At 33.8% G+C, this 144,179-nt stretch overlaps 1 long non-coding RNA gene across 1 annotated transcript; it reads left to right on the top strand.

Moving 5' to 3' along the window:
* The first annotated feature begins 17,725 nt into the window (after positions 1-17,725).
* On the top strand, positions 17,726-83,328 carry LOC141555553 (uncharacterized). Its single transcript, XR_012486253.1, has 4 exons — positions 17,726-17,824; positions 37,885-37,976; positions 80,943-81,102; positions 82,679-83,328. It is a non-coding gene; the product is annotated as an uncharacterized LOC141555553 (long non-coding RNA).
* The last annotated feature ends 60,851 nt before the right edge of the window (positions 83,329-144,179 follow it).

The following is a 144,179-nucleotide window of genomic DNA, read 5'->3' on the forward strand; positions in this document are numbered from 1 at the left end:
TCTCTGAACTCAAGGAAGATTTTCCCCCTGGATTTCTCCCTTACTTTTCTGTTCATTTATTTCTCCATCACATTGCTCAGCAGCTCTAATTACTGAAAATAATTTATTTTATCCTCCATAACCATTTTAGGTGTGATGGGCTGGAGTACACAGGCTAGGCCATTTAAACTTAACTCCCTTCCTCCCTCCCTATTCTGAACTTCAAGTATCATTCAGGTGGGGGTAGGAGAACAAATGCATTTGTGGAAGATTACTAGCATCTTTTAGCTACTCCAAGGGAAGTGGGAGGGGGAAGGGAGTTAACATATTGACTTAATAACATGCAGTAATATTGTAGCCCAGAGGTAAGCATGAAGATGTAAAAGAAAACAACTATTCTGTTTAGAAAATGAAATATTTGATCAAAAAGAAAATCTATCTTTGGGAAAATAAAAGGATATTCAATATAGTGCTTACCTGGCTAGTCTAAAATCTTCCCTATGGCTTTTCATCTCATAGAAGTTGGAATATCCTTCAGATCATCTCTCCTTTTATCATTGTATTCTGTATTTGTTCTCCAAGATCTGCAGTTAATTTTTAATTAAATTATGTGTGATTTCATCCTGGAAAATTTCTAGAGATAGAAAACCTCTTTTCAATGCATTTTTTCGGTAGTTTGAGCTGTTGCTTGCTCGACTATTTCATTAATTCTTATAGTAGCTCTTAGCATGAATTCAAAGATATTTGAAATATGAGACTTGATAAGCACTTATATAAATTTAAAAAGTAGCCTAAATATTAATTATTTTCTTTTCAATAATATTTCATTCTCCCCTAGTTAAGTGTTAAAAAGTTTGTATATGTCATAATCTGGACTGTACCTATTCTTCATTATTTCTTCTCATGGTGCCTATTATGCCAGCCTCTTTTGACTTTCTAATTAGGAATGATTATTAGTAAACAGACATAGATATAGATATTATAGATATATAGATAGATGAAAGACAATGAGGTAGAGTGAGTCTTCATTCTCCTCAAAGTTACAGTCCTTACTAACTCAGGCTTTTTCAAAAAATTTCAAAAAAAATTCTTCATTCTGGAAGCTTTTTTTCACTCCAGGATTTCTCAAATTGGAAATATCTTGTACTCCTGCAGCCCTTGCTTCGGATTGGTTGGTTCCTTCCAGATCATTAATTTTAAATAGATCCAGATGACTCTCCAGAATGTCTTTACTAGTCACCTAAAAGGGTCTCTCCTTTCCTTTTTAGCTTCTTTTTATGTATTGTTTTCCAATTAAAATACAACCTCAAAGAGAGGAAGAATTGTCTTTCTTTCTGCTTATTTCTGTATTCTCAGAGCTAAAAAAAGTGACTGGCACATAGTGAAAACTTAATAAATGCTTGTTGATTGATTTGCTTACTATATTATTGTGGTAAGGTCAGGAAACACAAATAAAAGAGAATAAGACAGACCGCACACTCAAGGAACTGATCTAATGGGGGAAGATGACATACAAAAAGGAGGTACAAAGGGTGTAGGAGCTCATGTTTATATGGTGTGTTATGGAGACCAGGAAGTAGTGTGAAATTTTGTCCTGGATCCTGGCAAGATAAAGAGAAAACTCTCTAATTAGATCTGAGGACTGAATAGATCCTGTTGTATTCTGGGTTTGATGTAATAAGCACACACTCAAAGGTGACTAGGAATATATAAAACTCACACAAAAATATATAGAAACTCATACCTTTTATTTCATATTTACCTTCTTACATTGAGAGCAATCTCTAGACATTCTGATCTCTATCTGGCTACTGGAGCTAGATGGCTCTGGAGGGGAAAGTGAGGCAGGTGACCTTGCCCAGACTTCCCTCACTTAAATCCAACTCACTTGCATGTCATGACATCACCTTCCTGATGTCATAGTCCTCTTTGAGAATGAAGGATAAATAATAACAATTTTATCACCTTAGCAATAAAAAAATCACTGGAATATGAAGAAATAACAGTGAAGACTCTATTACAGTCACCCAGAATCTTAGATTTCTAACAGAGAGCCTGAGAGAAAAATAATATTTTTCCTGGTCTTCAGCAATCTTACCTATTTTATATTCTGATGTGTAATTGTAATGATGCTTTGTCACAGTAGAAGAAAAATACTTATAATTTCAAGATACTCAGTACTCAGATTTAAACATATTAAGGAAAAATATGTATGCTTACAAAAAAAAAATTACTGTCAACTCAAGAGCCTGAAACTAATGTTATCTTTACCTGCAAAGGAATTGCACTGAATAAAGGCTCCATGACTGAGTTATTCCTGATTAGGGAATGGAACAGGGCACTTAATTACCGATGAAGTGTGGGTTTTTAAAAAATGGAAACAATCAGTTGGATGAAAATGAAACCTTATCTCCAGGTATGAAGCTTTTTTTCAATGTACTTTTACACATGTAAAATGTGTACTCTAGAGCCAAATGGCAGGCAGTAGAAGTCATTTTATTTTTGTAACAATAGCCATGATACTGAGAAGGAAGCCAGAGAGAGAACAGGTTGGCTTGGGAAGGGCCAAATGAATGTGCTTCCTGTTCTGAAATTCAGATACAGAACTCATCATTACAATGAGTATTTATCTTTTTCACCATGCCAGCAGCTGGTAAAGAGGAGCTTGACTTGGGGGCAAGACCATCACAACTTCTACTCTGCAGATAGGGGACATAAAGATATTCTTGGAGATTTCATCATGCTTCTGTTTGGTCTGCAGTTTTTTTAATGTCTTCAAGAAATGGACCTGCTACAGATGAACTTGTAAAAATATATTATGAATAGGTTTAAATTAATCACAGGTATGATTATCATTTAACATGTAACCATCATCATTAACAACAACAAAAGAACACTTCTATTCCTAGGCACAATATAATTTGGTTTATGAATTAGAAATCTAAAGACAGGAAATGATTTCTATTGTTCTTGCTTGTTACTTCCTGCACCTTGTATTCCAGATGTATGGTCCTGCTTGCAGTTCCTTGTATACAATACCAAAGTAGTTTTTATAATTGCTATTGCTCATGCCTGTAACCTCTATTCCTCCTCATCTCTGCATTTGGTTTTCTTCAAGCCTCAGTTCAAAACCTCACCTTTTTCAGGAAGATTTTTCCTTCTCTTCTGAAATTATTCAATCTACTATGTATAAATTGTTTGCTTGTAGAAGACCAGTAATAAATAAGTCCATGTACATGAAGAATCCAGTCCAGGTATCACTTAAGACCTGCTCTTTCCAAGCATGAATAATTCAAAGCATTGGCTCACCATCTCCCTTAACAATTTTTGAAAGGCATACTAGCAATAAATTTAAAATAATCTTGATGGAGAATGCATGTGACAGGAACAAGACATCACAACTATGCTATTTACATTTCTGTTTCCACAAATACCTTGGTATTGATCATTTCTATTACTTACAACTGTTATGGTAGATATCTTGATATTGCTAGTTAAAATATATTGAAATGTCAAAATATGTTATATGTATTAACCCTGGAAAGTATATAGTATCACCTGGAGGTAACTGTTGCTAATATAACACTCGTTTAAAGATTATATAAACCCTGGAACTCAGGTTAATTAAAGGAGATTGAAAAACATATCTTCCACCTGACCTCAGATATTAATTCACATTCTCAGTATTTACCAGAACTGGACTCCAACATTTGCCCTCCCATTAAATATTAGCTCCTTGAGGAACAGAATTGTTTTTTCTGCTTCTATTAGTACCCCATTTCTTAGCACAATTCCTAGCCCATTGTAAAGGTCTAATTAATGCTTTTTGCTTGATGATTAAAATGACAAACACTATAAAATTAGATAACTCTAAAATGAATTGCTATTGGATCTGATAAGCAGTATATGAAAAGAGATAAATATCTTTATTAATTTAGAAATAATATCTGTAGAAGGCTAGAACTGAGCAGATACACTTGGATAATCCAGCACGTGTGGCTAATTGCCAATTGAACAATTATCTATTGACACATGTTTGAAAGATGATCCTCCCCAACTATTCTGTGCTGGCTGGATCGGTGAGGGTGGACAAAGAAGGGGAAGTGACATGAGTGGGTGGAGTAGGAGAAGGAAATTGATTCTTTCTCCTGGTGGTGGAGAGGGAGGAAGGAGGTGTGGAGACTGCTAGATCCAATCCCCTGATCACGACCTCAAAAGACCATGAATAAAGATTTTTAATTATCCTGACTTTGGCTGATTATAAGAGATCCAGAGTCCCAACAAATATCATGTTTATTAGAAATCAAATCAAAATCAATGTCCTCTGATATCAGCAAAATGAGTTCCCAAGCCACCTTCCCAGCCAGTACATAAGCTAAAAGGTAACAGAATTTGTTGTTGAGGAGCATTTACATGAACAGAAAGGCCAGGTCAGATCAATAACTGTAATAAAATACTCGATCTAACTAGTCAAAAATCACCTGAGAAAATTTTTGAGTGTCCAGATGGAGAAAGGGCCCCATTCAATTGAAATTGGTCCTAACCAATTCAAACTGAGGTTCACAGAGGCTTTCTAAATTGTATTTCCAATTTTTTCAATTTTTTTCCAACATTTAATATTTTCACTATTTTAAATTTCTAATATTTTCAATTTTATAAGTGAGAAAATTGAGACCAAGGGAGTTGGTCTCAATGAATTTGAATTCAGAGATGAATTTCATAGCCAATATTCTCTCTGTTGCACTGTTAACTAGTTGTGGGGCAAGTCATGGAAATCTAATAACCAGTTAGGCAAATTGGGGGCTCAATCTTACTTGCTATTTAAATGAATTTTTCAAACAATTCAGTGAAATACTATCCCTGGACTTAGTTATAAATTAAAACTGCTTATTTAAAAAAAATAACCAACATTGCAAGCTAAACAAACATCCAAAATAGACTTTGTAAATAAATTATTACGCTTTTTGTGGACAAGTAGAACCTCAGTATATTTGAATATATTACAAAATTAATCATCTTCCTCATGAAATTTGCCAGATAAATCTGTTTTATGAGGGTTCTTATGGAATTTGTTATCTTTAATTTATATTTGTGCTTGTAACACAGTAGAAGCTTAATAAATGTAAAATTAGGAAGTCTGGCCTCAGACACTTATTAGCTATAAGTCCCTAGGCAAATCATTTAACCCTGTTTGCCTCAGTTTCTTGTCTGTGAAATGAGTTAGAGAAGAAAATGGCAAACCATTTCAGTATCTTTGCTAAGAAGATCCCAAATGGGATAACAAAGAATCAGACACAACTGAAATAATTGAATAACATCAGCTGCAACATACAGAGTTGGCCTTATAAATAGGCAGAATAGGTAGCTGTCTACATGGTATGTGTGTGTGTGTGTGTGTGTGTGTGTGTGTGTGTGTGTGTATTTAGGATAATGAAATAGCTTATTCATTAAAAATATCTCCCTCATCCATATTCAGGGGACATAGAAATTTAAGTTTCACCTCCAAAAGATTTATTCCTTTGAATTGGTAATCACCTGCTCCATATATTATCTTTTAAAGATGAACTATGACTGAGCAAAGGGAGCTAGAGAACATCTGGAGGTGACCCATAAAGCTTTTAACATTAAAATATAAATTAATTTCTTAGAGGGACTAGACAGTATTAGAGTGCTCAGTATGTATTACCTAAAAAGAGCAGGGAATATGGGAGAGAAGTGTGGAATGTATAGCCTAGTGCATAGGAAACTTGAACAGTGTATTAGCCTTAGTTATACCTTCTAGATATACCAAAACTCTAGCTTTGTTAAATACCTTGGAGCATAGTTATGTAATTAAGATCACCTTTTCAGAGGCCTGCTGATGACAACTACTTCTTGGGATTTTGTTGTTGATATTATGATTTTGGAGAATTTTGAAGCATGAGATAAGAGCAGAATATCATTGCAACAGAGTAGGGATGTGAGACTTCATTTTTGTGACTGAATGTCCCTAGAAGAGCTGTTCTTGTAATGGAACTTTCAGGAGAGAACTGGATATCTTTTATGGATGATGGTGTCAGGGGAATGTATCACTGATTTTCTTTGTCTAGGCCCAAGAAAGAAGTTGATGTCATCAATCAGGATATTGACCTAAATTTCTGATTGAATTTCCTACCTTATGTCTCTTTACTTAATCCATCCTCCACTCAAATGCCAAAGTGATTTTCAAATTGCAGGTCTGATCATGACACTCCCTTGTTCAGGAAGCTACAGTGGTTACATTACTGGTAGGATCAAATATATACTTTCTGTTTAGCTTTTAAAGTTCTTTTCCCTTCTGACTTTTACAGTCTTTATTCTAGTCCACATATGTGTTTCAGTGATACTGGTTTACTAGATATTCTTTCCATACAACCCTCCTTCTCCTTACTTTGGGATGATTGTGCTACTGTGACTGTAATGCTTTCCTTCTTCCCTGCCTGCTGGTGTCCCCGGCTTCATTTTTATGAATATTTAATTCAATAGAATTAAATATTTTGCAGAAGGACCTTTTTCTATCCTTTCTTCTGCTTTATTTTAACATTAAATATGTTTGTGCATTTAAAAAATCTGTTTTTCCCTATTTAGAATATGAGTCCTTTGAAGGCAGAGACTTCATATTGGTTGTTCTTTTCTCAGCAGTTGGATCACAGTGAGGGGACCTAGTTAAGTGCTTCAAAAAAGTTCTTTAACATCATGATAATCCACTCATGGTGCCAAATATTCCTCAAGCATGAATACCATCTGTAAAATTCCTTACCTCTTCACTCCTAAAGAAATAGTTTCATTTCTATGCAAACTACTATAGCAGAATCTCAGAGCCCCTAAAAAAGTTCAGGAAATGATGCAGGAGGAAATATAAGAGGCTGACACCAACAAGCTACTGTACAACTCTTCTTGGAGCTCTTATAGACTTAATAAGTGCTTTAAAGAAAATTTGAGACTCCCTGATTTTTCAAGTGAATAGCATGATTAAATATATTGATCAGCTCAAAGCTGACCACAAAATATTTGTTTTACATTATTTTGTTTGTTGAAGTAAAATGAATTGGGCTTGAAATATATTGATGGAACATAAACATCTAGGATCAAAGGATAAGATATTAATTATTACTGGGATAAAGGGGAGTTAGGGATATTTTGGAGTAAAATAGAGGAGATTCAGCCTATTTCCATGACCTTCCCCCGCAAAAAGTCTTGTGTATGTATTTTGTGTCACATCTATCATCTCATATTTAATATTTTATAGGAAAAATTCCAATGGGTATGGGAATTTCATCATGGAACAGATAATCATATAATGTGGAAAAATAGGATTCTGTAGGACAAAGTTTCAGAAATATGAGTGTGACTAAATGGTGGCCTAAGAGGTAGTGGCCTCTTATTTATCATTCAACAATTGTTTATTAAATGCATTGGTTCACTGTTCTTCCAAGATTACTTGAGAGAAATAGGAACCATGAATAGTCTTTGTATTCTATTGCATCACAAGCTGTTTAATAGCTGTACTGGTAAGGCAATCATATAGGAAGACACAATGGTGGTGCAGCTACTCACACTTATTTATTGTCTCTTCTTCCTTCCCCTAGCCAACAAGAATAGCACAGATGTTCTTTTGATACTAATGATTATACCACTCTGAAGAAGTAAGAGCCTCTAAGGTAGTGAACTCAGCAAGCACAAGAGGAGAAAAAACAGAGACCTGCAAAACCAATTCTGTTATCTTTGGCTTCTGACACTATCAGCTCAGGCTCCTCCCTCTCCCTAAAGCTTATAGGATGGGGTGAAAGTAGTGATGCTATATTTCTAGGTACCCAGTAAGAAGATAAATTCTCTGCAGTATTTTAAATTGGATCCTATTCTCCAGGCAGGTAAATGTCACTGAATGAAACTTCAGAACAGCAAAAGAAGGCTGTGGAGTATGAACTCTTGGAGAGGGGCACAATTTTGTAGAAGCTCAGAAATGAGTAAGCTGAGACAAGTCAACTCACTTTTCTCAAATTTACTTTTCTTACTAGTAGATTGGGACTAAAACATTTATTTCAAAGTGCTATTGAGGTAATCAAATGATATCCATCCATTCATCCATCCATCCACCATCTATTTATCTAAAATCAATATATATATATATATATATATTATATATATGTATATTTATAATCTCAATAATTGTAGCACCCATTCAAAGGGCTATTGAGATGATAGATACATCTATAATCTCCTTTGATCATTACAATAGCTCTTTGAAGTAGAAGATTTTTTTGTGTATGTGTATATATATATGTGTGTGTGTGTGTGTGTGTGTGTGTGTGTGTGTGTGTATGTGTGTATTGTATTTTGCAAATGCTAACATACATATTTATTGATTTTAAGGCATATTGCAATAACTTGGCTAAGCCCCTATACTATTATTTTGTCATACTATAAGGCTCAGGTGAAAACTTTTTGGCTGAATATGGGAAAACATACAGTAATTTTTAGAAGTAAGTTGCTCCTTGATTTTGAAGTCACATGGTATAGTGAAAAGAGGTCTATATTTGTTTTCAGAAGACTTAGGTTCAAATTCTAATTTTGCCATTTCATTAATCTCATTTTTTTTTGTTTTGTTCATCTGTCAAATAAAAGGATTGGGGTGAATGGACTTCAGCAAAAGATTATGGTTCTTGGTAGCAACCCATTGTCTAAGTAGATCCCAGTGAGGAACAAATTAACCCTGGGAATTATCTTGTATAGATGGAATTACACTGTATTGCGACCCACTGTGTCCTTGTATAATCTGGAAGTTAAGCTATAGATGTCAACTCCCAAAGCTATCTAGTATGAACAGGACAACCATAACCACCAGTTGATTTAATGAATGCACATAATTCACATAGTTATCTAGCACACCTTACTCTGAGTTCTTTCCCATAAGAGGTCCAATCTCTCCCCTTGAGCACAGCAAGTTCTGCTAGGGAATTTAGCCTGCCTTATGGTGTCATAATAAAGATTTGCCCTTTGAATTGAAGACAATTTGAGTCCATGAATTCATTCCTGATGATTTTGCACTCTCATAACTTGTTGTACATCATCATTTTGGTGAGAGGGCTTTACAAATTTCTTCCATCTTTTTATATGTGATATATAATAACTGGAAATGTTGGTTGTAGGTTGGCTTTCTACTATGTCACAGAAAGATCTCTTGTTTCCCATAAGAGGAAGAATGAATGGGGGCACAAAAGATGTCCAAGAGGATGTTTTTATCTGAATAAATTTCAGTGATAAAAACAAATATAAAATTCATGTTTTGGAATATCTGTTTTTTCCATTCTATATACCTCTTTTTCTTTGCATTATTTGGGAATAATTAAAGAAAAAAATTAAGTAAAGTGATGTAGTGATGAGATTGGTTAGTACCATTGTCAAGGAACATCTAATGCAAATACATACTTTCTGTAAAATGAAGGTGTAAAAATGATCTTTAAGTTCTATGTCCAATAACACCATATGATTCTGACTGCTGTGACTATTAAAATGATCCAAGAGACATAGCTTCTGAGTAATTTAATCATTTTATTAAGAACATAGGATTATAAATAAAAGGAAAATCATTTAACCATCTCTTTTAGACTAAAGACAATCATGTGATAGACTCACAGCTTATATACCCTTCTAGTCAGTAGGTGGTCAATGAGGAGCTAAAAGTGACATCATATTGAACTTATCTCTAAATTAGATCATTAGCCTTAGGCTATCAAGTCAAAAGAATCTGTCTCTACCCAAACTTGTATAGAAACACAATAGGCTTCCCAATCTCAGGTTAAATTTCTTGTAAAGTTGGGTGAAATTTGATCAAGATGGTGGAGAGTTAATGCAATTTCATGATCAGTAATGTCCTTTAAGAAAAATTGAACTTTTTAAAATGAGGAATTTAGAAGAAGAGGGGAGCTGTGAATATTTGCCAGATCATTGGCTATTAATAATACTATCTCATAGCTAGTGCTTTTATCTCATTTCTGAAAGGGATCATATTCTAATCATAGGCTCAACAAGATTCTGAGCCAGCCTCATCCTTACACCATAGTCTTGTTTTTAGAGCACAAAATAACTATTTTCATTTAATATTACCCCAACTCTTTATTGATAATTATACCAAAGTGCACAATAAAAAATAATTCTACTATATTATCATAATTTTTTTTTTATTGTTCAAACCCTAAACTTGGAATGAAATAAAATCTTTTCATAGGAAAATTTGTTGAAACAAACAAACAAACAAAAAAACACCATGAGAATTTGGCAGAAGTCCTGTTATACTCTTCCATGAACAACTCATATTTACATTATTGTTTTCAGTATCCAGTCTTTCTTTTTTTGAGTGGATGCTGATAAACTGAAGAGAATTCAGAGAAAAGAAATGAGGATAGAAAAAGGGATTATGTTCGTGCCATATGATAAATAGAATTAAGGAATTTTGGAGAAGAAAAGGTTTAAGAGCAAAATGAATGCTATTTCAAGCATTTAAAAGTATTAGACATGAACAGGGGATTAGATTTAACAAAAAAGGCAGCTTTGCTATTTGAGAAAGTTGATAGGGAGAAAGGAATATCTTCTATAGGTGAAGAACTGGTGCCAGGAAGGGCTACTTTGCTCTCTAGTGCCATCTATAGCTTGAGAAAGGAAAAAAGCCCTCAAAGTGTTTTTGCTCTTTACTCTCCTGTATGACTCAAGGGAAACTGAGGGAAGCCAAAAGGGAGCAAAATCTGGATTCCCAAAATGAAAGGAACCTGCTTTTCACTAAAAGAGTATTATACTGTACTAGTCCTCCCCCCCACCCCCAAGCTTAGAGATGCTGTTGGCTAAGTGAGTTAATTCTTGTTCTACTCACTAGTCCAAGAGTAGTAAGTGAAAGAGTAGTTGCATCCAACAGGAGAGCAGAGAGTTTTACAGATAAGAACTGGTGACATAAGATGCAGACTGTTCCTTAAAAGAGACAATTGAAGTCATGGGATATGTTGAATTTGTGAAGTTTCTCTGCTCATGTGACTAACATCTAGATCTCTCTAAGTTTGTAATACTTTCCCCACTCATTCCATCCTCTGAACACAAATATTATATTCCAACAGTGGGAGAGAGTGGTCTAAGTTATGAGTGGAGTGCTACCTTTTGTTAATTATTACTTGTGTCTTCTATTGAGTAAATATTGTTATGATTAATTTGCTTTTATCTTCTTGATTAGTAAATATTTCATGTTTAAATCTGGGTACTGTTGCCACAATGAATACAAGGAGGAAAAGACAGACTGGAGCAATAGTGGGTAAGGTCAGGGATGGAGGAAGAGACTGAAGTCCAGGATGAGTTTGAAGGCTTTGATATAGGACAAGGAGAGTGAGTTTTCAGACCCAGAGCCTGGATTTATTGGAGGGGGGGAGAATATGTCTGAAAACTTTTTGCTTCTTTATTGTATTTTTTGCAAACTTTGACAACTGCCACAAATGGTGTCATGACAACTGCATCAAAATTGATTGCAGCAAGATCACAGAGAAGTTGGCAAAGGGCATCCAAGAGTGTTACTGCCTTCAATACTAGAAGGACCAAGAACTGGAGATCTGATATCAACACATAGACACACACAAATACTCAGACACACACACACAAACACTGTGAGCATGATGGAGCGGGATCATGAAGTTGAGTGTAGGGATAATATAGCCAACCCATCTAGGAAGGTTGTCTTATCACTACTTGGCAGCCTGTGGAGAGTTTGCCCATGGCCATCTACAAGGATTTCATGATCTCCTCTAAGATCTGGCCCTGTATGAAAGATACCCAACTATGATATCAAATTGTCATCTCAGATATGTGATGAGTGTGGGGTCTGACATCAGAGTGATATATATTATCACTGTGACTTTTATCATGATATGAAGAATTTTATGGAGTCTCAACAAAATTTGGACAAACTGCTATCTGCACTAGTATTAGCTCTAAGTCCTGGAATCCTGTAAATATTTCCTTTCTTCTGTGTGCCTGGCATCAGCTAAAGAAACTTCTGGAATGGATCCAAAAGGGCCAACAGAGGGTTTGGATGCAGCTGCAGGAAGTAGAATGCGGCTTTCAGGAACTAGAGATTTTTATACTCAGAGCTAAGCAATGGTTTGGTAAGTGAAGAGAGTAATGAGTAAAAAAAGCAAGGACCTGGACCTGCAGATCTTTTGTGTTTCCTGTGCCACCGTATCAACCCCAAAGTGATATTGACACATGAAGCATTATTATACTAAGTACAAGAGCCAGAATCTATGTATGTCCTTCCCCCAGAAATGATGGGGTCACTTGACTCTTCTGTGATGTCTACAAAAGACAGAGCCAAACATATTGACTACAAGGTACTAATGGATGAAATGTATGGCTGTACCCAGGTACAGGATGTGTTTGAGCTGACAGGAGACTTCAGTCACCTGCCCAAAGTACAGAGCAATCAGCACTAGGACTAGAAGAAACTTAAGCAGTCTTAGATAGATTTGGAACATATGAAAGTGAATTAGTGTCTTTTAATTTGGCCCAGATTTTCTCCTTGAGTCTACGCGGACTTCTGCCAGAAAGGAGGCTTGAACACCTGGCATGCAATTTGGACCATTTGGAGGTACTGCTCCAAGACTTTAGGTTCTGGAATGATAAGTTGCACTCTCTATCAATGTAGCTCAGTGGGAATGGGAAGGCTAGAACCAGAGCACTAAATACTTTCAGTGCCTTGGGGTTGATGGAGGCAGCCCATGGATAAGGGCTCTGGAATTTGGTTAGCAGGAAGAGGAATAAAAGATATGGGAGAGACAACATTCATAGGTAATGGGGAGATCACAGGACTGAGTACTCAGACCTAGGCCAGTCAACAAGTGTTTATAAAACACTACGTGCCTAGCACTGAACTGAGCTTTAGAGATTCTGAGAAAGTCAAAGACACCCTGTTCTCCAGAAGTTTTCAGCATGGTGGGGGACATAATATGAAAACAACTCCGTGCAAACAAGTACTAGACAGAATACATTGGGGATGTGTCTGAGGAAGGCTGAAAAGGGTTCTTTCAGAAGGAGGGCCTTTAGTTGAGGTTTGAAGGGAGAGGAATCAAGGAAGTAGAGATGCAGAGAGAAATAGTGCCAGGCTTGGAGAATAGCCAAAGAAAATACTCTGAGTTGAAACAGGAGGTGGTTTCTCTGGGGGAGGGAATTGGGAAAAATCTGGAGAGGGATTGAATCCAGGTAATGCATTCTAACCTAGTGGAAAGGCTTAGAAGGTATGACTGGGGAAGTAAAAGACTGGAGTCTGGGAGCAGGGTGGAAGAGTGCAATCTTCACAGAAGTGGAAAGGTGGTATACAAATTGTTCTATACACATTCCTCCTTCTCTCTCTCCCCCAACAAAGTAAAACAAAACAAAACTTGTAAGGAAAAGAGATCTGGGGTTTTGATTGAAATGCCTGTCCAAACATAGGACTGCAAAGCTGCTTCATTGCTCCTTCTTCTCAATGTAGTGATATCAATTGAACGAGAACTTTGAGCCAGAGTAAAACACACCCCTGGCCATGAGCAACTGTAATGATCTGATGCTACACCAGACTATCCATCATGAACCCTGTACTACAGACCTGTGCAACAATGCTGATTGCTGAGATACCCTGAGGAGCTTTGTGCCAGTTCTTCCAGGAGGCTCATCTCCTGTCCCTTCTGATGCTCTTCCCACTTAGGGGCAGGGAATGGTTCTTGTGGCTTCTATGTTTCTCTTCCTTCAGATAGGATGATATTGGTCTTTGGCCTCTGCTTCTTTCATCTCTCTGAGTATATATGGATCCCTTCCTGGATTTGTTTATCTTTGCATTTAATATTCCTGTGAGGATTTTCTCTTTTTGCTGATTTGCCATTCATCTCCATTATTTCCCATCATGCCTTTGTTTGTTTGCTTCTTATTCTTCCTTCTCCTTCATATGTCTGCCTTTCTCCTGCTTTCTTCTTCTCCCTTTTGGGAAAGATGAAAGCTTACTTATTTTAGTCACCACTTCCTAGGTGCACTTCTTCCTCTCACTGCTCTAGTGACTGAAATAAGAAAATGGAGGATCCAAAGGAGTGTCAGAGGAGAATTTGGGGGGAGATAAGGCTGAGGTTTCAACCTTGAAGTTTGTTCATGACAAATTTGAAAATGTTAAAAAAAAGTTAATAATGTCACTATAACTGATTTGTATAAATGTAAAGCTTATAGTGTAAGCTCAAAGTTTATAGACAAGTGTACTTGTATATTTCTTTACACTAGGGTAACCATAAGAATCTTGAGAGTAAGTTGCAGCTGTGTAGTCTCAATGACTGCCTTCTCCTCTGACAGAAACCTTTCTTCCTAATCTTACCTAAAAAAGTACAGATTGGTGGGAGTGATCTGGCCATAGAATAAGTGAAGGAAGTGAAACAGGTAATATTATCACATAGCCATGATAATTGTATGGGTTGTATAATTCATACCCATTAAAGGAAATCTCTTTTTATCACAATAATTCTACTGAAATAAAAGGATTAATTTTACCCTTATGGGTTCTGGGGCTGAGTAGTTGACAGAACAACACCAAAAAGTTTTTGCCTTCTTATTTTTTCTTGTTTCCTCTATAAGGTTTTCTTGAAAAATTCAGATAAAATGTCTCATTTCATATCAATTTGCATTTAATAGTAAGCATTGCTACTAAGAAAGAAAATTCCTTTGATTTCTTCTTTGAATTTTATTGGTGAATACATACACACACACACACACACACACACACACACACACACACACATATATATATATTCAAATACTCCAGGTTTGAACTAAATATATATATATGTGCATTCTAAGGACTAAGGATATATATATATATATATATATATATATATATATATATATATATATATATATATATATATATATATATACCTCCTTAGTTTAAACCTGGAGTATTTGAATAAAACATGCTTCATTGGGGAAGATTGATTCTATAATGCTGTATAGCTGTATCAAGGCCAGAATTGGCATGACATATGTTTTTTCCTGCTTTTGGATAGGACTCGTGTCTTTCTAGATCTTCTTTGTAGAGAAATAGACACACAATAGAAAAGACTTTGGAAGGAAGGCATGTAAATACCAAATAGATGCCTCAATTTGGCCATGATTTTCAGCTTGTATCCCCAGAGTCAACAGGGAGTTTCTACTTGGATTAAAAGACTTTATCTCTTTATCTCTCTGTCTTTCTCATTCATTCTGTGTATTTTCTAGTATATTTTAATGTATATAACTCCTCTGATTTTTGTTTGTCATCTGGAGTAATGTGTCTACTTGCTATTTGTGATTTCTGTTTATCTTTTTATGTAGCTAGCATTTGGAAAGAATCAAATATGTGGGTATAAGCTTAGGGTTTCCCTTTTTCTTTAAGATATAACAACCAAGAAGGCAACCTAAACCTAAGAAAGCCATCATTTCCCCCAAACTAGTATTTTTAGTAGATAGTGGAGGGAATAGATGTAGTGTTCACCCTCTCTCTGAGGAAAGCAGAGAAACCATCATCATTATCCATTCCTTTGGTCAGAAATCAAGGTCTCTTGAAGAGAAATGGAAAAGATTTTGGAGATTTCTATTTCTGTGTCCCGATGAGCTTCAGTTAAACAAATCTATGTGGATATATATATATAATCTTGTTTTTATATTACTGTGTTTATCAATGTATCGTATTCTTTATCCTCCCAAAGAACTAAGTCTTATAATACAGAACAAATCAAAGATGAGAAGAAAATTGCTCTGCAAAATTATATCTCCCAAATTTGATATCCTAAGGAATATGTCCATAGTATACTATTTACTTTAAGGAAGGAATACTTTCTTTAATATGTTTTTAGGAGTCATGTTTGGTCATTTTAATTTCAAAGTATTGAGGGTCCATTGTTTGGTTGTTGTTATTCTTTCCATTTACATTACTGTAATCCTTGTCTATATTGTTTTCCCAATTTTGTTTACTGACTTCATTTTGTATCAGCTTCTGTAAGTTGCCTCATGCTAAGGAGTTAATGACCTTAGTGGAGCACTGTACGACCTTCCAAAGAAGGCCATTATGTAAATTTTTCATAGCAGATATAATAATGGAGGCGGAAATGGGAATGTGTGGTTCACTGACCCAAGGAGACCTGGATCATTTCAGATGATGACTCATTTTATTATCTTTTTTGATTAAGCTGTTCAGGCTTGATATCTTGATGTTCTCATTAATGAAGTGAGTTATCTTAATGAATTATTATTAATTATGTGGGGACTTTCAGGGGAAAGCCCTAGTTTTATGACAACACAGCAGGTGCTCTTTACATTTTTCTTTGTTGTAGAACTTTTTGGAAATTTGTTGAAGCCTGTGGATTCTTCAGAATAATATCTTTAAATAAATTTTAAATAAAATAATATCTTAAAAATATATAGGATTACAATGGAAATTATTTATATTGAGAAGAATATAAAAAGTTTGTTTTAAAAAGTTTCCAGATCCCAAGTTAAGGGACCTTACCTTAGAAACTGGTTATATTTATACAGCATTAAGGAAAAAAAACGAATTTATTTTATTTTCAATTTATGAAATAAAACAATCATTTCTATAGCATGCTATAATAATACATGGAACTGAAAATCTATTATGTACAATTAGCTATTCTCTTTAAAAGAAGCCTCACTTGGTAATTGGGCCCTGATATCTCAGAATGAGTATAGCTAGGAAATGTTTCTGTTCAGGCTAGAAATCTTGAGAGTCTTCTCCTCCCACATTAATTTTTTTGACTAGGTAAAAAGACCATTTTTTTTGCCTCATTTTTTACCTACTGCTAATCACCGAATGGGTAACAACCTCATACAAACTGAGTCCTGTTAAATACCTTATCTTTAAGGCCAAGCTCCCTCATTGCATCCAAGGTTATCTCCAGTTATCCTGTATCTTGCCACCAGACTCAGAAAGCTCAGGAGAAGTGAGGCTGGTGATTCTGTACAGCCTCCCTCATTTAAATCCAATTCACTTGCAAATTATATCATTACCTTCCTGATGTCATGGTCCTCTTTGAGAATGAAGGACAAGCAACAATAATAAATTCATCATATAAATTTCTTTTTCCTCTCTTTTTTCCTTTCTCTTCCCATCCCTATTATTATAAAAATACCAAATTACTGTATACTATCCCAGAAGATGTAGAGACATTCTGACTCTAGGTTCCAAAATTCTTTTTCTCCCCTATTCTTTTCCCATACTTAACCAAATATTTATCAAGTGCTTATTATATGTATTATTTTTTGATGTTTGAAGATGTTTGAAACCATAAGTCCCACAAATCTCCAGCTCTCATCCTGTTAATTTTCTCCAACGGACTTTTTCTATAATGGTTACTGTGCCCATCAAAGGGTAAGCAATCCAGGTCCCACCAGACAGCTAGGTTTGTGAGTGATTTTGGGAGAACTTTTACAAAGAAGAACCAGAAACTGGGAAAAGCAATGCTCAACTTGTTGCGGAGATTCCCATCCCCAGATTTGGAGATCTGGCCCATAGATCAAAGAAAAGAATCAGAAAGGATGGAGTTTTCAAGCCAAAGAAGAGAACAAATGTTGGAACTGGGGAGGTGCCAGCTGAGTTCAGCATACAGGAACAGGAAGCAGGAACAGGGAGGCTGGCATGAGTACATAGTATTAAGAAGAGCCAAAAATGGTTAAGAAAGGCAGAGTGAGTCAGCAACTGTGAAACTGTGGTATAAAGGACTAGGACTTAGTAATACTGGATTCAGCTTATACTCCATTTTATGTGCTCTGCTTTTTCACTTGGGTAAGTCATTTTACTTTTGGCAGTTTCACTTTCCCCAGTCACTTTCTTTTATGGACCTTGCTTTCTCCCTTTGTGATGGAGTTTTACAGAGTACTTTGTAAGAGTATTATGATTGCTATTTTATAGAATAAGGAAATTGAAACTTAAAGAATATGTGGTTATATCCATTTTATTTATGAGAAAAATAATGCTCAGAGTGTTTAATTGAGTTAACCTATGATTTCACAGAATCCATGGAGACTTAAAAGTAAGTGTTATGGTACCCTGAACACATTTCTCATGTGTGCACCTTGAAGTCTTTGCTCAGTATCTGGAATGTATTCTGCCCCATTCTCACCAAATATTAGCTATATCTCAAGGCCCAGCTCACTTCCCACTCCCTCTATTGTCTTCCTGATGTAGAGTCCACAGTCTCTGATATCCTATTCACTTATTGTCTCTACCATACAATTTAGCACTTGATTATTCTGTACTGTATTGTTCTCAAAGTGTTTCATATTTATTCATCCATTCAATAGGCATTTATCAAGTTCCTTATAAGGCATTAACTAAGGTGAAAAGATAATTAAATCTTATCATTGCCTTTGAAAGTTACAACCTAAGTAGGGTGATTGGGAGTAGGCTACATACACAAGTAAATAACATTATGAAAAAATAATTATCATGAAATAGAATTTAAAACACAAAAACCCCAGGTATTTTCAGAGCAATAAAAGGAGATTTTCATTGGGGAGATCTGATATGACTTCATAGAGGAAGGGAAACTGAAGTTGGATATTGAAGAGTAATTGTTATTCAATGATTTTTCAGTTGTGTTTGATTCTTACTAATTCCATTGGGGGTTTTATTACTGGAGTGGTTTGCCATTTCCTGTTACAATTGAGAAACTAAGGCAAACAGAATTAAATGACTTGCTCAGGATAACACAATAAGTACCTAACACTAGATTTGAACTCAAGAAGATAAATCTACTTGACTTCAGGCCTGGCACTTTATCTGGCACTCGGCTGTGGTGTGGTAGCAAAAAGAGAGATGGAGGCAAAAGGTTGTTTCAAGTACAGTAAACCTCATGAGCAAAAATATAGAACAAGAAAGGCTTAATTGTTTAAAGCAGAAATTGATTGCCTCAGGCAGCGTGTATGAGGAAGGGAATCATGTAAGATGTTAATAGTGAACATTTATATAGATATTTTAGGTTTAAAAATCCTTTAGAAAAATCTCATTTTAACCTCACAGCAACTTTGAGGCATAAATGGCATTATTGTTCCTATTTTGCATGTAAGGAAATAGAATTGTATGGTGAATCATACTACTAATATGAAACTTAGGGTTTGAACTCAAATCTTCCTGACTCAGGGTAGGATGCTTTATTCACTGTACAACCTGAAAAAAGGAGTAGGGTGCCATGCCAAGGGATTTAGGTCTTATTTGAACTTCTGTGCCAGAATCAGTGACATACAGAACAAGTGATTTGCCTATTGGAGGATGTTAAAAATCTCCCACTCTGCCATGTTGATGGTCAAAATGGACATAGAACTGAGCAGTAACAGTGCCTGGCATACAGTGTTCACTTAATCAATGCTTATTGATCAAGGGATTGATCAGTTCATGGAACGATGAGACATTTCACTTGGTAGTGGTCATGATAAATACAAACCCACAAATCCCAATGAAGATCACTTCCATTTATATTCTAATATAAATGTCAGGAGATGTATTTTTAAAAAGTGCTAGTAAGACTTCAAAAAGATGTGGCTAAGTCCTGACTTCCCTGACTACTATACAGCATCATTGTTGCCAAGTTTTTACTTTATTTCTATTCTTTAATTGGCCCTTCACATTCCAAAAGCAATTCAGAAACTGCTTCACTCTTCAAACATTTAATTTTCTTGCCTAAAAAGAGACATAGTAGCTAAGTACTATACTAGTTAACAAACAGAAACCTAGTTACCAAATTTGAAATCCACAAGCTGTATGCTTCTCAAAAAACCAAAAAAATAAAGCAAACCAATTTCTTTTTTTTTTTATTATAGCTTTTTATTTACAAGATATATGCATGGGTAATTTTTCAACATTGACAACTACAAAACCTTTTGTTCCAATTTTTCCCCTCCTTTCTCCCACCCCCTCTCCCAAATGGCAGGTTGACCAAAACATGTTAAATATGTTTAAGTATTTGTGAAATATAATATGTGCATACATATCCATACAGTTATTTTAAAACAAACTAATTTCAAAAGGATAGAAATTTTCAACCCACTCCTACCCCTCCCAGACCAAACCCAATTAAAATATACCCATGTTGAAAATTATCTTTAAGTAAATTTGATATGGTAAACAAGATAATCATGAGACTATTTCAAAAGGACCCCAGAAAAAAGATCACTAAATATGATGGTAAACAGATCTATTTGGTGCTCTTTTTTGGTTTTTATCATTTTTGTTAATTTTGCAGGTTGCAAGATAAAACTTCAGTTATTTAATTTGAATTTCCTGTATTAGAGCTTTGGAAGATGTTTTCACAGAGTTATTTGCAATTTGCAGTTCTTGATGACTGTATTACTGATTCACTTATCTACTAGCAATTGGCTATTGGTCTAGTATAATACCAATTCCCTATATATCTTAGATATCAAATTTTTTATATTGCTATGTAATACAAAGAATTTTCCCTCCCTTGAATATCTCCCCCTTTATTCTATTTGCACTGTTTTTATTTGTTCAAAAACAGGATTTTAGACAATGTCATAGAATGAGTAATTGAACAAACTGGGAACATTTAATCTAAATAATAAAAGATTTAGGAAAACATGATAATTTTCCTCAAGAATTTGAAGAACCTTTATGTGTAAGAGGGTTCAACATTGTTCTGCTTAATTCAAACAAGATAGCAGAATGAGAACCAGCCACAAAAGGGTCAGAGAGTTAGATTTCAATTAAACTTAAGGAGAGACTTCCTAACAAGTATAGACTACAGAAACAAAATGAGTTGCCTTATTAGGTAGTGAGGTTTTCCAATTACTTGAGATATTCAAATGGAGGCAAGTTGATTGTTTGGAATATTGCAGAGGGAATCCCTATTCATATAAAAATTGGACTAGGTAAATTCAGATTCCATTCAAATTTGAGATCATGTGATTTTGAAAAGTGGTAATGGCTCTCCAATTGATAAATGGTCAAAGGATATGAACAGACAATTTTCAGATGAAGAAATTGAAACTATTTGTAGTCACATGAAAAGGTGCTCCAAATTACTATTGATCAGAGAAATGTAAATTAAGACAACTCTGAGATACCACTACATACCTGTCAGATTGGCTAAGATGACAGGAAATGATAACGACCAATGTTGGAGGGGATGTGGGAAAATTGTGACACTGATACATTGTTGGTGGAACTATGAACGGATCCAACCATTTTGGAGAGCAATTTGGAACTATGCTAGAAAAGTTATCAAACTGTGCATACCCTTTGATCCAGCAGTGTTACTACTGGGCCTATCTCCTAAAGAGATCTTAAAGGAGGGAAAGGGACCCACATATGCAAAAAAATGTTTGTAGCAGCCCTCTTTGTAGTAGCAAGAAACTAGAAACTGAGTGGATGCTCATCAATTAGAGAATGGCTGAATAAATTATGGTATATGAATGTGATAGAATATTAGTGTTTCTGTAAGAAAACAATCAGCAGAATGATTTCATAGAGGCTTCAAGAGACCAATATGAACTGATGCTAAGTGAAATGAGCAGAACCAGGAGATCATTATACACGGCCACAATAAGATGATCAATTCTGATGGACATGACTCTTTTCAACAATGATGATTCAAACCAGTTCCATTTGTTCAGTGATAAAAAGAGCCATCTACAACCAGAGAGAGAACTGTGGGAACAGAGTGTGGAACACAACATAGCATTCTCACTCTCTTTGTTGTTATTTGCTTGCATTTTGTTTTCTTTCTAAGTTTTTATTTTTCTTCCTCCTTTATCTGTTTTTTTTTTTGTGTGTGGCAAGATAACAGTATAAATATGTATACATATATTGGATTTAACATGTATTGTAACATATTTACATGTATTGGACTATCTGCCACCTAGGGAAAGGGGTTGGGGGAAGGAAGGAAAAATTTGGAACAGAAGGTTTGCAAAGGTCAATGTTGAAAAAATTACCCATACATGTGTTTTATAAATAAAAAACTTTAATAATAAAATAAGAATTTTGATTGCAGAGAAAATGCTGATCTATATTAATTAAGGGAGTTTCTTCATTGTGAATTCTTTATATGAATAAAATTATAGAGACATTCACAATAAAAATAAAGAAAAAGAAAAGTGGTAATGGCACTTGAGAAGATGAAATTGGCAAGAGAAGCTGGATCAGACTATACAGAAGAAATCTATGGCCATGATGATATAATTTAAAATGAATTCAGGAACTAATTCTCAATCTTGAAAATTTACCATCTCTATTCTGAAAAAACTAGAGGTTTTCCTGCCTCCTTTCAAAGCAACAGTAGAGGAGATAATCCTTAAGCAAAATATCCTTTTTTTTTTTTTTTTCTTTTCTACAAAATCTCAAAGAATAGCTGTTAAAGGTTTGGCATCAATGTAGCAAGAGGTGGTCAATACATTTCACTTTACTTGAGTTCATGTAAGAGTTTTCAGGTTTTTTTTTTTCTGAAAGCATCCTGTTCATTATTTTCCTTAAAACAAATAATATTCCATCAAAAACATATACAACAATTTATTCAATCATTTCCAAATGAAGGATGTCCCCTAATTGCCATTTTTTTCCCGAGAAGAGAGCTGCCACAAATATGTTTTTTTTGGGGGGGTACATAGAGGTCATTTCCCATTTTAAAAATAAAACTCTTTTGGTATTCATGCCTAGGAGGGTGTTGTTAGGTCAAAGGAAATTTATGAATTTATAGTCATTTGGGTCATATCTTTTGGCCATTTATCAATTGGGGCATGGCCCTTATTTTTATTTTTTAAATTTTTTATTATTAATTTTATAATTATAATTTTTTTGACAATACATATTCATGGGTAATTTTTTTTTACAACATTATCCCTTGTACTCACTTCTGTTCTGAATTTTCCCCTCCCTCCCTCTACCTCCTCCCCTAGATGACAGGCAATCCCATACATATTAAATATGTTACAGTATATTCTAGATACAATATATATGTGCAAAATTGAATTTCTTATTGCACAGTAAGAATTGGATTCAGAAGGTAAAAATAACCTGGGAAGAAAGACAATAGTGCAAACAGTTTACACTCAATTCCCGGTATTCCTTCTCTGGGAGTAGCTGATTCCATCAATGATCAACTGGAACTGAATTAGATCTTCTCTATGTTGAAGATATCCACTTCAATCAGAATACATCTTCATACAGTATCATTACTGTATAATTATATATCTATATCTATATCTATCTATATCTATATCTATATCTATATCTATATATATAATGATCTCCTGGTTTTGCTCATTTCACTCAGCATCAGTTCATGTAAGTCTCTCCAAGCCTCTCTATATTTACCCTGCTGGTCATTTCTTATAGAGCAATAATATTCCATAACATTCATATACCATCATTTACCCAACCATTCTCCAATTGATGGGCATCCATTCATTTTCCCGTTTCTAGCCACTACAAAAAGGGCTGCCACAAACATTTTGGCTCATACAGGTCCCTTTCCCTTCTTTAGTATTTCTTTGGGATATAAGCCCAGTAGTAGCACTGCTGGATCAAAGGGTATGCACAGTTAGATAACTTTTTGGGCATAATTCCAAATTGCTCTCCAGAATGTTTGGATTCTTTCAGAACTCCACAAATAATGCATCATTTGTCACAATTTTCCCACATCCCCTCCAACATTCACCTTTATCTTTTCTTGTCATCTTAGCCAATTTGAACAGTGTGAAATAGTATCTCAGAGTTGTATTAATTTGCATTTCTCTGATCAATAGTGATTTGGAACACTCATATGAGTGGAAATAGTTTCAATTTCATCATTTGAAAATTGTCCGTTCATATCCTTTGACCATTTATCAACTGGAGAATGGTTTGATTTCTTATAAATTAGAGTCAGTTCTCTATATATTTTGGAAATGAGGCCTTTATCAGAACCTTTAACTGTAAAAATATTTTCCCAATTTGTTACTTCCTTTCTAATCTTGTTTGCATTAGTTTTGTTTGTACAAAAGCTTTTTAATTTGATGTAATCAAAATTTTCTATTTTGTGATCAATAATGATCTCTACTTCTCCTTTGGTCACAAATTCCTTCCTCCCCCACAAGTCTGAGAGGTAAACTATCCTATGTTCTTCTAATCTATTTATGATCTCATTCTTTATGCCTAAATCATGGACCCATTTTGATCTTATCTTGGTATATGGTGTTAAGTGGGTCCATATATAATTTCTGCATGACTCTTATTTTTAAAAATAAATTTGATTTAATTCCTTTTATGTTTGAGAAATGAGGCTTTAATGGAGAAACTTGCTTCAAAATTCTTTTTACAATAACTATTGCTAACTTGTATTTTCCCCATTTTTTCCTTCTCTCTTTCATCCTATCCCTCCTCAAAAGTGTTTTTCTACTGACCACTCTCTCCCTCATATATCCTTTCTTTTGTTGCTCCCCCTTTCCATATCCTATTCCCCTCCTATTTTCCTGCAGACTAAGATAGATTTCTATATCGATATTAAGTTTGTGTGTTATTATTTCCTGTTTGAGCCAACTCTGATGAAAGTAAGTTCATTTATTCCCCCTCTCCTTCCTCTCTTCCTTTCCATTGTAAAATATTTTTCTTGCCTCTTTTTTATGGCAGATAATTTACACCCATTCTACTTCTCCCTTTGCCTTTCTCCCAGTATATTTCTCTATCATCACTTACTTTCATTTAAAAAAAAATCATCCCTTCATATTCAACTTATATCTGTGCCCTCTAGCTATAATACTTCTTTTAACTGCTATAAAAATGAGAAATTCCTAAGAAGTTACATTGGTGGATTTCTTTTTTCAATTTCTATTTTACCTTTGGTTCTAGAATATCAGGACAGTTTTCCTCAATAATTCCTTGAAAGATGATATTCACTCTGTTTTTGTTTGATCATGACTTTCAGGTAGATCAATAATTTGTAAATTCTCTCTCCTGGATCTGTTTTCCAAATCAGTTGTTTTTCCAATGAGATATTTCACATTTTCCTAATTTTTTTCCATATTTTGAGTTTTGCTTTATTGTATCTTGATTTTTCATAAAGTCATTAGTGTCCATTTGCTCAATTCTAATATTTAAAGAATTATTTTCCTCATGGAGTTTTTCCTTTCCCATTTGGCCAGTTTATTTAAGGCATTTTTCTCATTAGCTTTTTGTATTTCCTTTTGCACCATTCTCAGTTCTTTTCTTAATTTTTCCTCTTTCTCTCTTCTTTGATTTTCAAAATGTCTTTTGAGCTCTTCCAAATTCTGAGACCAATTATTATTTTTCTTGGAGACTTTGTATATAGGAACTTTAACTTTGTTATCTTCTTCTGAAAGTGTGTTTTGATCTTCCTTGCTGTCACAGTAGCTTTCTATGATCAGAAACTTTTTCTGTTATCTGGTCATTTTCCTAGCTTACTCAGCTTTTAACTCTTTGTTAGAGTAGGATGCTATTTCTAGAGTAGAGGGTGTACTTTCTTAATTTGTTTTCAGAGATCTTTTGAGGGTTCTAATCACAAGCCCTCTTTTCTAACTTCAAATTATTAAGAATGTTCCTGTCACATGCTAGCTATAAGATCTAGTGTGCTAAAGCAACACAATCCTACTTTGTTGGTTCTGGGGCTGGGCTCAAGACTGGGGCTACAGTTACAAATAGGGCTGGGATTGTGCTGGCATGGCTGTGCTGTGATTGAGTGCTGGATTTCCTCCTTCTTGCTCCAGAACTTTTGTGCTGACCTTCTAAGTTTTCTTTGGTGACCCTGAGATGAGAAGTCTAGAAGCTACTAGTACTGCTAGTACTAGTCTTATTTTGCTAAAGCTGGACTGGGTCTGGGGTTGTGTTGTGTTGGTGTGGCCTGCATTAGGATTGTGCTCTGAGTTTCCATCCTGGTTCCATAGAACTTTTCTGCTGATTTTCCATATCCTCTTTTGTGTCTCTGCTCTAAGACTTCTAGAAACCTCCAGTACTGACACTGATTCAGAGAGTCCTAGATACTTTCTAATTTACTGGCATGGGGCTGAGACTGTGCTGGTGTGGCCTGCACTAGGATTGCTTTCTAGACTGTATTCTGGACTTCTACCCTGGTGTTACAGACCTTTTCTGATGATCTTCTAAGTTGTCTTCAGCTAGAAAATGTTTCACTCCTTCTTTTGGGGTGTTCTGTTGTTCTAAAATTTGTTTGGAGTCATCTTTGGAGTGGTTTGAGGGGAAAATCGGATGGGTTTCTGCCTTTATTCTGCCATCTTGTCTCTACCTTCAATCTTTTACATTTTTAATCAGTAACTTGGATGAAGACATAGTATACTAATCAGATTTGCAGATGACAAAAAATCTGGAAGGGCTATCAGAGTAAGTGATCATAAAGATCCACATGGATCTTGAAGAGATAAAACAGAGAATAAGATATAAGAAAAATAGAAAGGTAGGAGAGAAAAGCTAATTTATTAATGGTTTTGAATACCAAAAGGAGGATTTTATGTTTGATCCTGAAGATGACACAGACTCACAGGAGTTTATTGAGTAGAGGATAACTTTGTCAGATCTACATTCTCCATTGAGTCACCAACATGATTTTCTAAAGTAAAGATCTGACTAATTTACCCCCTACTCAATAAACTTCAGTGGCTCCCTGTCACCTCCAGGATCAAATATAAAATCCTCTACTTGGAATTGTGATTAAAAAAAAAAAGTGATTAAAAATGTTCAAGCTCTTTGATACAGATATCAGGCAGTTTGGAACATATTCAACAGAGGTCAAAGACAGGAAAAAAAAGTTCCATACACACCAACATATTCATAACATCACTTTTTTGTGGTAATAAAGCAGATAGGTATCCATTGATTAAGGTCTGGTTATATAAATTACACATTTGATCATGTCACTGCCATACTCAATAAATTCCAGTGACTTCCTATCATCTCCAGGAACAAATACAACATTCTCTGTTTTGTATCCATAGTCCTTCATAAACTAGCTTCTTTTCCCTACCAGTCTCTTTTTATTCCTACCATATTCAATTTGAACTCTTGACACTGGCTTCCTTGCCATCCATGAATGAAATATTCCATCTCTTGTTTTCAGGCATTTTCCCTGACTGAAATTCTTTATTTCTATCTCCTGGCCTCCTTAATTTCCTTCAAATCCAATCATTCCACTTTTTAAAGGAATTCTTTAATTCTTAATTCTAGTACTTTCCCTTTCTCCATTATTTCCTATTTATTCTGTACTTAGCTTGTTTGTAAATAGTTGATTATTTGTTGTGTCCCCCAGTAGAATGAGTTCCTAGGGACTACCTTTTACCTCTCTTTGTATCCCCAGTGCTTAGCACTGTGCTTACTGACCTCACTCACACATAGAAAGAAATGGTTATTGCCTCATGGGCTCTATGATATTATTAAAATATCACTGTTAACATGAATATGAAGATTCCAAAGAAGCATTGGAAGACAATGAAGTAACCAAGAACTCTAAAACCAATATACATAACTATGCATCAGTACTAGTGGAAAGAACAACAATAAAAAGCATACACATGCAAAATTGAATGTTGTGTAATTGTAATTATTAGCTTAATTTCAAGGAAGAACAGAGAAAATGGAGTACTGTGAGTATCAAATAACTCATATGCTGTCAGGAGCATAGTATATAGGTCAGTTTCATTAAATTATTTTTCCTCTTTTTTATAAAAAAATCTTTGTTATAAAAATGTCTTTTTATTTTTGTGAGACAATTGGGATTGCATGACTTGACCAAGTTAAAGAGATAGGAAGTATTAAGTCTCTAAGGTTGGATTTGAACTCAGGTCCTCCTGATGTCAAGCTCATTGCTCTATTTACTGTACCATCTAGCTGACACCAAATGTCTTTCTGAATAAGGAAAGGGATAGGAATATCAGAAATTGAGATGATGTACAAACAAAAGGTAGTAATATTTTAATGTGAAATGTTGATAGTGTTGTGGGAATTGCTATGCTCTCTCAGTCTGATGGATTTTATTTTAGTCTTTTGTTCTTTGGAGAGTAGAGCATTGGTCTACTTCTATTAGTGATTAAATAATTCATTCTTAACTAAAAAACAAAACAAAACTATATAACAAATAACTGAAAAAGAAAAATAAACTAGAAGATATGACTTACTGCCTTCCATTCTTGTTTCATTCCCCACCATTTAACTAGGTAGAATCAATGAATCAAAAATAAGGAAAAGAAATGTTCCTGTTCTGTATTTTCCCCCAGTGAGGTCTATATAGCAATCACTTACTTCTAATTTTGTTACTTTTGGCCTGCTTTCCTACATTAAAAAAAGTTTGTGCAGTAAATTTGCATATAATCCTAGTTGTTATGATTTCACTTTGCAATATTTCATGTGGGTACTAAATCTTTACTTTCAGCCAGATCACTATTGACTTAGGATTTATTTCATACTGAGTTTATTCATTCTTAGAAAGTCTTTGATTCTAAATTTGTAACTCTTGTGCAGTAAGAGGAGGCATAATGACAGTTATCCAGTTACTTGGCCCTGATGTTTTGTCTTTTCTAGATATAATGTCATCTGCAAATAGTTGTATTTTAACTCTTTTATTGCTGATATGCATTTCTTTGCTTTTTTTTCCTATCTTACTGATATACTTTAATATAGGATGTCAAGAGCATATGGCTTTTCTTTGTAAATTTTGCCACATATATTTAAGCACATTTATAATAGATTGGTATCTTTGATATGGATAGAACTTTTTAATATAATAGATTGTCTTTATTTACATCTCCAGTTACTTTTTGGTTGGAATTCTCTTTATTAATATTAGCATTACTTTGTTTTTCATGATGTGACAGTTGAGTAGTAACATTTATACTACTCCTATTTTCAATATAGTTAGACCTTGCTGATTTAAGTTTGTTTCTTAAGAGACTTGCATTTTATTTTTTAATCCATTCTGTAACTCTTTTTTATGTGGCAATTATTGAACTTCATTTCTATGCAGTGGCATAAAAGTCTCAGTATTGCCTTGGTATTGTCATCTCAGTAGTATATGTATAAACCATATGAGTTTGTTTCTCTATCTTGTACTAGGGTATGTGAATCCATCTTTTTGTTGGTGCTTACTTACTTCTTTTAATCATGTCCACCTCTCTGTGGTTCCATTTGGAGTTTTCTTGGCAAAGATACTGGAGTAACTTGCCATTTTTCTTCAGATCATTTTACAGATGAAGAACTGAAGGAACAGGGTTAAGTGACTTATTCCAGGTCACACAGCTGGAAAATATCTGAAGCTGGAGCTGAACTTAGATTTTCTTTTTTCATTTTTCTCTTTTATTAAAATGTTTTTATACAAAATGACTAATATGCAAATGTTTTACATAATCACATGTGCATAATCGATATCTGATTGCTTACTAGCTTAAGGAGGGAGAAGAAAGGAGAGTTAGGAAAGGAACAATAGAATTTGGAACTCGAAACTTTAAATAAGCATGTTAAAAATAAAAATACCTGCAATTTTATCCATACAAGAAACTTCCTAGTAAGGGAATACCTTATATGATTGCAAACTTATAACTGCACTGAATCACATAGTCTTAGAGAGTCACCTAAAGCATTGAGAGGTTAAATGGCTAGTTCAAAGTCACATAGGTAAGCTGAACTTTTGAACCCAATTCTTCCAGATTATGGGACAAGTTCTCTACGCATTTTTATCCTACAGATTTCTGTGATAATACAAAATATAATTATCCTCAAAAATATAATTATCCCAAATAGTTAAGTGTATTTTTATATACTTTTTTTTAAATAGCTTTTTATATACAAAACATAAGCATGGGTGATTTTTCAACATTGACCCTTGCAAAAACTTGTGTTTCAACTTTTCCCCTTCTTCCCTCCATCCCCTCCCCTAGATGGCAGGTAATCCCATACATGTTAAATATGTTAAAGTATATGTTAAATACAATATATTTATACAGTTATCTTGTTGCATAACAAAGATCAGATTTAGAAAGAAGGGAAAAATAACCTGGGAAGAAAAAATAAAAATGCAAACAAACAATAGCAGAAAGAGTAGAAATGTTATGTTGTGGTCCATACTCATTTCCCAGTGTTCTTTCTCTGGATGTAGCTGGTTCTGTTCATCACAGATCAATTGGAACTGATTTGGATCCTCTCATTGTTGAAGAGAGCCACATCCATTTGAATTGATCATCATATAGTATTGTTGTTGAAGTGTATAATGATCTCCTGGTTCTGCTCATTTCACCTAGCATCAGTTCATGTATGTCTCTTCAAGCCTCTCTTTATTTATCCGGCTGGTCATTTCTTAAAGAACAATAATTTTCCATAACATTCATATACCACAATTTATTCAGCCATTCTCCAATTGGTGGTCATCCATTCAATTTCCAGTTTTTAGCCACTAAGAAAAGAACTGCCACAAACATTTTTGCACATATGGGTCTCTTTCCCTTCTTTAATATCTCTTTGGGATACAAGCCCAGTAATAACACTGCTGGATCAAAGGATATGCACAGTTTGATAACTTTTTGAACATAGTACCAAATTGCTCTCCAGAATTGTTGGATCCGTTCACAACTCTACCAACAATGCAGTCCCAGTTTTCTCACATCTCCTCCACAGTCATAATTATCCTTTCCTGTCATCTTAGCCAATCTGACAGGGGTGTAGTGGTATCTCAGAGTTGTCTTAATTTGCATTTCTCTGATCAATAATGATTTGGAACATCTTTTCATATGACTAGAAATAATTTCAATTTCTTTATCTAAAATTGTCTGTTCTTATTCTTTGAGCAATAATCAATTGGAGAATGGCTTGATTTCTTATAAATTAGAGTCAATTCTCTATATCTTTTGGAGATGAGGCCTTTCATCAGAACCTTTAGCTGTAAAAATGTTTTTCCAGTTTATTGCTTCCCTTCTAATTCTGTCTGCATTAGTTTTATTTGTACAAAAGATTTTTAACTTAATATAATTAAAATTTTCTATTTTGTGATCAATAATGATCTTTAGTTCTTCTTTGGTCACAATTTCCTTCCTCCTTCACAGGTCTGATAGGTAAAGGATCCTATGTTCTTTTAATTTATTTATAATCTCATTCTTTGCATTTAGATCATGAACCCATTTTGATATTATTTTGGTGTAAGGTATTAAGTATGGGTAATGCTTAGTTTCTGCTGAGGAGGGCTGAAATGCCAAAAAAGGTATGCATGAATCAGACAATGGAGCACTTAAGGCTAATTATCTATTCAATGTGAGACAATGACTATTAGCATATGTTTGGATAAATGGCTCTTCTCACTGTTGGTGCTTGCTGAATGTTTGGTATTAAGATAATCAGAGGCAAGGATTAGAGAAAGAGGGAGATAGGCAGAGTCACTTGGTGGCAGGACTAGGAGGAGAGAAGTTGATGACTCTGGACGCCCAAAAGCAGGATTCTGCTTGGCTGCTTCTTTCACTTATCCCCCTAAAGACCAAAGATTTTAATTCATCCTGATTTTGGTAGACCCTGAAGCCCTCCAGGGAGCTATCCCATACTCTACATCTTGCTATACTAATATCCAATTTTCCCAGCAATTTTTGTCAAATAATGAATTCTTATCCCAAAAGCTGGAGTCTTTGTGTTTATCAAACACTAGATTATTAAAGTTATTGACTATTTTGTCCTGGGAACCTAACCTATTCCACTGATCAACTAGTCTATTTCTTAGTCAATACCAAATGGTTTTGGTGACTGCTGCTTTATAATATAATTTTAGCTCTGGTACAGTAGACCACCTTCATTTGATTTTTTTTCATTAGTTCCCTTGAAATTCTTGACCTTTTGTTCTTCCATATCAACTTTGTTGTTATTTTATCTAGGTCATTAAAATAGTTTCTTGGGAGTCTGATTGGTATAGCACTAAATAAATAGATAAGTTTAGGTAGTATTGCCATCTTTATTATATTCGTTCAACCTATCCAGGAGCACTTAATATTTTTCCAATTGTTTAGATCTGACTTTATTTGTGTGGAACGTGTTTTGTAGTTTTGCTCATATAGTTCCTGACTTTGTCTTGGCAGATAGATTCTCAAATATTTTATACTATTGACTATCATATACTATTCAAATAGAATTTCTCTTTTTATCTCTTGCTGTTGGATTTTGTTAGTGTTTATAAAAATGCTGATGATTTATGTGGAATTATTTTGTATCCTGCAACTTTGCTAAACTTGTGGATTCTTTCTAATAGCTTTTTAGTTGATTCTCTGGGATTCTCTAAGTATCATATCATCTGCAAAGAATGATAATTTGATTTCCTCATTACCTACTCTAATTCCTTTAATTTCTTTTTCATCTCTTATTGCTGACACTAGCACTTCTAATGTAATATTGAATAGTAATGGTCATAGTGGGCAACATTGTTTCACTCCTGATTTTACTGGGATTGGTTCCGTTTATCATCATTACATATGATGCTTATTTATGGTTTTAAATAGATTCTACTGACTATTTTAAGGAAAAGTCCATTTATTCTTATACTCTCTAGAATTCTTAATAGGAATGGGTGTTGGATTTTATGAAACACATTTTCTGCATCTATTGAGATGATCATATGGTTTTTGTTAATTTGGTTACTGATATAGTCAATTATCCTAATAGTTTTCCTAATATTAAGCCATCCCTGCATTCCTGGTATAAATCCTACTTGATCATGATGTACTATCCTGGGGATGATTTTTTGTAGTTTTTTTGCTAATATCTTATTTAAGATTTTAGCATCAATATTCATTAGGGAGATTGGTCTATAATTTTCTTTCTCTGTTTTCAACCTACCTGGTTTAGGTATCAGTACCATGTATGTATCATAAAAGAAATTTGGTAGGACTCCTTCATTCCCTATTTTTTCAAATAGTTTATATAGAATTGGGGCTAATTGTTCTTTAAATGTTTGGTAGAATTCACATGTAAATCCATCTGGTCCTGAGCATTTTTTCTTAGGGAGTTGATTAATAGCTTGTTCTATTTCTTTTTCTGAAATAGGACTATTTAAGCAATTTACTTCCTCCTCTGTTAATCTGGGAAGTCTATATTTTTGGAGGTAGTCATCCATTTCACTTAGGTTATCAAATTTGTTGGCATAAATGTGGGCAAAGTAACTCCTTATTATTGCTCTAAGTTCCTCTTCATTGATGGAATGTGCTCCCTTTTCATTTTTAAGACTAACAATTTGATTTTCCTCTTTCCTTTTTTCTAATCAGATTTACCAAAGGTTTATCTATTTTATTGTTTTTTTTTTTTTAAATAAAACCAACTCAGTTTTATTTATTAATTCAATAGTATTTTTTGCTTTCAATATTATTAATTTCTCTTTTTAATTTTAAAATTTCAAGTTTAGTATTTGATTGAGGGTTTTTAATTTGGTCTTTTTCTAGCTTTTTAAGTTGTAAGGCTGATTCATTGATCTTGTCTTTCTCTATTATTCAAGTAAGCCTCTAAAGATATACAATTTCCCCTTATTACCACTTTAGCTGCATCCCAAAAAGTATGGTATGATGTCTCATTATTGTCATTATATTTAGTGAAATTATTGTGTCTATAATTTGATGTTTCACCCAATTATTCTTTAAGATAAGATTATTTAGTTTCCAAATACTTTTTGGTTTATTTACTCTTAACTTTTTGTTGAATGTAGTTTTTATTGCATAGTGAATTGAAAAGAAAGCATTTACTATTTCTTCCTTCCTGCATTTAATTTTGAGGTCTTTATGCCCTAATATATGGTCAATTTTTGTATAGGTTCCATGAACCACTGAGAAGAAAGTATACTCCTTTCTGTCACCATTCAGTTTTCTCCAAAGATCTATCATACCTAATTTTTCTAATATTCTTTTTACCTCTTCAATTTCTTTCTTATTTGTTTTGTGGTTTGATTTATCTAATTCTGAGAGTGCAAGGTTGAGATCTCCCACTATTATAGTTTTGCTGTCTATTTCTTCTTGCAACTCTCTAACTTCTCCTTTAGGAAGTTAGATGCTATACCACTTGGTGCCTATATGTTTAGTATTGATATTTCTTCATTGTCTATGTTACCCTTTAGCAAGATATAGTTTCCTTCCTTATCTCTTTTAATTAGATCAATTTTTGCTTTTTCTTGATCTAAGATAAGGATGACTATCCCTGCTTTCTTTTACTTCACTTGAAGCATAATATATGCTGCTCCAGCTTTTTACTTTTACTCTGTATGTATATCCCTGCTTTAAATGTGTTTCCTGTAAACAATATATTTTTGCAGTTATGACTTTTGATCCAGTCTGCTATCTGCCTCTGCTTTATGGGAGAGTTCATCCCATTCACATTTATGGTTAAAATTACTTATTCTGTATTTCCTGCCATCTTATTATTCCCAGATTATGCTTTTCTTTTTCTTGCCCTCCTTGATCCCCTTTCCCAGTATTAAACTTACGGGCACCACTTGCATCACACAGGTCTCCCTCTTTAGAAACCCTCCCTCCCTCTTTTGAATCCCTTCCCCTTTATTTAATCCTTCCCTTATTACTCTTTTCCTTTTCCCTTTTCCTCTTCCATTTTTTAATGGGGTGAGATAAATTTCTCTGTAAAACAAATATGTCAATTATTCCCTCTTTGAGCCAACTCTGATGAAAGTAAGATTCACACAATGTTCCACCCCTCTCTAAATTCCCTCAGAGGTGATAGGTTTCCTTTGCCTCTTTGTGGGATGTATTTTCCCTCTTTTTATCTCTCCTTTTCCCTTTTCCTGACATTATCCCCTTTCCATTTCTACAAAGGAAATGCTTTTTTTTTTAAACGTTATATAAGTAAAATCAAATTATACATGTACTCTTTATGTTTATCCATAATAGAAATACTGTTCTCAAGAACTATTTTTACCTTTTTCTGCTTCTCTGAAGTCATATGCTTAGAGATCAATTTTTTCATATAGATCTGGTTTTTTCCTTAGAAACAAATGGAATTCATCTAATGACCATCTTCTTACATGGAAGAAAATGCTCAGCTTAGCTGGGTAGTTTATTTTTGGCTGCATTCCAAATTCTTTTGGCTTTTGGAATATCAGATTCCAGGCTCTTCAGTCCTTTAATGTGGAAACAGCTAGATCCTGAATGATCCTTATTGTGGTACCTTGGTGTTTGAATTGCTTATTTCTGGCTGTTTGTAATATGTTCCCTTAGTTTGATAGTTCTGAAATTTAGGCACATGCTAGTCTCTGGTTCTATTCCTGCCTGCACTGGTCTTTTCCTGCTGCTCAGGACAAACCTTTTCTGGTGACCTTCCAGATTATCTTTTGCTGGTGAGTTGTTGCACTTCCAAACTTCATGAATTTACCAGTCAGAGCTATTTTTGAGGCTGAATTTAATAATTAGTAGTGAGGGTATGAGAGAGGATCAGAAAGTTGCATGTACCTTCTCTACTATCTTGGCTCTGCCCTGAAAATCTCGCCAATTTTTTAAAAAAATATTATTTTCTTTTTCCAATTCACAAATTCTGTTTTCCTTGGAATTGTTTATCTTTTCCAGGTCACAAATTCTGTTTTTCAGGGAGTTGATTTCTTTATCCACTGTATCTTTTAATAAGTAATGTGACTTGTCCTGACCCTCTTGCAAAGCTTTCCTTTCTTTTCTGCATTTTTCTTCTAGCTCTCTTTTAAGATCCTTTTTAATTTCTTTTGTGAGAATCCTGTGTGATGGGGACCAGATCATATCCACCTTTGCATCTAGAGATAAACTGGTTTTAGTCTCCTCAGAGTTTGAAGTCTGTTCTCTTTCTGTATAGAAGGTATCTATAATTACAGCCTGCTTTGCCTTTTTGCTCATTTTGAAAAACAAAACAAAACAAAACAAAAAACTATGGTCTGCTTATGGGGAGCTTATGGAAGGGAGTGGGGTATTTCCAAGCTGTTTCTACAGACAAGAGGAAGGGGAAGTTAAAGGGAAGTGGGACAGCAACCACTAACTGCTCTGGGATTAGCAGTTGTGATGAAACTAGTGGCAGCCGCAAGGCAGCAACTAGGGCTGTGCTGGGATTGACAACTGCTGCTGTGCTTGGATCACACTGAGTCACTCTGGGTGTTGGGTGGGTGTGGCCAGTTCCTGAGAGAGTCTGACATTTTGGGCTTATAGTCTTTACCCCCTCCCCCTCCACTCCCCTGTTGATAGCTTCTCTGCTGATTTACTGGCTTGTTGCCAGGGCAAAGTAGCCAGCACTGTGGTAGAGTTTTCCCTGTAGATTTTCTGCCAGCAGAGACCATACCTCACCTTCCTCGGTCTGGTCAGTGTGAAGTGCTTCCCATGCTCTCACTGTATGCCTAAGGTCTGTGCCTGGCCTAACTCCATTCTGTCCCTGTGCATGAGCAAAACAGACCTTTTCTGGAGCATTTTGAGATTGTCTTTGGTTGGAAATGTGTTGTACTCCCAATATTAGTGGGTTCTAACAGTCAAGCACTAATTCTGAGGCTGAATTTCATTGAAATAGATTGGTGGAAAAGAAAAATTTAGGAAGATGCGTATGTCCTCTCCACCATCTTGGATCTGCCCCCATGAATTAGATTTTCTTGACTGTCTGTACACAGTGCCACCTACCTGGCTCTAGTTGACTTACATCTTAGTGAGTAACTAACTGAGCCACTTAGTGGTTAAATAGGCTTTTTCAATTTTTATGGTTTTTAACTATAAAGCTTAATTTAATATAAACATGCTAAATAAAGTTCCTGTCTCATTAGTAAATGTGTGGTTTGCTTTAACCTGGACTTCTTCTTTATCAAAGATAAGAATTTACTTATGTAATTTTCTACTTTCTATTTTTAAAATTATTTTTGGTTACCTTTTAAGTTTCTAGTTATCTACGCTAAAGAAGACCATCATTTGACACACACACACACATACATATATGTACATGTATGTGTAAAACCTTAATATGCATACTATAGTTATCAGTTCTTTGGAAGTAAATAGCATCTCCTTTATGGGTCCTTTGCTATTGATTTAAGTATTTACAATACTCAGAATAGCTCAGTTGTTTACAGTTGTTCTTTGAATAATATTGCTGTTACTCTCCAGATATTTTCTTGGTTCTTCTCTCTTATTTTTCATTATTATTATTTTTTTAGAATATATAAGTTATTTTGCTTTTTCACAGATCACCTTGGGCAAGCTCCTCTTTTTCCTCTTGTTTTGTCTTTCCCCTTCATCGCTATTTCTCAGAAACATCTTTCTGAATACTTTAGTAATTTCACAAATATAGTACTATGAAAGTTTTCATATTTTATTAACATTTTAATCTTGATTATTTTACATAATTATTTTTGCAACAATTATTTCTTTTTGGAAGACTACATGAAGTGAATGTCTCTATATAAACTTTTCTTCTTTTGCATTTGAAAGTCCATTGCCTGCTTTCATAGAGCTTTTTTAGTTTTACTGGGAAAACACTTTTTTGGTTTATGTCTGCTTTTTAAACATTTTACAAATACTGTTTTGATTACTTCATGTGTTTCTTGTCTTCTCTAAAAAGTTTATTATGGTTCTAACTATTTTTCCTTGATAAATTATCTATTTTCTTCTAAAATCTGGAAGTGTTTTTGTATTACATATATATGTATGTATATATATAATATATATGTATGTATATGTGTACATCTATAAGATAATATGTAAGTACATATATTTTAGTATTGGAATTTTATGTCTAACTATATTGAATTAGGACACTTATCTTGTCAATATTCTGTAAATTCTTTCTCTTTATTCCACAGTGATTATGTTAGCCAGTTTAGGAAAATTTTCTTTGAAGATTTCTTGAGGTATAATGTCTGGGTTACTTTGTTTTTCTAGGTTCTCTTGGATGCCAGTTGTCCTGAAATTGCTGAGTTATTATCTGTCACCCAGATTTTTTATTTGATTCAGCATATTTTCCAGCAGATTAGGTAATTCACTTTTTAAAAAGCCTATATGTCCAGCTTCTTCTTACTTTGTGCAATTTCATTTTTCCAACATAGTAAATTTGCTGCTGTCTGTCATGTTGATTGTTTTCTTCATTATTTCCTGTTGTGATTCTTTGACAATCATAATTCTTATATGTGCACTTGTATATACAAACACACACACACACACACATATATATACACATATGTATTTACTTTTTCAAAGTTATTTTTAAAAATTTATTTTATCTATTATAACTTGTATCTTTATCTTTGTTGTTGCTGATACTTTAACTGATTCAGTATTTTCAATTGTATTAACACTTTTGCTCTGATTCATTTTTAATTTTGGATGTTTTTTATGCTTTCATGATTTTCAAACTTTTTTATTTGGGTTGCTTTAATATATTGCTTTTTATAGAACTTATGGAGACCCTGAATAGTTTTCTCCCTTATACATCTTAGATCTTTGCAACGTTATAATCTTGGTGGATGTCTGATTGGTCTTTCTTATAGTTCTATGGCTCTCCATTCTATTTTGTCTTTGTGGGTTAAGTCTGTGTTCTTTACCTATGTTTGTGTGTGTCCTGGAGGTGGAATAGGTCACAATGTCCTTCTGAATTCCTCAAAGTAGTCTCATTTGTGTAGACTCTTAAAGCAGGTAAGACAGCCTTATTTTAGTAATTTCTCATTAATGTGATCATCTAGCACAGCTGGTTATTGATGAAGCTAAAGATTAGTTCCTGAGGCTTTACATTTCCTGAGATTTTTCTCTAATCTAAAAGGGCTAGGTATTTGAAAGGTTATCTAAAGTATGATAGTTCTCTAGAAGTGATGGATTTTGAAGAATGTTATGAAAGATTAGAGGGTCATGAAATTCTTGAGATGAATATAGAAGGGACTGACAATCCAAATAATGGAACAAAAATGAATAAAAGAGGATTGCCAACAATGTAAGATAGCATTGTACTTACTGGGAAAAAAATGTGCTAATTTACTACTATATTTAAACTATCTGGATAATGGAATCTCAACATACCAGATCAAAGTTAAGTAACCAACTATTTATGACTCAAGTGAACTACACAATGATACATTTATATTTACATGTGGGACTTTACTCATTAATAATGATCTATGGAGTTTTACCAGAAATCATCTGGTCTTGGAATGCTACTGTTTAGAGGTCTAGAGTGGGGAGGGGTTGTTAAAATAAAATTGGGTCTCTATCCCTAATAAAAGATAGGTACCATCTTCACCCTTCTTCAATATTGTGAAATCACACTTCCTTGATCATTATCCCTCACTTACCTGAAGAAAACATATTTTGTTCTTTGGTAATTTTTTTAATGTGGTTTGCTGAATTACTGTAAGGAGAGGGAAATGGTCCACTTGACTTGGTATTTCCTGTCATCAAGCAGCCACTTCAGGAAACTGAAGGTTAACATAAGGTCATTTGAGTTTAAATATCTTAACACAAAACTCATCTTAAAAGTCACTATACTCATGCCAGAGGAAACTCTAGAGGCAAATTAAGTAGCACTTCCTTTTAGATCTAAAGGCAGCTATATTTTATCCTCCCATAAGAAATTAAGGAAAAAATGCATTGGATATAGGGGTATTCTAAAACTTGGAAACTTTGATCCTAGGTTATTTATAAAGAATAGTTCTCTTCTCCCCAGGATTCTACGTCTGTATCACACTCAGCATAAATAGCAGGTCTTGCTGGAGTGACTATATTGTCAATTTTCTGATGACATATTCTCTTTCATAGATTCACAGATTTAGAGCTGAAACAGACTTTAAACATACTTTAGTCCAACCAATGTCACACAGATTGCAATGGCAAAGTCTGGGATTTAAGAGATTAAGATCATAGTTATAGAGACAACAGGGGTAGGATGGGGTGCTAAGTTATTTGTTTTAGTTCATACCAATACTAACAGTAAAGATGGGATTTGAACTCTTGTCTTCTTATGCAAGAATTGATGCCTTAAATAAGGAAAAAAAGTTAGAAAAAAAAAAGTAACGTCAGGCAGAAAGGATGGGAGCAGATGATGAAGACAAGGACAAAACTATACTGTTACTACCACTTCCAGCTATTTGCAGTGTTGCTTTTATTGCCTCTGATTTCTGAATCAACTCTTAGAGAAATCAAGGATAACTTAGCCCTAGATTATCCTAGATAACCTAGGAATGACTGGGGAGAAAAATTGGCCACAGAAGATGTCTCAGGAAGGGCAGAGCTAAGATGTCTTAGGGGATGGTTAAGAATTTTGCTTTAGCCAACTTCAGGGTACAAGGAAATTCTCTTCATAATTGAGATTTCCTTCTCCCCTACCTCACTAAGGCTCTGATGTGACCTGATCTAAGCTTAAATGAGGTGTTCCATCTACTGAATCATTATATTCTCCACTAGAAGTAGATAAAAAGACACTTTCAAAATTATTTGTTGATCTGTCTGGAAAAAAAAGAATATATTTGAAAGTGATAGAGTGAATAGGTTTTCAAAGTATGTCATAACCTAAGCAAGCCCTGAATAGTTTTGTAGGTCATATAATATTGGAAGAATGAGTGAAAGCTTATCAGGAAATCATTGTTCTCACTTCTGGTTCCAAAAAAAGGTCTGATTTTTATCTTTAACAAAATTTATTAAGTGGTAAAGATGACAGTAGACTTGGAATAAGAAATATCAATTATAAGTATAGTTTCTAACACAATGGGAGTCCAGACTAATGGACAAAGTAATAGATCTTGTCAAGAAGGATTAAGTTCAAAATTTGCCTCTAACTGGTAGATGACTGCAATTTTGACTGACAACATGCTATGAGTCTCTGTTACTACCATAATAGCCATTGTGTGAGCTGGATAAGTGTTTAAGCTTCACTTTCTTACTATAAAATGAAGGTTTGGGGCCCAGTGATTGTTAAGGCTCTCTTTACCTTTATGATCCAATTGGTTGAATACATGGTTCTCTCATTAGTACAAAAAGTATAATAATCCTTGGGTTATTTTACAAGGCAGCTGTGATAATAATGCCTATGAAAATGCTTTACAACTGTAAAATACTATGTAAAAGTTAGCTATTGTCACTATTATTTCATTCAACTAAAATGAGGGTCAGGATAAATTTCCTTAGGGCCAATCTCTAATATGACAGATGTTTTGAATAGTATTGATTCAAACATCCTTAGAACAGCAAGTACTTTGGAAATGAAGTAAATAATTAGCATGTTCTAATCATGCTAATTATTTACTTCATTTTCAAAGTATTTGCTATGAGCTAATAAAAATTCTAGGATTTTATGCCTTTATAGAGCTAATCTCTTCATCTAGCTCTTCATAATAGCCTGGGTCCACTTTACATCAAAACTTCTCTGCCAATTCTCTCCTAATCCCCTCAAATAAGTTGCCACTAGGAACTTATTTCCATTTCTGTGCATTCTACTCATACCTTCTCCACTTATCTTCTGCCCCAAGGATAATAACTGAGCTTAGATCTAACTAGGAAAATAATCATCAAATAAGCATTTATTAAGTGCCCACTTGTAACGTGCTCTCCTGGCAGTTACAATTACTAGTCTGTCCTAGACCCACCAGAGTACCTTTGACCACTGTCCTTTGCAGTGTGAGCTCTACCCGGCTCGCCTCCTCTGAGGCCTTCTAAGGTCTCTGGCCACAATCTCTTGAATCTATAGCTTAATAACCGGTAGCGCACTCAAGAACAACCACGTGTAATCTTAAAAGCCTTTATTATACCTACTCATATAATGCCCTAACTGATGCCCTGACTTGTTGGTTCCCTGGTGAACACCTGGTCAGAAGACCCACGTGTTCACTACCGAAATCCTTACCTCTTTCGGTTACCCATCTTGGCTTGGCCACCCAGGCTAGGAGCCAGGGTGAACAGCACGAGGTTAAAGAGGGCGGTTGCTGCCTGCAGTGGGCTTACATAGGGCCTGTGAGGTCACACACACAGCCAATCAGCGAGAGAGTCACCCATTACAAAACTATCTCAATATGGCCAGGATCCCGCCCAAGGGCAGTCCTAATATCCACAGAAATTACTTCCAGGCCTCAATCTCCCGATGCACTGTGTCCGCCCATTTAAAGGGCCCTTACACCCACTGTTTATAAAATACTGTGTTAGGCATCAAGATGACAAAGACAAAAATCAGACAATCTTCTTTTAACGCGTTGCCATTCAAGTAATGTAGCCTCTTTTCATTAGTAAGTACTTTGGAAATGGAGTAAATAATTCAATTCAATGGCATACCAATGGCAATAGCTGACTTTTACTGATAACATACTATGTGTCTCTATCAGAAACCTTTCATTTGTTTAGCCATATGTCACTTCCAATTGTATTTGATTGATCAAAATAAATGAAGGGATTCTAGTTTAGTGACAGGTTACAGAATAAATGACTCCCATCATATCATTGTTTGTTGTCTATCAGTGGTTCAGGACATAATTTACTTCCAGAAGATTGGATTATTTGGTCTTAAAGATACCTTTTCTCTTGGGCAATGTCAACAGAACTTGTGGGAGTCAGGTATATCTCTGTTTCAGATTTATTCCAAGTATTCATCAATATATGATTCTAATACACATTTTGATTGCCAATCTGCTCATATAATTTTTTTGCTCTTCAGGAGCAAATAAATTACCCACAATACTTCAAAGTCATTTCGTTCTGGACTATTTCTTTCTTTGCGTCCTTCTCTCTTTTCCCCCAAATGAAGATTCATTTCCCATATATTTCAGTATCTGTATGCTGTTTTCTCTTGATCCATGTTTCCACATTTAAATGATTTATGATTTCCTTATTGTAAATAACCTTTCTACAGATGTAGATTGTGATCCCTCAGGCCTGGCTATAAGTTTAATGACTTGCTATGGCCAAAATAATTGATTCTGTTCTTGATGGTAAACCTTTTGTTGATAAACCTCTATCAATTTAGCTCTGGTTCTGTCTTGGATGGCAGGCACTTCATCTATCATGGTTAGTAATGGAAGCCTTTTCAACTTGATAGAATCTATAAAACTTTTTAATCTACTTTCTACATGTCTTATCTTCAAGAATCTAGGGAATTTCCCTACTGTGATATAACAGCAAAGGAAGACATATATTGGGGAAAAATTAAATGTCTCCTAAAATAATCTTGTAAGCAAGAGAAAAAAACCCTATTTACTTCTCAGTTTTGTGAATACCCTGAGAAGAGGTGGCACATAATGAAAATCTACAGATAAGTCAAGGATCTGAAGATTGGAATGGTAGATTTTGAATTCTGCCATCATTACTGGATTCATTTTAAGGCTTTATTTTGAAAGAACTATAAAACTATATGGAAAGTTAATAAAAATGACAGATTCTCAATAAGAAGTCAAATTTCTTGCTTTTGAAAGCTTCAATGTAGCCTGAAAGTAGTAGGAAATGGGAAGAAGCAAACTTTTTAACCTCCTCTCCACTTTCCCCTCAACTTGGAAATTTTTCATAAACTCTTGCAGTTGTATGGTGTAGTATAAAGAGCACTAATTTAAAAGCCTTTTGAGAATCGAGTTCTGGTCTTTAGACAAATAACAAGAATCTTATGGACCTCAGTTTCCTCTGCTCTAAAATTAAGTTCTGGGCCTAGCTAATAAATCAATTGTATCTAATATTTTAAGGTTCACAGAACACTTATCTCACAACAACCTCATCAGGTAAACAGTGCAAACATTACTGTTTCCAATTTTTAGGCAAAGAAAATAAAGCTCAGAAATATGAATAAGGATAATTAATTTAAAAGTTAAAATTAATAAATTTAAAAAAATAATGATGATAATAAAAGTTGATGCGAATATAATTCTTTAAGTTTACAAAGTGCTTTCATTAACACAGCCTTGTGCAGTAGGCAATATGGGCTATACTGTTAGTATTTCAGAGTTCAGTAAAGACCCCAAGAGGTTAATAGGAATAATTGCTTACATTTCTAAAGTGCTTTGAAGTTTGTAAAAGTTTTTACAAACATTATCTCATTTGAGTTTCACAACAACTGTATGAGGTAGGTGTTATTATCATCTCTATTTTAAAGATTAGAGAAGTTGTAACTTGCCTGATGTTATATAGCAAGTAAGAGTCAAAGCCAAAATCAGAACTTCAGATGGAGGCATTATGGCACTGTCTAACTTTTCCACAACCCTAAACTCCTCCTCTCAGGGCCCTTTCAGAAGCCAAGTTGTTTTTAACCACATGACTATTCTAGCAAAATTATCTCATATAGTGCCTCTATTTTTCCTATATTTCACTGGTATGGTGTTTGACTTTTTGTTGACAGTAAATAATTCCAAAGATCCTAAAAAAGACCAACTGGACTTGTAGCCTCTGAAAATGTAAAATATTGAACCATTGAAAACTGTAATCCCCTGAGAAACTTTGGTATGTCTGCCTTGATTCTTTGTCCTTCTGCAAATTAATAGAGTCAGACCTTCATTTTCCAAGGAGTTTGATATGCTCTTACTGGAACCATTATATGAAAAGAATAAGATTTTAAAAATACCAACCTATGTCATTTTAAAACATACCATATTATGACTAAATCAGTTACAGTTGCTAGATATGTTTCCTCATCTGTAAAATGAGGGGCTTGGACTAGATTGTATTTAAGTTCCCTCTCAGTTGAAAATTTATTTTTTTATGTGAATTGTGTTATATATTTTAATTGTGTATGTGTGTGTGTGTGTGTGTGTGTGTGTGTGTATGTGTGAGAGAGTCACACAGAGACAGAGAGAGAGAGAGAGAGAGAGAGAGAGAGAGAGAGAGACAGAGAGACAGAGAGACAGAGAAGAGAGAGAGAGACAGAGAGACAGAGAGAGAGATATTACTGGAGCCATTATATAAAAAAAGGATAGGAGTTCTTTAATTGGCAAATGAGGTCAGAAGTAAATCATGTTGTGGCAACTAGGTGGCGCAGTGGATAGAGCACCAGCCTTGAAGTCAGGAGGACCAGAGTTCAAATCTGGTTTCAGACACTTAATGCTTCCTAGCTGTGTGACCCTGGGCAAGTCACTTAACCCCAGCCTGGGGGGGGGATTAAAAAAAAAAAAAAAGAAGTAAATCATGTCAAAGTTTCTGTGACGATCAACAGTGGGATCAGGTCTGTGAGTGACATTATATTTCTAGCCTAGGTGATTTAAAGAGACCAATTAAAAAAAAAAATAGAGGATTTTATAGATTTCATCAAATGACCAAAGTATCTATGACTCTAAAACAGCCATGGAGTGTTGCTTTGAGGCACTGAGAGCTGAAGAAATTTTTCCAATATAAAACAGAGGCAACACTTGAATCCAATGCTTCCAAGATTTGTTCTTATTCCTGAGTACGAAATTAATTCATTGTGATTTGTCAGGTTTTTTTTTTTCTGTGACCAGCCCTATGGTGGTCCAAGACTAAATTGAGAAATGTAATAACAAAACCAATTATGTTAGATAGCCAGTCAAAAAGCAGTTATGAAAGAATTATTTATATACCTAAAACTGGGCTAAGTTTTGTGAATACAAAAAAGATAAGTTTGCATATATATATATATATATATATATATATATATATATATATATATATATATAAATGTATTTACAAAAATGTACATATATGTATAGTGATATATGTGTGTATATATGTATGTATGCTCCCTATCCTCAAGGAACATGCTGTCTAATTGGAGAACATGTACATAATTAGGTACATATTAAACATGCAAGTATCATCCAAGTCTCAGTGTGGTTTTAAACTTTAAAAACTGTATGCAAAGTATAGGAAGGTCATCTGAAAAGGCAAGGCAAGGCTTCAAGGGACAGAGAAAGGACTTCTGAGAAGTTTGGCTTTTGAACTGAGTCTTGAAGAAGAAGCAGAGGTACTAAGAGGTAGAATTGAGGAAGGTATATGTTATAGCCAGATTGTACTAACTTGGGAGAACTAGCTGTTAAATTTTTAGTGTAAGCATTTATAACTCAGAAATCTGCAGCAAAGATGATAAAACCAGGCTTGATTTATTGTTCTGTCCATTGTCTAGACTTAAGAAGGTGATGGAGGAAATGTTGGTAATGCAGATTAAACTTAAAAGTATCTCTTGTGTACATTTTAAAAGAGTTAGCTGTTAATCATTTCCCAATATATGCCTGATGGTGAAATCATTCTAGGCATTGACTATATCCAGTGTAAAGACACAGAGATAGAAGTTGAAGTAGTGTTTTTGAGGACCTGAAAGTAAATGTAGCTTGATTGTTCAATGTATGGAAATAAATTTTTGTTGTTGTTCAATCATTTTTCATTTGTGTCCAACTCTTTGTGACCCCGTTTAGATTTTCTTGTCAAAGAATCATTTGCCATTTCCTCTTATAGTTCATTTTAGAGATAAAGAAACTGAGGAAAACAGGGTTAAATGACTTGCTGAGGATCAAATAGCTACTAAGGTTTGAAGCCATATTTGAGCTCAAGAAGATGAGTAATCTTGACTTCAGGCCTGACCTTCTATCTACTATATCATCTAGCCATCACTTGGAGAGAAAATTGGGAAGGGAAGAAGAGGTCAAACAGAAAATTTTGTATTCTACTCAAGAGGTTAATAGCAAGCTACTGGCCCTCACTTAACATGGAGGTGACATGGTCAGACCTAGGCTTTTCAAAAATCTCCTTGATAACTGAATGGAAGGTGGTTTAATGTGGGAAGAGACTTCAGATAAGCTGTGTATAGTTCTAGATTTGGTGTCATTGATCTACATGTGATAGAAAATTAGAATATTGCTTGGGCTGGACCCACTGAGATGTGAAAATAAGCAAATTTTCTTTTATTCATTGATCAGACTTTCATTGTGTCATTTGTTGCCTTGAAAAGTAGGTTAAAACAATTAAATTAGATGATTCGTGTTTCTAAGAACTTATATTCTATTAGAAATGATATATGTATGAAGAGAAGCTTATGATATAAATCAAAATATAGTAACTATATATGAGAGTACAAAAGGTTATAAGCTCAAATAAAGAAGTGATAACATTCAATTGCACTGATTTGGATCTTGAAGACTGGATAGGTATCAACTATAGAATATGGATAAGGAATAGGAGGCTCAGTGGGGATATTCCACAAGTAGGGATCTATATGAATAAAGTTGGGAAAGTATGAGAGGTAATCAAGACATGATTGATAATCTAGTTTTGTTATAGTCTCCAGCATATGAAGGAAGAAAAGAATGAAATAGACAAAAGCAAGGCAATGGAAATTTAAAAGTATTAAAAAGCGTCACATTTGGTCTCAGGGACTTTGTTACTACAGATAAAATTTCAGCTGACATATATCTCCACTTCTTCAACTGTGATAAGTTGATTTACTCTTAAGATGTGGATAGGAATCTCAGAGGAAATGAAGGCTTTGTGACCTGAGTTGCTGGAGGGAAGACCCTCTTCACTGGTGAGATCATAAGATCAGTAAAGCATCAAAACAAGAGGCTGGTAAGACTAGTTCTGTGGATGTGCAATGCTGTGCAAATACAGAGGGCCATTGGCTTGCTTGGAAGGTTGCACTGGCATTTCTATTTTTATGGGAGACTAGGCTTATCTTTGTGGATCTAAGTTTGAAAGCTTTATTTACAATCTTCCTCTAGCTTCCTTCATCCTAAATTACATTGAGGATGCTTCATAGATTCACAGAATGACACTGCAAGGAGAAAATAAACCTCATTTGCCATCTACTTCCATCATTATTTGGGGAAAATGCCACTGTTTGAATGGTTATGTAAAGACTCAGGGAAACCATTACCTTTGGAATTGGCCCATTATGCACTTACACTAATTGTAAGGCTATTATTTTCTTTTACATTAATACTATATATGTTTCTTTACAGCTTTCATCTGTACTCCATTTCCACCTTTACTTTGTTTGTGACATTTGACATGTATTTTTAAAGGTTTACAGAAATCATACAAATAGGAAGTACATGAGCAATCCTGCTTCAATCCCATGCTATATACTGAAGCTCACTTGTGCTTACTCAGGAGAACAAATGGTTTTCAGTATGAGCATTTAAATTTGAGAAATTGGCACGCAAAAATGACCTCAGTGTCTAGTATCTTGTTTGGCCAGGTGGTCTTCAGAATCTTTTAAGACAATTCAAATGGAAGTAGTTCACTTTCCTGCCATGACATTGGTATTGTCCATGTTTCACAGTAGCCCTGTAGACTTTTATTTTGCTTGGCAGTCTTAATACTTTTATCCAACACTTTCTTTTGGATCTTCACAAACACTGAGCTTATTATGGCAATGCATATGCCAACCTCATTATCAATGTGCACATTCTGGAAAGTATAAGACCAAGATAAATGAACTTATCCACAGTATCCATTAATATATGGATGGTGTAGTGTTGGCTGGTGGAAAACCTGTTTTCTTGATGTCACTGATCCAAAATTAGCACAAGCAGCAGAAAATTAATACATACTCAAGTTTAATTGCTAAAGTATTCAAATTTTATAGTGGAGAAAACAACTTCTATGATCTGGCCATGTTAATCAAATATGAAATGTACATTTGCCTAAAATTTTATTTTATTATCACATAAGGAAAGTACTTACATGGCAGTCAGAAAAAGTGAAACAAGGACATTCTCAAGATTTCATTGAAGAACTTTGGAATCAATTACATGATGTGAAGATGCTGACAAAGGATCACAGCATGATATGCCTGCTTTATAAGTGAAGCAGAATTTCAGTAGCTCAAAAGAAATATGAGATGCACAGATTTAGAGACATCTCCACTCCAAAAGTTCACATGGATTATTTGTGCTTAAACTGTGGTAGGGGATTGCAAGCTCATATTGGCCTAATCAGCCATTTGGACACACTGTACTTTGACTCTAACATAGAGATGTCACTTTTGGTTCTCTTTGAGAACAAAGGACAACAGTCAACCAGGAAACTGGCAAATACTATAAATCATGGATTGATTTATTATTTTGTTTTTGTCTAGACCAGAGATCTGCAAACTATTCTTTCTGGGCTGCACAAAAACAAGAGGATAGTTAGATTTGACCTTGAGCTTAAGTTTGCTTCTTAATAGTCTAGATTTAAACTGATAGAGAAAGTATTGTGGATTAAACTTTAAAAAAGTGACATGTACATTTCCCACACACATACCAAAAACTGATTGTTAAATATTTACAGGCCTCTTTGTGGCTGTCTCTCAAGATAACTTTAATTTTCCTACATGGACATATTAAGGATGAAAACACAGATACAATTGACACAAAAACTCTCAAAATTTCCCCATTATACAATAACCTTGAATGTCCTTAAAGAGAAAATCACATTTTTAAAAAATCAAAACTGTTTTCTCCAGAAAAATATAGGATACATTCTTTCTATTATTCTTACCAATCATATTTTTAAATTTCAAAACCAGTTTACATGTGCATTTATATGAGCATTTTACATGTACATAGCCTTATATATTGTGTATTTTGAATTTTTATTAATCCTTGTAGTAAGATTCCTGCCAAAATATTGTGATCAGTGTTTAATATCAATATTTTGAAAACACTGCTTTATATCCCATTGCAGGAAGTAATCTTTCTCTTCTCTGAATTTTTGGTGCATTTTGTCCCTCTCTTGTTGCATTTTCACATTCTACCTTGCTTATAGTTATATTTTTGCATTTGGTCTTTCATTATTTAACAGGGAACTCTATGAAGTCAAGAAAAAAAACATATTCCAGAAAGTACCAAAAAGAGAAATTTGTGTATTAAAACTTCCCAACAAAGACTGTTGAATATTTCTTTTCTGTTTCTATTAGTTTCCTTCTTTCATCAAAAACATTGTTAGGGCCCTACTTATTTTGTATAATTCAACTTTCTCCTATAATGATATTGAAAACAGAAGCCAATCAATTAATTAATAAACATTTATTAAGCAGGATTAGGTAACTATACTAGGAATTGGGGATATAAAACAGTAGAAAACAAAATGAAACATTGTCTATCTTCAGGGAGTTTATGCATAGTAAAAGAAGAAAGCATGTGCTCACATAAGTATGTACAAAACAAAATTGCCATTGTAAGATAAATGAAATAGTTTCACGGTGAAAGGAAGAGATAAAATTATTTTTGTGCAAAGAAATTTAATTTATTAATTACATGCATATATAATTAATAAATTAATTTATATTAACTATCAAAGAATGTAAAGTATTGCTTTTGTTATGGGTAACAGTTTTGATCTAAGTTTTCTAGGATCCTATTAACCTTCCTAATTTCTTTCTGGTTTATTTTGTGGTTAGATTTGTCTGATATTGAGAGGGGAAGAATGAGGTCCTCCATAAATATAGTTTTGATATCTATTTCTTCTTATAACTGGTTTAATATGTTATTTTTTCCCCCCTTGAGCTAATTGAAGTTAAGTGACTTGCCCAGTGTCACACAACTAGGAAGTGTTAAGTGTCTGAGGTCAAATTTGAACTCAGACTCTCCTGACTTCAGGGTTGATGCACTAACTACTGTGCCACCTAGCTGCCCATGGCTTAATATATTCTTTAGGAATTTATATGCTCTACCAGTTGGTGCATATACATTTAATGTCTTCACGAAATCATTGTTTATTGTACCCTTTATTACGATGTATTTTCCTTCCTTATCTCTTTTAAATAGATCTATTTTTACTTTTGCTTTATCTGAGATCAGAATTGCTACCTCTGTTTTTTTTTTACTTCAGCTGAAGTGTAACAAATACTGTTCCAGCCTTTTACCTACTCTGTATTTACTTCTCTGTGTCAAATATATTTCTTCTTAACAACATATTATAGGATTCTGTTTTTTAATCCATTCTATTTGCTTCCATTTTATGGGAGAGTTCATCCCATTCATATTTCCGTCCATCTTATTTTCTCCCTTGTAAATACTTTTGTTTTATCTTTCTACCCAGCCCTTAGGGTTTTGTTTTTTTGTGACCCACCTGATCCACTATCTTATCTTCTACCATCTTCCCCTCTTCTCTTCTCTTTTGTCCTAGTGTTTTTGCCCTCCCTTCTATCCAGCTCCTTCCTTTTCCTTCCTCTTTCTCCTCCTATGTCTTTATAGCATTAAATAAATTTCTATACCTAATTGAATTATTAAGCTATTCCCTCTTAAAACCCAAAGTGATGAGATTAAGCTTCAGACAATACTCATCCCCCTCTCCTCTTTCCCTCCATTGTAATAGGTTTGTGCCTCTACATGTGATCAATTAAGATCACATTTTTTAATGAAAAAAATAGATAAAATATTCCATTAATTTTATTAGAAAAAGGAAACAAATTCTGAATTGCCAGTATCAAAAATGAAAAGGCTGAACTCACCACCAATAAAACTCTAATTAGGAGATATTTTGCCCAAGTGATTTTCAAATCTGACAATCTAGCTGAAATGGATGAATATTTACAAAAATGTAAATTGCCCAGGTTAAGAGGAGAAGAAATAAATTACTTAAATAATCCCATTTTAGAGAAAGAAATTGATAAACTATTTGGAAAAATAGGTAAAGAAGTAGTCATGCCAAATTCACTCTATGATACAAATATGGTACTGATACCTAAACAAGGAAGAGCCAAAACAGCAAAAGAAAATTACAGACCAATTGCCCTAATAAATACTGATATAAAAAATTTAAATAAAATGTTAGCAAAGAGATTATAGAAACTAATCAGCAGAATAATACACTGTGATGAAGTGGAATTTATACCAGGAATTCAGGGCTGGTTCAGTATCAGGAAAATTATTACCATAATCCATCATATCAATAATAAAGCCAACAGAAATCATATGATAATCTCAATATATGTAGAGAAAGTTTTTGACAAAATACAGCACTCATTCCTATTAAAACCACTAGAGAGCATAGGGATAAAGGGAACTTTTGTTTAAAATAATTTGTAGTATCTATTTAAAGCAGATGGCAAGCATTATTTATAATGGAGTGAAGCTTGAAGCATTCCCAGTAAGATCATGGGTGAAATAAGGATGCCCATTATCACTACTATTATTCAACATTGTACTAGAAATGTTAGTTTTAGCAATAAGAAGAGAAAAGGAAATTAAAGGAATTAGAATAGGCAACAAGGAGCTAAAACTATCACTTTTTGTAGATGATATGATAATATATTTAGAGAATCCTAAAAAAAAAATCCAAAAACCTATTGGAAACAATTCACAGCTTTAGCAAAGTTACAGGATATAAAATAAACCCACATAAGTCATCCACATTTCTATATGTTACTGACAAAGCCCATCAGCAAGAGATAGAAAGAGAAATTCCATTTAAAATTTCTATAGACAAAATAAGATATTTGGGAGTCTACTTGCCAAGACAATCCAAGAACTATATGAACACAATACAAAACACATATGACATAAAGAAAGTCAGATCTAAACAATTGGAAAAATAACAATTGCTTATGGGTAGGCTGAGTTAATATAATATAAATGGCAATTCTGCCTAATTGATCTATTTGTTCATTGCCATACCAATCAAACTACCAAAAATTATTTTAGAGATCTAGAAAAAATAATAAAATTCATCTGGAAGAACAAAAGGTTAAGAATATCAAGGGAATTAATGAAAAAAATACAAAGAATAGCATCCTAGTAGTTCCAGACCTCAAACTATGTTATGAAGCAGCAGTTATCAAAACCATTTGGTACTAGCTAAGAAATAGAGTAGTAGATCAGTGGAATAGGTTAGAGACACATGACACAATAATCAAGGCCTATAATAATATAGTATTTGACAGTCCCCCAAACTCCAGCATCTTTAATAAGAACTCACTATTTGTTAAAAATTTTCTGGGAAAATCAGAAAATGATATAACAGAAACTTAGCACATCCCATGCCAAAATAAGTTCAAAATGGATACATGATTTGGGCATAAAGGAGGATACCATAAACAGATTAAGAGAGCAAGGAATAATTTACTTCTCAGATATTTGGAAAAGAAAGGAATTCTAACGAAAGAGCTAGAAAACATTATGAAAAGCAAATGGACAACTTTGATTACATTAAATTAAAAAAGGTTTTGCATAAACAATACAACAGAAACAAGATTAAAATGGAAGTATAAAGCAGAGGAAAAACTTTATAGCCAGTGTTTCTGATAAAGATCTCATTTCTAAAATATATAAAGAACTATGTCAAATTTATAAGAATACTAGTCATTCTTCAATTGATAAGTAGTCAAAAGATAAGAACAGACAATTTTCATATGATGAAATTAAACTATCTGTAGTCATTTGAAAAAAAATGCTTTAAAGCACTATTGATTAGAGGAATGCAAATCGAAACAACTCTGAGGTACCACTACATACCTCTCAGATTGGCTAAGATTATAGGATAAGATAATGATAGTTGTTGGAGGGGATATGGGAAACCTGGGACACTAATACATTGTTGGTGGAGTTGAAATGATCTAACTAATCCTGAGAGCAAATTTGGAACTATGCCTAAAGGGATCTCAAACTGTGTATACCCTTTGACCCAGCCATGCCATTACTGGGTCTGTGTCCCAAGGAAATCATAAAGGAGGGAAAAGGCCCTACATGTACAAAAATGTTTGAGTAGCTCTTTTTGTGGTATCAAAGAATTGCTACTATAAAATGCTTGAGTCTTCTCAGTGGTTCAGTGATCCAAAGCAATCCCAATAGATTTTGGACAGAAAATCCCATCTACATCCAGAAAAAGAACTATGAAAAATGAATGTAAATTAATACATGCTATGTTAACTTGTTTTCTGTTTTTTTTTTACTTCTCCCATATTTTTTCTTTTGTTCTGATTTTTCTCTCCCAACATGATTTATAAAGCAATATGCATTAAAATAAATAAATAAATAAATGTTATAAAAAAGGAAATATTGACTTAATGAGGAGAAACGTGAATTTGTGACAATAGTGATATCCCCTCCAACATTTAGTGACTATTACAAAGAAACAATTTTATTTAAGTCTTTGAATGTATAGGAAACTGTTTTAGGTTTTGAGAGAACTGGATTTAGATATCTGAGGAAAAGAATGAAAGACCTAGAAGCTAAGCTGAAAAGCTATTTTAACTGAACTATGGCAGTTTGAAGCAGACACTTGACAAAAAGGCATCAGATAAGTGCTTCCTGATTTATGGACAGAATTGACTTTATAAGTCAAGAGCTTCAGTGGCAGGTTTTGATTTTTAAAATACCGGTTGGAGAGAGGTGAAGCTTGAATTGTAGGGATGTGGGAGTTAATTCAAACTTCACAATTTCTACCAGTATCCTGATGCATAACAGAAAATATGACCAAGGTTCACATATGAATTGTGAATTAATTACCTAAATAGTAACTATTCAGTATTTGAACATTTATTGTGTTATTTCCTTTTCCTTTTTCTTAAGTTGTTATATATGACATGAAAATGTCATTATTTTGAATTATCTAAAAGTGTCATTATTATGAATGTTTACCTTTGTTAATAACATGCATCATATATAGGCTTGTTACCCTGTGAATTGCTGACTCCCTGGGGATTTGGAACTAAAATGATAAATAGGGAAATATATTTATTTTCACTAGAATTACACATGGGATGCTGAAAGAGTTTGAATATAACCATGTGGAAGTAGTCTATTTTTGGGAATCTGAGTAAGATACAAGATACTGTATTCCACAACACATCATTCCATACAAGACCATATCCATTACATGACATATTTTTGGGATAGGGAAGCAGGGGAAAATGAGGAAAGGCACAAGGAATTGGGGAAATGACTCATATAGGATGTCTGAATTGAGCTTTGAAGGTAAATAGGCATCTTAAGGTGAGGAGACAGTGTGTTCTAGGAATGGAAAGTGAGCTGAGCTGAGATGGGATATTATATGTAAGGAACTGCAAGAAAGGAGATTTGAAGATCTCATAGGAAGGGCAATATTCTACTTTCCTGGACAGTCTATACCGTTCTTGAATAACTAGGAAGATTTTCTTTATCTTATGCCTAAATTTTACTTGTATTTACTATTGCTCTTGGTTTTTGACTTATGGGGGCAAGAAGAATGAGCCTAATATTTAGTTGGATCAAAGAATGTGTAAAGGGTAGTAATATAAAAGAAAACTAGAAATTCAAGTTGCAACTAGACTATGAAAACCTTTAAAAGCCAAGACAGTGTTAAAAAGTTAGATAAAACTTAGGAGATTTAGGAGTTTACAAAGAAGAAGAACTTTGAAGGCAGCCAGATGATACAGTGGATGGAGCACCAACCCTGGAGTCAGGAGCACCTGAGTTCAAATGCAACCTCAGACACTTAAGACTTATTAGCTGCATAACTCTGAGTCACTTAGCCCCAATTGCCTTGCCAATTCCCCCACAAAAAAACACCACAAAACAAACAAAAAAAAGAAGTGAACTTTTGAGAGAAAACTGTTGAAGATAGGTCTGATGGCTTTAAATCTTATTACCATCTGTTCTTTCGGTCTTTAGATAGATATCTTGTCATTAACTTTCATTCTTGATCTTTTTGTACTCTTGAAACATATCTATTATCAGACTTTCTTTAATCTCACAAACCTTTCCGTCCCTTCCTCTCTTATTTCTTCTTCTTTTGTTTCTTGATCTGCCTTTTCTTATAAACTTGGCTCTATCTAGGCAAATTTCTCATTTGATCTTTGATTTTTTTGTCATTTCTGCTATAATGGTATTAAATTTTTCCCTGTGAACATTTCTATTAAGAACTGTCATAGTTGTTACTATTTTGCTTATTAAAATTATTGATTGAATTATTGAGAACCTCTAGAAAGAGAAGCTGTGTTTCCTTCTCTTTAATGATTACTCTTATCCTCTTTCAAAGTTCTTCCTGTTCTAACAAAAAATCTAAATATGTCTCTGCCAAATTCCCCAGTTTTTGTGTGGCAAGTTTTTAGCTATTTTAATAGTATGATGAAAAAAATGCTAGAAATATTTAAAAGATGTGTAATGTTGTTGGACTATCCACATGAATGAAATGATAAATCCTGGAAGTATTATCATGGATATCTTCATTTAAAGACATAGTTGGGAACATATGAAGCATATTGAACTATCATGTAGCACACCAAGAAGGTGAGTGAAGACCACTGGAATTGTAGAAACTCCTAGTGGTGAGGTACCCAACAAAATATATTTTATACTTTTTTATAAATCTATCTTAGATACTTGGTTTTGGAACTCATTATAATATGATACAATTTGATAAAATATGATACAGTATAATATGACAATATTATATAATATAACAAAATATATGATATAGTGTTATACAATGTAATAAATAATATGATTACATACTATGGTATATTATGCTTTATGATACAATATGGTATAATGAGATATATAAAAGAGTATACTAAGCAAAAATATCTATATTATTTAAGGAGTAATGGTTCAAATACAATATAACATAGGACGTGATGTGATGCAATTTCAAGGCACAGATCCCAGAAGTACAAATCTTACATTAAATTCCTAACTTTACAAAGTCCTCATTTGACCTCAACATGGAGGTTATTTATGTTTCCACTCTGGGCTACAGTTCCCTCCTTCTTTTCTCCCAGAACTTTTAAGAAAGTTCACACATACACACACACACAGGATATGACAAAAATATCTGGTGCTGTGCATACTGGGAATTATATAGTTCACAAAGCCAGGTTACATATACATAGGCGTCATTGCCAATCAACCACACTCTCATCTTACCATTGGATCTTGGTGACTTTAGAGGAAATGAAGCTGATGATATTGTACAAAGCTGCCTCACTTAAACATAATTCACTTGCAAGTCAAGATATCACCTTCCTTGATGTTGTTGGTCTTCTTTGACAATGAAGGGGAAACAGTAAACAATAACATGTGTATAAGTGAAATTATACATTATAATTCAAGAAACAAAGACAGAAAAAGTGATGCCTTTTGCTATTATTTAGAAAATAGTTTGAGTTAGGTACTAAATAATAAGATAACCAGGAAAGGTAATGTTATATTATCTCTCTTCCATCTTATGTATATACACTAAATGTATTTATGTATCTATTTTGTTATATATATTTTTATGTATTATGTCTATACATATAATATATATGTGTATATATGTACACATATAAATATAGACATATCACATTTTTCTAAGCATCACAGTATGCACTGTTAGCATTCAATATTTTTAAACTTCTACATTTCTTTGCTTGTTTTATACTTTCTCCATTTCTTTGGGTATATCTTTCTCTTTTAAAACTTGTTATGTTGCTTTAAGTTCAAGTCTAATCTTTGTGACCTCATTAGAAATATTTCTTGGCAAAGAGATTGGAGTGTTGTTGTTGTTGTTGTTTATTTTTTTTAATTTTATTTTTATTATTTTATTTTTTGCCATTTCCTTCTTCAATTCTTTTTACTGATGTGGAAACTGAGGAAAAAAGGGTTATGTGACTTGCCCAGGGTCACATAGGTGGTATCTGAGACTGAAACTGGACTCAGGTCTTCCTGACTCCATTCTTGATACTCTATCCAATGAACTATCTAGCTTCCTTTTAGACAAACAGGTTGTGGCTTTCCCAAAATCAAAATACCTAGAGTCTGAAGCTGGATTTGTACTCAGATTTTTCTGCCCTTTGACCTGCTGTTCTGTCACTTAGGTGTCCTAAAACTTCTTATAGTTTTCTATTTTCCTAAGATAAAGTATAGTCTCTAACTTTTCACTTAAGACCAGACACAATATGATTTAAATTTACATTTTAACCTTGATTTAAACTTGACTTTAAATAATTTCATATTCTAGACAAATTATATAGCAAGTTGTTCTCTGATCTCATTCTGCCTCCCTTTTCCATTTTGGTGAATATGCAAAAACATTCTTCTCATGACTAGTATACCATGCCTTCACACTGATACCTATTAAAATTGGTCTCTTTATTCCTGTCCTGTTTAATATTTACTTTACACAATATGTGCTTAATCAGTAATGCTTAAATTGAACATCAGTGTGATTTTCTTTAGTTCTTCAAGACTTTTGAAATACCTCTTCTTCACTCCTCTTTTAATTACCTCATTCTATCTTTCTGTCAAGTTGGCTTCTTCTCAAAGTACACTCCTGTTTTAGAGGTGAAGTACCTTTGATTCTCACAATAACTTTATTTGAAAGAATTAGAATTGTTATTTTAACAAATGAGGAAACAGCTTCAGAGAAGCTAAATGACTTATCCAAAGTAATACAATAATTCACTGAAGATAACAAAACCAAGTCTTCTGATTTTGAATCCAGTGTCCTTTACAATATATCACAACATAGTAGAGCTAAGGTTGGAAAATAGAGTTAAAAAGTTTGCAAGAATGATAGCTTTTAAATAATAACATTAATAGAGTCTTCATATTTATAAAGAATTTATGATGATCTCATCTGATTTTCCAGCTATATGGTGCCAGAATTCTTACCCTACTAATTCTGGAATAAAAGAACCTGGGTTCAAATCTTATTTCTGATGCTAGTTGTCAGTTATGCGGACTTGGACAAGCTGTTTTTATGTTTCTGGGTACCAATTTCCTCATTTGCAAAATGAAAAAAATATTGAACATGATGGCCTCTTAGCTTTTTTTTCTAGCTCTGGTTCTATGACTCTTGTGAACATCCTCATTTTGTAAATGAGAAAACATATCAGAGATAACTTGCCCAAAGACAACATTGGATAATCTAGTCAGTATTCTTAGAAAGGTCTTTTTGAGTTGGACTTCAACTCCATTGAACCAAATAACCCTTTAGAATAAGATTATCATTTATAAACTTATCTCACTGTGCTTCTGACTCAAGTCTTGATTGATGCTATCTTCCTTAGCTTTCTCTCTAGTTAGAGGGCTGTAGGTAAAGTAGCAAATTTCTCTCAATGCCTTCCTTTATAGATGGCAGAAATTAGACTAAAATCATTCTTCTTTCCATCTGGGTCCCTGGTTTCAACTGACAAGAACAAGATGCCCTTGTTCTGGCTATCCCCTGATGTCTCTTCCCCTCCACAACCCACATCCCTGCTTTCTTGCCTTATTTTACATGCTAGCTGCTCCTTTAGGGTAGAAGTTATTTTCCCCCTTTTTATTAATGATTATTGACATTTAGCACAGTGTCTGAAATATAATATGTATTTAGTAAATATTTATTGTAATATATATACACATACACACAAATACATATATATATATATATACATAAAAGCATGAATACAGTTACATATATACACACACACACACACACATCTGCATATGTGTAACACACATATCTCTCTTTCTCTATATATATATAATTGATGTGGTTCCAAATCAAAATATCACTAATGAATGGCAATTCAGTCATTCATTAAAATGTCTGAAAATGTAGCTAGCAGTCACACTCATGGCATCAATAGACATTTACTGTCCTTGGAAAGGCTGAATGGCTCATGAAAGATGTGGATAGTGTGTTCATATTTTAACTAGAAGTCATGCCCCAGGGACTCTAGGGAGAGGAAACAGACATCTGGGATCAAACCTTTAGGAAAATAGGATTTTTTCTAATTATTAAATACGTCATTATTAAATTACTTTCCCATAATTTTAAGGAGCACCAAAAACAGTGCAGCAAAAAAAAAAAATCCAAAATCTATAGAGCAAAGGTGGATAATCTAATCTTCTTTCCTTTCTGAGATCCCAATTACCCTTTCTTTGTGAACAGTGTTTGTATACAATGGGGATGTATGTTTATGTGTGACTGCTTGGCAATCTGCTGTGAAGACTTAAGGGAAATGATAGATTTAAGTGGTACATTTTATCCCCATGCTCTCTCAACTGTTTATTCTGTACTGAGTTAATGATATGTGAGTGATCTTATTTTCAGTCTTCAGACAATAACTAGAATGACTCATATCAAACAAGTGATGTCAAGTTGGGGCAATTGTTAAGCCATTATGTGGTTTGCAATTGAAATAGGAAACAGCTAGACAGTTACAAAATGACCATGTATTTAAAATGGGAGACAGCATGCAAATTCAGTATTTTTGCACTGAATATGAAACAGTGCTATAATTCAATGGAATAGAGTAAAACCTCAAATTATTGTGATGGTCAGGAAATGAAGAGCTTCTTAAGTATTTCTTTTTTTTGGTGGTTTATTTAGGGTTAAGTAGAAAACTTAGTTTCAAACATTTTTGTTGAAAATTTTTCTAGAGCAGATTGTTCCTACCTTACTACAAACAGTAGAGTAAACCCAATTATTTCTATAATGACTTAAGGATCTTATATATTTTGAGTTCATGTGTCTGTATTTTAATTTTGATTTGTTAAGAAATTCACTGGAAACTAGGCATTAACCCACACTAACACCACATACCAAGATGAGGTCTAAATGGATTCATAATCTAGACATAAAGAATGATATTATAAACAAATTAGAAGATCATAGGATAGTTTACCTCTCAGACTTGTGGAGGAGGAAGGAATTTGTGACCAAAGAAGAACTAGAGATCATTATTGCCAATAAAATAGATAATTTTGATTATATGAAGTTAAAAAGTTTTTATACAAATAAAACTAATGCAGACAAGATTAGAAGGGAAGCAATAAACTATGAAAACATTTTTATATTCAAAGATTCTGCTAAAGGCCTCATTTCTAAAATATATAGAGAATTGGCTCAAAATTATAAGAAATCAAGCCATCCTCCAATTGATAAATGATCAAAGAATATGAACAATTTTCAGATGAAGAAATTAAAACTATTTCTAATCATATGAAAAGGTGCTCTAAATCATTATTGATCAGAGAAATGCAAATTAGGACAACTCAGAGATACTACTTCACACTGCTCAAATTTGCTAAGATGACAGGAAAAGATAAAGGTGAATGTTGGAGGGGATGTGGGAAAACTGGGACACTAATACATTGTTGGTGGACTGGGAACGGATCCAACCATTCTGGAGAATAATTTGGAGCTATGCTCAAAAAGTTATTAAATTGTGCATACTCTTTGATCCAGCAATGTTACTACTAGGCTTATATCCCAAAGAGATCTTAAAGGAGGAAAAGGGATCCACAAGTGCAAAAATGTTTGTGTAGTCTTTTTTTTTTTTTTTTTTTTTTTTTTTTTTTTGTAGTGGCAAGAAACTAGAAACTCAATGGATGCTCAGAGAATGGCTGAATAAGTTATAGTATATGAATGTTATGGAATATTAGAAATGACCAAGAGGATGATTTCAGAGAGGTCTGGAGAGACTTACATGAAATGATGCTAAGTGAAGTGAGCAGGACAAGGAGATCATTATACACAGCAATAAGAAGACTATACAATGATCAATTCTGATGGATGCAGCTCTCTTCAACAACAAGATGATTCAAACCAATCCCAATTGTTTATTAAAGAAGAGAGCCATTTACATCCAGAGAGAGGACTGTGGGAACTGAGTGTGGACAATGCATTCTCATTCTCTGTTGTTTGCTTGCATTTTTTCAGGTTTTTTTTTTTTCCTTCTTGATCTGATTTTTCTTGTGCAGCAAGATAACTGTATAAATATGTATACATATATTGGATTTAAAATACATTTTAACATATTTAACATGTATTGGACTACCTGTCATCTAGGGGAGGGGGTGGGAGAAGGAGGGAAAATTTGGAACAGAAGGTTTTGCAGGGGTTAACGTTGAAAAATTTCCCATGCATCTGTTTTATAAATAAATAAAAAAAAAAACTATACAAAGTTCATTTGACTTTAGAGGTATAATCCACCCCCATTATTTTCTAAAGAAGGAAAATATAACCAGAAAAGGTAAGTTATACAAGGACATTCAGAATCTGTGCAAGAAAAAGGGGGTTTGCCAGAAGCAGGCTTCCAAGAACAGGTTGTTAATTTTTCAGTGAGCGTTTATACTTAGGAAATTGGAAAATGCCAATGTAATACATAATCAGGATTTGATTTACTAGATTGTATAGACTTAGGAAAGTTATGAAGAAACTGTAATATTGCAGATTAAATTTAAATCTGCATGTCTATATATTGCACATACATCTCCTCCTCCTTGCCAAAAAAAAATTGAGTCATTGAATATTTATCAGCACACTCCCTGGTTAGAAGTCATATTTTCTAATTCCTAGTCCACTACTCCATTTATTTTACATATATATATACTACTTTTTATTATAATGATGTAAAAGATATTACTGAATGTCTTCTACTTTTACATTATAACTTAAAAACTTTAAAAACTAATGTCTATTTTAGTTGTGCTCTCTCATGTTTCATTTTTATTTCTTAAAAGAACTCAAAAGGCATTCAAATTACTTGAAGCTTCAAAGTAATTGATTTTTAACTGTGAAGGTGGTTCTTTTTATTTAATGTGTATATTTTTTCACAATATTATCCAGTGGTATTTCAGCACTCATCTGCTTCAAAACTTATCAAATTGGGTTTTTGATGCATTTTGATGAGAAAAAAAAATGCTTCGGTACTTGACACTTGCTTGATATTCATCACATTTGATTGTTGTTTTATTTGAGCAGAAAGAATTTGAGGCTGGCCAGGCATATTGCTCAGCCCCAGGCACCAGCGCTATTGCCTTTGGCTATTGTCAGCTTCTTCCCAACCAAGGTAGCAGTGAGCAGAACTGTCAAGTGGAAGCCCACTGGTTGCAGGGCAGTTCCTGCAGAATGATGCAGTATACAGTCTCCTAGATCCAAAAACAGTAGTCTGGAAGAGGTTCAGAGCTGGCAGAGTGCTAATCAGGAGAAGAAAAAGCAGAAGCAAGAGAAGTTGTGGTGGGGCAAGCAGCATCAGTGAGAGTCCACTCTGGGGCAGCAAGCAGAGAAGGGCCTAGAACAGCAGCCTCAAGCCCCCACTGCAGGCCAGAACCCTGAATCCTGGTATTGATAAGAGCTCTGGGTGGCATAGGGCTTGGGACTATAGCTTCTGTCTCCACAGCCAGGCTCCCCCCACCCCACCAAGGAGGCTTGGATAGCATGAAATGGGGAAGCAACTTAATGGTCACAGTTCCTTTCAGAAAGTGAGTTGGGTCAAAAAGGGAGCAGCCTGGCTGGGATGAGTTAGGCTGGCTTGTTTCTCCACATCTGGAAGCCTACTTGCCCCTTTGGGCAATTGGGTGGGGAGGGGTGGTAAGGCTGTGGGCTGGAGATGTACTCCTTATGGGAAAAATTCATTCTGTATTCACCATTTTCACCACATTGTCATGCTTTCTGGGACCATTTAACAAATAATAACGAGGTACCACTGCATAAAGAATTCTTTATATGTTATATTTAAGGGACTGTTAGTAACCAAAGATTCAAAATATGAAAAACAACTTAAAATCTGCACTCAAGACTTTCACAGTCTTATAATGAAGGATAGCCAATTTATAAATAAGTATTTTCAAAACAAAAAAAGACTGGTTGCTGGGAGTTATCTGAATGTGTTATATAATAAAAGAAAAATTCCAGTAAGTATAAATTTAGAAGATGAATGGGTATGGTGGTTTCAGAAAAGCTGAATGAATGAAGATATAGGACAAAGCCAGGGAATACCTCAAAGTTCAGCTGGTTGAATACAAAGAACTTTTGAAAGATATGTACCAGAATCACAGAATTGGGAAGGGGAAGTAAGGAAGAGGAAGTAACTTCAGTGATCATTTAGTCAAATCCATCCTTGAAAGAAATCCCTATAACACCCTCAACAAGTAATCTTCCAACCTCTGCTTGAAGACCTCCCAGAAGATAGTTAGTTCTACTTTTGTTCAATTAGAAGTACTAGGAAGTTTTATCTTGTCTTAAACCTAAACTTGCCTCTCTATAAATTATATATTTTACCTCTGATTCTAGAATCCGGGGACTATTAGAACAACTCTTATTTTTCCTCTACAAGATAGTCAATCAATTTATTAAACACCTACCTGTGCCAATCTGTGTGCTGAGTACCAGGGACCTTACCCAACTAAGAAAGCTAAATTTTTTTAAAAAGGTAAAGACTATCTTATCTAGGTGGAATTCTTACGCCTCCATCACTGTTCTACTCAGATAAAATTGGGTAGAGATAGATTCTAGTCTAGATTGACCCAGATGGAGATGATTGGAATGAGTCTTTTTGTCCAGAAAACATAATCAAAGTCCCCTGCCTTTCATTAGAATAAACCCACCTGTCATCATGGTATTCATTCTCTCATTAATTTTTAACCAATCAGAATTGATTTCTGCCTGCTGGAAACACTCTTCCAAGGGATGGGGGTGGGGTGGGGAGCAATGCTAGTTTTAGTTCACAAGAGAAAGCCAATCAATCTATTATTTACTATTTATAATTAATATATTGATTATTAATTATCCAGAAAGTATGTCTCTAAGACTTTTCATTCATCATGCTTCTCTATATGTATTCAATCTAGTGACACTTGCTCTTGTGCTGTTCCATGAACTAGAGAATACATTTCTCAGCTTCAGGTATTTTCTAATTATATCATACCTGGATTGTGCTCCCTTCTTCCTCTTTTTAGAGGATTGACTTCTCTGGCTTTCTTTAAGTCATATCTTTTGATTATTTATCAATTGGGGAATAACTTGTATTTTTATATATTTGACTCTGGGGCCAAGCCAAGATGGCAGAAAATAGACAGGACATTGCCTGAACCCTTCTTGGATTCCTTCAGAAGACTTTGTTCTCTATATATTTTGGAAATTAGGCCTTTGTTGAAACCCCCACCTCATTTTCTATTTTTTTCTTCTAATTTTGGTCATCTTTGTTTGTTTTGCACAATGTTCTTTAAAATTTTATATAATCAAAATTATATTTTGTAATTATTAATTCATTTGACTAGATCTAGGTTTATCAGTCTTTCCTAATTTGATTTTAACTGTCATTACCAGTCTGGAAATAGTACATTAAGAGTCAAACAGTATTTAATTTGACATCAGTTATCTATAAGGATAAATCACTATAAAATGTTGATGGAACTATTTAACTTCAAATCTTTAAGAATTACAGAATTTGATATTTGGAAGGGAACTCAAAAGATCTATTCTTTTGATCTGTGAAAGAAATCCCCACTGTCACATTCTTTATAAGTGACTATCCTGAATCTGCTGTTATTTTCATTTTCTTTTTTTCCAATTTCCTCCACAGATGCTCTTAAGGATGGTATGATGCAATAGGATCTTGTGCCAAATCTCTTTTCTGGTTAACTTCATTTTCAAATGCTTTTTATTGTTTTCTAAGGGAATTGTGAGTCATCTTCAATTGAATTCAAAGTATTCAAAATCAAATGGACAATTTTGGATTAAATGGTAGATTTACACACATAGATTAACACAAAGAGACAGAGACAACTGCTTTTAAAAAAGATTATATTCTACTTGCCATGGGGATGGAGAACAGTATGTATGCAAGCAACTAGCATATATGTGCAAAGTCATGTAAAGTAACTTTAAGAGAAGAGAATGTTAATGACTTGGTTAGGTGGGAGAAATCTAGAAAAATGTTATGTAGGAGGTGGCATCTGAACTATGTTTTGAAGACTAGGGATTTTATGAGGTAGAAGTGAAGTGTAAGGACATTCCAGGTTGAGTTGCCTCATGCTGAGACATGACAATGAGATATAGAATATTATTTAGGGGGAGAAGCTAAGAAGTCAGCTAAACTGAAATGGAGAGTGCATAAATAGGAAATATAGTAAATTAAGCTGGATAAATGGAAGGGAGCCAGATTTTGCCTTTTAACTGAGTCATCCTTGGCCATCATTTTTCTTTCACTAGGCAGAAAGATTAAGTCAATCTTGACTGAGGTAATTTCTTGTCTGTATCAGTTCCCTTGTTATAATGACTATTTCTTTTCTTTTTGGCACCAGTTAAATTTCTCTGAGGGATGAATGAATAAAAAAGCATCTAGTATGTGTAAAGCACTTTGGTAAACATTAAGGATACAAATAGAAAAAAATAAGCAAGTCCCTGTGCTTAAGGTACTTATATTCTAATAGAAGGGAATAATCTTTACAATTGAATTCAGCTGCTTGTTGAATGGACTGGTCTCATGGTCCTTAGGATTTCAGCAGCAAAATAACAATAATTCATCTTATTTCTACTGATAAAATTATCCATTTCTGTTGTTGAACATTTGACATTGTCAAGGACTCTAGTAGCAAAAATTTCTTAGACTTGAGTGATTGTGGCTGTTGTGAGAGAGGGAGCCACTGAAGCACCAAATTTTCTACTGATCATTTTTTTTTTCAAAAGCTGAGGTAATTTACTCTTTGTCAGTGAAGTTTTTCATTTATGATTTCTTGAAATTTAACTCTGGAAAACTAGGCTTAAAAAAAATCCCATTGTGATTCAAATGGAGCTACTTGACTATACTTTTAAATACAAACAACTCTGATTTTCATTGACTGGCCAATAATAAGCCCCAGTCCAAGATTCTGTGGCTTTTTGTTGAGTTTTGATAGCTTAGAATGTGTACAAAAGACATTTTTTTTTGTTCTGTTTGGAATCTCTGAGAGGTTTTTTCCAGATTGATATTTTTGTTATTGTAAATTAGGCCATCATCTATACCAATTCTTGCCTTGCCTTTAGTGGCTGAATGGGCATTGCCTCAAACAAACTGAGACCCGGGAAAGACCCCTAATTTAAAAAGGCTAATGTCAAGCACCACATTGTGTGCCATTGCCAGTAAACTGATTCTTGTCTTGCCACTGGATTTTGATAACTCTGGAGGATGTCTGAGGGTGATGACTTGGTGTAGCTCTGCCTTACTGAAATCCAGTTCACAAACAAGTCTAGATATCATCCTTGTGTTGTGACTGGTCCTCTTGCAGAATGAAGGATAAATAATAACAAGAAGCTGTTTGAAGTTCCATAAAGGAAATCACTGTCAATGATGGCTGCAGGAGACAGTATGGAATTAGCACCAGTGATCTTCACCAGCTGGTGAAGAGACACTGCTATTCTAGAGCAAAATTTCTAAAATTGTGAATCGCAAGCCCATATAGGTTGCATAACTATGGGAGGGTTATGAACTTGTCATTTGTTAGCAGTAAATGTTTGATTTGTATACCTCTTTTACATATTTATTTATCTGAGAATTTCTTATCTGTAAAGGGAAAAAATTTAAGAAGCCCTGGTCTAGATGCTCAGCATTTTTGTTTTAGTCCATTTTGTTTAGTTTTTTTTATTATTATGAATATTATTATTATCAATAAAACTCATTTAAATAGGTCATTTTTCCATAAGATTAGAAATTTTGACCTGAAATAGAATTTAGGGATAATGAAGTCCAAATCTTTCATTTTAAAGAGGAGGAAATTGAGGCCCATAAAGGTGAAATGATTTGCCTAGAATTCTAGACACCAAAATTATGGTGTTTTCTTTATCTTTTCTTCTAATGTGAGGATTACAAGTTGCTGCATATAATGTAATTGCATGTTGACAGTTAATTATGAACCAATATCATATATGCAACCAGTTTCCTTTTTGTTAATGGCAATTTCACCCTTTGTTTTGTCCTTCAATATTTGCTTTGTCCAGTACCCTCTGATTTTCTTCTTAGGAAGAAGTGCATTTCATGTTATAAAGTCCTGCAACTTATGTGCAAACATTTGGATTCATTAATTTTGTGTTCCAAAATAATATTTTTCCAATAAAATTTCTTTCATTTTCCCCATACCACTTTTGTCATTTAAGTCAGGGTTTCCATTAATAAGTTGAAATTATTTTATCATGGACACACAGTTTTAGATCTAAAAGTGATTTTAGTGATAGTTGCATCCAATCGCAATATAACTTGGGGAGCTTGAATGATTCTATCAAGATCACACAACTAATTAAGTGTCTGTGATTGAAATTTAAGTCTTTCTAACCCCAAATCCAATATTATTCAATGGCATATGTTGTCTCCATTTCTTCTTGATATTCTCTTTCCTTGCATTCATTATAAATCTTTGATATTATTACTGTTGAGTTTTTAACAAGATGTTAAATGCTTTACCTGATAGCTAGGTTGGGAGGTCCAAGAATAGCATTCATGTGTATTTGCTCACTGAAACTTAGGAAATAAAACAAGATACTCTTCAATGGAAGTAAGTGATTACTTTTCTGATATCTCTCTATCTCTTTATCTCTCATATATATTTTATGTCTGTCTCTGTCTCTCTCTCCCCTTCTCTGTTTCTCTCTCTCTTTTTCTCTCTGTCTCTCTCCTAGTTTCTATCTCTATTTATTTTTCTCTGTATTAGTCTCTGTATCTTTGTTCCTACCTGTCTCTTTATCTTTCTGTCTCTCTCCATCTGTCTATCTGTGTCTCTGTCTGTCTATCTCTCTCTGGATTTTCAGTGACATTGGAAATTTATCCCTAGATTATTACATCCTGGAATTTCAATGGCAGGACCAGGTAGTAGGGGATGAAGTTAATCCCTCAAAATAACTAGAACCAAAACTCTTTTAGAGACTGACATCTGAGCTCTTCTTAATTACATTTTTTAAAAAAATTGATCCTCACAAAAACCTCATGAGAGAGATGTTATTATTCTCATTTTCATTGGATTTCTGTTATTCTAATTATTCTGTAAGAAACTAGGTGGTACAGGGGATAGAATTATGGCCCAGAGGTCAGGAAGACTCTTTCTGAATTCAAATCTTGCCCCAGATACTTACTAGCTATATGAGCCTGGGTAAGTCACTTGCCCCTGTTTACCTCATCTATAAAATGATCTAGAAAAGGAAATGTCAAAGCACTTTAGTATCTTTGCTAAGAAAACCCCAAAGATGGTCATAAAGAATTGGACATGAGTGAAAAATGATTGAACCATCATTTGAAAAGGGAGAGAGTTAAATTTTAGAATCAGGCTTGTCACTTCACATCTAGTATACTTTCCATTATGTTGTGAACAAGGTTTTCTACAGACCCTTATCATTTCATACTCTATTAAGAGAATTTAAGAAAAAAGGATTTTTGCTGAATTGAAATAGCTAAAGGTAGAGGACAGTAGATAAAGAGTTGGACTTGGATTCCAATACAATCTCAGACACTTACTATTTGATCCTATTTAATTCACTTAACCATACCTGCCTCAGTTTCCTTTTTTGTAAAATGAAATTAATAATAGTTTTCAGGATTGTTTTGAGGATAAAGTGAGCTATTGGAATTTTTTGCAAACTTTAAAAAAGTATTATATAAGTGGTAGCTATAAAATAATGATGATAATGATGATGATAATGATAATGATAAAGATAGTTAGGTGGCACAGTAGATACTAGGATGGGCCTGGAGTCAGGAGATTCATCTCCATGAGTTTATATCTAGTCTCAGATCATTACTAACTTTGTGACCCTGGGCAAGTCATTTAACCTTGTTTGCCTCAATTTCCTCATCTATAAAAAGAGCTGAAGATTGAACTGGTAAACAATTCCAATATCTTTGCCAAGGCACTACAAATGTGGTCACAAAGAGCTGGACTTGCCAAACAATTATTATTATTAATATTTCTATTATAAATAGAAAACATGAAATTATATATATATATATATACACACATATATAAATATGTATATATATGCATTCTTATATATGCACATATAAACATATACATACTAGACGGAAATTTTGGTTGCTAATTTGAAGCCTCTAGCTCTTTTTTGCTTTGTCATGTAATTTTAATAATAGGATATTTATGGGTAATAGCAACATGGGGCTTAAGGCAAAAAATTTCAATATTTTGAGAGTGTGCTCTCAGGAATGCTTCTACAAAGGCATGAATGAATGCGTAGTTGTCATAAAAAGCTCAAGGATGCACCAAGAGGCTTTTGGACATTTTCCAGGTCTGTGAATATGCCATCCATATGTAATTGGACCACAATCAAAGTAATAATGATTCTCCACAAAGTAATAAGGTTGTTAAGTTCATGATGGATGCTTTTTTATGCCTGAGAAAGAAAGTATAAGGAGTATTGTGTAATGAGCAAAATAGTTAAATATATGTGAAAGAAGGAGCAGAAAGGAGTCCTGCAGAGAGATAAGAGTAAGTGGTAAGTGGTAACTTATTACATTAATTACAATTTACTACATAGTAGTAAGTCTGTCACTAAGTTTATCCCCATTATAAATAATGTTTACTCTTAGTTTTAAATACATATTACTTATAATTCTAAGGAAAACTTTTTATTTCTATGATTTTTAATATTTTGTAATATAAATGGGTGTCGTATTTTTTCTATTCATATGATTTTTATTGTTTTTGTTCACCAGTATAGTCATTATGCTTAAATCAGCCTTGAATTTCTGGTATAAACCAACCCATTGAATGATCTTTGTGATATATTGCTACAGTTTCCTTGCTAATATTTTATTTAAAAGTTTTTGTATCAATATTCATTGGGGAAATATTTATTCTTTTCTCGCTCTGTTTTTTGATCTGTCTTGTACATATATCAAAAGCTCTATTTATTATGAAAATAATTTGTTAAAACATTCTTTGCGTAGTTTTTCAAATAGTTTATACAGTATTTGAATTAATTGTTCTTTAAATTTTTGATGGAATTGGCTTGTAATTCCATTTGTTCCTGGGGATATTTTTCTTTAGGGAATTCATATATGCTTAGTTCATTTTCTATGTTTTCTAAGATTTATTTATTTAAGTATTTTACTCTATCTCTCCTCAAAAGCATATTATTATTTTTTTTTTGCTTAAGACCATTGTCCCCTTTAATTAGCCCTCCTAATACCAATCCCTCCTTTCTGCTAGTCAAGTTCTCCTTTTGCTTTCATATTAGTTAAAATGGACTTTTATATCTGAGTGTATTTGTATACTTTTATCTCCTTGAACTATTTCAGAGAGGGCAGTATTGTTCTCTTATTTTCTTTTATGTGAGTTTATATTCCCTATTTTTCCTTGTACTACATCTCTTTTTCTCAGTCTTCTATTTTTATTTTGAGCTAAACCCACACATAATCAATTCATACCAGTGACCTCTGTTTAACAAAAAAAGGTGAAAATACTATGTTGTGATTCACACTCAGTCCCCACAATTCTCTCTGGGTGCAGATGGCTCTCTCCATCACAAATCTATTGGAATTGGCCTGAATCACCTCATTGCTGAAAAGAGCCATGTCCATTAGAATTAATCATTACATAATCTTATTGTTCCTGTGTACAGTGTTTTCCTGGTTATACTCACTTCACTCAGCATCAGTTCATACAAGTCTCTCCAGGTCTCTTTGAAACCATCCTGCTGACTGTTTCTTATGGAACAATCATAAAAAGGTTTTTATTCCAGTGAATTTTTGTACCTCCTTTACCATTTGGTCCATTCTGGTTTTTTTAAAATTAATTTTATAATTATAATTTTTTTTGACAGTACATATGCATGAGTAATTTTTTTTACAACATTATATTAAATGTGTTACAATATAACCTACATACAATATATGTGTGTAAATCCAATTTTCTTGTTGTACATTAAGAATTGGATTCTGAAGGTATAAGTAACCTGGGTAGAAAGACAGTGCATACAATTTACATTTAATTCCCAATGTTCCTTCTCTGGGGTAGCTGTTTCTGTCCATCATTGATCAACTGGAAGTGAGTTGGATCTTTGTTATGTTGAATATATCTTCCATCAGAATATATCTTCATACAGTATTGTATGGTTCTGGTTCTGCTCATTTCACTCAGCATCAGTTCATGTAAGTCTCTTCAAACTTCTCTGTATTCATCCTGCTGGTCATTTCATACAGAGCAATAATATTCCATAACATTCATATACCATAATTTACCCAACCATTCTCCAATTGATGGACATCCATTCATCTTCCAGTTTCTAGCTACTACAAAAAGAGCTGCCACAAACATTTTGGCACATACAGGTCCCTTTCTCATCTTTAGTATTTCTTTGGGATATAAGCCCAATAGTAGCACTGCTGGATCAAATGGTATGCACAGTTTGATAACTTTTTGGGCATAGTTCCAAATTGCTCTCCAGAATGGCTGGATTCTTTCACAACTCCACCAGCAATGTATTAGTGTCCCAGTTTTCCCACATCCCCTCCAACATTCATCATTATTTGTTCCTGTCATCTTAGCCAATCTGGCAGGTGTGTAGTGGTATCTCAGAGTTGTCTTAATTTGCATTTATCTGATCAGTAGTGATTTGGAACACTCTTTCATATGAGTGGATATAGTTTCACTTTCATCATCTGAAAATTGTCTGTTCATATCCTTTGAACATTTATCAACTGGAGAATGGTTTGATTTCTTATAAGTTAGAGTCAGTTCTCCATATATTTTGGAAATGAGGCCTTTATCAGAACCTTTAACTGTAAAAATATTTTCCCAATTTGTTACTTCCCTTCTAATCTTGTTTGCATTAGTTTTGTTTGTACAAAAGCTTTTTAGTTTGATGTAATCAAAATCTTCTATTTTGTGATCAATAATGATCTCTAGTTATCCTTTGGTCATAAATTCCTTTCTCCTCCACAGGTCTGAGAGGTAGACTATCCTCTGTTCCTCTAATCTATTTATCATCTCATTCTTTATGCCTAAATCATGGACCCATTTTGATCTTATCTTGGTATATTGTGTTATGTGTGGGTCCATATCTAATTTCTGCCATACTAATTTCCAGTTTTCCCAACAGTTTTTTTCAAATAATGAATTCTTATACCAAATGTTGGTATCTTTGGGTTTGTCAAACACTAGATTGCTATAGTTGTACCCTATTTTGTCCTGTGTACCTAATCTGTTCCACTGATCGACTAGTCTACTTCTTAGCCAATACCAAATGGTTTTGGTGACTGCTGCTTTACAATATAGCTTTAGATCAGGTACAGCTAGACCACCTTGATCTGACTTTTTCTTTTTCATTAATTCCCTTGAAATTCTCGACCTTTTATTCTTCCATATGAATTTTGTTGTTATTTTTTTCTGGGTCATTAAAATATTTTCTTGGGATTCTTATTGTATAGCACTAAATAAATAGATTAGTTTGGGGAGTATTGTCATCTTTATTATATTTGCTTGGCCTATCCACAATCACTGAATGTCTTTCCAATTATTTATTTTTGTGGCAAGTGTTTTGTAATTTTGCTCATATAACTCTTGACTTTCCTTTGGTAGATGGATTCCCAAATATTTTATACTCTCAACAGTTGTTTTGAATGGAATTTCTCTTTTTATCTCTTGCTGTTGCATTTTGTTGGTGATGTATAAAAATGCTGAGGATTTATGTGGATTTATTTTGTATCCAGCAACTTTGCTAAAGTTGTGAATTATTTCTAATAACTTTTTATTAGAATCTCTGGGGTTCTCTAAGTATACCATCATGTCATCTGCAAAGAGTGACAGTTTGATTTCCTCATTACCTATTCTTATTCCTTTAATCTCTTTCTTGACTCTTATTGCCGAGGCTAGCATTTCTAATACAATATTGAATAGTAATGGTGAGAGTGGGCAACCTTGTTTCACTCCTGATCTTACTGGGAAAGGTTCCAGTTTATCTCCATTACATATCATGCTTACTTACAATCTTAAATATATGGTCCTGACTATTATAAGGAATAGTCCATTTATTCCTATATTCTCAAGCGTTTTTAGGAGGAATGATTTTGTATTTTATCAAATGCTTTTTCTGCATCTTGAATTCTGGTTTTTAAGTATATAATTTCTCCAATATAATTTTTGGTTCTTCTTTTACTAAGGTATTAATTTTCATTTCTTAATTTTCTATCATTACTCTAATTTTTCTCCCATTTTTCCTTTACCATTTTTGTTTTATTTTAAAAATTGTTTTAGTTAATTTAAAACTTTTTTTTTGAAAGTTCTAAAAATTCTTCTTGAGCCTGTGCCCAATGTACAATTTTTTTTCTTTAAGGCTTTACATATATGTGTGTTATCTCTGGATTGAGGAGGGTTATTTACTTTGTCAATCATCAGGCTATTTTCACTGCTAATTTTGGAAATCTATAAGTTTTTGATGTAACTAAGGTGATGTGAAACAGGGAGAGATGTTTTCCTAGTTTGAATTCTGACCCTTATCCAGCTAGATCTTTTGTTCTTTTGTGAACAAAATTCTTCTCCCTGGAACTGTAACTTGAAACTAGGGCCAAGGAGCATAATCATAAGGACTTTGAACCCTGTAACTGTGATTCCATAATTGGGTAATGGACAAGAGAACCGCCAAATTGTTTCTGATGCTCCATGTAGTGTTAACAAAGGAGCCCCTTAGAATACCTTCCTGCCCAGATGCTCAAACCTCTTACCATTTATGGGTAGTGAGAGCTTCTGTTATCATTGTTGCTGTTGCTGCTGCTACCACTTCTACCTCCAAAATCTACAACTGGTATCATCGCCATGCTGTAATTGTGGCCAACTTCTACCAGCATGATAGATCTCTCTCCTTTAGTTTTCTTTGTTGGTTCTGTGTTGGAAAAATCCCTCACCCTAACCTGTTTTATTGGTTGTGTTGCTTTCAAGTTTGATTTCTTGCATTATTTTAAAGCTGTTCACTTATTGCTTGGTTTATAAATGTTTATAAGTTCAGACAGAATGTTCCCTTTACCTAGTCATAATGACTCCATGTTACTAATGATACAGGATCGACCCTTAGTGACATGTCAGCTACTCAGCATAATAGTTTAGAGGAGAAAACACTTATTTTTCCATGGAGTTTCTGCATTTCAGCCTAAAAAATTGGTATTAATATTTAATTTTTAGATTTTTAATCCTTAGAACTGTGAAGTATTGTAATTGTTTTTATAGATGTTCACCTTCATTAAATCTTAGGTTTTCGCTTGTAACAGGTACTTTTAAGCATTTCAGAACTGAAAGAACTGAAATTAAGAAGATGAATGGCTACCAGCAGTTAAGTTCCAGGTTTTTACACTGAAAATATAGTTTAAGAAGACAAGCATTTGCATTTCTCACAAAATGGGTTTAAAAGCACCTATTAATGATCTGTAATTCTTCTATAATTTAATACAGTCTTGAAAATAAGCACAAAATGACAACAAATTATTATTTTGATGAGGTTTTTCATAATAATAAAGATGATTCCCAATATTCTATATCAATCAGAAAAAATACAACGAGAAGTCATCCAGGTCCCACAGTGATTGATTAAGCTTGCTCAATCAGGTTTATTAATTGGTTGGTTACCTTTGGAATTGATGATTGATTCCTTACTATGTTGTTCAGTGCAATCAGATTATCTTGTAGTTTTTTCTTGTGATCTTATGATCCCTGTTTCTATGTCAATGGATTTAAGAACTCCCAGTCACTTGGAGTATCATTTGATGTGTTTTCTGGTTGATTTTCTTTTCTTTTCTTTTCTTTTTTTTTTTTTTTTTTTTACAGTGTTGTCATACTCTTTCCAGTTTTCTCCCCATGCTGGCACTTTATTCCAGTGTTCTATATATGAGCTCATACTTGGGTGTAATCCTTCATTTTCCAGTGTTTTGAATATATTGGTATTTTTTGGAACCGATCATATCAAACCTACTATCTAAAGTTTTAGTGATCTTGATGTTAACACATCCGTGTTTAATGGGCTCAGTATGTTCTGCTCTAATTTCACATCCAATTCTGACACAAGTAACGTCTTCATTAAAAGTTATAACTACTGGAGTTGGTTCAATTAATTTTCTGCCTTTGCTTTTTTTTTTTTTTTTTTTTTTTTGATTTAGTCTAATACTTTGTCCTGATACTATTACTTTGATTTGTCCTAAGTTTCCTCCTTCTTCTATCCATATAATGTTTTTTATTGTAGCAATCATTGAAAGGAAAGTTAACATTAGATGTACTATACTATCTTATATTACCAAGTAATTCACATATTTATTGTGCTATTAAACTTTTTCCTGTGCTGACTGGTCCTTGTAGTAATATTGTGTTTCTTTTCCCTAGTTATCTATTTAGTGTACACATCATATCATGAATTATATTTTAGGTTATTATTATTATTTAGTCTATTTTAAAGAGTTTTTTGTCTTCTAATGGTTGATGTGTTTTCTTTTTTTGATTTCTTATGTCTTTTTACATACAAAAAATGTATGTAGTCGTCATCCTCATAAATGTAAAGAGGTTAAGTGCATTTTCTCATCTCTTCTTTTAGTATGAGTTTCAAAAGTTCTTAATTTCAGTAACAAAATTTTCCCAATGATTCCCAATATATATATATATATATATATATATATATATATATATATATATATATATATATATATATATATATATGATTTAAAATAGTACATATCCCTAAATGGAAGGGGAGGATAGAGGGTCTAGAAGTAACAGTGAGAAAACAATAAAAAACAACCCAAAATGCCTGTTTTCCATCTTGGCCCATTTTGTAGGGATATGGGAGAGAGCACATTCAGTATAAAAGAAGATCTCCAGGGATGCTCTATTTTCAGGGGATAGCCAGGTTTTGGAAATGTAACAAGATGAAATGAATATGAGAGAAATAATGATTTTCATTAATTTAAAAGTGCCTATTTGCACCATTTATATTAAAAGTGCCCTATAATGGTGTCTATTAGCACCATTATAAGTTCTGGCAGTATGGAGACATTTGGTCTTCACAACTGTGTGAATTTTCCCCCCTCCATTTCAGATTTGAGGAAGAAAACAAATTAAGTAACCTGGTAAAGACCATGTGAAAAAATAAGTATTCAAGGCCAGATTTGAACTCAGGACTTTTTACTTTAATCTAAACACTAAATTATTAATTTCTAATTGCCAGTCCTTTTGGTGGAAAAGTTTTTCACCATCAATATCCTGGACTAATCATGATAATAGCAACATCAATATTTTATAATTTTCTTGTATGCTAGTAAGTGGAATTTCAAAATAATATGAAATGAAATCTAATTAAGAAAATGACTCCTTTTATTTATTTAGGACTTTAGAGAAATAAATCACTTTTGTAGTATTTCACTTACTCTTAGCAACTTTATGAATTCACTAGGGTATTATTCAATTATATAGATGAGGAAGTAAGGTTCAAAGAGGGCTAGACCTCACTTTAGATCACATAGCTGTGTACTGAAAAGTAAACATTTGATTTCAGGTTTTGTGTTGTAGATTTTTGGATGATTTTCTAGGATTCTCTAACTATATATTATCCTAGCATCTGCAAAAGGGACAGATTTTATTAATGCAAAGGGGTGGGAGAGGAAATGTTATCTTGGAGACTTATATGTAGGTTAATTTTATTGGAAGATAAGGTATATGTATGTCAAGGACGGATATAAAATCTGTCTGGAAATATAGACTGGGGTATAATTGCGAAGCACTTTAAATGCCAGACAGGAATTTGTATCCTAAGCTAGAAGAAATCACTAGAACATTTTTTTAAAAATAGTATTTTATTTTTCCCAAACCATGCAAAGATTGTTTTCAACATTCACTTTTGTAATACTTTGTGTTTTTCTCCCTGCCTCCTTCTCACCTCCCTCCTCAAGATGACAAACAATCCAAAATAGCTTAAATATGTGCAATTCTTCTAAATGTATTTTCATAGGGGTTGCTAGGTGGTGCAATGGATACAGTACCAGCCCTGAAGTCAGGAGGATCTAAGTTCAAATCTGACCTCAGACACTTAACTCTTCCTAGCTGTGTGACCCTGGGCAAGTCACTTAACCCCATTTGCCTCAGAAAAAATAAAATAAGTATATTTATAATGCTGAATAACAAAAATCGGATCAAAATGGAAAAAAAAATGAGAAAGGGAAAAAAAAAGGAAGTAAGCGATAAAGATAAAACATGTATGCTTTGATCCATATTCCATCTCCATAGTTTTCTTTCTGGATGTGGATGGCTCTTTCCATTATGAAACTACTATTGGGATTGCCTTGAATCCCAATTATTGAAAAGAGCCAAGTCCATCATAATTGATCATCACATAATCTTGTTATTGTGTATAATATTCTTTTGGTTTTGCTTACTTCACTTAGCATCAGTTCGTTAAAATCTTTCCAGGCTTTTAAAAATTATTATTACTATAGCTTTGTTTATAAGACATATGCATGAGTAATTTTTCAGCATTGACCCTTGCAAAACCTTCTGTTCCAACTTTCCCCTCCTTCCTCCCACCCCTTCCCCAGATGGCAGGTAGATCAATACATGTTAAATATGCTAAAGTATATGTTAAATACAATATATGTATATATATATCCCTCCAATTATTTTTCTGAACAAGAAAAATCAGATTTAGAAATAAGGTAAAAATAACCTGTGAAGGAAATCAAAAATGCAAGCGGACAAAAACAAAGAGATTGCAAATGCTATGTTGTGATTCATACTCATTTCCCACAGTTCTTTTGCTTCGTGTAGCTGGTTCTCTTCATTATTGAACAAATGGAACTGATTTAGCTCATCTCATTTTTGAAGAAAGCCATGTTCCAGGCTTTTTTGAAAGCAGATCAGAATGTTCACATTTCTTATAGAATAATTATTATGCCCTCTTTGGAAACAGACTTAGTGTCACTGAAGCTTCTTGACTAAAGGAATAGCATGCCTGGTTTTGCGATTTAGGAACAGCTTTTTGACTCTTGTGTAAAAGATGATTATGAAGAAGAAAAACCTAAGGTGGGGACAACAATTAGGAAATTATTACAGTGGTTGAAATGAGAAGTAATGAGGACCAAGATCAGTAAAGTGTTGGCCATAAGAACATAGATGGATGCAAAAATGTAGAGGTATTCCAACTAATTGGAATTGTGGGCTGAAGGAAAATGAAAAGTAAAGATGCCTGGGATTTCACAATTGGGCAAGTATAAGGATAGTGATGCCATGTCAGAAATAAGGAAGTTAGGAAGAGGGGAGGCTGGGAAAAGGGGATGGTAGGGAAGATTAAAGAGTGCTGTTTTGAGAAGGTTAAGTTTTCTTTCAATAAAAGAATGAATGAATGGAAAAAAAATCACATTTCACCCTAGAAAACTTTGTAATGCATGTTTTAGTAATACATTCTTAATGTAATGAATTCTTAAAGGACAAATGGATTAAAACTCACAGTAATATGATCATTCTCTCCCCCATTCCTATGCCATTATGCTGGAAAAAAATGTGAAACAGAATATAGAAAGAATGCCATCCAGAAACCCAGGTGCAAATATTTTGCCACCTCATAGGACTTATTTTACTTTGTTCATGATCCCCATCCAGAAAACATAGTAGTGCTAATAAGATTTGACAGGGATTTGGAGAAACTCCTTTCCTTTGCTGATGAATTCATAAGACCAATCTGACTTGTAACCAAAAGAAATTAGACTTTGGAAATATTAGGAACCATTAATTTGCCTTCTACCTTCCAAACTCCAGAAGTTCTCCCTACCTCCCACCAAAAAGAATGGGATTTTCACCTTGAAATTCCATGATATGTATAATTTGAATTTCTTTTAAGTTTTTCATTACAGCTCCCCTTTAGGGCAAAGGAGTGTCCATTTGAATTTTAATTTATTAGAGAGTCAAATTCTGGTGGAACTTTAAAGCTAGTACTTATAGGCTATGAAATAAATTCAGGATTTAAATAAACTAAACTTGAGAGATAAAGCACAAAATGTAACTTAGGTGGGTAAGTGTCTTCTCTCCTTCTACCAGAATGATTGCATGCTAGGACCTCTGACCATTTTCTAGTAGCTTAACTAGCTCATCATGGAGCAAGGTAAACTTAATATCAAAACTTGATGAGGAACCACACCTTTTTTCCTATAGCACCTTTCTTCCCTGACTTCTCTCCCCTAAGATGGCTATGTCTTTGCCTTCACTCCTTCTCACTGTCTTGTCTCTTGAGAGAGGAGCAGAGTTTATCAAGCCTTCCAAGTGCTAGGAACTGCTTAAATTACCTGGGACATAAAAGCAAAAATTACTCAGTTTAGGACCTGAAAAAATAATTTGCACTTAATTGGAATGAGGGAAATGGTGGGCAAGTAAAGACAAGACAATACAGAATATATCAAGAATGAGAAAAGACCAACAAGAGTCTTCTTTTGGGAGATGCTCTAAGGGAGCCCACAAGAAGATCTGATAAGCCTGTTTCTGGAAATTTGTGATGATATGGAATAATTGATTAGGTTTTGCTTAAATACAAAATATCATAGTGAGTAGAGATGAAAAGTTCTAACTACTGAGAAGAATATTGGTGATCTTATTTTAATGGAAGTTTTTAAACTGATTTTTTAAAAAAATATTAAAAACATGAAGGAGAGCACAGTCTTGGAATGAGGGATGGATTTATTAAGGCTAAAATATGAGAAAGGAAATATTATGTATGGAAAACTTTTTAGTGGGCTAATTTTCTTAGAATAAAGAGTACATACATATGAAGGAATAATATGAAATCTATCTGGAAAGATAGGCTGGGATATGATTATGAAGGGCTTTAAAATGCCAAATAGAAATTCATATTCTAAGCTGGAAAAGTCACTAGATGTTCTTGATCAGAAGAGTGTGTGGTTTGTGATTTAGGAAGATCTCTTTGGCCCTTGTGTAAAAGATGAATTATGAAGAAGAAAGATAAAGTGGGGATAACAGGAAACTGTTACAATGATTGAAATGAAAAGTAATGAGGACAAAGATCACTAAGTTGTTAACGTTGAGAGATGAAACAGATGAAGTAAGGTACAACTGATTGGATTTGTGAATTGAAGGCAAATGAAGAGTAAGAATGACTCTGGGATTTAAAAACTAAATAAGTAAAAGGATGGTGGTATAGTGTCAGAAATAAGGAAGTTGGGAGGAGGGGAGGCTTGGAAGTAGGATAGAAAGAAAGATAATGGCTGCAGTTTTGGGCAGGTTAAGTTTAATTCCAGTAAAGGATGAATGAGTGAATAATATAATCAAATTTCATCCTAGAAAACTTTGTAACTCATTGTTTATGGAACGAATTATTTAAGAGATGAATTCTGTAACACTCATAATAATGTAATAATTCCTCCTTCCCCCCAACAGACATCTCATTTCATTATTGTGGAAAAGGACATGAAAGAAGATAAAGAAAGAGTTCCTTCCAGAAACCCAGGTGCAAATATTTCACCACCTCATAGGACCCTAACCCTATGGTCCCAATCCCAATCCGGAAAACACAGTGCTGCTTCAGAGACTTGACAAGGTACATGTTTGCAAACCCTCCTTTCCTTTGATGACTAATTTATTAGGACAATCTACAAAGTCAACCTGACTTGTTACCAAAGGAAGCCAGACTTTGGAAATGCTTAAAAACATTCAGGATGCCAATCTAACCTTTTAGAGAGGTTCAACCATAGGAAGTTATTTGATTACAGTTAGAACACATACCCTGTTAGAAATCTACTTCCTCCTTCTGTGACATAAATTAATAGAAAAACATTTATTGAAAACTTAGAGTCAATGAATTAATTCTTATGGGAAGCCCTACTTTGAAAACAGACCTATTTCTTATTCACATGCTGTGGATAGCTATAGGTAGTTCATTGAGCATCTGTTCTGAACTGGACCTTGTTTTTTTGCTTATAATAGAAGTAAGGTTTGTCAAGGTTTTAGATTAGACCTACATTTAGTCCACATCAGGTACTATCTGTGGGTGATCTGCCCAAAGGAATTTATTTTTTTTTCCTTTGTGATTTTTGAAACTTCTAAAAATATCTTGGGGTTTATTAACTAGATTACTTTAATAAGGATCACGCCTTAAACCCAAATCACTCGGGTTCTCATGAATTAGCCAACAATAGGTCCTGGGACAAAGATACTTGGCCAGTGTTTGGGCTCTGACTGATTCAGAGTAAAGGCAAATAGTAATTGTTTCATGGATTCTTTGTGAGTTTGTTCCCTGGCTTCTTCTAGTGAGTCACATATGCTAAAAGACATGTGTGAATAGCAGTATGTAATTAGTCCCTCTAATGGGAAAGCTAAGCCAAAAAATATTGGGAAGGAAAACTTCTGTTCTCTTTTGAAGCAATTGATTTCTTTGTTGGAACATAGGCAACATCAGCTTTCCAATGGAATTTTAAAAGGAGGAGGAAGTATTTTCTGCTTTCTTTTTGCCCACCTATTGCTATAGTAATGAGAACATATGCTTGTCTCAATTCTTTAATTACTTCTTTTGTTTTGTTTTTATTTACCTAAGCACGATCATTAAATTAATAATCCTGAGAGATAGATGTTCTAGTCTTGGTGACAGCTTCCTAAATTTGAGGCATACAAAGTCCTTGAATTGATTTATTGGCTGCCCAGTGTGGAATGCTTCCTGAAATTACATTCTTTTTGTAGGAAAAAAAAAATAATCTGTAGCAGAATATGTCATGTCATGACTGGATAGAAGACTTAGCCCTTGAGTTGTTGCTCAGGTGAAACTGAAATCTGTTAAGCAAGTCTTTTAGGAATGCTTTATTTCCTGGGAGCATATAAAAAAGGGCTTTTTTGTTTTATTTTACTTTATTCTTTTAGGATTCTGTTTTTTAATACACTGATTTGCTTCTTTTTTATGGGATAGTTCATCCAGTTCACATTAACAGTTAATGAAAAAGGAACCCTGAAACTCTAAAACTGCTTGAAGGAGAAAATCTCCTTCAACTTTGCCTCAGTGAGGGACCCCACCCAAGGGAAACAAAACAGTTTCTTTCTTTTATCTAGGTGAGGTGGGTTCAGTCCAGAGCATAAGAATTCCAACCCTATTTAATTAAAGCTCTTCATTTCTATTCAAATTCCAGATCAAGCTGAAACTGAGCTTGTAGATGAGCCAGCTTGGGATTCCTCCCAGTAGTCACCACTGGGTCTGACCTGTTCTGGCTATTCCAGCACCCACCAAGACACTCATTATAAAGGCTTCCTTCAATGAAGGTCTTTTGCAGATGGACTTTGGTAACTCCCTTTGCTGCCAGGACATTCTATCCACTGAGAACTGCCTTCTCAGTGTAAAACTCCATTTTCCAATAGATCCGCCATTATAGAAGTCAGTCTCTTGGTAAGCTGAGTTCTATCTAACAATAAACATTCATTTTGCAACTAATATTTCAGGAATGAGTGAATTCTTTCACTCCTAAAAACCTGCAGCCAATTTAAAGGGGATCCTTAACAACTGTCTTATAGCCACTAACCTCTAGACCACCACTAGTCTAGACAACTCAAACAGCATCATTATGATTACTGGCTTTGTATTTCCTTCCATCCTATTTTCTCCACTGTAAATACTTTTTTGTTCTCTCTTTCCACCCTGTCCCCAGCTATTTTTTTTTTTTTTGCCCACCACACTCATGACCTTATTTCCTATCACTCTTCCTCCTTCTCTTAGTAGTGTTTTTTTTTTTTAACCCACTCCACTCACTACCTTATCTTCTATCAAAACCTTTCTCTCTTCTATTACCTTTTTTCCTAGTATTTCCATCTTCATTTCTATGCTGTCCATACCTTTTCTTCTTCTTTCTCCTACTTCTTTATAAGATTAAATTTCTATATCCTATTGAATGATTAAAAAGGCTTGTTATAATTTTATGTTGTAAGTATTTAACAGTGTGAACACGTAGAAGTCCTAAGCATTTCGTTTGCAACTGAAGACATAAATATGTGTTCTACACTGATTATCTACCACTTTATTCCATGAATCCCATGTCCATAAGAAATCTGGTTAACACATTTTGTTCAGACCTTAGACATGAGAGAAAGCTAAGATTTGTCTGAGATATTTTCCCTAGAATTCTATATTGGAAATAATGAGTCAGAATATGAGAAAAAAATCTAAATCTTCTCTCTTTGGAGGTAGGACCCCTCAAGGATTAACTATAGTACAAAAGAATTCAGAGCTGGAGTCTTTTTATGGGAAAGGAAACTCTCTGGGCCATAGGTGATACCTTCCAGACTTATCTGGGATTTGCCAGGATGAATGTAATTAACTCAACAACCTCAAGCATATGTATATGTATGTATGTGTATGTGAATATATACAAAAAGATACATACATATGCATATGTATTGTGTTTAGGAAGAGACAGTTTCACCTTTCTATTTTATCCCTCATAGAACAAAGAAAATACAAAACTCTTGTATATTTGGAGAAAATTTCCTTTATGTGTTCTATTAATAGTTATTATACCTAAGATTTGGAATTGAGCAGCATGATATTTCTGTTGTGGTTTCTAAATTAAAAGGATTTGTTTTCTGTGAAAATTTTTTTCTACTCCTACTTGCCCTTAAATGAGATAATATCTATAAAGCTGTGTACACCTGACACTTAGTAACTATATTTTCTTTTCCTTCTCTTCACATTCCAATAGGAAAGGGAATGAATTTAATTCCCAAGACTGTTTTCAAAAGAACAAAACCTTGGATTTTACAGGTCTAATTTCTATATGTAAGAATGACCAACTTTCTTTCTACTATGGTTAACTAGAGTACTGGCATCAGGAAGAATGAGGTTATGTGCTTTTTATAAATCCAAATGGCATCAAATATAGGAAATGGTTTCATTATTTCCTTTCTTAAATACAAAATTCCGTATTTGTAAGTCATTTAATTATGAGTCAGAAATGAATCTGTGATGATGGAATGGCAATATTCATTAATAATTAGGGAAATGAGCTCTACATAATATTTTAATGGGTCCAACCCCTCTATTTCCTGCATGATAACATTTATAAAGGAAATATGTCTTAATAAGATAAAGTATTTTCTCTCAGTAGCATATTTATAAGTTGGTCTTGGAAAGATTTTGTTTTATACTAGCAATTGTTTTTAAAGAATCTATATTTTACCCTCTATTCACTATTATATTCCATCCTACTATAGGATCTTCAAACTAGAACTAGAAGAGACCATAAAAGCTGTCTAATTTACTGACTTTGTTTTGCAAAAGGAGATTCTGAGTCCAAAAGAGGAACTTGTCCAAGGTCTACCCAATTAAAATAGTAGTTGTTATATTTGGGATTTGAATACAAATTCTCTAACTCCATAATCAGTTCATTTTTAATTGCTCCTTGTTGCCTCAAATTTTTATTCCTCTTCCTGGCTTTCCAATTCCTATTAGACTGATTCTTCCAAGTTATGTTTAGATCTATATTGTATAACTCCCCCATAGCAGGTTGATGATTGCTCCTTCCTGGGAGCTCAAGTGCGAGCGCATGCACACACACACACACCCTCTTAAAAGGGAAAGTGTAAGCTTACATTGACCCAAATTTATTTTACGGAAAACACAATACAGGGAAAAAGAATGTCACTTCTCTTGTCTGACTCTATTCTCATCACTGAGTAAATGTTAGTGGAAATCTCTTACAAGAAGCTTAGGCTAAATTTATACCTATGATTTTCCCACAATGTGGATAATAAAAGTCTCATCTGAGAAAGATATTTGTGAACAATATGGCTTTCAGGTATGGGGCAACTATTATCTTTTTTCCACCACATAAATGTATATGTAATACAAAATAATTCAAAGGTAAACATGAAAATAATACAAAAAAAAAGCATTTCAAATAGTCTTTTAGATGCATGCTCTTCCCCATTAGATGCGTTTTCTTTCCTAAAGGTAAAGACACTTTGTGGGAATGACACCTTCATTGCTGTCTTGAACAATCTGCACAAGTTAAAAGATCCATATTTGTAGTTATCCAGGACATTGCTTTGATCTTTCAGGTACAGAATCTTTCCTCCTAGGAGCATACTAGTATGGACATCATTTTCCATTGGGCCACTAGAATTCAGTTCAAGACCACTCAAATACTTAAAACTTATCAAGTATCTGCCCAGATTGGAGATATCCATTTTTCAGGAACATTGGTTACTCATTCATTCACAAGGAGGTAAAAAAGAAGCAGAAACAATAAGACCTCAAAATATACCTTAGTCATGTCTAGGGAAATACAAATTGATTATCATCACCATGTATTTCTTAAATAAGTCATCATTGCCACCATTACCACTGGAATTGGAGAGAAGAAAAATCTCCAGCTTGATGGAAATCCAAGAGATAGAATGTGATGGAAAAGAATCTCAAAAGAAGGGGTATCTAGATGGTGCAGTGGATAGAGCAGTGGATAGAGCATGTGCCCTGAAGTCAGAAAGATCTGAGTTCAAATATGACCTTAGATGCAATATTTATTAGTTGTGTGATCTGGGCAATTCACTTAATCTAAATTTCTTCAAAAATAAAAGAAATCTCAAAAGAAAATTTCACAAAAGAATGAGGAAGGCTATGTAGTTCTTATAGATAGCTCTGGGAAAATATCTCTGCAAGAGTTTATTCCCCTAATTCACAAAGGAATATTTGTCTGACTTTTCTTTTTTGATAAAACCTCCCAATCAAAGGTTCAGGAAAGCACTGCTATTCATGAACTAGAAGAGTTTCAAGACCCAGTATATCTCTATACAATATTCAGGCCTCTTACTAAAGAACCAGACCTAAACATCAAAGGAGACAAATAACCATTAAAATTAACATTATTTTGTCCAGCCAATTGCCTTCTTCTCACTTTCCTATAGACTAGAAATTGATCTGTACATTATACCAACATAGTGCTTATCTCTTCCATGTGGATAGAAGTAAAGGTACTTTTTATAATTTTCTCTTTTATTATGGACATATTCTTTAGTATAGAAGATTTTTAAAAATAAGTTTTCTTTGGGTTTGGGCAGGTTCTATTTCCTCTCCTCCCGCACCCCCACCAGGATAAATTTGATTTGGTATGAGCCCAGAATTTTTTCCCTTATTAAAGTCTCCTGGGCCTTGGAATATACATATTTTGCACTTCTTTATTGTACCTAAGTATTTTCGTACATTTTACATAATTATACATGCATATATATATAATTATTTTCAATTTACTTGGCTATCCACATACTTACCCTAATAAAAGATAAGCTACATCAGGGGGTGATGATATTTTTTATTGTCTTAATATCCCCAAATTCTAGCATTCTGTCTAGAACTTAAGAAATATTTGTTGAATTTAATTCAATTGACTCTGGATATCATGTAGAAGCACAAACCCCTCATCTTCCATGTAAGGTCATATATAGTGCATATTTCTCAGTAAGAGGTGAAGCCATCAGTTCAGATCCATGGAAAGCCTTCCAGCTTAGTAATTCAAGAGTTCCTTTGATAACTCCAGCTAAATATATACAAGGTAAAAACAAAATTAGTCAGTGAAGGCAGGTGTGTAATAGTAAGCTGAGCCTATTAGAGAAATCAAAGAGATCTGAGTAAATCTCTTATCCCTGAGGAAATATGTGGTTCTGGGAATGGGTTTGCCACAGAATACATTTGTTCATTTCCACTATTATTTCCATCAAATTTTCTCTCAGGGTTCATGTCCTTTCTGTCATAATGAGAATGGATGCTACAGGATGAAGCAGAATACATAGATATGTCTGTTGTTTCATCTGGAAAACAGTTAAGAGCCATGTCCTGATGTCTGTTCTTTCAGCTAAGAAAGATGGAGCAATATTACTTCTTACTTTCATATGACAAGTCAGCTTTGAGATGAAATATGACAACTCTCTATATGTTGTTAGGCACTGAGATTTAATAAGGGAAAAGTGTCAGAAAAACAGAAGAATCTCCCAATAGTGCCCAAAAAAGGCTTCAACAAAAATTTAGTTTTTTATTTTTAATCTTTGCATGTACTACTTCTCTTGTATCCTCATACTTCATACCCAGTTGTATGCTCTAAAGAAATCAAATCAGGACGAAAAAAAAACTATAAAAATAGTAAATTTATAGTAGCAAAGAATTAGCAGCTAAAAGAGTATTCCTCAGTTTGGGAGTATCTGGACAAATTTTTGAATATGAATATAACTGAATGTTTTTGTGCCATTAGAAATGTTAAAATGGATATTTCAAAGGAAAATGGGAAAACCTACATGAATCAATGGAAAGTGAAATGAGCAGAAACAGGGAATAATGTCCACAATGATAATAATATTAAAAAGGAAAAATAAAAATTTTGAAAAATTTTAGAATTCCCATCAGTGGTGATGTCATTTGTCCAAAGGACTGAAAATTCATGCCACCTGCCAGAAAGATGAAAGACAGAATTTGTATAATGAGTCAAATATCATGAGATTTTCATTTTTCATTTTGCATTGCTAATTTGGAGGGGCAGTGAGGAGATACATCAAATACTTGTACAAATCTATAAATGAATTAATGATTTAAAATAAATCCTCCTCATTTCCCTCTAAAGAAAAGCATTATTAATCAATAATTGGATACATTGCCCAAATGCAATAGATTACCAAAGCCTAAAGGTTTCCAGAACACGACTGTGAATGCTGTGTAAGCCTCTATAAATTAGCTAACATAGAATTTTAAAAATGATCAGGCACTGCATACATATTATCTCATTTGATCTTCATGACAATCCTGTGAAGTAGGTACAATTGTTCCTATTTTTCTGACAAGGAAATTGATGCTTAGAGAGGTTAGTCTAAGGAGAGAGTCTGAACTTCAGTATTTATTAATCTAAGTTGAGAGGGTCTCTCCACTATGACACACTCCCTCTCTAGCTCAGTTGTTGAGCTCAGATTCTGTTACAAGTAAGGCTGATTTAGTCTAAACATAAATTTTATAAGTTGTCAAAACAAGGAAGTCAAGCTGTTTGATAAACGAAAAATAGGAACTCAATGTTGTTGAGTACCAGCTTTGTGTGGTACATTTTCTAGTTAGCTCTGCTATCTTCCTAGTGTTATTTTAGAAAGCTTATAGAAAAATGGTTGATAAAAAATGTCTACCATGAAGAGACAAATGTCAAGAGACAAAATGTCAACAACAGTAACTTTTGTCTCTATCCACATGAAAGCAATAAGTTCTGTGCTGGTATTATGTGTAAATTAACTTCTAATATATAGGAAAGTGGGCAGAAGGCCATTGTCTGGAAAATATAATATAAATTGTGTAAAAAATTTATACACTAATAAGAAAGTTTTGCTGAGACCATTGGGGTTAATTGACTTGCTCAGGGTCACACAGCTAGGAAGTGTTCAGTCTGAGGTCAGGTCTTCCTGATTTAGAGCTGGTACTCTATCCACTGCACCCCATAAAAGGAATTTTTAATAGCTTACTTATATCTATTAAGTGCTCAGCCTGATCCTCAGCAAAATTTGACTGAATGTTTTATTTCTATTATTGTATATGTAGATAATTTTATGTGTTCGTGAATGTGTAGAACAATACTTGGTCATAAAACTCTTAGAGTCAGTGTCAGAAATTAAGAAGAAGATCATCTGTAGGGCATTTTTTTTCTGTTTTGACAACTAGACTATTCCCTACTCTTAAGTCTCCAATTTCCATATGGAGGCCTTGTGCATTCACATAATACCCACTCTATGTCTCTGTGGTACTTGACTCTGCTTTGACTGTCTAATTCCTTATCTTCCCTTAAGACTCAGTTGGGTAACATTTTCTTTGTTCAATTATGACACTTTCTCCATCCCTCATACTTCTCATTCTTCCCTTTTGATTCCTTTTAATTCTAGAGCACTTTGTTCTCTTTTTCCCAAGCTGCTTGCATTGCACTTATCTATTACCAAGGTTATCCCCCTACTTCCCCTTCCTCTTCAAGTACAATGTACTATGTGTCTTTGTACCCCTAGAAAAGCAGTTTGTTGTCATTGATGGAGGTACAGTATTGAAGGCAGAAGTCAAGTCCTGCTTCTAACTCACATTGCCTTTCACTTGACTCCTCAGTGTTCCAGAACTTGAAAGTTACATAAACTGGACAATGGTTAAAACTTGGCATGACTTTTCAGCCCTTTGGACATATGGCATCATCATTGATCAGAATTCTAAAATCTTTCAAAAATTTTATTTTCTATAATATTATTATCATTGTGGCCATTATTTCCTGTTTCTGCTCATTTCACTTTCCATCAGTTCATATAGGTTTTCCCATTTTCCTTTGAAATATCCATTTAAGCATTTCTAATGGCACAATATCATTTAATTATATTCATATTCAAAAATTTGTCCAGATACTCCCCAACTGAGGAGTATTCTTTTAGTTGCTAAGGATTTCCATACTTAAAGTTCTTCAAGTGTATGAAATCTTTACTCTTTTTTCTCCTGAGAAAAAAACAAAATAAACCACAGCATAACAAACCAATGGTTAGCTCCACAATTCTTTGTAGATCACTAAGCCTGGATTAAGAAAGACCTGACTTCAAATTTAGCCTCAGACAATTACTAGCTATGTTATCCTGAACATTTCACTTAATATATTGATGTCAATTTTCTGAGAGGAAATGAGGATGATAAACAGCATCTATCTTCCAGGGTTGTTATAAAGATCAAATGAGATAATTATTGTATAGATGTTTTATAAATGCAATTATTATTTGTATTATCATTCACAGTAAGTCTATAGTAAATGCTTGTTATACTGGTGAAATGCCATTGACATACAAAGGACCAGAGCTTCCTAGACTTAGAGATGAAAGATATCTTAAAATCAATCTATTTCAATCTTGATTTATTAAGACAAAATGGAGACTAACCCTCAACCCCATCTCAAACAATGATTATTTACTTAAATGAAATTATTCTTGACAAAAATGTCAGGAAGAAATATGTAATGTTTCAGGATATTTGAACCTGTATTGCTCTGGTTTAAAAGAGCATGTTACTGCTAAATTTCTTTTGTGACACCACCATTCAAATTCTGAACTTTAGTTCCTATGGGCAAAACTTTGCCCTTATGAATCACTCCAAGAATTTTGTTCTCAGATTTATAGGATAGGATTTTTTCCTAATGGCTTAAAATCTTCCAATTCCAATCCCAGTTATCCAGGAAGTTTACCAATTCTTGTCAAAGGGAAAGTTCTTTTTTTTTTTTTTTTTTTTTTTTAAATTTTTTATTTTATTTTATAATTATAACATTTTTTGACAGTACATATGCATGGGTAATTTTTTACAACATTATCCCTTGCACTTACTTCTATTCAGATTTTTTCCCTTCCTCCCCCAACCCCCTCCCCCAGATGGCAAGCAGTCTTATGTATGTTAAATATATTACAGTATATTCTAGATACAATATATGTGTGTAGAACAGAATTTTTTGTTGCACAGGAAGAATTGGATTCAGAAGGTAAAAATAACAGTTTACATTCATTTCCCAGTGTTCCTTTTCTGGATGTAGCTGGTTCTGTCCATCATTAATCAATTGGAATTGGATTAGTTCTTCTCTATGTTGAAGAAATCCACTTCCATCAGCATACATCATCGTACAGTATCATTGTTGAAGTGTATAATGATCTTCTGGTTCTGCTCGTTTCACTCAGCATCAGTTGATGTAAGTCTCTCCAAGCCTCTCTGTATTTCTCCTGTTGGTCATTTCTTATAGAACAATAATATTCCATAACATTCATATACCATAGTTTACCCAACCATTCTCCAATTGATGGACATCCATTCATCTTCCAGCTTCTAGCCACTATGAAAAGGGCTGCCACAAACATTTTGGCACATACAGGACCCTTTCCCTTCTCTAGTAGTTCCTTGGGGTATAAGCCCAGTATTAGTATGGCTGGGTCAAAGGGTACGCACATTTTGATAACTTTTTGGGCATAATTCCAGATTGCTCTCCAGAATGGTTGGATTCTTTCACAACTCCACCAACAATGCATCAGTGTCCCAGTTTTCCCACAGCCCCTCCAACATTCATCGTTATTTGTTCCTGTCATCTTAGCCAATCTGACAGGTGTGTAATGATACCTCAGAGTTGTCTTAATTTGCATTTCTCTGATCAATAGTGATTTGGAACACTCTTTCATATGAGTGGAAATAGTTTTAATTTCATCATCTGAAAATTGTCTGTTCATATCCTTTGACCATTTATCAATTGGAGAATGGCTTGATTTCTTATAAATTAAAGTCAATTCTCTGTATATTTTGGAGATGAGGCCTTTATCAGAACCTTTAACTGTAAAAATTTTTTCCCAATTTGTTACTTCCCTTCTAATCTTGTTTACATTAGTTTTGTTTGTGCAGAAACTTTTTAATTTGGTGTAATCCAAATGTTCTATTTTGTGATCAATAATGGTCTCTAGTTCTCCCTTGGACACAAACTCCTTCCTCCTCCACAAGTCTGAGAGGTAAACCATCCCATGTTCCTCCAATTTATTTATGATTTTGTTCTTTATGTCTAAATCTTGGACCCATTTTGATCTTATCTTAGTATGTGGTGTTAAATGTGGGTCCATGCCTAGTTTCTGCCATACTAATTTCCAGTTTTCCCAGCAGTTTTTGTCAAATAATGAATTCTTATCCCAAAATTTGGGATTTTTGGGTTTGTCAAAGATTAGATTGCTATTTTTATTCACTATCTTGTCCTGTGAACCTAACCTATGCCACTGATCAACTAGTCTATTTCTTAGCCAATACCAAATGGTTTTGGTGACTGTTGCTTTATAATATAGCTTTAAATCAGGTACACTTAGACCACCTTCCTCTGACTTTTTTTTCATTAGTTCCCTTGCAATTCTCGACCTTTTATTCTTCCATATGAATTTTGTTGTTATTTTTTCTAGGTCATTAAAATAGTTTCTTGGGAGTCTGATTGGTATAGCACTAAATAAATAGATTAGTTTGGGGAGTATTGTCATCTTTATTATATTCGCTCGGCCTATCCAAGAACATTGAATGTCTTTCCAATTATTTAAATCTGACTTTATTTTTGTGGCAAGTGTTTTGTAATTTTGCTCATATAATTCCTGACTCTCCTTTGGTAGATATATTCCCAAATATTTGATACTATCAACTGTTATTTTGAATGGAATTTCTCTTTGTATCTCTTGCTGTTGGATTGTGTTGGTAATGTATAAAAATCCTGAGGATTTATGTGGATTTATTTTGTATCCTGCGACTTTGCTAAAATTCTGAATTATTTCTAATAGCTTTTTAGCAGAGTCTTTGGGGTTCTCTAAGTATACCATCATGTCATCTGCGAAAAGTGACAATTTGATTTCTTCATTTCCTACTCTAATTCCTTGGATCTCTTTCTTGGCTCTTATTGCCAAGGCTAGAGTTTCTAGTACTATATTGAATAGTAATGGTGATAGTGGGCAACCTTGTTTCACTCCTGATCTTACAGGGAAAGGTTCTAGTTTATCACCATTACATATGATGTTTACTGAAGGTTTTAAATATATGCTCCTTATTATTTTAAGGAATAGTCCATTTATTCCTATACTCTCAAGCGTTTTTAGTAGGAATGGATGTTGGATTTTATCAAATGCCTTTTCTGCATCTATTGAGATGATCATATGGTTTTTATTAATTTGATTATTAATATGGTCAATTATACTAATAGTTTTCCTAATATTAAACCAGCCCTGCATTCCTGGTATAAATCCCACTTGGTCATAGTGTATTATCCTGGGGATGATTTTCTGAAGTCTATTTGCTAATATCTTATTTAAGATTTTAGCATCAATATTCATTAAGGAAATTGGTCTATAGTTTTCTTTCTCAGTTTTCGATCTTCCTGGTTTAGGTATCAGTACCATGTCTGTGTCATAGAAGGAATTTGGTAGGACTCCTTCAATCCCTATTTTTTCAAATAGTTTACATAGCATTGGAGTTAGTTGTTCTTTAAATGTTTGGTAGAATTCACCTGTAAATCCATCTGGTCCTGGGGACTTTTTCTTAGGAAGTTGGTTAATAGCTTGGTCTATTTCTTTTTCTGAGATGGGACTATTTAGACTACTTACTTCTTCCTCTGTTAATCTGGGCAAGCTATATTTTTGAAGGTATTCTTCCATTTCATTTAAGTTATCGAATTTATCGGCATAAAGTTGAGCAAAGTAGCTCCTAACTATTGTTCTAATTTCCTCTTCATTAGTGGTGAGTTCACCCTTTTCATTTTCAAGACTATCAATTTGCTTTTTCTCTTTCCTTTTTTTAATCAGGTTTACTAAGGGTTTGTCTATTTTGTTGGTTTTTTCATAAAACCAACTCTTAGTTTTATTAATTAATTCAATAGTTTTTTTACTTTCAATTTTATTAATCTCACCTTTTATTTTTTGAATTTCAAGTTTTGTGTTTGTCTGGGGGTTTTTAATTTGTTCCTTTTCTAGCAATTTTAGTTGTAAACCCAATTCGTTGGCCCTCTCTTTCTCTATTTTATGCAGGTAGGCCTGTAGAGATATAAAACTTCCCCTAATTACTGCTTTGGCTGTATCCCACACATTTTGGTATGATGTCTCATTATTGTCATTTTCTTGGGTGAAGTTATTAATTATGTCTATGATTTGCTGTTTTACCCAATCATTCTTTAGTATAAGATTATTTAGTTTCCAATTATTTTTTGGTCTATTTTCCCCTGGCTTTTTATTAAATGTAATTTTGATTGCATTGTGGTCTGAAAAGGATGCATTTACTATTTCTGCCTTACTGCATTTGATTTTGAGGTTTTTATGCCCTAGTATATGATCAATTTTTGTATAGGTTCCATGAACTGCTGAGAAGAAAGTATATTCCTTTCTGTCTCCATTTAGCTTTCGCCAAAGATCTATCATATCAAACTTTTCTAGTATTCTATTTACCTCTTTGACTTCTTTCTTATTTATTTTGTGGTTTGATTTATCTAATTCTGATAGTGCAAAGTTGAGATCTCCCGCTATTATAGTTTTGCTATCTATTTCCTCTTGCAGCTCTCTTAATTTCTCTTTTAAGAATTTAGATGCTGCACCACTTGGTGCATACATGTTTAATATTGATACTGCTTCACTATTGATGCTTACCTTTAGCAGGATATAATGCCCTTCCTTATCTCTTTTAATTAGATCAATTTTTGTTTTTGCTTGATCTGAGATGAGGATGGCTACTCCTGCTTTTTTGGTTTTGCCTGAAGCATAATAGATTCTGCTCCACCCTTTTACTTTTAGTTTGAATGTCTCATCCTGTTTCAGGTGTGTTTCCTGTAAACAACATATAGTAGGATTCTGACTTTTAATCCAGTCTGCTAACTGCTTCCTCTTTATGAGGCAGTTTGCCCCATTCACATTTATGATTAGAAGGACTAATTCTATATTGCTTGCCATCCTATTAACCCAAAGGGAAAGTTCTTAAAGAATCTAAACTCTTAGAATCTCTCCCCTCCTCAACAAATTCTTGTCCTACTTGAGTTGTGCACATCTGACCTGACTAATTTCAATCTTTTCTCCTGACTTATCTCCTGAACTGAATCAACTCTCTTTCTTTGCTAGCCCACTTTTGTTTTTGCTTTCTCTGATTGACTTTCTTCAGGAATTTACCTGATCAGAGCAGGAGCTCCAGAGGTGATTCCAAGGGTCCATCAGAGAATTCTCCAGAGAATCTAAGGATTCAGTATGGGAGAGATCCCTCATGAACAGAAAATATCCCAGAATGAGCCCCTAAAAGTTTGTGGAACAGTTACCTCTACCCTAATTAAAATCAGGGACTTTCAAGGTAAAAAGCAAAAAGAGATTTAATATAATCTCGTGAGAAAAGACATCTCCCAACAGACAAGGTATCAGTAGAAGAGTGCAAAATGCAAACTACAAAATCCAAGATTACATAGACTCTAACTAGAAGCCCCCCTCTTCCCCCGACCTTTTTTCTCATTGTCTGATGAGTTTTTATTTACACAGAAACTAAATATGTATTCCAGAATACACTTTACCTATTAGATACTTAAATGTTCATGAAAAGATGGTGGTGGTGGAAGTAGGAGGAAAATGTTTGTTTATCTAAGATAATCAAACTCAGGCAGCTTTTAGCTATAGCTCAATTTGTTATTACAAAGTCTCAAGTCAAAATTATGTTATGGGTCACATTCTTCTTCTTTTTTTTTTATTATAGCTTTTTATTTTCAAAACATATTGGGGGGGGGGGGGCTCAGCTAGGTTGTGCAGTGGATAGAGCACCAGGTCTGAAATCAGGAGGACCTGAGTTCAAGTGTGACCTCAGACACTTAACATTTCTTAGCTGTGTGACCCTGGATAAGTTACTTAACCCCTATTGCCTCAGGAAAAAACAAAAACAAAAACAAACAAAAATTACAACAACAACCCCCCCTCCCTCCGCCAAAACAAACAAGCAAACAAAAAAAATCAAATCAAACCAAACCAAAACAACAACAAAAAAATATGCACGAATAATTTTTCAACATTGATCCTTGCATAGCCTTGTGTTTCAAATTTTCCCTTTCTTCCCCCTCATTCCCTCCCCTAGATGGGAAGCAATCCAATATATATTATACATGTTAAAATATATGTTAAACCCAATATATGTAAACATATTTGTACAAGAAAGAACAGATGAAAAAGAAAACAAAATGAATAAGAAAACAAAATGCAAACAAACAATAACAAAAGGAATGAGAATGTTATGTTATGATCCACACTCAGTTCCCACAACCCTCTCTGTATTCATCACAATATCATTGAAACTGGTCTCAATTATCTGAGTCACATCCATTAGAACTGATCATCCTATAATATTGATGTTGCTGTGTACAATGATCTCCTGGCTCTGCTCATTTCACTCAGCATGAGATCATGTCAGTCTCTCCAAGCCTCTCTAAAATCATCCTGCTGAATAATTCTTATAGAACAATACTATTCTGTAGCATTCGTATATCACAACTTATTCAGCCATTCTCCAATTGATGGGTATTCATTCAATTTCCAGTTTCTTGCCACTACAAAAAGAGCTGCCACAGACATTTTTGCATATGTGGGTCCCTTTTCCTCCTTTAAGATCTCTTTGGGATATAGGCCCAGTAGAAACATTGCTGGATCAAAGGGTATGCACAGTTTGATAACTTTTTGAACATAATTCCAAATTGCTCTCCAGAATGGTTGGGTCCATTCACAGTTCCACCAAAAATGTATCAGTGTCACAGTTTTCCCACATCCCTTTCAACATTTGTCATTATAATTTCCTGTCATTTTAGCCAATCTAAGAGGTGTGTAATAATATCTCAGTTACCTCAATTTGCATTTTGCTGATCAAAGTGATTTAGAGAACCTTTTCATATGACTAGAAATGGTTTTAATTTTTTCACCTGAAAATTGTCTGTTCATATCCTTTGACCATTTATCAATTGGAGAATGGTTTGAATTCATATAAATCTGAGTCAGTTCTCTATAAATATCTATAAATATTTTAGAAATGAGAACCTTTAAATGTAAAAATGTTCTTCCCTTTTAATCTTGTCTGCATTAGTTTTGTTTGTATAAAACCTTTTTAATTTAATATAATCAAAATTATCTACTTGGTGGTCATTTTCCAGTTCTTCTTTGGTCAAAAATCCCTTCCTTCTTTACATATCTGAGAGGTAAATGATATTTGTTCTATTTTTTATAATATCACTTTTTATGTCTAAATCATGAATCCATTTTGACCTTATCTTGGTATAGGATGTTAAGTGTGGGTCAGTGCCTAATTTCTTCCATACTAGTTTCCTATTTTCCTAGCAGTTTTTGTCAAATAGTGAGTTTTACCCCCAAAGCTAGGGTCTTTGGGTTTGTCAAATATTAGATTTCTATAGTTATTATATTTAGATAGTATTATAATTTTTATTATATTCCCTCATCATACCCATGAGCACTTGATATTTTTCCAACTGATTAGATCTGACTTTGTGTAGAAAGTGTTTTGTAGTTGTGTTCATATAGTTCCTAACTTTCCCTTGACAGAAAGATTCCAAAATATTTTATCCTATTGACAATTATTTTAAATGGAATTTCTTTTTGTATCTTTTGCTGCTGTACTTTGTCGTTAATATGTAAAAATGCTGATTATTTATGTGAATTTATTTTGTATCCTGCAACTTTGCTAAAGTTGTGAATTGTTTCTAATAGTTTATAAGTTGATTCTTTAGTGTTCTCTAAGAATACCATCATATCATATGCAAAGAGTGATAAATTGGTTTCCTCATTACCTACTCTAATTCCTTTAGTCTTTTCTTCTTTTATAGCCAATGCTAATATATTCTAATACAATATTGAATCGTAATGGTGATAGTGGGTAACCTTGTTTCACTCCTGATCTTATTGGGAATGCTTCTAGTTTTCCCCTTCACAAATGATGCTTGCTGATGGATTTAAATAGATGCAAAGCCATATTCTTACAAGAGGTCTTGATTCAACTTACACTTCCTAGCTGTGTGACTCTGGGAAAATAACTTAACCCCAATTGTCTGTGCCCCCCAAAAAAACAAAAAACAAAACAAAACAAACAAAAAAAACCAACTTAAGTAGTAAATAGGTTGGGTAGACAGAGAACTTTGAAGAATAGAATATAATTTAATACCTGAACAGAACAGGATGAGTTAACAATTCATTTATTTATAATTATTTTCCAATAATTGAACCTGACACACATTCTTTGGTAATATTTTTGGTTGTCAATTTGAAGTATTTTATATGATAAAGAAATATTCCTTGAGAATCTAAACCAAGAACAGGATTTTATCAAATCATCCCTGTCCTGGAATTTTATCCTTTTTCCTAAATAGAAGCTATAAGAAGGGCAAGAGAAAGGAAAAAAAAAAACAAGAAGAGGAATGAAACTTTAAATATGGTCTATTACTGACTACTTCAACCTCATGAATTTGAAAAATTGGGTTTTACTTGAATATTTACTTGAATATTTAGATCCTGATGAAAGTCTATCAAATCTTCCAAAGTAAAATAGTTATTACATATTAAAATGATTAAAAATTATAAAGAATTTCAAGATTAGCTAGTACAATAAATAGCTACAATTAACTGGTTAACTCTGTTGTCTTTGTAAGTGTTTGTGGAAAATTTTTAGTTTACACTAAACCTTTTCAACCTTTTTCTTTTCCAGAACTTTTAGGATGCTAATGTATGTCTGTGTCATTTTGACCTTCTTTTCCTGATCTTGTAAAACCAAGAATTCATTAGATATTTATTTCTTCTTACCAACCAGGCTAAACATCAGCCTTTATATTTTAATAGTTTTATTTTCTTATTCTTTCCTTTCTTAAACTGAATTATCATATTATTGTCTTTTGTCTGAGAGCCAGTAAAATCAAAACAATACAAGCTTGCATTGTATAATGTTTAATAGTTTGAATTCACTTTAAAATATCTCAATTGATCTTTATAACAATACTGATACATGGATGCTCTTATTATCCTTATTCATTGAGGAAATTAAGGCTGGAAGCAGTTAAATGACCTGTCCATAATTACACAATTAATAAGTTTCTGAGGCCAGATTTGAATTCAAGTCATTCTGACCAGATTCACTACTCTATCCGCAGAGCTACCTAGCAGTCTTAGAGGACTGATTTTGGCTGGCTCTGACTCTGATAAATATTAGCTGCCCTTCATCCTGCCCTTGCCAAGCACTCCATTTCTTTCCCTTTTCCTCTATTCTCTTTTTATGTGTTGTCTTACCTAATTAGATTGTAAACTCGTAGATGGCAAGGTTAGAATATACCTTTGCTTTGTAGCTCTTAAGATTTAAAACAATGCTTGACACCTAGTGGGTAGTTAATAAATCTTTATTGATTGAAGGAGGTTTGTGTCATATACTCATACCAGTCTATTTGGTGTAGCTAATGAGTAGTTAGAGCAAGAACTTATTATACAGTATGAAGGGCAATGGACATTGAGTCTAAAATCTTGGGTTCAAATTTATTCTCTTTTATTAACTATAAAAATTTGAGCAAAACACTTTACTTTCTTTGTTTTCTCATATATAAAATGAGGGGGTTTGGATTACAAGGACCTTTTCTATTCTAACTCTTGTCCTATCTAGAATTTTTGATGGCGAATTGTAGTTTCTTTGTGTAGTCTTCCTGGTTAAATTGATAGAATGCAGCTTCTAGGAGAAATATAGAAGTAACCCCAGACCTTAGGAGTGCTATTGTTCTGTCAATGATCCTACAATTTCCTGGCTTTATGAATATTATAGCACAGTCATAGAAACATTGCTGACTGTCAGATAACAATCTGTTAACAAGGTTTCTGAGACAAAGGGTGAGGTGCATACCAGACTACTTCTTCAGCCCTACCTCTAAACCAAAAAATTCAACTGGACCACTCCTCAGTTCTATCTCATAAATAATATGTCATAAAATTAGCATATCAGTGACATGAAGAACCAGATCTCTCTATCTTTTCCTATAAATATATCATCTTGGTCCTTGTTCTTTGCTAAATCCTTTTGGAACTTAACCCAATTCACTTGCTATTATAATTATAATAAACTTTGCCCATTTATTTCAAGATGGGTTCAAGTCTGCTAATTCTTATGAAACACTGCATAACACCAGTCTGCAACTCCAACCTTTTGGAGTCTCCTTTTGAACCTCAGTAAAATGATATCAAAACATGTGCTTCAGATCCATTTTTTTTTCCTTATCCTATTTAGGTGATGGCTTCTGAAAAATTTGCCTAGCACTTGGTTATCACTGGCTCCCTCTACACTGGCATTAGTAATGTCTCTGTTCCTCTCTATAGTATTTTTTATGTATATAACACAGAAGAGTTAAAAACATAGATAGCCAACTAATGCATTAAAATGCTTATTTTTTTTGTAGATGTGAACTGTGGGAACATAGAAATAAAATGAAGTAAAATATGGTTAAGGTTAAAAGGACTGGTATATCTGGATTTTACATACTTGGGATCAAATTCTAGCCCTTCCACTTAAAAGTTTGTTGACATTAAACAAACATATGAATTTCACTTTCCTTACCATTAAAATGAATGATAACAATATTCATATCATTTATTTCACACTTTTATGTGTGAATATATGTTGTGGTTTTCTTTTGATTCTAGGATAAAAAAATAGACAAAATATTCACTGTTTAGTTTTTAAAGCTTTCACAACCTGCCACCTACTTACCCTTCCATCCTTATTTCATAGTAAACACTCCCATTCCTATTCTAATTTATCCAAACTGACATTTGTTTCTTACATATGATTTTACATCACCCATCTCTGTGCCTTTGTGCTGGCCCTCCTCATGCTTTGAATGTACTTGTTCTCACCTTCACCTCATAAAACCCTATTCCTCCTTCAAGGCACAATTCAAGTACAACCTTTTACATGAAGCCTTTGCTAAAATCTTTAACATTTAGTGAAATCTTTCCTTTTTTGAATTCATTTGTATTTATCCTCTTAATATTTATTTTGTGTTTATTTGTATATATACTTTTTGTTGTTCCCATTAAAATGTAAACCTCTTTAGAGTTAGGAGAGTTTGTTGCATTCTTTATATTTCTATTGTCATTGTCTAACATATTGGTTTACATATAGGAGAAATTTATGACACCATTGTTGATTGAAAACAAAATGATGCATTATAAAATGCTTAAAACCATATAAATGTGAATTATTTGAATGTTAGTTAATAATATTATTTTTCTTTGGGAGTACAGCAATTACAGAGTGCAACAGAGAGGAACCAGTGATTTCACCAGGATAGTAAAATTCCAAGTGAGGACATTCTCTACCAATGAAGTTTGACACCATCACTTCAACATCTATTTTTAGACAACTTCCTAAGATAGTAAGCAAATAAATGTACTTTCCCCAGAATCATATATCTGTTATGGACTTCCTGGAAAAAATCAGCATTTAGCTTTGTGTTAACAAACATATTAAATTAAACATAATTTGGTTTCTTTTGTTACTTCATTTTTTCTCATCTAGATTAATGGATTAGTGGAACTTTGCTTCTATTAAACCTAAATTGAAAATAGAATTGAATTCTAAAATTTCTCTCCAAAGAATTAGTGGGTATCTCATTACTGTGGATAGTAACACCTGAGGTATTCATTCTGTTTCCCCAGATAATCCCAGTAGAATAAAATGAGGGGCTGTTTAATTTTTTATCTGTCTACCTTTAGCACATTTCATAAATGCTTATTGGCTGTTTGCCATTTAAAGAGGCACCATGGTTTGGGTAGGTAACATAGCTGGTCTTAGAGTCAAGAAATCTGGATGCAAGTCTTGTCCTTCTTGAACACTAAGCTGTGTGACCATGGCCCACTCACTTGGGCTGTCATTTGCTCTCTTAAGATTGTATATATTTTATAATTTATTTCCGTAGCAGGAATTCTTCACATCAATGAAATCACAGGTCCATACTTCTTAGCAAACAAATAACAACAAAATCCAAAGAAAAAAGTGTTATGTAGAAAGTAATTTTGTTTCTTATTATATATGCATTAGAATTTGTTAAACTTATAGAGATTATTGATTGTGTGATTAAAGATCCAGCCATGCAAAGAAGTCACATGTTCAATCTGTACAAACTTGTTCTTAGAAATTTCATTTAGAAATAAGGTTGGACCGACCTCACTTTTTAAGAAGGGTACTTATGCTTTTGTAACCTCAATATGGTAATAAGTGTCTTCAGTTGACTGATTTTCACATAAATTGGTAAAATACTGCCCTAAATTAATGAGTTAAACTATTGATTAAATTTATCCATAGCTTTAGAAGGAGAAATGTAAATGAGAAAAATGCCCTCAAACAGCTTCAGGACCACTAAACTCCATTGTCATATAAAATTAATTTGTGCTATTCAAGATTCTCAAATAATATTATATTTATAGAATATTAAGGGATGAAGGGCTCATGTTATCTCATCCAGTTCAGAGATTCCAAAAATGTGTGTTTAAAATGTATTCCACAACTGAGTGGATGCCCATAAATTGGAGAATGGCTGAATAAATTGTGGTATATGAATATTATAGAATATAATTGTTCTGTAAGAAATGACCAACAGGATGATTTTCAGAAAGGCCTGGAGAGATTTACATGAATTGATGCTGAGTAAAATGAGCAGGACCAGGAGATCATTATATACTTCAACAATAAGACTATATATGATAATCCATTCTGATGGACGTGGCCCTCTTCAACAATGAGATGAACCAAATCAGTTCCAATAGAGGAGTAATGAACTGAACCAGCAACATCCGGCGAAAGAACTCTGGGAGATGACTATGAACCACTACATAGAATTCCCAATACCCCTATTTTTGTCCACCTGCATTTTTGATTTCCTTCACAGGCTAATTGTACACTATTTCAAAGTCCGATTCTTTTTGTACAGCAAAATAATTGGACATGTACACATATATTTTATTTAATTTATGTATTTATTATGTATATTATATAATATGTACATATTATGTATTTAACATATGTAACATGAATTGGTCGACCTGCCATCTGGGGAAGGGGGTGGGGGGAAAGAGGGGAAAAATTGGAACAAAAGGCTTGGCAAATGTCAGTATTGTAAAATTACCTATGCATATATCTTGTAAATAAAAAGCTATAATAAAAAAATAAAATGTATTCCACTCATTTATTCATGCCACTCAACTACTGCCTAGATCTTTGCTTCTCTTTCTAAGGATTTGCTAGGTTAATTAAAAAAATATTTTGATGAAGGGATAAAGCACTAATCTGAGATGCATGTTGTTTAGCAGAAATGAAAGTAATCTGAGAATTCATTCATACTCCTGAATCAGTGGGACCTACTATGTCATCCTTCCCAGAGTACTTGGGGATGAATCATGAATGATTATATTCCTTTCACAAATGAAAATTATCTTTTTGGAACACTTTCAAGGAAAGAAAAAAATATTTTTTTTTTCTTAAAGAAGATAAATCTCCAACACACTTCCAGGAACAAAATGACCTTTAAACCCAGAGAAGCTTGAGAACAATTTATTCTGATGTTTCATTGGGTGTGTCTTCCACAAATACCCAAGTTACATTTATTAAAGAGAGTTCTTTATCTGCTCAGGCATATAGCTACAAACTTTGTTTTGTTGTTATTTCGTCATTTTCCAATTATGCCCAATTTTTTTTGTCCATTTGGAGTTTTCTTGTCAAATTTTAATTTCCTTCTCTAGCTTACTTTATAGATTAGGAAACTGAAGCAAACAGGATTAAGTTACTTTTCCAGGGTAACACATTAGTAAGTGTTTAAGCCCATATTTGGAATCAGACTATGCCCTACACCTACACCACTTGCATTGTTCCATCTTCTTAAGAAATGATTGTCTCTTATTTTCTTTTTAATGTCCATTTCCATTTAGGGGGAGGGTAGTCAACGCTCATTTAAATATATCAGTTTTGAGTTGTTTCAGTAGGATATTTGTTTTTCTATTTTTTTCTTTATTGTAATTTAATGTTGATATTGATCATTGCTCTAACAAATCAGAGGGCAGATTATTCAGAAAGCTGATTAGAAAATGATTCTCTCACCCATAACCAGGGATGGGTGAAGGGAGAAGAAGAAAATACTAGGTAGAAAATAGCTGTATATCCAACAAGCATCTTAATCCTGAAAGAGGGATTAAGAGAAGGTTAAACAAAAGAAAAGAAACAGAATGTAGATTGCCCCCCAGACAACTAAAGAATGATTAAAGAAATTATGGCATATTAATCTAATGGAATAATATTATGCCAAAATAATTACAAAAAATATTGTTGCAGAGAATGCTGAGTAGTATGAACTGAGACTAACTGAAGTCAGCAGAAGCAAGTGAACAATTTATACAATGTCACTCTATAAGCCACATCTATTATGTGCTGAGCACTAAGATGGCAAAGAAAAGCTTTAGGACAATGACAAGATATATACAGGATAACTTGGAGATAAGTAGTAGAGGGAAAGCACTAGAATTAGAGAGGATCAATAAAAGTTTCTTACAGAAAGTGGGGCTTTAGCTGATATTTGAAGAAATATAGGGAAGTGAGAAGGCAGAGGTAAAAAGTGAAAACATTCCAGGCATATGGAATAAATAGTGCTCTCCCATTATCCTATCTCCAATTAATCAAGTAACAAAACTATCAATAAATATTTACTTCTACAAATTCATGTGCTAAATGGCCAAAAATGTAGGTCAGTTTCTATAATTTAAGTTCATTACTTCTCTGACATGAGATTAGTGGCATATTTCATTTTCTATCTTTGAAACTCATGCTTTATCATAACATTAATAACAGAAGTAGTTATTTTTATTTATCATAATGGTATTCTTGATTAATTTGTTTTCTTAGTTTGGGTTCCTCCACTCTGCCTTAGGTTAGAGGCAGAATATTCCATTGCATGCATGTATCATAATTTAATTAGCCAATTCCCCAATAAAAAGATACCTTCCTAAATTTTAATTTTTGATTACCACAAAAGAACTATTGTAATTTATTTCAATGCATAATGATTCTTTTCTTCTTTGGTTTCTTTAGGGAATAGATGTTATAGTGTTAGAGTATGAACAAAGAAGACACACAGTTTGGAGAAGATTCTAAATTGCTGTCCAAAATGGCTGGACTAATGTCCAGCTTCATTAAGAGTGCTTAGGGTACTAATTTTCCCATAATCCCTCTAACATTTTTCATTTTACTCTTTCATCCTCTTTACTAGTCTGGTAGATGTGAGATGGAGCCTCCAGCCTTGGTTTAATTTGCATTTCTCTAATTATTGGATTGGAGCAATTTTTGTATGATTTTTGATATATTAAATATTTTTCCTTTGCAAACTACCTGTTCATATCCTTAGAATATTTGTTAAATTTTGCAAAATCAAAATCATCCAATTTATCTTGTTTGATCTTTCCTATTATTTACTTAGTCATAAACTCTTTCCTTATCCATGGAACTGAAAGATAATTTCTTCTTTCTTCCTCTTTGATTTGTGACCTTTTATATGTGGAGCATGTATCTATTTATAGTTTGTCTTGGTATATTGTAGTGCTCTGATTGGTTTTCTGGAGGTCTCTGGGCAGCCTTTCAGCAGAGTTATCACCATGAGAATAGCCAGGTATTAAAGTCCTAATTCTTTATTATCTCCTTCAAAGTCTAGTTTCCTTTCCTGGGGCTCGGTTAGCTTTCTTGAGGTCCTCTGGAATGTGTCTTGGTTTCTGTGGAGGAGGCAGGAGGCCCACCACAACAGTCTCTGTCTTGAAGTCTGTCTCAGTCCAAGAGCTTGTGCTTTAGCCTCCAGCTCTTTGTCTTCTCCGAGTCTGTCTCTTAGCCCTCCCAAGTCTGTCTCTGGCTCAGATGGGCCTTGGTCTCAGTGGAGAAATGAAAGAGGACAGGCCTGCCACACCAGTTGTATGAGATGGAATAAATGAATCTGGCTGAGTTTGTCCCAGCTTATATACGCTATTATAAATTGCATCATCAGAGGTGTGAATCTTGTAGAACAGGTCTCAATCTTGTAGAACTATATTATGTACTAAGTACATGTATTGAACTAGAGAACTATTAATCACTATGCTATACTAGATAATCATTTTCTTATCAATTCCATTGACTTAGCACCTTGTAAGAATCTTTGTTTTAAGTACAGAGTTCTGGCCCATAACAGCATGAGGTTTTGGTTCAAATCTTATTTCTGCCAGACTGCTGCCTATATCTCCCTAAAATTTTATGACAAGCAGTGTGTCTTTCTGAAAATATCTTGGATTTTTGAGGTTATCAAATGCACTATTAATTACTGCTGTTTGTTTGCTTCTGCATAGTTTGTATTTAATCCATTCCATTGAGTAACATATTTTACATTATCTAAATTATTTTAGTGGTTACTAATTTTAATTACAATTTGAGATCTAGTACTAAAAGATCCTATTACTTTCTACTTCAAAATTATTACACTTGAGATTTTTGACTTACCCTCCTCTGTATGAATTTTCTTCTACTTCTACAAAATATTAGTTGATGAGCTTGATTTAACCCTAAATAAGGAAATTAGTTGGTATTGTCTATTATATTCATTCAACACATCCATGAATGGTTATTGTTTCAGTTAGTTGTCTGCTTTTTTTTTCTTTTATTTAGAATTTTTTTCCACAGTATATATGCATGAGTAATTTTTTTATAATATTATCCCTTGTATTCATTTTTCCAAATTATCCCCCCCTCCCTCCACTCCCTCCCACCGATGACAGGCAATGCCATACATTTTACATATGTTACAATATAACCCAGATAAAATATATGTGTGTAAATACCATTTTCTTGTTGCACATTAAGTATTAGATTCTGAAGGTATAAGTAACCTGGGTAGATAGACAGTAGTGCTAACAATTTACATTCACTTCCCAGTGTTCCTTCTCTGGGTGTAGTTATTTCTGTCCATCATTGATCAACTAGAAGTGAGTTGGATCTTCTTTATGTTAAAGATATCCACTTCCATCAGAATACATCTTCATACAACATTGAAGTGTACAGCGATCTTCTGGTTCTATTCATTTCACTCAGCATCAGTTGATGTGAGTCTCTCCAAGCCTCTCTGTATTCCTCCTGCTGGTCATTTCTTTTTTTTTTTTTTTTTTTTTTTTTTTTTAATTTTTTTTATTATATATATATATATATATATATATATATTTTATAATATTATCCCTTGTATTCATTTTTCCAAATTACCCCCCCTCCCTTATTCCCTCCCCCCGACGACAGGCAATACCATACATTTTACATGTGTTACAATATAGTCTAAGTACAATACATGTGTGTGAATATCATTTTCTTGTTGCACAATAAACATTAGAATCCGAAGGTACATGCAACCTGGGCAGACAGATATTAGTGCTAACAATTTACATTCCCCTCCCAGTGTTTCTTCTCTGGGTGTATCTACCTCTGTCCATCATTGATCAACTGGAAGTGAGTTGGATCTTCTTTATGTTGAAGATTTCCACTTCCATCAGAATACATCCTCATACAGTATCGTTGTTGAAGTATACAGTGATCTTCTGGTTCTGCTCATTTCACTCAGCATCAGTTGATTTAAGTCTCTCCAACCCTCTCTGTATTCCTCCTGCTGGTCATTTCTTACTGAGCAATAATATTCCATAACTTTCATATACCACAATTTACCCAACCATTCTCCAACTGATGGACATCCATTCATCTTCCAGTTTCTAGCTACAACAAAAAGAGCTGCCACAAACATTTTGGCACATATATGTCTCTTTCCGCTCTTTAGTATTTCTTTGGGATATAATCCCAGTAGTAGCGCTGCTGGGTCAAAGGGTATGCACAGTTTGATAACTTTTTGGGCATAATTCCAGATTGCTCTCCAGAATGGCTGGATTCTTTCACAACTCCACCAGCAATGTATTAGTGTCCCAATTTCCCCACATCCCCTCCAACATTTGTCATTATTTGTTCCTGTCATCTTAGCCAATCTGACAGGTGTGTAGTGGTATCTCAGAGTGGTCTTAATTTGCATTTCTCTGATCAGTAGTGATTTGGAACACTCTTTCATGTGAGTGGATATAGTTTCAATTTCATCATCTGAGAATTGTCTGTTCATATCCTTTGACCATTTATCAATTGGAGAATGGTTTGGTTTCTTATAAATTATGGTCAGTTCTCTATATATTTTGGAAATGAGACCTTTGTCAGAACCTTTGTTTTTAAAAATATTTTCCCAATTTGTTACTTCCCTTCTAATCTTGTTTGCATTAGTATTATTTGTACAGAAACTTTTTAGTTTGATGTAATCAAAATCTTCTATTTTGTGATCAATAATGATCTCTAGTTCTCCTCTGGTCATAAATTCCTTCCTCCTCCACAAGTCTGAGAGGTAGATTATCCTCTGGTCCTCTAATCTATTTATTATCTCCCTCTTTATGCCTAAATCATGGACCCATTTTGATCTTATCTTGGTATATGGTGTTAAGTGTGGATCCATATCTAATTTCTGCCATACTAATTTCCAGTTTTCCCAACAGTTTTTTCCGAATAATGAATTTTTATCCCTAATGTTGGAATCTTTGGGTTTGTCAAAGATTAGATTGCTATAGATGTACCCTTTTTTGTCCTTTGTATCTAATCTGTTCCACTGATCTACCGGTCTATTTCTTAGCCAATACCAAATGGTTTTGGTGACTGCTGCTATATAATATAGCTTTAGATCAGGTACACTTAGACCACCTTCCTCTGAGTTTTTTTTCATTAGTTCCCTTGCAATTCTTGACCTTTTATTCTTCCATATGAATTTTGTTGTTATTTTTTCTAGGTCATTAAAATAGTTTCTTGGGAGTCTGATTGGTATAGCACTAAATAAATAGATTAGTTTGGGGAGTATTGTCATCTTTATTATATTCGCTCGGCCTATCCAAGAGCACTGAATGTCTTTCCAATTATTTAAATCTGATTTTATTTTTGTGGCAAGTGTTTTGTAATTTTTCTCATATAATTCCTGACTTTTCTTTGGTAGATGGATTCCCAAATATTTTATACTATCAACATTTGTTTGGAATGGAATTTCTCTTTGTATCTCTTGCTGTTGCATTTTGTTAGTGATATATAAAAATGCCGAGGATTTATGTGGATTTATTTTGTATCCTGCCACTTTGCTGAAATTTTGAATTATTTCTAGTAGCTTTTTAGCAGAGTCTTTGGGGTTCTCTAAGTATACCATCATGTCATCTGCAAAAAGTGATAGTTTAATTTCCTCATTTCCTACTCTAATTCCTTGAATCTCTTTCTCGGCTCTTATTGCCGAGGCTAGCGTTTCTAGTACTATATTGAATAGTAATGGTGATAGTGGGCAACCTTGTTTCACTCCTGATCTTACTGGGAAAGGTTGCAGTTTATTTCTATTGCATATTATGCTTACTGACGGTCTTAAATATATACTCCTGATTATTCTAAGGAATAATCCATTTATTCCTATACTCTCAAGAGTTTTTAGTAGGAATGGATGTTGGATTTTGTCAAATGCTTTTTCTGCATCTATTGAGATGATCATATGGTTCTTATTAATTTGATTATTAATATGGTCAATTATATTAATAGTTTTCCTAATATTAAACCAGCCCTGCATTCCTGGAATAAATCCTACTTGATCATAGTGTATTATCTTGGAGATGATTTTCTGAAGTCTTTTTGCTAATATCTTATTTAAGATTTTAGCATCAATATTCATTAAGGAGATTGGTCTATAATTTTCTTTCTCAGTTTTCGATCTACCAGGTTTAGGTATCAGTACCATGTCTGTGTCATAAAAGGAATTTGGTAGGACTCCTTCATCCCCTATTTTTTCAAATAATTTATATAACATTGGGGCTAATTGTTCTTTAAATGTTTGGTAGAATTCACATGTGAATCCATCTGGCCCTGGGGATTTTTTCCTGGGGAGTTGATTAATAGCTTGTTCTATTTCTTTTTCTGAAATGGGACTATTTAAGCGATTTATCTCCTCCTCTGTTAATCTAGGGAGCCTATATTTTTGGAGGAAGTCATCCATTTCACTTAAGTTATCAAATTTATTGGCATAAAGTTGGGCAAAGTAACTCCTTATTATTTCTCTAATTTCCTCTTCATTGGTGGAAAGATCCCCCTTTTCATTTGTAAGACTATCAATTTGATTTTCCTCTTTCTTTTTTTTGATCAAATTTACCAAAGGTTTATCTATTTTATTGGCTTTTTCATAAAACCAACTCTTGGTTTTATTTATTAATTCAATAGTTTTTTTACTTTCAATTTTATTGATTTCTCCTTTTAATTTTTGTATTTCGAGTTTAATTTTTGGTTGGGGGTTTATAATTTGGTCTTTTTCTAGCCTTTTAAGTTGTAAGCCCAATTCGTTAATCTTCTCTTTCTCAATTTTCTTCAAATAAGCTTCTAAAGATATAAAATTTCCCCTTATTACCGCTTTAGCTGCATCCCAAAGATTTTGATATGATGTCTCATCATTATCATTATCTTGGGTGAAATTGTTAATTGTTTCTATAATTTGCTCTTTCACCCAGTCATTTTTTAAGATGAGATTATTCAGTTTCCAATTACTTTTTGGTCTATTTACCCCTAACTTTTTACTGAATGTAGCTTTTATTGCATTGTGATCTGAGAAGAAGGCATTTATTATTTCTGCCTTCCTACATTTAATTTTGAGATCTTTATGTCCTAGTATATGGTCAATTTTTGTATAGGATCCATGAACTGCTGAGAAGAAAGTATATTCCTTCCTATTGCCATTCAGTTTTCTCCAAAGGTCTATCATACCTAGTTTTTCTAATGTTCTATTTACTTTTTTAATTTCTTTCTTGTTTGTTTTGTGGTTTGATTTGTCTAAATCTGAGAGTGCAAGGTTGAGATCTCCCACTATTATAGTTTTACTGTCTATTTCTTCTTGCAGTTCTCTTAACTTTTCCTTTAGAAAGTTAGATGCTATACCACTTGGTGCATATATGTTTAGTATTGATATGGCTTCATTATTTATGCTACCTTTCAGCAGGATATAGTTTCCTTCCTTATCTTTTTTAACGAGATCTACTTCTGCTTTTGCTTGATCTGAGATAAGGATAGCTACCCCTGCTTTTTTGGCTTTACCTGAAGCATAATAGGCTCTGTTCCAACCTTTTACCTTTACTCTGTATGTATCTCCCTGCTTTAAGTGTGTTTCCTGTAGGCAACATATTGTAGGGTTCTGCTTTTTGATCCAATCTACTATCCGTCTCCGTTTGATGGGATCGTTCATCCCATTTACATTTACAGTTAAAATTACTAATTCTGTATTTCCTGCCATCGTATTATCCCCAGATTATGCTTTTTTCCCTTGACCCCCCTGATCCCCCTCCCCAATATTTAATTTACAGACCCCCCTTGTGACGCGCAACCCTCCCTCTTTTTTTTTTTTTTTTTTTTTAGGATCCCTCCCCCCTCCCTCCAAGTCCCTTCACTTATTCCCCTTTTCCTTTTCCCTTTTCCTCTCCCCCCTTTTAATGAGGTGAGAGAAAATTCTCTGAAAAACAAATATGTTAATTATTTACTCTTTGAGCCTCTTCTGATGAGAGTAAGATTCACACAATGATTCTCCCCCTCACTAAGTTCCCTCAGATATGGTGTATTTTCTATGTCTCTTCCTGGGATGTAGTTTCCCTCTTTTTATCACTCCTTCCCCTTTTTCTGAACCGACCTCCTTCCCTTTACTACACCCCCCTTTTTTTTCTTTTATATCAGTAAAATCAAATTATCCTTGAGTATTTTTTATATACCCACAACAGAGTTACAGTTCTCAAGGGTTCTGTGTACCTTTTTCTGTTTCTCTTCAGTCTTGTGGATGTAGATCAAATTTTTTGTTTAAGTCTGGTTTTTTTCTTAGAAACATATAGAATTCCTCTGTTTCATTGAATGACCATCTTCTTCCGTGGAAAAAGATGCTAAACTTAGCTGGTAGTTCATTCTTGTTGCAGTCCTTGATCTTTTGCCTTACGGAATATCAGGTTCCAGGCCCTTCTATCTTTTAATGTGGAGGCAGCCAGATCTTGGGTGACCTTATTGTGGCACCTTGGTATTTAAATTGTTTTTTTCTAGCTGCTTGCAGGATTTTCTCCTTTGTGTGGTAATTCTGCAGCTTAGCCACAATATTCCGTGGTGTTCTTTTTTTAGGGTCTATTTCAGAAGGAGTTCGATGAATTCTTTCCACATCTACTTTCCCTTCTGTTTCTATTATCTCTGGACAATTCTCTTTGATAATTTCCTGTAAAATAGAATCTAGGCTCTTTTTTTGGTCATAGTTTTCTGGAAGTCCAATAATCCGCAGATTATCTCTCCTAGATCTATTTTCCAGGTCTATAGATTTTCCAGTAAGTATTTGACGTTGTTCTCCAGCTTCTCATTTTTTTTGTTTTGTTTGACTGATTCTTGGGTTCTCTGTGAATCATTCATTTCTATTTGTTCCATCCTGACTTTTAAGGAGTTATTTTCTTCTTTCACAGTTTTTAGTTCTTTTGTAAATGCCCAATTTCGTTTTAAATGAATTATTTTGCTCTATTGAATTTTTTTCCATTTCCCTAATTTTTTTTTTTTGAGAATTATTTTCTTTTTCCAATTCAGAAATTCTATTTTCTTGAGACTTTTTTATCTTTTCCAATTCAGAAATCCTACTTTCCTGTGTTTTTTTAACCTTTTCTAATTCACTAATTTTGTTTCCCTGCATCTCCTGTGAATTCTTTATTTTTTCCAACTCCAATTTCAGGACGTTGTTATTCTCTATCATAACTTCCCTTTCCTTGCCCCATTTTTCTTCGATCTCCCTCAATTTCTTAAGAGCTTCTTCTAGGAGAGAGTTATGTGATGGGGGGCAGGAATCGTTCCCCTTTAGGTTGTTATCTTCTGAATCTTTGCTGTTAACTTCCTCGGGGTTGGGTACCCGCTCTTTCTCTGTATAGAAGGAATCTATAGTTTTTCTAGCTTTTTTGCTCATACTTAAAAAATGTTTTGGGTCTGTCTCTGGGGTAGGAAATTATTTACTTCTTTACCAGCTTCCTCCCAGATCGGATGGATGCAGCGGCCCCTGCGCCCCGCGCTAAGAGAGAGCCCTGGGAGAGAGTTCCCCACCCCCTCCCTGGAAGCGCCTCAGAGGTGATTAGCACTGCTGTGCTTTGAGGGCGTAGAATAGTGAAGACAGCACGAAGCCCAGCCTATGTGTCCGGGTGGGGAGTGGGTGTCTGCAGCAGGTGACGTGAGAAGCCCCTGTGCTCAAACTGGAAGTGTCTGCCAGAAACCGCGGTCCCTAGTTCAAAGGTTCCGCTTCTCTGGGACTTCCTGGAGCTGAGTTCCACTCCCTCCAGCTAAGCCAGGCCGTGTGTGTTGCCTTGGGCCGTATCCACCCACTTGTCAGTCTCTTAACTATTCTCAGGAGGTAGCTGAGGCCACACCCCCTGGTGCCGAGTCTGCCGAGTCACCCCCAGGGTGGGGGGGGGGGAAATCTAATCTGAGTTTTAAAATATTTTGGCTTTCTCTTCTGAACTGCTAAATAATTAGCAGAGAAGAGCTAACAGCCTGTGCCAGATTCCTTTACCTCAGTGGCTTCTCTGATCCCAGAGCCCCTCCCAGCGCAATGGGCGCAGTGTGCCCCTACCCCACCGTCTGTGCTGGTCTTTCTTATTCCTCCCCTGAGAACTGACCTTTCCTGTTGAAACTCCAGATTCTCTTCAGCTGGTAAGTCGTGCTTCCAGGCCTTGTGGTATCTATCAATCCTGAGCTAATTTTGAGACTTAATTTATCTAATTGGTTGTGAGGAGTGAGGACGTTCACTGAGTAGTGTGTTTCTTCTCTGCCATCTTGGCTCCGCCCCCCACCCTGCTGGTCATTTCTTACAGAGCAATAGTATTCCATAACCTTCATATACCATAATTTACCCAACCATTCTCCAATTGATGGACATCCATTCATTTTCTAGTTTCTAGCCACTATGAAAAGAGCTGCCACAAACATTTTAGCAATACAGTTCCCTTTCCGCTCTTTAGTATTTCTTTGGGATATAAACCTAATAACAGCAATGCTGGGTCAAAGGGTATGCACAGTTTGATAACTTTTTGGGCATAGTTCCAAATTGCTCTCCAGAATGGCTGGATTCTTTCACAACTCCACCAACAATGCATCAGTGTCCCAGTTTTCCCACATCCCCTCCAGCATTCATCATTATTTGTTCCTGTCATCTTAGCCAATCTGACAGGTGTGTAGTGGTATCTCAGAGTGGTCTTAATTTGCATTTCTCTGATCAGTAGTGATTTGGAACACTCTTTCATATGAGTGGATATAGTTTCAATTTCATCATCTGCGAATTGTCTGTTCATATCCTTTGACCATTTATCAATTGGAGAATGGTTTGATTTCTTATAAATTAGGATCAGTTCTCTATAAGTTTTGGAAATGAGACCTTTGTCAGAACCTTTAACTTTAAAAATATTTTCCCAATTTGTTACTTCCCTTCTAATCTTGTTTGCATTAGTTTTGTTTGTACAGAAACTTTTTAGTTTGATGTAATCAAAGTCTTCTATTTTGTGATCAATAATGATCTCTAGTTCTCCTCTGATCATAAATTCCTTCCTCCTCCACAGGTCTGAGAGGTAGACTATTCTCTGTTCCTCTAATCTATTTATGATCTCATTCTTTATGCCTAAATCATGGATCCATTTTGATCTTATCTTGGTATATGGTGTTAAGTGTGGATCCATATCTGATTTCTGCCATACTAATTTCCAGTTTTCCCAACAGTTTTTTCCAAATAATGAATTTTTATCCCTAATGTTGATATCTTTGGGTTTGTCGACGATTAGATTGCTATAGATGTACCCTTTTTTGTCCTTTGTATCTAATCTGTTCCACTGATCTTACTTGGAAAAGTTGCCATTTATTTCTATTGCATATTATGCTAACTGACAGTCGTAAATATATGCTCCTGATTATTCTAAAGAATAGTCCATTTATTTCTATACTCTCAAGAGTTTTTAGTAGGAATGGATGTTGGATTTTGTCAAATGCTTTTTCTGCATCTATTGAGATGATCATATGGTTTTTAATAATTTGATTATTAATATGGTCAATTATACTAATAGTTTTCCTAATATTAAACCAGCCCTGCATTCCTGGTATAAATCCTACTTGATCACTTCTTTTTTTCCAAGCATGTGTGGGATTGAAATATAATACTCAGGATTTTATACCGGGGGCAAGAGTGAGAGAAATATTCCTTTATTAAAGTATATGTGGTAGGGGAAGCAGAGACATAAGGATATATTTTAAAAAGCAGAGAAATGTATTTCAGGATAATCTATCTAATCCAATCCAAGAAATGATTATTAAGCACCTGTTATATACAAGTCCCTTTGCTGGGTACCTGAGATACAAAAACAATTAAAATTAAAATCCTGTCCCCAAGGAACTTATGAGGAGATGCAACATATAACTGGATAAGCACAGGTATGTTCATTTGAGGAAGAAAAAAAAGCAATGAAACCTTTGGAGTTCAAGAGAGATGAGGAAAGGAATTGATGTCAGGCAAAGATGTGGGAGTCAGGAACGGAGACAGAAGATGAAGTGCCTTATTGGGGAAGAGTTTAGTTGGAATAAAGAGTGAATAAATGAGTATCATATGAAATAATCATGGAAAGGTAAAACAGACCTAGATTATGAAGAAATTTAAAATACCAATTCTAGGAGTCCCTTTCTTCCCCTTTCCCTCTCTCCCTCATTTTCTACCTCCCTCTCCCTTCCTTCCTTCCTTTGTTCCTTTGTCCCTTTGTTCCTTCTCTCATTCCTTCCTTCCTTCCTTCCTTTTTTCCTTCCTTTCTCCCTCCCTTCCTACTTCTCTCCCTTCTTTCCTCCCTCCTTCCCTTCCTTCCTTCCTTTCTTTTTCTCTTTTTACCTTCAATAATATGTTTGTATTTTTATAAGAATGTCCCAAATTGTTCTCTTTTGTTGAACATCTATCTTTATTTTTCATAATTGTAGGCTTAAATTTGCATAATATTATATTTGAATTATAGTTAAGTTTCTTTGTTTCCATAATGTCTTTCTTATGATTTCCCATGAATTTGGAAAAATTCTGAGGAAATCTAATTGCCTTTCCATCATATTTGAGATTCTTTCCCCTAATCACTTGCAAAAATTGTTACTGGAACTGAACCATTATTTGCATTCAAGTTAAGAAGTTTTCTTTTTTTCTTATTACTGATTTTGATTTTCTTAATCAAGGTTTTATTTACTGTTTTCAGGTAGAACTGGAGCACTTTTGTTATTTTTCCTCTTTCCTGACAATCTAGTTTTTTATTTGTCATGTCCTTCTGGGAAACATATGATTCTTAAAATGTGTCCTATATTCAAGAACATTCATGATAATTTATATAATGTTATTGACTTTTGCTTCATTTCTTCAAAATTTTTTTTGATTTTAATTTTTTTGTTCCAAATTTGTTTTTTTCTCTTAATATCACTGTCTTTGGAGAGATTTTCCATCTTATAAACTGTTTTTCATATTTTGTGTATATTTAAAATTTTGCATTGAAAGCACTAATTTCTGTCATAAATTTATTCCAAGTTTTTCTTTTGACCATTTTATTTCTTCTTTAGCTTCTTCTAGAATTTTGCTGCACCAAGTCTTTAGTCATGATCTGAAGATGGAGTTTTATAGCATCCTTGAATTGTATAACACGAGATTTGAAAGGTCCCATGAATCCATGACCTAAGTAAACTCTGGAAGTGAGAGTTTTAGTCCCAGAGATTACTCAATCAGGCTCAACAATCCATTGTTCTTTAAAATCCTGATATTTTATTTTCAAAGGCTATTGTTTTATCTAGTTCTCTTAAGTCTCCTGATTTTTTTTTTTTTTTTTTACTGCTGCCTAGACTTATTTTGTATGTTACATGGAATATACCTCTTGCCCTGCCAGATTATTTAATCCTGCATTCTTCTTTCTATAGGTTGATTAAGCAGAATCAATTTATGTCACTTGTTACAGGGTTGTAAAGATTAGTCACTGCTATGGGAAATTCCTACAATTTGAACCAGTCACAAATCAATGAACTTTCTTGGTTTAGTTGAAGTGGCACAGATGGTAAATGAGATCTATAAATATTTATATTTTCTTATCTTAATCCATGATGTTTTATTCCTGTGTGTGCTTTCTATCTTCCTATCTTCTGCATTTGCATTCAACTATAATTACTACATTTCCAAAGCATAATTCATTTTTTTTTGCAGTTTTACAGTTGAAGTTTATAGGATACAACTTTGCCAGAGGTATGCTGGAGGTAACTCAAATTGACTCAGGAAAAAGAATTATTAAATTTCAATGTGAACATTAATATCTTGGAAAGTAAAAAAAATACTATAAAACTGAATTTGGTTTATTGTTTTGTTGGTTCTTTAGACTTAAGAAAGTGATCTAGCAAATGGAAATACGTTTGATTAAACTTTGAAAACTATGTTTTTCATTCATTCTCTCCCTGAAGTGTTAATTTTTATTTGCTAGTGTTCCTCTGAGCTACTTGGACATTTTTCTGATACCATTTTTACTGGGGAATGAAGTGTTAGGATTAATAGCAATGAAATCACAATCTTGATAGCTAAGAGAAATTTTAATTAGATCTTTCAAGCATCATTTTTCCCCACCAAAAGGTGAAAATGCCTTGCATTTTTTAGAACAACACCAGCAACTATTTGGTCATCCTATAACAGCTTTTGTGTTTTTAACAGCTTGCATTAAGAAAAAATATGCCTTCTCTCTCCAGAACTGTGAAATGTAGGCGCCTAATTGTCATATTTTGCTTTAATCTTTGCTCTGATGTCAACAAATTTGTTTAAAAATTGGTTTTCACTTTAAACTGTCCATTTTGGTATAAGTTCAGAATAAAATCTTTTCACTAAAATTGAAACAAAGTCAGTTGTTATTTTTGAAAACAGACATAAATTTTACAGTTAATTTGTTAGTATACTATTTTCACTGCCACAAACCTCACAATAACAGCATGCTGATAAGTTGTCCCTTCTGAAGAGAAAGTAATTGAGACATTTTGGATATTGATAAAGTACACTCTGTCTTGCATGAAAGGAAGAAAGGATGCATATATCTTTATAAGGTTTTTTGAATGAGAGGTTGTTGTCCTTCATTCTCAAAGAGTACCAAAATGGCATAATTATATTAGAGTTGAGTTATAGTGTATTCTATGGTGGCTGATAAGACCAATATAAGCTTGAAATTCTCTGACAGAGAATGGACACAAATAGTCCACATGTGCTTTCTCTAACTATGTACATTTTCCATTATCAGAGCTAGCTCAATGTTTAGGAAATTCTGAAAGGAAAGTGTGGAAGAGGAGAGGTATTAGATTATTAGCCAAAATGAAGATTTACAAAGCCATTGAGCTAACCTCTTTGTTGTATGTCTGTGATACCTCAACAGTATACCAGTGTCATGTCAGGAAAGTGAATTGCTTCCATTAGAATTGTCTTAGGAAAATTCTGAAGGTCACCTGACAGGAGATACTAGTCACTGAGGTCCTTTTTCCACCTAAACTGCCAAGCATTCCAACTGTGTTATAGAGCACAAATATCTTGGACTGATAACATTTTCCAAATGACAGATTTACACTTGCCTGAGTAATCCACAGTTTCCCTGAGAAAAAATGTTGAATCATGCTTCTAAATGGACTCTGGAGTGACAGAAGCCACAAAAATTCAGAGTGAAAGAGCAATACAGCTTAAGATATCTTGGAAGGATCTAGAAAAGGTCTGTCTTACTTGGGCATAAAGGTTACACAGTATGACCCAGCACAGGAACAGTGAGGGGATTTTAGGGGGACTCAGCCAAAGTACAAACCAGCAGCAGAGATCCTTTTATCCTGACTCAGCTTGCCAGTACCTCAGCAGGCCAACTATAAGACCTCCAATCCAAGTGCAAAAGATAAATTGCAAGCTTCCCTCCCCCAAACTACAGCACAACAGCCAGGGCTTAGATAGACCAACTCAATGTAATGGAAAGTCAGTAGCCACTACAGTCCCAGCACAGAAAGTCAGTGAGAGACACTTGTCACCTCAAAAAAAAAAAAAAAAAAAAAAAAAAAAAAAAAAAAAAAAAAAACACCTTTGGGACAAATCTCTTTTGTATTCTAAAAGCATAACTCAACTTTTAAAAATGAGCAAAAAAATCCAAAAAGAGCTCTAACCATGGAGAGGTATTATGTTGACAGAGAAGAAAAGAACACAAATCCAGAAGGGAAGAACAATGACAAAATACCTATTTGTGAAGCCTCAAAGAGGAATATGAATTAATTTGAAACTCAAAAATTTCTCTCGGAGGACTTCAAAAGGACTGTAAAACTAAAGTAGAGAGAGACATAGAAGAAAATTTTGGAAAAGAAATGAAAGCTATACGGGAGAGTTATGGAAAAAAGTCAACAGCATGGAAAAAGGACAAAAATTGACAGGAAAAAAGCCTCAACTCCTTAAAAATAGATTTGGAGAAATGGAAAAATATACTTAAAAAATAAAACTAGCATAATGGAAAAATCTATTGAACAAAACAATTTCTTTAAAAATGAATTGAACACATGGAAAAGGAGGTTAAAAATTAATTGAAGAAAATAATTTATTAAACCAGAATTGGGCAGTGGAGCCAAGATGGCAGAGAGCAGACATAGCTTTCTGTGGCCTCCTCCAACATTATCTCAAACCAACACAGATTAAACCTCTAAACTAGTTTTGTAGTGACCTAACCCACAAATATTTGGAGTACAACAAGTTTTCATAAGAAGATACTGTGGAAAAACTTCAGAAAAGGTCTGTTTCAATTGGGCATGGAGAAAGGCTGAAGAAAATATGTTAAAAATAGACTTGATGAAATGGAAAAAAGCATATAAACTCCTTAAAAATAGATATAAAAAAGAAACCAATTCATTAAAAAATAAAATCTGTGAAATGGAAAAAATGCAATGAACAGAAAACTTCATATAAAAGTTCAATTGGCCAAATTCAAAAGGATATTAAAATCCTAAAGTGAAGATAATAATTCAGTAAAAATTAGAATTGAACAAATGGAAATGAATGAATGAAGGAGACCAAGAATCAGTCAAACAAAACCAAAAAAATGAAAAAAAAATAGAAGAAAATATAAAATACCTTACTGAAAAAACAACTGACTTGGCATATAGATCTAGGAGAGACAATCTAAGAATGATTGGACTTCCTGAAAACCATGATAAAAAAGAACCTAGATATCATCTTTCAAGAAATCATCAAGGAAAAGTGCTTGGGTGCCTAAAACCAGAGTGTACATAACCACTGAAAGAATTTACCTCCTGAAAGAGACCCCCCAAGGAACATCACAGCTAAATTTTAGAATTATTAAATCAAGGAGAAAAAAATGCAAGCCCCTAAAAGGAAACAATCCAAATATTGAGGAGCTGCAATCAGGATTACCCAGGACCTAGCGGCTTCCATTTTAAAAGATCAAAGAGCATGAAATGTGATTCTGAAAGTCAAAGTAATTTGGATTGCAGCCAAGAGTCAATTATCCAGCAAAACTGAGCATCATCTTTCAAGGAAAAAGATGGACATTCAATGAAACAGATGAAATCATATATTTCTGATGAAAAGACCAGAGCTGAATAGAAAATTTGATCTTCAAATATAGAACTCAAAAGAGTCATAAAAAGTAAAAGGGAAAGAAAAAATACCTTTTTTTAAAAAGTTAAAAATATATCCATGTATGGGAAGATGATGTGTTTAACTCTTGAGATCTGAATCTCTGTTATATTAGAGGGTGTAGGTATAATTTGATTCTATTGTGATGATTTAAAAAAAAGAAATTAGAGGAGGAACAGTGATTCTACTGAAATAAGAGGAAAGTAGAGTCAAAATGAGATAAATGACATCTCACGAGGAGGCAAAAAACACCTATTGCAATTGAGGGAAAGATGGGAGAAGGATGAGCACTGTGCAAATCTTATTCTCATCAGATTTAGCTGAGAGAGAGGTTATCAGACACATTGAGCTTCACAGATAAGCTTGCTTTATCCTATAGGAAAATATGAGGGGAAGGGGGAAAGGAAAAGGGGAGGCTAATAGAAGGGAAAAGAGAAGTAGAAGGGGAAAGGTTTAAAAAGAGGGGGACTGTAAAAGGGGAGGACTATTTGAGGCAGAGAGTTAATCAGTAACAAAATACTGGGGAGGAGGGAAAGGAGGAAATGGAAGAGAAAAATGTAATGGGGTAAACAAGATGGCAAGAAATACAGAGATAATAATTCTATTTGGGAATGTGAATGGGATGAACTCTCCTATAAAATGGAAGCAGGTAGCAGACTGAATTAAAAAGCCAGAATTGTACAATTTGTTGTTTACAACAAACTCATTTAAAGCAGAATGATACATGTAGAGTAAAGGTAAAAGCCTGGAGCAGAATTTATTATGCTTCAGCTGAGGTTAAAAAAAAAAAAAAAAAAAAAAAAAAAAAAAAAAAAAAAAAGCAAGAGTAGCAATCCTGATCTCAGATCAAGCAAAAGCAAAAACACATCTAATTAAAAGAGATAAGAAGAGGAACTATATCTTGCTTAAAGGTACCACAGATAATGAAGTAATATTAATACTAGACATAATGCACCAGGTGGTATAGAAGCCAAATTCCTAAAGGAGAAGTTGAGAGCTGCAAGAAGATTTATACAGCAAAATTATAGTAGTGGGGGATCTCAACCTTGCTCTCTCAAAACTAGATAAATCAAACTACAAAATAAGTAAGAAAGAACTTAAGGAGGTAAATAGAATCCTGGAAAAGTTAGGGATGATAGATATTTGGAGAAAATTGAATGGAGACAGAAAGGAACATACCATTTTCTCAGCAGTACATGGAACATATACAAAAATTGACCATGTATTTGGGCATAAAAATCTCAAAATCAAATGCAGAAAAGCAGAAATAGTAAATTATTCTTCCTCGGATCATAATGCAATAAAATCATATGCAATAAAAGACCGGGAGAAAATAGACCAAACATTAATTGGAAACTAAATAATCTAATCCTTAAAAATGAGTGGGTGAACCAACAAATCATAGGCATAACCAATAATTTCATCCAAGAGAATAACAACAATGAGACAACATATCAAAATTTGTGGGATGCAGCCAAAGCGGTTATTAAAATAAATTATATATCTCTAGATCTTACTTGCATAAAATAGAGAAAGAGCAGATCATTTAATTGGGCTTGCAAATGAAAAAGCTAAAAAAAGAACACATTAAAAACCCACAATAAATATGGCATTATGAAAATGATTTAGACATAAAGAGTGATAATTATAAAAAATTAGAACAAAATATAATTTACCTCTCAGATCTGTGGAAAGGGGAATGAATTTGTGACCAAAGAAGAACTGGAAATTATTATTGAACAAAAAATAGATAATTTTGATTATACAGTTAAAAAGGTTTTCTACAAACATAACTAATGCAGACAAGATTAGAAGGAAAGCAATAAATTGGGAAAACATTTTTATATTCAAGGGTTCTAATAAAGGATTCATTTCTAAACTATATAGAGAATTCACTCAAATTTATAATTATTTAAGCCACTCTCCAATTGATAATTGGTCAAAGGATATGAACAGACAATTTTCAGATGAAGAAATTAACCCACATCTAGTCATATGAAAAAGTGCTCTAAATCACTATTGATCAGAGAAATGCAAATTGAGAGAACTCTGAGATACCACTACATACCTCTCAGATTGGCTAAGATGACATGAAAGGACAATGATGAATGTTGAAAGAAAACTAGGACACTAATTCATTGTTGGGGAAGTTGTGAACTGATCTAACCATTCTGGAGATCAATTTAGAATTATGCCCAAATGGGTATCAATTTGTGCATACTCTTTGGTCCATTAGTGTTTCCACTGGCCTTATATTCCAAAGATATCTTAAAGGAGCAAAAGGGAACCACATATGTAACAATGTTTATGGCTTTTTTTTTTTTTTTTTTTTTGTAGTAGCAAGAAACTGTTAACTGAGTGGCTGCCCATCAATTGAAGAATGACTGAATAAGTTATGATATGTGAATATTATGAAATATTATTGTTCTATAAGAAATGATCAGCAGGATGATTTCATATAGGTCTAAAGAGACTTACATGAACTGATGGTAAGTGACAGGAAAACCAGGAGATCATGATGCATGGCAACAGCAAGATTATACAATGATCAATTCTGATGGACATGGCACTTCTCAACAATGACACCTTTCAAACCATTTCTTTCTTTCTTTCTTTCTTTCTTTCTTTCTTTCTTTCTTTCTTTCTTTCTTTCTTTCTTTCTTTCTTTCTTTCTTTCTTTCTTTCTTTCTTTCTTCCTTCCTTCCTTCCTTCCTTCCTTCCTTCCTTCCTTCCTTCCTTCCTTCCTTCCTTCCTTCCTTCCTTCCTTCCTTCCTTCCTTCTTTCTTTCTTTCTTTCTTTCTTTCTTTCTTTCTTTCTTTCTTTCTTTCTTTCTTTCTTTCTTTCTTTCTTTCTTTCTTTCTTTCTTTCTTTCTTTCTTTCTTTCTTTCTTTCTTTCTTTCTTCCTTCCTTTCTTCCTTCCTTCCTTCCTTCCTTCCTTCCTTCCTTTCTTTCTTTCTTTCTTTCTTTCTTTCTTTCTTTCTTTCTTTCTTTCTTTCTTTCTTTCTTTCTTTCTTTCTTTCTTTCTTTCTTTCTTTCTTTCTTTCTTTCTTTCTTTCTTTCTTTCTTTCTTTCTTTCTTTCTTTCTTTCTTTCTTTCTTTCTTTCTTTCTTTCTTTCTTTCATAGTTTTTATTTACCAGATATATACATGGGTAATTTTACAACATTGAAAATTGCCAAACCTTTTGTTCTAATTTTTCCCCTCCTTCCCCGCCCATCTCAGATGGCAGGTTGACCAATACATGTTAAATATGTTAAAGTATAAACTAAATACAATATATGTATACATGTCCAAACAGTCGCTTTGCTGTACAAAAAGAACTGGACTCCGAAATAGTGCACAATTAGCCTGTGAAGGAAATAAAAAATGCAGGTGACAAAAATAGAGGGATTGGGAATTCTATGTAGTAGGTCATAGTTATCTCCCAGAGTTCTTTCGCTGGGTGTAGCTGGTTCAGTTCATTACTGCTCTATTGGAACTGATTTGGTTCATCTCATTGTTGAAAATGGCCACATCTATCAGAATTGATCATCATATAGTATTGTTGTTGAAATATACAATGATCTCCTGATCCTGCTCATTTCACTTAGCATCAGTTCATGTAAGTCTCTCCAGGCCTTTCTGAAATCATCCTGTTGGTCATTTCTTACAGAACAATAATATTCTGTAATATTCATATATCACAATTTATTCAGCCATTCTCCAATTGATGGGCATCCACTTAGTTTCCAGTTTCTGGCCACTACAAAGAGAGCTACCACAAACATTTTTCCATTATTTCAGATTTCTTTGGGATATAAGCCCAGTAGAAATACTGTTGAATCAAAAGGTATGCACAGTTTGACAACTTTTTGAGCATAGTTCCTTTCCTTCCCTCTTACTCCGCTACCCAGTATTAAACTTGTGAACACCACTTGCTTTTCACAGCCTTCCCTTTTTAGTATCCCTCCCCCACCTTAAAGTTCCTCTTCGTATTTTACCCCTTTTTCTCACAATTTCTGTATTCCCTTCCCCTTATCTTACTCTTTCCTCTCACTTTTCAATGAAGTGGAAGAAGTTTCACCATAAATCGAATATGCCTATTGATACACACTATGTTCATGCCCCTTGTTTCTTTCTCTCAGATATAATGGGTTACCTTTGCCTCTTCATGAGATGTAGTACCACCACTTTACCCTTTTTTATGATATAATTTCCTTTCCACCTCTAGTTTCTAGGACAAATTATACGTGTGTTCTTTACATATCTTTGTGCCAGAAATATAGTTCTCAAGATTTCTTTTTACCTTTTTAGAAATCTCTTGAGTTCTGTATTTGAAGATCAAATATTTTGTATAGATCTGTTTTTTTCATCAAGTATAAATGGAATTCATTTATTTCGTTAAATGTCCATCTTCTTCCCTGTAAAACGATGCTCATTTTTGCTGGGTAAGTTATTCTTGGCTGCATACCAAGTTCCTTAGACTTTCAGAATATCATATTCCAGGCCCTTCATTCTTTTAATGTGGACGCTACTAGATCCTGGGTTATCGTTATTATGGCTCCTCCATATTTGAATTACTTTTTTCTATCAGCTTCCAATATTTTTTCCTTTGTCTGATGGTTCTTGAACTTGGCCACTATATTTCTTGGTGTTTTAATTTTAGGGTCCCTATCAGTAGGTGATCGATGATTTTTTTTCAATGTCTATTTACCCTCTGTTTCCAATACATCTGGGCAATTCTCTTTGATAATTTCCTGGAAAAATAGTGTCCAGGCTTTTGTTTTTCCTCACATTTTTCAGGGAGTCCAATTATTCTCAAATTCTCTCTCCTGAATCTGTTTTCCAGGTCTTGGTGTCTTTCCAATAAGGTACATGACATTCTTTTCAATTGTTTCATTTTTCTGATTTTGCTTGACTACTTCTTGGTTTCTCCTTGAGTCATTCATTTCTACTTGTTCCATTCTAATTTTCAATGCTGTATTTTCTTCACTCACTTTTTTATATCTTTTTGTAATTGTCCAATTAAGTTTTTATCTTCTATGGAATTTTTTTTTTCATTTCATCAAATTTATTTTTTAGAGAGCTGTTTTCTTTTTCCAGCTCACTAATCCTGTTTTCTTTGGAGTTGTTTACCTTTTCTAATTCACTAATTTTGTTTTTCAATGATTTGATTTCTTTATCTACTCTGTCTTTAAATGTGTGGGATGACTTCTCCAGGCTCTCTTGCCAAGCTTCCCTTTCCTTTTCCAATTTCTCTTCTAGCTCTCTTGTGAGAGCCTTTTTGATTTCCTCTATGAGAGTCTTAGGTAATGAAGAGCAGATCATACCCCCCTTAGGGGATTCCTCTGGAGACAGTCTGCTTTTAGTCTCCTCAGGGTTTGAAGTCTGCTCTCTCTCCATACAGAAGCTGTCAGTAGAGCCCTTTTAAATTTTTTGTTCATTTTGTCAGAGCGGGAATCAAAGAAAACACATTGATAAGAGAATCAATTAGTCTGTTTCTGGGGGGATGGGGCTGGATGGTGTTACTGGGCTTACTCTACAGACTGTGGGAGACAGCAGTGAGGCACTAACAGCACAAAGATGGCTGTGCTGTGTCTGCACTCTGAGGGTCTAAGAAGGCTCTGAGTCACTCCAGGTTGGGGTGGGGGTGGCTGGGTCCCTAGAGATACTAGGTTTCCGGGGTTTTATTCTTCACCTCCAGTTTTTACACCCTCTCCGCTGCTCTTGGCTTGCTGCCAAGATGGAATATCCGCACTGGGGTAAAAGTCTTTTCGCAGAAATGGCAGAGATTGCACCCCTCCCCCTTCAGTCTGAGCTGTGTGAACTGCCTGCCTCCCTCTCGCTGCTTGCCCTCAGTTTGTTCTGTTTGTCCCCTCCCCTGAGCAAACACAGACTTTCTCTGGCAAATTTCAAGGATGTCTTCAAGGATGTTGGTGATTATTTGTGGGTTTCTTTTCCAGTCAAGCATTAATTCCAAGGCTTGTCATGAAGTAAGTCCTGAGAGAAAATGTGAAGCTCAAGCAGCTGTCTGCCTCCACGCCGCCATCTTGGCCAGAAGTTGAGCATAGTTCCAAATTGCTCTCCATAATGTCTGGATGTATTCACAATTCCACCAACAATGTATCAGTGTCCCTGTTTTCCCACATCCCCTCCAACATTGCTCATTATCTTTCCCTATTCTAGCCAATCTGATAGGTATATAGTGGTATCTCAAAGTTGTCTTAATTTGCCTTTATCTGATTAATAATGACTTGGATCATCTTTTCATATGGCTAGAAATAGTTTCAGTTTCTTCATCTGAGAATTGTTTGTTTATATCCTTTGACCATTTATCAATTGGAGAATGGCTTGATTTCTTATAAATTAGAGCCAATTCTCTATATATTTTGGAAATGAGGCCTTTATCAGAACCTTTGATTATGAAAATGCTTTCCCAGTTTATTGTTTCCCTTCTAATCTTATCTGCATTAGTTTTGTTTGTACAAAAACCTTTTCAATTTGATATAATCAACATTTTCTACTTTGTGATCAATAATAATCTCTAGTTCTTCTTTGGACATAAATTCATTCCTCTTCCACAGGTCTGAGAGGTAAATTATCCTATGTTCCTCTAATTTATTTATAATCTCATTCTTTATGCCTAAATCATGAACCCATTTTGACCTGATTTTTGTGTATAGTGTTAAATGTGGATCAATGCCTAGTTTCTGCCATATTAATTTCCAATTTTCCCAGCAATTTTTGCCAACCATTGAAATCTTATTCCAAAAGCTGGGGTTCTTGGGTTTGTCAAACACTAGATTATTAAAGTTATTGATTATTTTGTCCTTTGGACCTAACCTATTCCACTGATCAACTAGTCCATTTCTTAGCCAATACCAAATGTATTTGGTGACTGCTGCTTTATAATATAATTTTACGTCTGGTACAGCTAGGCCACCTTCATTTGATTTTTTTTTTCAATTTATTGATATCCAAGTACAAGGGTCAGGAAAAGAACAAGAAAAGACTGAGTTACAGATGAGTTACTAATCTGAAACAATGAAAAGGACTTCCTTCATGGGAGTTCTATACAATGGTGTAGTCATAGGCCTCCATCTAAATAAATCAATAAATAGAATTGAGTTAAAGCATGAGTTGTGGTTATTCAGGTTTCTCATCTAGAAGGGCAGTTTCTTGGAAGAGATAAGTCTACAAAAACTACAATGAGTTGGTACCAGGATGCAAGAAACTAAAATGTAAATACCATTAGCTCAACCTTTATTAAAGTTCTAATCAAATGAAATTAGTGAAAGCTAAACCTGGCAGGAAATATTTTATTGAATCTGATTTGTATCAATTAATCTTGGTTAGTGAGACCTTGAGAGGGTAATTTGGATTCCAAATACAAGGAGCCTGTGAATGTCTATTAAACAGAATGTGAAAATGTTTCCCAGGAAAGGAGATCTGGAAATCTAATTAGTAACTAGATTTACATAAATGTTGAATTAGTTATTCAGTGGAACCCATATATCCAATCACTGGAATAAAGATACGTTATTTCTACCTATTCCCTTTTAGTTAAGCTTCTATGTTATTTAGTAAAATACCCACTAAACTAAGCATTGACTATTTTATAGTGGCTCAGTGAACATAAACTGAGCCTTTTATGCAAAATAATAGTTAATTTTATGTAAAATGTTATGGTTTGCAAAATACTTTACATATATTATTTCACATGATCCCCACAACAACCCTGTGAACCAAATGCTATTACTATCTCCATTTTTAAAATAAGAAGACAGATTCAGAGAAGTTCAGTATTTGCTCATGATAACACAGCTAATAATAATCTGAGACAAGGTTCAAATTCAGGTCTTCCTGACTCTAATTCCATATATTTGTGTATCACACAATTGCTTTTCCTAAATGACAGCACTTCTTGTCTTAGCTTCTGGGGAACAGGAACTTCTAGCAATGAAGCTCTCTTATGTTTTCAGTTTAAGTTGGGTAAAGGTATAAGATTCCCAAGAAATGTTTGGTTATATGTTTGAGAATTTTTAAAAATAGTAATCTTATTTCTTATTTTATACATATACACATGTACATAGATGTATGTATAGACACATATACAGTAATATATATATGCATACATGCTCATACACATAAAATTTGCTTCTATATTGTAAACAGGCTCAGGTTTGTAATTAGCTGAATGCTGATTGAATTTGAATTTACCTAACCAATAATAGAAGCTGAAACTACCTACCAATGGTAGTACCAAGTAGTTAAGATACTTGAATTCAGGATTGTTCATAGTTTCCTCAAAATGCTTTGATAGCAGGCCAAAAGTGATATCTTTCAAAAAATAAATGTTAATATATTACATTAATATATATATATATACATATATATATATATATATATATATATATATATATATATATATATATATATATATATATATATATATATATATATATGTGTGTGTGTGTGTGTGTGTGTGTGTGTGTGTGTATGTGTATAAGATAAATTGACAAACAGATTGTGTGGCAAATATTCATATTGTGTTTTGGCAATTGGGCAGAGAAAAGAGATAAGCCATGATGAAAATTAGAAATTTCCTATTAATTAATTGGGGGGAAAGGGATTTCAAGGACTTTTTCAAATCAAAAAACAAGGAAGGGAGTAGCAGGGTATCTGGGCCAAAATGGAACTAAGTCCACTGAAACTGAATGTCTAAGAGGCAGATGATGCTGCATCTGCTTAATATCTTGTGCTTTAGCAGAATAAAGTGCATACATATTCTCTAAAATCAAATAGCAAATTTAGAGATGGAATGCTCTGGCATTTTAAAAATTAATCATATCATTTGAAAGGATTAGAAGGCCTGACTGGTTGAATCCTAAATGAAATAATAGTCATCACCTGTCTTTTACTTATCTAAATAAAAATGAAATTTTTTTCTTCAAAGAATATCTCATCAAAGAAAAAGCCTGCATATCATATTACATTGCATGGAATCCTCAGAGAAGTTTGTGTGAAATTTTCAATAGGCTCAAGTTATAGGGCCAGATTTTTCAAAGAGCAACTTCAAAGTAGAAAAAATTTAACTTAAAGGCCAAAATGTGGATTGATTTAAGAATAATGACATAATGTGGTATTAACACTTGGCATATGCAATATAACATCATTGTTTATTTATTTTCTTTTTAATATGCATGGAGCTAATCACTGGCTGGCCTTCTAGAAAACAAGGTGTGTGCTATAATTTCAAATAGAATAAAATGAAACAGATTTCTCTAAAGTCAAAGATATATCAGGGAGGTTAAAGAAAAGATTCCAAGTTCTTTTCTTTAAATGCCACAGAAATTCCACAGGGTTACATCATCTCTCTTAATACCATTTTTAAAATTTAAAGTTAAAGAAAACATTGAATAATTTGCCAAACATTGAGATCAACAGTGCATTGAAAAAGAGTTGAGATGTTTTCCCCAGATCCTTATAAAACAAAAACTTCTCACTTGATCTTTTGTAACTTTGTGTAAACATTTTTGTATTTCTTATTCTTATATTCTCAGACTCTTATAACTGAGAATCAGATGTTTTATAATAAACAGATGATATTTATTATTTATTATGTAAATAAAAATTCCAGTGAGTTGATAAAGCATTTATTAAGCACCTCCTATGTATGAGGCACTGAGCTAAGCACTGGAAATAAAAACAAAATCTGCAAACAGATTTGAATTCAGATCTTCTTGACTCCAGGGCAGGTCATTGTACTATTTTGTTGCCCAAGTTAATGTTAGACTGGAGTTAAAATTAAAATATAATTGACTAAATTATCTAAAAGACAAAACTAGATTTGAAAGAGCTGGATGAATGTCTTAGAAAGTTTATAAATTACTGAGGTACTGTATCTTGAGTATGTCACTGTTTTTAGACATCTATTTCCTTCTTCATATAGAACTAGCCTGACTACTGAGTGTGACTAAAACAATCAGACTGGGTGATAAGCCATGTCCATAACAGATGATCATCATATAATCTTGTTGTTGATGTGTACAATGTTCTCTCGGTTCTGCTCACTTCACTTAGCCTGATCAATTCATATAAGCCTTTCCAGGCTTTTCTGAGATCAACCTCCTCATCATTTTTCATAGAACAATAACAGTCTATTACATTTATATACTATAAAGGGCTAATAACCATGTTTGCACATGTGGGTCTTTTTCCACTCGAGTAGTGAATATCTTTGGTGAATGTTGCTCGTTGTACCATGACAATCAAAGTTATTGTCATTGTTACATTTTTAAAGAATTCTGTATGATTAAATACTTTATTACAAGAAATCATGTAAGGTAATATTTTGCTCCACTAAAACAAAAGCTTATGATATTAAAAAAACTAACCACTATATCTTCCATAGATATCATCTATGTATTTCATGCAAGTCTAATAAAAATGATGGTTTATATCAGAGAATATCTGTGAAAGCCATTCTCTTTTCATATTTTTCTAAAAGATTAGTCCCAAAATATGGGTAGATTATTCTCACAAAAATTTGTATGGGTAATAAAGTAGGGACATGGATTAATAACCATTAGCATTCACTTTTGATAATGTCTGAAAATTTCTTTGTTCTTTTTCAGATACCTGGGATATTAGTCTCTAAATATGATTAGATATCAATTTATACTTGCTGCTCTTCTGTTCTTTGCTTTCTTCAGTAACATTTCTACTTCCTCATGAAAAATAACTGGAAATATGGTATTAGAGATCAATTAGATTGATTTTACCATCCTTGATGGAGAAAAGTTTAAGGGTAGATTCAATTCTACAGGATTATGTTCAGTCATTGGTTGTTAAATATGTATCAACATCTAAGTTATAGAGAATTCAAAACTGTCCTTCTAAGTATTTTCTTCTAATTTCTATTACATACCTACAATCAGGGCAATAGGAGTAGTGGGACACAAGAGACTGAGTATCATTTCTTGTTTTTCTTTTTTTTCTGATGTTTCAGTGACTGAAGAACCAATCAGTAAGTGTTCAGCCTATTGGTTATTGATCTCCAAGTTCTTATTCTGAAGTTTTTAGTATGGTAGAAATTTTCAGATCTTGATTTGCATTATTTTACCAATGCTTTCAAGATATACAGAACAAATTAGGTTTGTTTTTGAAAAGTCCTATAGAATGTTTAACTGGAGATCATCTCATTGAAATTGATGGGGTCAGATTTGCATTTGTCTTTTTAAAAAGGAAATGTAGATGCAGAAAAAAGAGATGAAAATTGTAGAAGCTTGAGTCACCAAATTTCAAGTGAAATAGCTGAGATAAAGAGACTGAGCATCATTGAAGGAATGAGAAAGCAGTTGTTCCTTAGATTCCAAAAAACTAACAATAGAATCAGATAATACAAGAAAACTTAAAGGGTATATACAACCCACTCACTTCATGGATTAAAAAAAAATGAAGCTGTGCAACCTTAGAATCAAGGTCAGAAGTGATAAAAAGTGTTTACAATATCCATAGATGAAGGGTAAAAGATAAGCAGTGCCATGGTACTTTATTTATAAGTACTTAATAAATGGTTATTAAATTAATGTTTGAAGTCATAATTTCAAATATTGCCTTGAATATGATTTTTCCAATATATAAGTAAAATAATTTATATACTATTGTTCCCAAATCCAATTAAAATGGAACCAAATGTGTTTAATTATATTAATAGCACATCCCTGATTGTCATAATTATTAATATCTAAAACAAGCCTAAGCACAGGTCATAAATTATGCTAATTAGGCATAACGGTATAGGGAAGCTACCTAAAAGTTATTTTACTGCTTTTGAGGAAATAATTTCTAAATTCATCTTTTAATTTCAAGCCTTCTAAAGGGAGAATGTATCATTTATTCATTCATTCAATCAATTATTCAACCAACCAACTTATGAGCTTTTTTTAAGGAATAGGTAATGTATTAGGTTCTGGAAATATAAAATACAATAGTGAAACAATCTTTGTCTCCAAGGACATAGACAAACACATAAAACATATACAAGGTAAATTAGGGAGAAGGCATTAGCAACTGGCTTTGGGAAGCATCGAGAAGGTGGTATTATAGAAGAGGCCTTTTAACAGTTTTCCATTATATTTTTTCTTTTTTTTTTTAATTAATTTTATAATTATAACTTTTTTGACAGTACATATGCATAGGCAATTTTTTACAACATTATCCCTTGTACTCCCTTCTGTTCTGAATTTTCCCCTCCTTCCCTCCATCCCCTCCCCTAGATGGCAATCATTCCCATACATATTAAATATGTTATAGTATAACCTAGGTACAATATATATGTGCAGAACAGAATTTTGTTGTTGTTGTTGCAAAGGAAGAATTGGATTCCGAAGGTAAAAACATTTGTTTCTCTGGGGAGAAAAACAAAAAAATGCTAACAGTTTACACTCATTTCCCAGTGTTCCTTTTCTGGGTGTAGCTGATTCTGTCCATCATTAATCAATTGGAATTGGATTAGCTCTTCTCTATGTTGAAGATATCCACTTCCATCAGAATACATCCTCATACAGTATTGTTGTTGAAGTGTATAATGATCTCCTAGTTCTGCTCATTTCATTCAGCATCAGTTGATATAAGTCTCTCCAAGCCTCTCTGTATTCATCCTGTTTGTCATTTCTTACAGAACAATAATATTCTATAACATTCATATACCATAATTTACCCAACCATTCTCCAATTGATGGCCATCCATTCATTTTCCAGTTACTAGCCACTACAAAAAAGGCTGCCACAAACATTTTGACACATACAGGTCCCTTTCCTTTCTTTAGTATTTCCTTGGGATATAAGCCCAGTAATAGCACTGCTAGATCAAAGGATATGCACAGTTTGATAACTTTTTGGGCATAATTCCAGATTGCTCTCCAGAATGGTTGGATTCTTTCACAACTCCACCAACAATGTATTAGTGTCCCAGTTTTCCCACAGCCCCTCCAACATTCATCGTTATTTGTTCCTGTCATCTTAGCCAATCTGACAGGTGTGTAGTGGTATCTCAGAGTTGTCTTAATTTGCATTTCTCTGATCAATAGTGATTTGGAACATTCTTTCATATGAGTGGAAATCGTTTCAATTTCATCATCTGAAAATTGTCTGTTCATATCCTTTGACCATTTATCAATTGGAGAATGACTTGATTTCTTATAAATTAGAGTCAGTTCTCTGTATATTCTGTAGATGAGGCCTTTATCAGAACCTGTTTTCCCAATTTGTTACTTCCCTTCTAATTGTGTTTGCATTAGTTTTGTTTGTACAAAAGCTTTTTAATTAGATGTAATCAACATTTTCTATTTTGTGATCAATAATGATCTCTAGTTTTCCTTTGGTCACAAATTCCTTCCTCCTCCACAAGTCTGAGAGGTAAACTATCCTATGTTCCTCTAGTTTATTTATGATTTTGTTCTTTATGCCTAAATCATGGACCCATTTTGATCTCATCTTAGTATGTGGTATTAAGTGTGGGTCCATGCCTACTTTCTGCCATACTAATTTTCAGTTTTCCCGGCAGTTTTTGTCAAATAATGAATTTTTATCCCAAAAGTTGGGATCTTTGGGTTTGTCAAACGCTAGATTGCTATCTTAATTCACTATCTTGCCCTGTGAACCTAACCTATTCCACTGATCAACTAGTCTATTTCTTAGCCAATACCAAATGGTTTTGGTGACTGCTGCTTTATAATATAGTTCTAGATCAGGTACAGCTAGGCTATCATTTGATTTTTTTTTTCATTACTTCCCTTGAAATTCTCGATCTTTTGTTCTTCCATATGAAATTTGTTGTTATTTTTCTATGTCATTAAAATAGTTTCTTGGAAGTCTGATTGGTATAGCACTAAATAAATAGATTTGTTTAGGGACATTATATTTTTTTCAATATCTGCTCTATGTTATTAAATTTGAATTTTTACTTTAACAGTGGATTCCAAGGATCACTGAATTTTGCTTCATTTATTTTTGATTTTTGAATATCACTTAATTTGCTTTTCCTTTTATCTAAGGCAAATTTATTTTTCTTTTATTAAGAAATGAAAAATTCTCATAGGGATTTTAGTCTGCACCAATTAGTTTACTTTCTTCAATGATTACATGGAAAGAACATTTTATTTTGTATGCAACCACATGAGAAATTCCATAATGATGTGGAAAATATCTATTTGACAGCAGACACACTTCTGAAATAGAACATGTTGAGTCCCCTAGTTCAATTAATTAGTATTACTACTTGACATTGTGTAGATAAGCAAGGGAAGAGGAAATGTTAGAATCTTCTTTTATTGTCTCTCCAGAGCTGGATGCTAAATTTTTAGTGTGAGAATTTATATCTTGGAAATTGGCAAACAATTCAAATCAAAACTTTATTTATTATTGTTTTTGTTTTTGTTTTTGTCTAGACTTAGGAAAGGGATAATGAAAATATAGATAATGCAGTTTAAACTTAAAACATTTTTAAAGGCTAGTTATTAAACATTTGCCATCACAAACCTGGTATTTAGCCTTCATCATAATTTATACAGGATGGGATAAATTAATATTCATGCAATTGTATATTGTTTTGGTATGTCCTGAAGTCAAATGTCACATGGTATAAATAACATAAAAATGATTACCAAAGCACAGGTAAGTTTGTCTATATGTTTGTATATTCATCACAGAAATGTGTGACTGGAAAAAATTCAGGTTGGTCACTTAGGATGAGGGCAATTGACACATCATAAGCTCTATTTTTCCTCACACAATATTATAAGAACTTGAAGGCTCTCAGAACATTGGCTGGCCCCTAGTTGCAGATTAAAAGTTGAATAGGATATGCTGGCACGAATGAGTATTGGTCTATATTATTGAATATTGTATCCTAAATCATCAATTCAACATATATTTGATCAATACTGAAAATAGATATTGTTTTAAAAATAGCCATTGCCATTTTTATTTAGTGAATGTATAGTTCCCATAATGTTATAAAATAGGATATTAGAACACAATGCGTCTTAGGGCTAGAAATGCTCTTTTAAATAATTTTTTTAATTTAGTAATTAAAATTTTAATTTTAAATGAGGAAACTGAGATAAAAGAAGTCAAATAATATTCCCCTAGTAGCAAGCTTCATTGTAAGACATTTTGCACTCAGAATATCCTGGAATAAGCTAGAAAATACCTTAGAAATTATCTACTCTAGGAACTCAACATTTCCATCTGTGTTAGAAACCCTTTTGTTGTTCCGATAAAATTCAAGAAATGCATATTTTTATGTTTTTAAATGTATAAAATAAAATTCAGATGATTACAAAGGAAATTTATTATCTTGAAATATTTGAACATTTTCTGAAATAAGTTAAAAGCCTCAGGTACCTGATCTAGTCCATTGCTCTCATTTTGAAATTAAACTTCTGTTTGATCCCTGAATATTGTATCTCTAGATCATTCTGTTCAGTTTCAACCATTCACAGATTAGAAACCAGTTCTCTCCTTTTGATATTTAATATTTAGATTATTAACACAGCCTGCTGATTGATATCCCTACCACAAGTCTCTTCCTACTGTAATCCATCCTTCATTCAGCTATCAAAATAATCTCCAGGTCTGATCATATGATTCTTCCTTCCTCTTTTCTAGTAGTTCTCTATCATCTCCAGGATCAAATAAAATATTCTCTATTTAGCAATCAAAGACTTTCATGTTATGTCTCTCCCCAACGAACACCTTCCTCCTCTTCTTTCACCATGATATCCTCTCCTTACTTTGTGATCTAGTGACACTGGCATCTTTGCTGTTAATCAAATAAAATACTCCATGCCTTGGAGCAAGGTATTTTCACTGGCTTTCTCTCCTACCTAGTCCTTATCTCTGACTCCTTAACTTCCTTCAAGTTCCAGGTAAAACCCCACATTCTAAAAAAGAAGGGAAATAAGATTAAATTAGATTAAATCAAAGAGTGAATACTTCAGTCAATTACTCAAGAAAATTTTATATTATATGCCTATTGTGTATCAGCCACTAAAGTTCAATGCTGACAATATATTTTCAACAGACAATTTCTTCTAATATTTCTTCCCTGCTAATTCCTAGGAAACATCCCATTCACTTATGATTTTTATATTGAAAGGAATACAATTATTGGGAAACCAACTCCATTTTAGTCTACTAGATGGAATATGTTGTTCAGAACTTAGGTGTATAAAACACCAGGTAATAGTTATCTGGAAACTAGGTGGTGCCACAGTGCATAGTGTGTAGTCAGGAAGACTCATCCATCTGAGTTCTAATCTGAACTCCAACTGTGTGACACTGGACAAGTCCCTTAACTCTATTTGTCTCAGTTTGTCATCTGTAAAATGATTTGCAGAAGGAAATGGCAAAACACTCCAGTATCTTGGCCAAGAAAACCCCAAAGGGATTCAGACCAAGAGTCTGAAATGACTGAACAGAAGTTACTTCTCCTTACTGTTATTACAAAGATTTTGATGCTTCTTTAGGCAATTATGACAAAGAACTTGGGGCATTTTTCTTGTTTCTTCCTTCCCTATTCTTCTTTCTCAGTCTTCCATTCCATTTCTCTTCTTCTTGCTCTCTCTTTCTTCCCCTCCCTATTGCCTTAGTTAGTTTGCAAAATTAAGCAATTTGTCTGGATCATGTGAGATAACAGGAATTTTATGGCTGTGTTTTCTCCTTTGACTGTGGTCTGGATATTTATGACCTTCCTGAAAACTGCCTAGTTACACACTGCCAAAGGAGTAAAACTTTATTACCTACAGAGTTGTGTGTACAAGGTAATGAAACTACCCAACCTTCCTTTTCAAATTCAGAGAAGAGCTGGATAGTTAATTGGCAGGGCTATCAAATTGCACAAGAAAAATAGGTTCTGTTTGTTATCAGAAGCTAGAGTGCCTCATTTTTTCCTTGTTCTTCAATAGTGAACTATCAATGGGCATGCTGGAGATAAGATAACATTGTGTTTTAGCCTACAGTCCAGTGATACCACACAAGATGAATTTAATAATTTTTTTTTTTTTAGAATTAAGTCTTAATCAATTGGGTTTTAAGTTAAAGTTCATTGAGCCTAAGCTTAGCAGTTTGTATTTTATTCATGTGGTAAAAAGTAAATCACAGGAAGATGTGAAAATTTCCCACTCTTTCATGCATTAAAAGCTACGCAGAAAAGTAAATAAGTCTAAGTTGGAGTATACTACTTGGTTCTAGTCTATTGGGTGGAGAGTATTCATGCCACCCAGTTCAGAGTCATGAGAGTTGATATCATTATTGAAAAAGCAAGTATTATTTGAGGGTAGGAAAACAACTTCCCCAAAGGAAAGAATAAACACAATCTACCTCTTCCTAGATGGTTGATAGACCTGTAATCCAGAAATGGTATTTGGCCAGCAGCCTTAGGCCAAATGAATGAGTTGGGTCAATTTGGCTTCTGGCCAGTGTAAATCACATACTGACAAAGTAGAAAATAAGCAAACCTCCCTTAAGACATTTTAGAAAGATTGGTACTGCTCTGAGTTGGCCAGTCAAGGGGTCAATGACCTTTACCGTGCTGTGATAACTGGCAGTTCTCAAGAAAATCCAAGTGCCAGAAAATAAAGCAAATGAAGTTGACTCTTTGGTTATTAGAAATGCCCTTTGATATGGACTATGGAGAAGAATTAGACCATCTCTCTTTCCTAGAGGATGCTGTAAGATGAGGTAGTTGGAAACACTAAAGATTTTAAGAGGGCACCTATACAGATCCTCTAGTCTAACCTCTCCAATTTACATGTAGGGAAACTGAGGGTCAGAATTCAGCTTGGAAAAAAGTATTATTCTATATGAGTATTTTATTGTCACCCCCCATTTTGCTCCAATGAGAGTTTAATACAGTTATAGCCATCTCTATTCATGTCCCCAAACTTTAGGGTACTTTTGATAATTTATATGGTTTTAGGAAAAAATATCACCATTATATTTTTCTTCTCATTCATAGCATCAGAAACAGAAACAGAAAGGAGCCTACAAATACACTTAGTTCAATCCTTTCCTTTTAAAAATGAGGAAATAATCAAAAGTTTAATGAACTTTTCCAAAGTCACACAGCAGGTAAGTGCCTGAGGTGAAATGTTAACATTGCTCTTTACAGTAAACACAGCTCTCTATGCACTATATTACTTTATTCTCTTTTAACAACCATTCTCCCTCCTCTCTTCCACCTACTTTCCTAACTCAAGAGCAGCAGAAAGAGAAAATTTACAGTTACAAAAATATATTTATAAGTAATGCTATAGAATCATTTTGTCTTAAAAGTATTTCATTAATGACTATGAGGTTAAGATGGCAAAGCCTATTTTCTTTAGCATTTTCATAAGAAACACTTGTAAAATGGCCTTGAGTACATTTTTTCTTCAATCTAGTTTTGATCAGCTGTATTTATGAGAAAGATAGTTTGCCGAGCAGTTTGTGGTCATTGGTCTGTGAGCAAGAAAGCTTCCAGTGAAGATTCTAGATTAAGAAATAAGCTGTATTATTAATCTTCCTGAGTATTTGAGTGAATTTGATTACACAAACATTCCTTTCACTTATATAATATAACAGAGAACATATCAAATACCTTCTCTCAAGAAACTTAAATTCCAATTGGCCAAAACAAAATATAAAAGGAAACTGAAAAGGAGGTGGGTTAGGGAGACAAAGGTATCCCACAGGCCTAGACTCTGAGATATAATGGAAGAAGTCTAAAACAGCATGAAGAGAAATGAAACATGGTTAGTCCAAGATGGAATTTGAACTTCTGCAATCATATAACTAGTTAGTAGTGGAACTAAGACTGGAACCAAGGTTTCCTGACTTATGACTATATCTTAGATCTTTTGCTATATGTGTGAAGCATTTCCACCCAAAAAAGAAACAAATTGAATACTAAAAGCTAAAAATGATTTGATTTCTTATAGATACATTTATGTGGAAGTTCACTTCGCTCATTTTAAAAGAGGAAGTGTTTTATTGTTATTCAGTCATCTCATTCATGTCTGATTCTTCATTACCTCACTTGGATTTTCTTAACAGAGTTATTAAAACAGTTTGCCATTTTCTTCTCCAGGTCATTTTACAGATGAGGACACAGTGGCAAGCAGGGCATGGAATTGCCCAGGGTGATAATCTAATAAGTATCTCAGGCTGGATTTGAACCCTTGAAGATAAAGTCTTCCTAAAGCCAGCTCTGATATTCTATCCACTACCATCTAGCTATCTTGGTGTTAGTGGTAGTGAGGACTACTATTTATCTGGGGTCAAAGACACCTAAGAGGTCTTTTGGCATATTTCAGAGGGTCTTTGTGCTTGGATGGGAAAATAGTGTATTTTCACTTTTCACTCTTCTTTGTAATATTTTGAATTTTTATTTTATGCTTTTAAAAATGTAATTCTTATAAAAGAAGTCCAAGAATTTCAATGGTCTCTCAAAAGGGATCATAACTCACAAAAAATTAGAAACTACTATTTTTCAAAAGAGGGACTAAAATTGAAAAAAAAAAAAACACCTGAAGGAATTGGTATGACTTTTAAGGTCCTTTATAATTCTTGATCTACTATGATACTATAAAGTTATCTTTTTCAAATAAAGCCTGTGCAAAATGTGGTGATATTTGTTTTATTTCAATTGAATTTAAAGAAAAGGATTAGGGATTTTTATAAATGAAGACTTTTGAGTAGGCAGTGCAATAAAAAAACAGATTTTTTAAAACATAATATTCTTGTATAGTGGTTTCTGAGCATATCTAGGTAGTCTTCATAATTTTTTTGTAGGGAATCAAATGTGGAGTACCTTAGGCAAGATTGTACAAGTGGTTAAGTTTTTAATACCTTCCTATGCCTCTTTCCCTCATTTTAATCTTAAACTATCTCTGGGGTATACTGTGTGATTCTTTCAAACTATTGATAATGTCAGTTGAACCTATGATGTCCCTAAATGAGTCTGTGCATTATTAAGCTTATTGGCATGGCTAGACCATAGGGTAGAGGAAAGAGAGGGAGTATGTTTAATGAGAAGTCAGTGAAATGTGGTACATGAGGATTGCATTGGGTCATTGGCCCTCTATTACATATTCTGATCCTCCAAAAGAAGATGAGTCAACATAGAAAACATATTCATAGTCAATTTTAGGGAAAATAATACTAATATTAATTCAATTTGCTAGAAAGGAAGTTCAAACTCTCCCAACTATCTGTAGTTGCAAATATAAATTCTTACAAGACAAACACTACCCAGAAGTTTTTCTCACATGGTGTTTATAAAGTTCAAGTGGTTAGGGGAACCGTTTCAAAAGCCAAGAAATGAGTTCATTGTTTCCAAAGCCAGGTCTTAGCCAATCAGTAGGTATTAAGTATTCTAAATTCACATATTTTTGGAGTTAACTAGTCAGGTAAATACTCCTTTTTTTGTGTGGAGTTAGCACCATCCTGACACCAGCGTGGATCTGGGAGAGGCTTAGGGAATGATATCCTTTTCCTGACTCTTCTTTCTTGATTAAAATGAATTGACTTTGAATTATTTGCCTTTTCCTGTAGGGTAGGATGAAATCCCCTAGTAAATTTTATTCAGTGAAGCACTCAAATTACAATTATTTCTATTTAGGAGGTGATGGAACTCATGATTTAGAACCAGAAGAGAACTTAAAAACTATCTAACACAACTGCTTCATTTTATAGTGACAGAAATTGAAGTCTAAAGAAGGGAAGTGACATGTACAGCTTTCTCTATAAAATAGGAATAATAGGAACACCAACATTATAGAGCTACTGCATGACTCAAATTAAATTATAAACCTATACATATGGTATATAAAAATCCACCAGTATGTGTGTGTAGACATGCATGCTTATGCAAATCTTAAAAAGCAATTTAAATATCCTTTGTTATACAATTTCACTCTGTTCATATTTCTGTTCTTATCATCATCATTATTATTTCATCATTATGATTTTATTCAAAGAAATTCAGATAGAAAAGGTTTGGAGATGTCACTATGCAATTATTATTCCTTTATATCAGTTTTGAGCAGACTACTGCATATGTGAATGAAATGACTTTTGTAGTTGAACAAAAGTAGTAAATAATGAATGTAAATAAAGAGATTCATAGGAAAAAGCAAATGAACTGATGTAGAAGAAAGGAAAGAAATCTAAGAAAAGAATATATGCAGCTACAATATTGTAAATTAAAAGAACTAAAAGCCTGAAATTGGATCCTGGATATGCCAAATAACTATGATTGAATTAGAAAAATCAGTCAATCAGAGCAGGATTCTCTTTGTCTTTCTTTGTATTTCCAGTGCTTGGTAGGGTGCTGAATATGGTAGACAATAGACATAAAGCAGACATAGTGTTCTAACATAGCAAACTTTTAACAAATGCTTATTAACTTATGGGAATGACCATAATCAACAATGTTTCGAGCACAGTATTAAGCAATAAAGATACTAATATAAGAAATGAATTACTTTATGCTCACAAATAGCTTACATGATGAGAAGATAGCATACAAATATAAAGGTATATATAAAACATATGTAAAATATATAAACATGGTTATAAGATAACTCAGAGGGGAAGACACTAAAAGCACTCAATATCCCCCCATTCCACTTCTAAGCCTCCCCATTCTTAACTTCCTTACTTCTGATACAATACCACCATCTTTATACTTATTAAATTTGAAATCCCAGAATCATTCTTACTCTTAATTTGCCTTCAGTCCACATATCCAATCAGTTGGACATTACCTCTACAACATTTTTTGTATCTGTGTCCTCTCTTATTACCAACATTTTAGAGTTCTTGTGCTCATTGTTTCTCATCTGAATCATTGGAATAGTTTCCCAACTGGTATCTTCATCTTATATTTTTTTCTTTTCATAATAATCTTTCACACAGGGTCAAAGAGATGTCCCTAAATTACAAACAGAACCATGCTATTCCTCTGGTCAAGAAGTTGCAGTGACTCTTCCAGTTTTAAATATGAATTTCTGTTTAGCATCTAGAAGCCCTTTATAATCATATCCCAGAATATCTTTCCAGATAAATTTCATATTACTCTTTCACATGTATGCACTCTATATTTCAAGAAAATTAGTATACTTAAAGATTTCCATACATAATATTTCCTTTCCTTCCTCTTTGCCCCAATAAAATCTGTCCCTCCCTCCAGGATTGTACTCTACTTTGTGTCTTAAAAAATGCATAAAAACTCCCATTTCAATAAAGCCATTAATTATCCTCTCAGTAGTTAGCACTTTCCACCCTCACCCTATATCATATTTTCTATTTAAGTTAAGCCCAATCACTTGTTACATATCATCCCAAATTTCCAGGCTTGTCAGACCTCCATGTTGGGTCCTTTGAACATCTCCCAAAAGTAGACCTTTTCTCATTATCTTTGTATTTGTCCATCCTGCCCCTCATCCTAATTGAATGTAAATTCTTTCAGATCCTGGGCTGTTTGATTTTTTTGCTTTTATGTCCCAGGTATTCTAGAGATGTCTGGCACATGGAAGGACTTAATGAACTCTGCTCCCTTTTCAAAAGACAAGATATGGTTTTGTACAGTGAGAAGGAGTGAAGGCAAAGATATAGCCAAGGCAGGGGAGAAATGTTAGGAGAAAAAGGTACTGTAGGAAAAGGTGTGGTTCCTCATCAAGTTTCAGCTTGCTTCACAATGGGTTTGTTAGCTACTGGAAAAAGGTCAGAGGTACTGGCATGTGAAAGAGGAGAAGGCACTGATCCATCTAAGTTACATTTTATACTTAATCTCATTTACTTTCTGTTCTGGATCTGCAGCTTTCTGTTATTCCATTGTCCTATTGAGCCAGGTCAAAAGAGTCTTGGCTGCTGCTCTGTGCTGTAGCTAAGAGTCTCCTGCTGACTTGCCTGGACATTGTCTGTACTGTGCTCCTCTTTTATCGAAGAGAGACTGACTTTCCTGAATTCATTCCAATCTATCTTAAGTTAGAAAATTATTTCATTGTGTCTCTTTGTAGGTTCTGTCACTTCAGAATCTGTTCAGAGGCTTGATTTACTGTTGTTTCTGAGGGAAACTTGGAAAATCTTAGGCAACTTCTTGGCTTTTCTCCATGACCTTGAATCTTGAATCATTGTTCAAATTACTATTTTTGCTATTATTCTTCTCATTGACATTATTCCAGAAGATGATGTATAAATACATGCCTGGTTACAATTTCTAGCCATTACTATGCACTAGCACTGTTATTCTGTATTGATTGTCAGTGGTTTCCTTG

The sequence above is a fragment of the Sminthopsis crassicaudata genome, chromosome 1 (assembly GCF_048593235.1).
Source record: "Sminthopsis crassicaudata isolate SCR6 chromosome 1, ASM4859323v1, whole genome shotgun sequence".
Lineage (NCBI taxonomy): Eukaryota > Metazoa > Chordata > Mammalia > Dasyuromorphia > Dasyuridae > Sminthopsis > Sminthopsis crassicaudata.